Raw genomic sequence first — 144,179 nt, 5'->3', positions numbered from 1 at the left:
AGTGAATTGTACACCTTAAAAGTATGAATGCTGTTACATGAGTTTTACCACAATTTTTAAAAATTGGACTTCTTTTACTGAGGAATAAGATGAAAATGAATATTGGGGCAGGCACTCAGCAGCTTTATCGTACCTGCTTTTAAATTGCAGTCAATTACAGTAGGTTTCTCTGGGCTGCGTGGCAGCAGGGGCAGGGGAACAGTGTACCGTGATTGGACAGCCTGGGTCACAGGCAAACCCTGTAGTTGGGGGCTGGGGTCTGTGGGTAAGAGAAGCTGGGGAGGGGTGGTGGTTAGACACACAACAATCGTCCTGCCATTTGTCATTAGGATTTAACTACCTTAAAGTAGGTAGGAAGAGCTCTATGGCTCACCTTCCCCATTTCGTGACCATTCCCCGATTGTTTTCCCCAACTGTCAGGCCAAGCCAGGTATTTGCTTTTGAACTTGACCTGTTCACTCTTTGTAAGCCACACCCCACTCTGAGGATTGCTGTCTCTGAGAACATCAGGGGAAGTTTTGTCCAGGTGGGTCTGCATTTCCTCTGTCCCCCGAAAATGAAGGGGGTGGTTTCCCAACTTTCATGAAATGTTATCTAGGAAAGAAAGGGGCGAGCGCAATGCAGAGACCAAAAGGGATCTGACTAAAAAGGGACTTAGCCACCTCTCCTGCCTTGTGGGTCCCCTGAGGCCCGAGTCCTGCCCCTTTGCCTGAATCAGAAGGAGCAGGGTGGGGGATGGAGAGAAGGAGGCGAAAGAGGGGGTTAAGTCTGCCCAGGTTTTTCAGTGTGATGAGACCAGGGCGGAAGGTCTGCCAGGAACAGGTCAGGTTCAAAACAAGAAGCCCCAGGGCACTTCTCTGTAGATTTTACATGCATCTCAAGGGAAAAGTGCTGGAACTGATCTCATTCAATATTTTATTTGACAAATCATGTTGAAAAGGAAGTACACAATGAGCTCTCCAGGTTTGCCAGCGACGCTAAATCTCTCCCAGGTGCTGCAGCGCTAAGGTAACGGGAAACGCAGCAGGAAGCTCCTACAGCACTTAACGGGAGGGGGCAGGAAGATGGCCCGACAAGGGGCAGGAGGAAAGTGGAACTTGGGGGCAGCAGAGCCAGGCCCTGCTGCCCTGGGTTCTCACAAGCTCCACAAACATGCTTCCCGGGGCTCCTGCAGCTCCCAGTGTTGGTGTGGGTGGAGTGGGTGGTGGGACCGAAGAGCGGGGCTCCCGAGCCACCTGGGAGCCCCTGGGACGGCCCAGTCCTCCCTGGCCTGCACACGGAAGCTATGCTCTCCGGGACACCCTGAGTCACGGAACTCCTCCTGTCTGCTGGGATCTTCACCTCAGCATCAGGTACTTCCTTCAGCTTATCCGGCTTGTAATTTCAGATATACTTATTTGGTTTGTCTTATTTCACCTTGGCACTTCCCTTGCCTTCCACTCAGCCCCACAAATGGTTCGGATGCTTGTTCTCCTAGTGTTGAATTTCCAGGCACCAGGGAGCCAGCCAGCAGGTCTGGTCTCCACAGGCTGGGGAATTAAGTGAGAGGAGTCACAGGAAAGAGAAAGGCTTCTAGCGGTAAGAGATTGAGCCTCATCCTCCTACTTATGTTAATTACTAGATGCCAGGCCGTGGCCTTTTGAGGCGTAAACTCAAGTTTAAACTGGTAGGAGGGCAATCGAAATAACTGATTCAGGCAAGGATCATCAACTATGTTGATTTTTAGGGGCACATACTGAAGTATTTAGGAGTGAAATATGATTTCCAAAACTTACATTCAAGAATTTTGGCAAAAAAAAAAAAAAAAAAACCAAAAAACACGCATATAGAGATAAAGCAAAAATAGCAAAATGTCAACAATTTTTAAATTTAGGTGGTGGGTATATGGGTAATCATTGTGCTATTCTTTCAACCTTTCTGTATATTTGAGCACTTGTGTAATAATAAGTTGCTGGGAGTGAGGGTATGGGTAGTGGACAGCTGGTGAATCTGAGAGTCCTTGAATATATCACAGGCATGAAAGGGCTTAGTAATGCCAGACTTGGAAAAAGCTTTTCATTCTGTGAGGCTCAAAGAGTAGTGTCTTGGGCTAAATTTTGTCCCCTCAAAATTCATATGTTGAAATCCTAACTCCTAGGACCTCAGACTGTGACTGTCTTTAGAGATAGCGCCTTTACAGAGGTAATTAAGGTTAAATGAGGTCATTGGAGTAGTGTCCTAATAAGAAGAGGAAATTTGGACACAGACTGGTAGAAAAGATATTGTGCTATGGACTAAAAACCCCCAGATTTGCGTGTTGAAGCTTTAACCCTCCAAGGTGATGGTATTTGGAGATGGAAACTTTGGGAGATGGTTAGGTTTAGATGAGGTTATGAGGGTGGAACCCTGTTAGGGACCGAACATTTGTGTCCTCCAAAATGCATATGTTGAAACCATATACCCCTCAATGTGGCAGTATTAGGAGGTGGGGCTTCTGTGCTAATAAGCATAAGGTGAGGTCGTAAGGGTGGCGCTCTCGTGAATGGGATTAGTGCCCTTCCAAGAGTCACAAGAGAGCTTGCTTCCTGTGCTCTGCTCTCTGCCACATGAGGATGCAAGAAGTCAGTAATCTGCAACCTGGAAGAAGGCCCTCAGCAGAACATGACCAATGCTGGCACTCTGAGCTTAGACTTCCAGCTGCTAGAACTATGAGAAATAAACTTCTGTTGTTTATAAGCCCCCCAGTTTATGGTATTTTGTTATAGCAACCTGAGCTAAGACAGGCCCTCACGACAGGATTAGTACCCTTTTGTAAGAAGAGAAAGAGACCCTAGAACCCTCTCCACCATGTGAGGAGACAGTGAGAAGGTGACTGCCTCTGAGCCAAGAAGGGAGCCCTCACCAGAGCCCGACCAGGCCAGTACCTTCATCTTAGACTCTGGCCTCCAGAGATGTGAGAAAACAAATATCTGTCGTTTAAGCCACACAGTCTATGGTATTTTGTTATGGCAGCCCAAGCAGACTAATACACCATATGAAGACACAAGGAGAAGACAGCTATCTACAATCTAAGGGAAGAGGCCGCAAAAGAAACTAACCCTGCTCACACCTTCACCTCAAATATCTAGTCACCAGAAGTATGAAACATTTCTGTCATGTAAGCCACATCATTAGGGCAGCCCTAGCAAACATACAAGTCTCATTCACCATTGTTTGTACTTCCCTAAATGAAGCACAGCTCTCACACAAGAAAAAGAGTTCAAATGGAGCAAAGTTCAAACTCTCCTGTGCTTTCCTGTGGTTAGGACAAAACCAGATGGCAGCTGGAGGTCACCTACCTGAGAGAGAGCAGAAAGTGGAGGGGGGACCAGACCATGGGAGCCACTGGGGGCTATACTTGTCTTATACTTTGGAATCATGACCAAGGGGAATAGAATTTGCTTTTTAATAACTATTTCCTTTTGTTCTCCCATGATATTAATAGAGCTATGTTTTGTAACTAGGACACAAGGTGAAAAAGTTATAGGCAATAATTGAAAATAAGTTTTTCCTATGAGGGTCAAGCTAGGAATAATCAATATTTTTTTTAACATCTTTATTGGAGTATAATTGCTTTACAGTGGTGTGTTAGTTTCTGCTTTATAACAAAGTGAATCAGTTATACATATACATATGTTCCCATATCTCTTTCCTCTTGTGTCTCCCTCCCTCCCACTCTCCCTATCCCACCCCTCTAGCTGGTCACAAACCACCTAGCTGATCTCCCTGTGCTATGTGGCTACTTCCCACTAGCTAGCTATTTTACGTTTGGTAGTGTATATATGTCCATGCCACTCTCTCACTTTGTCACAGCTTACCCTTCCCCCTCTCCATGTCCTCAAGTCCATGCTCTAGTAGGTCTGTGTCTTTATTCCCATCTTACCCCTAGGTTCTTCATTACCTTTTTTTTTTTTCTTAGATTCCATATATATGTGTTAGCATACGGTATTTGTTTTTCTCTTTCTGACTTACTTTAATCTGTATGACAGACTCTAGGTCCATCCACCTCACTAAAATAACTCAATTTCCTTTCTTTTTATGGCTGAGTAATATTCCATTGTATATATGTGCCACTTCTTCTTTATCCATTCATCTGCTGATAGACACTTAGGTTGCTTCCATGTCCTGGCTATTGTAAATAGAGCTGCAGTGAACATTTTGGTACATGACTCTTTTTGCATTATGGTTTTCTCACGGTATATGCCCAGTAGTGGGATTGCTGGGTCGTATGGTAGTTCTATTTGTAGTTTTTTAAGGAACCTCCATGCTGTTCTCCATAGTGGCTGTATCAATTTACATTCCCACCAACAGTGCAAGAGTGTTCCCTTTTCTCCACACCCTCTCCAGCATTTATTGTTTCTAGATTTTTTGATGATGGCCATTCTGACCGGTGTGAGATGATATCTCATTGTAGTTTTGATTTGCATTTCTCTAATGATTAATGATGTTGAGCATTCTTTCATGTGTTTGTTGGCAATCTGTATATCTTCTTTGGAGAAATGTCTATTTAGGTCTTCTGCCCATTTTTGGATTGGGTTGTTTGTTTTTTTGTTATTGAGCTGCATGAGCTGCTTGTAAATTTTGGAAATTAATCCTTTGTCAGTTGCTTCATTTGCAAATATTTTCTCCCATTCTGAGGGTTGTCTTTTGGTCTTGTTTATGGTTTCCTTTGCTATGCAAAAGCTTTTAAGTTTCATTAGGTCCCGTTTGTTTATTTTTGTTTTTATTTCCATTTCTCTAGGAGGTGGGTCAAAAAGGATCTTGCTGTGATTTATGTCATAGAGTGTTCTGCCTATGTTTTCCTCTAAGAGTTTGATAGTGTCTGGCCTTCCATTTAGGTCTTTAATCCATTTTGAGTTTATTTTTGTGTATGGTGTTAGGGAGTGTTCTAATTTCATACTTTTACACGTACCTGTCCAGTTTTCCCAGCACCACTTATTGAAGAGACTGTCTTTTCTCCACTGTATATTCTTGCCTCCTTTATCAAAGATAAGGTGACCATATGTGCGTGGGTTTATGTCTGGGCTTTCTATCCTGTTCCATTGATTTATATTTCTGTTTTTGTGCCAGTACCATACTGTCTTGATTACTGTAGCTTTGTACTATAGTCTGAAGTCAGGGAGCCTGATTCCTCCAGCTCCATTTTTCGTTCTCAAGATTGCTTTGGCTATTTGGGGTCTTTTGTGTTTCCATACAAATTGTGAAATTTTTTGTTCTAGTTCTGTGAAAAATGCCAGTGGTAGTTTGTTAGGGATTGCATTGAATCTGTAGATTGCTTTGGGTAGTAGAGTCATTTTCACAATGTTGATTCTTCCAATCCAAGAACATGGTATATCTCTCCATCTATTTGTATAGAATAATCAACATTTGAGAGACAAGATCAGCAGTCTGTAGTCTGAGGGCATAGATACAAGGATTCTGAATGGTATTGTGAGAGGAGCCGTGGCTTTGGCTTGGACAAACATGAGCACAACTTTTCCCTTTTCCAATTAAGAGCTGTGAGACCCTTAACTGGGGCAATTTGTGTAACTTCTTTGGACCACACTTTCCTCATCTGTAAAATGGGCAGAATACTACCTGCCTTGTAGAGATACTGGAAAGATTAGAGCTGTTGTACTTAAGCCCTGGGTACAATGCCTGGTCACAACAAATGGTACTATTATTACTGTTGCTATTTTTTGGGAATGCCCAATAAAGGTGATGGAAGTGCAGTGAAGGGAAACACAGTAAAGATAAAAGAAAGCTACCTTTTACTTAGTCAAAATCATAGAGACAAAAAGTAGAATGGTGGTTGCCAGGGGCTGGGTGAAGGGTGAAATGGAGAGTTATTGTTCAATGGGTATAATTAAAGTTTTGTAAGATGAAAAGAGTTCTGGAGATGGATGGTGTTGATGGTTACATTAAAATATGAATGTACTTAATACCATGAAATATATATTTAAAAATGATTAAGGGAATTCCCTGGTGGTCCAGTGGTTAGGGCTCCATGCTTCCACTGCTGGGGGCCTGGGTTCGATCCCTGGTTGGGGAACTAAGATCCCACAAACCGCACGATACAGCCAAAAAAAAAAAGATAGTATGTTACGTGTATTTTACCACAAGAAGAAAAAAATTGGAAAAGAAATAACTTACTCCACAGTACAGCACACTTGATGAAAGCACAGGGGAATTGGGGGGGGAAAAATTAAGCCATAAAGAAATTTAAAATTTTGACTAATAAACAAAACTTCTACCGGGCAAAAATCACTCTAAACAAAGTCAAAAGACAAAGAACAAGCTAGGAGAAATATTTTCAATTCTATCCAACAGAGCTCATTTTCTTGCTGAAGAAGTCCATATGTTAGGAGAATGGCCTGCCAGAAGGCCAGAAAGAAGAGTTCAGAGAACATAAATTCTAGTTTCTCCAGGACCTTCCAGAGGCACCCATGGTGGGGCGGGTAGTTGGGGCAGATAGTTCTTCAGGCTTCATGATGTCCCAGCTCAAATATCCCTCTACATTCTCCATATCCCTTTTCTCTGAATTTTATGCTAAAACCTCTTTGGATACATATTAGGTGCCAATAAATTATTGAATTATTTCACATATTACAGTGTTTTCATTTCCTAGGGCTGCTGTAACAAAGGACATAAACTGGCTTAAAACAATGGAAATTTTACAGTTAGAGGCTAGAAGTTCAAAATCAAGCTGTCAGAAGGACCATGCTCCCTCTGAATGCTCTGTCAGAGGATACTTCCCTGCCTCTTCCCTAGCTTCTGGTGGCACCAGGCATTCCTAAGCCTTTAGTAGCATGACTCCAATCCCTGTCTCTCTCACATGGCTTTCTTCTCTGTTTCTCTGTGTCTTTCTTAGTCTTCGCCTCATCTTATAAGCATACCAGTCATTAGATTTGGGGCATACCCTATATCCAAGATGATTTCGACTTAACATCCTTAGCTCATTACATCTTCAAAGACCATATTTTCAAATAAGGTCACATTCTGAAATTCTGGGTGGATGTGAATTTTGGGGTGACACTTCAACCTTTTAGTTGCAACACAGAGCTTTTTTAGTTGCACCTTAAAGAAAACCCCCATCTAACTAGCTTAAACAAATAAAAATAACTACTGGGATGATTAGCAGAAAAGTCTAGGAATATATGGAACATCAAGAATGGCTTGGGCTTCCCTGGTGGCGCAGTGGTTGGGAGTCCGCCCCCGGTCCAGGAGGATCCCGCATGCTGCAGAGCGGCTGGGCCTGTGGGCCGTGGCCACTGGGCCTGCACGTCCGGAGCCTGTGCTCCGTGGTGGGAGAGGCCACAGCAGTGAGAGGCCCGCATACAGAAAAAAAAAAAAAAAAAAAAAAAAGAGTGGCTTGACCAAGGAAGTCACTTTCTCTGTTTCATTCTGATCTGTCTTTTGCTGTGTTGGCCTCATTCTTAGGCTCCATCGTGTGGCTTTTGGCAGCTCCAGGTTCACATCATCCTTATTGGTGGTAATCCTAGCTAAAAGTATCTCATACCTTTCTCCAAACAGTATCAGCAAACATCTCATGTATATCATTGGCTTTTATTAGGTTTCATGCCCATCTCTAAAGCAGTCACTGTGGCCTGGCCTTAAGTCTATACCTCAGCTCTAGAACCAGGCATTGAAAGCACACAGACTAAGGGTGGAGGAGGGGTTCTTCCCAGAGTGAACTTGGGGTATTATTACCAGGAAAAGCATGCATGGGTGCTAGGTAGTGAAAAATGTAGCTATCCACTAGAATGTTAATCCTACCTTCATAGTTAAAGAGCTCCTGGAAGACAGCAACTCTGGTTTTCTTTTCTGTATTCCAGAGCCCCAGATAGCATCAGGCCTTCACATAAGTATTTGCTGACTTGTTTTGAATTTTTAACAACATTTAATCTCTGCAGACTTTACCCACTATAAATCTGCAACCCAGTTCCTGAACCAAGGTGACACACCCTACCCCATCTAGATACTCTCTTTGTAAAGCTCTATCTAGGTAGACCAGTTGGCCATCTGTTGTGAAATCATTCTGAAAAACTTCCATGAAAGGGAACTGAGAAAAAAGGCTCGTGATTGGGTCAACATGGCAGGAAAGAAACACAAGTGGCAGGAAAGAAACAGTGGGTGGGGGCTTCCCTGGTGGTGCAGTGGTTGAGAGTCCGCCTGCCGATGCAGGGGACACGGGTTCGTGTCCCGGTCTGGGAGGATCCCACATGCTGCGGAGCGGCTGGGCCCGTGAGCCATGGCCACTGGGCGTGTGCGTCCGGAGCCTGTGCTCCGCAACGGGAGAGGCCACAACAGTGAGAGGCCCGCGTACCGCAAAAAAAACAAAAACAAAAACAAAAACAGTGGGTGAAACTGAGGAACAAAGAAATACAGCGCCACTTCCCCACTTTGTCCCAACACACACACACAAATCTCAATATATCTGCTGGGATGGAGTATTGTTACTCTCACATACCCCGGAGCCCTGGTGGAGTAAATAAGATTCTGAGTTTAGGCATGTGTCATCGAGGGGTTTAGGCCTGAAATGTTGTACCTTAAACACACGCAGATGGGCCTTGTATCCAAGGCCAATGCCCAAAGGGTGAAATCAGACAGCCCTTTAGGTAGATGAAGCTGGACTTGGTAACCACCCTGTGGAGTTTAATTTGCTGACCTAGATGTAGTTTGCAGCCCACAAAACCTCACACCACAGCAAAGCTTTTCTTGTGCTGAGACAGCTAGCTGAGCGTGGTGTTGCAATGACTCAGCTCTTGGTAAAGGGTCTGCAGAAATTAGGGGCAGAGCTATAGTCCTAAGACCACAGTCCCAAGAGACCTTCCTGTTTATTCCATGATGAGAGAAGAGGAACCTTCTGTTTGTGGGCACTGGTGTTTCATCAGATAGGACAAGGCTGGGGCTATGGGTTTGGGCTGCGTATACACAGTCCACACATGATGGTCAGACAATTATACTCAGACTGATCATTCAGACTTAACCACACAGGCCAAAAGCATTTTTGGAAAGTGGTCTTCAAACTGTGTGAACCGAGTCACATTTCTCCTTGACTTCCATTTTGAAATTGGGGCCAGTTTACATGAGGAAGCTGACTTCAATAAAACTGGGGTTGAAAACTGGGTTCTGAGGACTCCCCATTAAACATAGCATATTGAACATGTGTATAAGCTTCAGCCTCCTCCCAAAACCCCAGTAAAATATGAGTAAAGACACTTTAAAAAAAAAAAAAAAGCATATATCCAGAAGAGAGATAAGAGCAGAGAGAGGGATCAAAAAAATCCTAGCTGAAGCCTATTGATGTTCAAGGGAAATAAATTTACTTAGGATATATTTCCCTATTGTGAAATATATATCTAATAATAAATTGTTAGACATTGTTACATTGATCAGTGTTCACTAAAATATTCACCATCTTTGTGTGAATATATGTGCATGCTGTGTTGGTTGATTTAATTTTACATAAATTTATGTTCTCAAAAGGATACATCTTAGAGTAAAAGGTGGCAGGGGATTTAAGTAATATCCATGTGAGTTTATGACATCAACTAGTACATTTCAACCCTAGCAGTGCATTAGAATCACCTTCAAGTGCTTACTAAAAATGGGAACCCTGGGACTTCCCTGGCAGTCCAGTGGTTAAGACTCCATGCTTCCAATGCAGGGGGTGCAGGTTCAATTCCTGGTTGGGGAACTAAGATCTCACATGCCAGGTGGTGTGCCCCACCCCACCCCTAAACAAAAAAGGGAAGCTTTATTAAAAGTATATTCCTGGGCCTGCCTCAGATATATGAAATGGAACAGGATTGTGAATGGGGGAATTGCTAGGAATCTGTTTTTCCTTCAACTTTTTATTTTGAAAATTTCAAACTTACAGAAAAGTTGAAAGACTATAATGCTCACCCTATACCTTCCACCTAGATTCTACAATTATTAACATTTCATGACATTTGGGTTTTTTTTCCCTTTCTCTCTTTCTGTAACTATAAAATCTTTTGCTGAGACATCTGAAAGTAAATTTCAGACATCCTGACATTTTATTCTTGTTGTGGGTTGAATTATATTCCTCCCAAAGAGAGGTTGAAGTCCTAACAGCTTGGTACCAGTGAATGTGACCTTATTATAAATAGGGTCTTTGCAGATGTAATCAAGTTAAGATGAGAGAATATTGGGTTAGGGTGGGCCCTAAACCCAATAACTGATGTCCTTATAAGGGGAGAGAGAGATTGAACTCACAGAGAGACACACAGGGAAGGACAAGTGACCATGAAGGCAGAGATGCAGTTAATGCTGTCATAAGCCAAGGAACACCAAGGATTGCCAGCAACTACCAGAAGGTAGTAAGAAGAAGCAAGGACGGATCTTCCCCTAGGGCCTTCAGACAGAGCATGGTCCAGCTGATACCTTGATTTGAGACTTCTAGCCTCCAGAACTGAGAGAGGATACATTTCTGTTGTTGTAAACCACCCAGTTTGTGGTAATTTGTTATAGCAGTTCTAGAAAACTAATACAACCTCTAAGTACAGGAGTTACCAAAATGCAGGAATTTCATAGGAGTAAGGACGTTCTCCTCATAATCAATACCATTACCGCACCTAAGAAAATTAAGAATAATTCTATAATTTCCAATCCATAATCAAAAGGATCCAACTGTCCTCAAAATAACTTTTGCAGATTTTTTTTTCCTTTTTTGGTCAAGATCCAACCAAGGTATCTGACATTCATTTGATTGCTATCTAATTTCTTTTAATTCTATTTAATTAAAAGAATGTAATTAAATTATTTCAATTTCTCTAATTTCTTTTATTCTGTAGTAATCCACCCTTTTAAAAAATGACATCAATTCTTTGAAGTATCCAGGTGTTAAAGAAAAAAGAATTCTCAAACTATAAAGAAGACTTTATTCAAGATTATTGCAACAAGGGAGAGAGAGAGGGAGCTCGACTCCAAATTCAACAAGGACAGGTGGGGATTTACTGCCAAAGAGCAGGTGAGGGAGTCAGTGGATGGAGATGTACTAATAGGAGACATGGTAGAGCAGGGCAGGGGGAATCTTGTTAAAGATAGGTTAAGTCCTTAGACATTGTCGTGGGTAGAAGAGGTCGAACTGGATCAGATATTAAGGGTGATCAGATAGCGAGGGTGGAGGGATGATCTAGCAGCACTCTGCTAAGGTTGGGTTGGGTAGGCCCAAGACAGGGTGGGGACCAAGGTCAAGGCCGAGTGGAAAGAGGGTTCAAAGGAACCTGACTAAAGTCTGGTCAAGGAGAGAGCCTTTGTCACAGGTCAGTTGTCTTAGAGTATGTTCCACACTGTGAATTTGTCTTTTTGATTTCTCTTGGTATAATTTAACTGTTCCTCTATCCCTGTATTTTCTGTAAACTGGAATGTAGGTCATGAGGCTTGGTTAGAAGTATGTTAATCACTTTGTCAGAAGTTAATTCATAGGTGGTATTGTGTATTTTGGATTATATCACATCAGAAGGTGCATCATTGTTGCACTATTAGTGATGCTCAGTTTGATTGCTTGGTTAAGATGGTGACTACCAGATCTCTCCATTGTAAAGAGAAATCTTCTACTTGGTAATCTGTAAGTCATCTGTGGGTGTTATTTTAACCCAATGCGACTATCTTACCCTCCGATAACCTTTCATCCAATGGTTCCATTGTTAATCTTTGCCTAAATCACTTATTTTACTGGGGGCTGAAAAATAGTGTTTTCCAATTCTATCATTCCTTCCATTTTTATTGGCTGGTATTTCCCTTCCCCGCTCTTTTGTTTTGAAGATCACTGTGAACGTGTGGATTTTGTTTTATTCATTGTGTTACCAACTGTAGTCATTATTTATTTTGATGCTCAAATTGTTTCAAATTTGGCCAGTAAGAATCCTTTCCAGCTAGCTCCTATGTCTTTGAATACTTCCTTGTCTTCTGGCACGATTTGATGCCCTAGGCTCACTTTTCCTGCCTGAGACTTGGGATTGGCCATTTGTTCAAGGGACAGGAAACAAGCCCATCCTTCTCAATTACCCATAAGTAAGGTGTCACTTTCCTTACCATTTAAAATAAGCTTAATAATAGCTAATGTTTATTAGGTACTGTGTGCAGGCACCCTGCAAGTGTTTTCCATGCATCACCTCATTTAATTCACGTACTAATTCTTTGTGGTCAATACACTTATGTATCCCCCTTTTACAGATGAGGAAACCAGGGTGTGGAGAAGTTAAGTAGATTGCACAGAACCATTCAGCTAGCAAGTGGAGGAGTTAAAATAGGAACTCAGATCATTCTGACTCCAAAATCAAGCTTGGAACCACCATGCCATATTGCCAATTTTGCTACAAAAAGAGAAACTGCTTTAAAAGAACTGAACTTCATTATATCTGTAACTAAACAAAACAAAAATCCCATGCTTTAAGATGATAGGCATTACGTAAAATTTAAAGAAAGAAATCCTTGAGAAATTTGGTAACTTTCTCATTAGTTCTAAATTGCCAGTAATCACAGTTTAGGATAACCTGGGTCAGGCTTGGAATGTGATTAGCAACTCAACCAGAAGGCTTATCATGGAATGAATTGGAGCAGGGACTTTGGACCAAGTTAGTGGTAAAGCCTTCCAAGCTTCTCATAGCTGCAGAATTTTTCTCTGTTTCTGGGGTGGTCTGTTCAGCACTTAAGCTGTACAGGTTAATGGAAGGGATAGATAGGGGCAGGAGGGAGAGCTGCTGTGACTATGTAGCTGTGTCCTGGTTCTCACTGGCCCAGGGTGCTGGGGAAGTTGGGAGAGGTGACTCACCCGCCCAGTCGAGGGCTGTGACACCTGAAAGAAGGGGCCCCTTTTTCTAATTTGCACAAAGGTGCCCTGTGGGTTGGTAGAGGCCCTACCTAAGTAAAGTCCTCCTGGCTTGAAACTGACTGTTCTGGGTTCAAGGGTGAGTGACTCTCTATTATCTCTCTCTCTTTTTTTTTTTTTTGTGGTACTTGGGCCTCTCACTGTTGTGGCCTCTCCCGTAGCAGAGCACAGGCTCCGGACGCGCAGGCCCAGCGGCCATGGCTCACGGGCCCAGCCGCTCCGCGGCATGTGGGATCTTCCCAGACCGGGGCACAAACCCGTGTCCCCTGCCTCGGCAGGCGGACTCTCAACCACTGCACCACCAGGGAAGCCCTCTCTATTATCTCTTAATGAGAGAAAACTTCCTGCTCCCACAGGAATTTCCAGTTATAGTTATTAGCTTAGGTGTAACCCGAAATTTAAATGTAATTACATTTCTCTTAGAGCTAAGGTTGCTCCTAGAAACCTGCCAGTTTCCTTTCCAGGAGGAAGGTCTTTGGCCTTTTACTCTTTTCCTTCTTTTCCACATTCACCTTAGCGTCCAGTTAAGCCTGGGGTGGTGTTTAGTAAGGAGCCTTAACCCAGACACCAAATGTCCGGCCTGTCCTCCCCCATCCCCTCCCTCCCTGGGTCTTTGCCCAGGGCAGGGAGAGGTACCTGAGTATCCGAGTGGTGGTGAGGGATATTCCAGGGAGCGATTGGTGGGCGGACCCATTAAGATAAAGAGGAAGAATAAACAGAAGCAGATGTGCCTTCTGCCCAGGTCCCCAGCCGGCTGATAAGAGCTAGTCTCCAGGGCTGGGCCTGGCCTCCTTGGAGCCATGAGCTGGGCCAGGCTCCCCCATCCTCAGCTCTCCACTAGATCTTGTCTCCCTTCCTGGAGCTTTCCCCTCCACTGGAATACAAATCAAATATATTCACAATCTATTACCAATGCCAATGATTCCTCTACATTTAAAAGATGTGCCCAGACAACCATTCTGCAAACTACAAAGGTGGAGACTACACACACACGCACACACATACACAGAGAGAGAGAGAAGCACCCACCTAGGCTGAGATTAAAAAGCCCCAAGGTGTCTCCAATCCCCAGGACTGATAGTCCCCCAAAGCTGTGGGGCCCCCTCCATGGGATGGGTTGTCCAAGCTTCGCTAAAGGGCTCTGGGCTTGGGGTAGAATGAGTGAACAAGGAAGCCTCTAGGAACCTTTTTGGCCCTAAAATCCTCCGGCTCTCAGGGCTGTTTAAGGCTACCCACCCCCAGTCCAGAAAGGATAAAAGCAATAGAAACTCTGGACCTTTAAGGGTGTGAAGGGCTTGGCTGGCACTGGGGCCGGGGCTGGCGATGGTCTGGGGTCCTCCCCCTGGCATATCGTTCTACAGCAATGTTTCCCTTTGAAAAGAAAAAATTATCATCAATCCAGAACAGACTTAAAATGTTAACTTTTTAATATTACCCAAATATGTGCACATTTCAACCTAGGTTTAAACTCCCTGTGTGCGTAAGTGGTCCATAATCATAAAATTCAAGCTGGAAAGAAGGGAGAAGCCAGGGTCTTACCCACCCACTCCCACCTTCAGGGCTGTCTCCTGTAGCAGCTTCCGTTTCTCCCAGACAGACCCAGTGTGACCAGCTGTGTTTAGAGCTTCCGCTGGGTGATCCCTGGGCTCAGGTATCACTGCCCCTTTCTCGTGTCCCTCCAGCCTAGCGGGGTGGTGGCCTCCTGCTGTTGTTCATCTCTGGGTTGCCTCAGCCTCCCCTGTTTGGACTCCTGGTTCTTTCATCCTGGCAAGCTTGAGGTGGGGAGGCAGCGTTTCATAGATGTGGGCGTGCAGGTGTCTTAGGTGGGATGCCCCCAAAGTCACCTCTAAGAGGGGGCCTTGCGTGCAGAGTGTTTCCTGGCGAGTGTTCCCAGCAGCAGCAGCTGTGAGCAAGCGAGGGCAGAAGATGTCAAAATGCAGCACAGCTGCAACCAAAGCCCCACGCTCTGCCCCGGAGTCATCCCAAACTGGGGCAGGGCTGGGATAGTGTACCCCACCTCCAGCCCCGCACGGGCGAGTTGGCCTTGGGCTGCCCCCGGGAAGGGGCCCCTGTGGGACATTGGATGAGGCAGCTCCGTTGAGGCAGGGCCATTCCTGGGGAGGGACTGGCTGGGAGCTGTCCTCCGTCCCGAAGGGGAACCTGGGCGAACGCCACAGCGTCCCCCTCAGGTTCAAAGCCCAGCTCTGCACCGTCCTAGTTACGTGCCCTTGACCAAATTCCTTATCCTTATTTAGCCAGCGTTTCAGTTTCCTCATCTGTGAAAAGGGAAACTGTGAGGACTCCGTGAGACTTTGTTCCTGCACAGGGAGAGCCTCCGCCCCTGCTGGCTTCCCTCCGGGGAAGCCATAATCTGTTTGGTCAGGATCCAGGGCACTGGCTCAGCCAGACTCATGAGGGGGTGGGGCTCCTGTGCCATAAAGGGTCATGTGCCGCGTCTCTCCCACTCCCTGCTCCCGGGGGCTGGGTGACCTTGCTCTCCTCACTGGCTTTTCCAGCTCGGGATGGAATGAGGAAACAACCAAGGTCCTCTGGCAGCCTGGCCTCCTGGCCCTCCCTCGTCTTCCTCCCAGGGCTTGTGTCGGGGGCAGGGGAGTCAGAGCTTTGGATCCTGGTGTCCCTGCCCCGGGATGGTGTGTCAGGTTCTGTGCTATTTGCCTGTATCCCATGTGTGTGCCGCAGTCCCCAGGAGCCCCGCAGGAAGGGAGGGGTGGGCGAACCAGGGTAGAATTCCTGGACCCCCAAATTCTACCTGCACTCTCAATAGCAGAAAAGATGGAAAGAAAGAAATAGAATATGGGGGGGGGTGTGGAAGGGTACAGCAGCACCCCAGACTTCTTCAGGGTCCCCTGCTATATATGGGAACTCGATGTGAATTAGAAAAGGTCCCTCCTCTGGGGGGACACAGCCCCATGAGTGCTCAGCTTAGCAAACAGTGCCTTTCTGCAAACTAGAAAAAGGCCCCCGATCTTCCCTGTGCACTCGAGGCGCAGTGCACGACCTGCCCAACCTTACGGGGGGACCCTGTAGGAAGGCTCCACTTGATGCCACAGGCTCCTTGCCCTGCCTTCTGTCCTGCCAGTTTTCTCAGCCCACACCACACCACGTAGCCTTGGGTTCTGCGCGTTCTGTGTGGTTTATGGACTTAGGATGGACGATCAGGTTATACTCCACAGAGCCTACCTTCCCACACATCAAACAACTCTCTGCCTTAGAGCCTTCCATGTTCCTTTCTGTGATGACATTCATAGATTGTTTGAGTCCTGGAACTGCAAGGGACCCGAGAGATTACTAATCACTGCTGAGTGACAGGACCAGCAAGCCTGTTCCTTTGGGGACAGACCCCAGAAGCACCCCAGCCCGGCAGCCTTTGCCCCCCTGAGGTTCTTCTGTACGCATGTCCTGCCAGTCTCCCCTGCTCTGCTCAGAGCCCACGCCTAGTGACTTCTGTCCGTGGACATGGATCACAGCAACCTGTCCGTAAGGCATGTGGCTGGAGAGCTAGTGTGGACGGAGCAGAAGTCAGGAGCCGGATGAGTTCAAGGGGATTTAGCTGGATTTGTTTCATCTAGACCCCAGTGTTGACTTTCATGACTTTTCTTGAATAAATGGATAAAATGGGTCTGCATTCCTTCCTGGCGGCACCTGACTGGAGCTGAGAGGTGTCTCCCCAGCAGAAGTGCAGGAGTGGCCTGAACCCCAGTTTAGTGAGGAAGTGCTATGTGTGTACTCCAGAGTCAGCCAGCCTGAGTTTCAATCTTGGATCACTTATTAGCTATGAGACCTTGGAAAAGTTATTTTCCTCTGCCTCAGTTTTTCCATCTGTCAAATAGGATGATGACATAATGCGACCCATCCTACAGGGTTGTTAGAAGGATTAAGTGATTATGTGCTTATAATAGCACATAGTGCATAATATTTGTTAGCTATTGTGATGACAGCAGGTGAGTTCCCATGGGCAGAATAGACATTAATGTAAAGTTTCCACAAACATCATTTTATTGTCTCAGTGACCCCTGGATTCTCAGCAAAAGATTGTAGCTGGCCTAAGGAAACCCAAGTGGGGAAATTCATCTATGAGATCCCGTCCCCTCAGCAAGGCAATCTTCCAGACTGCCCAGGGCGTGCAGGGGCAGCCTCAGCTCTGGGTCTTGCCTCGCTCAGAGCTCTGTCTCTGCCAAGGGCATGATGGGAAGGGCTGTGAACAGGCAGTTGTGCTCCCTGTCTGCAGCCTCCAAGAGCACATCCCAATATCTCAAGGCATCCTCATTCCCCTTCCTAAGTCATTACGGTCTGTCAACAACAAAGTGTTCCACAGTGTGCTGGGCATTTTAATTTCCAGTCTGACTCCTGCTTGGGGTAATAAGTTCCATGAACTTACCACCCACCGAGTGAAGTCCGATTTTCTTCTATGATTCCTAAACATCATTCTCTCAAGCTTTAAGCAGAGCCCCCTGGTTGTAGTTCAGGATGGGGTGAATGAGTTCATGACCACTAACCATAACATCCATGATCAAACAGATATTATTCCTTCTTAGCCTTTGTCTTTCCAGAAGAAGAACCCTCAGTGTATTACTCTGTATTTTTATGGCAGCTTCCCTATTTCCTTGGCAACTTTGGTTGGTCCTTTTTCTCGTTTCCCACTGTCTTTCATGAGGTGTAGAAAATCCACAGGGCAGAAATCCCTCCTCAACCATAATTCCCCGTATGCCACATTCTATACACTTGGATACACTTCCAAGTACCAAATGAGAATTTCAGTTCAATACATGCAAATTGTAGTCATTTTATTGAAGAAAACTGGAAGAAGAGGGGATTGGGAGTTGGTGAAAGAAAAGAGTAAAAGTAGGCAGAGCGCCAGCAGAGGATTTTGCCATCGAGGGTGGGAACAGTAAAAGGTGAGATCTTAGAACTCCGCCCCAGAGCTGCTTTACACAACCATGCAAGATGCATCTTACCCAAGGGCACCCTCCAAGGGGGCAAGTGGGGGCTGGAGTCCAGTTGTCATCCACTCACCATGGTCCTGGGTGCTGGGCTGCACCAGCCAGAAAGCGTTATCTTTTCCTGATTTGTGTAAAGACACCTTGTGAGCCAGTGGCAGCCCTGCCCATTCCTCCATTGGTCAGTATGGGGGCAGCTGTGTCCCCCAGACAGGGAGGGCAGAAAAACCCAGGTCAGAGCTAGGCACTGGGTCCTGACGTGCTCTGCCATGAACTTTTCTTCGGCATCCATCCAGTGAGCACTTACTGAGCATCTGCTATGTGCCCATCACTATTTTAGGTGCTGAGAAGGCAGATACAGTTCGTGTTCTCACAGAGCTTATGTTGTAGTCAGGGGAAACAAATTAACAAAGTAAATTTAGACACCACAAGCATCATAATGGGCTGGTTCAGGGGCTTGGCAAACTACGACCCCTGGGCAAATCCACCCCTTGGCCTACTTTTTGTTTTGTTTTGTTTTTGTTTTTGTTTTTGTTTTGCAGTATGCAGGCCTTTCACTGTTGTGGCCTCTCCCGTTGCGGAGCACAGGCTCTGGACGCGCAGGCTCAGCGGCCATGGCTCACGGGCCGAGCTGCTCTGCGGCATGTGGGATCTTCCCAGACCGGGGCATGAACCCGTGTCCCCTGAATCGGCAGGCGGACTCTCAACCACTGCACCACCAGGGAAGCCCTGGCCTACTTTTGTAAGGCCCATGAGCTAAGAATGATTTTTGTATTTTTAAAGGATTATAAAACAAAATAAACCCTTAGGAGATACACAAAGCCTAATTATCTACTCTTTGGCCCTTTACAGACAAAGTTTGCCCAGCCCTGAGGTGGTAAAGTGCTCTGGAGGACACTGCTGGTGGCCTCCCCAGCACCCATCAGCATTTCCCAAATACATGGCAGCCTAGAGATTTGGGTGGGATGGGGCCTTAGCTGCCTAAGTCTAATCTGGGTCCTTTCAGCAGCGACTGGTTCAGGGATATGCGAATCAGCACGTGCGAGTCTCCTGGGTTAAGTGATGGGTTAGGTGAAGTCCCGTACTTTCCTTTGAGTGTTGGAGAACAAGAAACTCTCTTTCTGGGCTTCCCGGGTGGTGCAGTGGTTGAGAATCTGCCTGCCAATGCAGGGGACACAGGTTCGAGCCCTGGTCTGGGAAGATCCCACATGCCGCGGAGCGGCTGGCCCCGTGAGCCACAATTACTGAGCCTGCATGTCTGGAGCCTGTGCTCCGCAACAAGAGAGGCCGCGATAGTGAGAGGCCCGCGCACCGCGATGAGGAGTGGCCCCCACTTGCTGCAGCTAGAGAAAGCCCTCGCACAGAAACAAGACCCAACACAGCCATAAATAAATAAATAAAATTAAAAAAAAAAAAAAAAAAAGAAACTCTCTTTCTGGATGAGGTGGGATATGGCTGTGAGGCCAGGGCTTGCTGCAGCCATTTTGCTAATGTACAGGAGGTCATCATGAGGACAGAGCTGACCCACTGAAGAGGGGAACATCAGAGAATCACAGAGACACAGATCCAGGGCCCTGACTTTTTAGTTCCACAAGCCACTACATCCCCTTCGATGTTTAAGCCAGTTAGGGTTTCTTGTTTCTTTTGACCAACAACATTCTAACTGATACTCAAGGAAAAAAGGAGGTGATGTTTGAGCTGAGGCACGAATGATTGTAAAGATCTGGACGGAAAACCTTCCAAACAGAGGAAAAGGCAAATGCCAATGCCTAGAAGTGGGCACAAGCCAGGCACATGTGAAAAGCAGGACAGTCAGTGAGCCCTGGGGAGAATGATATCCGATGAGGTAGAGAAGTAGGCTGGGTCTTGATGACCAAGGAGAGGAGCTTAGATATTGCTCCAAATGCAACAGGAAGCCATTGTTTGTTTGTTTGTTTTGTTTTTTGTTTTAATTAATTTATTTTTGGTTGCGTTGAGTCTTTGTTGCTGCACGCGGGCTTTCTCTAGTTGTGGCGAGCAGGGGCTACTCTTCGTCGCGGTGCCTGGGCTTCTCATTGCGGTGGCTTCTCTTGTTGCGGAGCTCGGGCTCTAGGTGTGCGGCCTTCAGTAGTTGTGGCATGTGGGCTCAGTAGTTGCGGCTCGCAGACCCTAGAGTGCAGGCTCAGGAGTTGTGGCGCACGGGCTTATTTGCTCCACGGCACGTGGGATCTTCCCGGACCAGGGCTTGAACCCGTGTCCCCTGCATTGGCAGGCGGATTCTTAACCACTGCGCCATCAGGGAAGTTCCGGTTGGTTTTGAATATACAGAGGACCATGAGCTAAGGAACCCAATCGCCCTTAGAAGCTAGAAAAGGCAAGGAAACCATCATCTCCTAGGGCCCCCAGCAGGGATCACAGACCTGCCATCTGGACTTTAGTCTCTTGAGCCCATATCAGATTTCAGACTTACAGAACTTCAAGATAATAAATTAGTGCCATTTTAAGCCTCTGAGTTTGTGCCAATTTGTTACAGCAGCACCAGAAAACGATACACCTCTCATGCAGAAAATGTGCTCACACCCAACTCTGCAAAAGTTCCTGCATGATCAGAGTCCCTGAACTCTACCATGTCTAAGAACCCCTGGCATAGAGGCCCTCGGGATTTGGAGCCTGTCTAGCTGACCAGTCTCCTCTCAACTGGTCAAGCTTTCAGCAGGCTGTCTGCTGGGGAGGCCTATAGCCCCTCAATAGCCATATGTGACTGGTGGCTACTGTATTGAACAGTGTTGGTCTAGAGGGTAAGGCGTGATAAATAGAAATAAACAGTGCCCATTGATCAGAATGGAAGTTATGTAACATGTGAGTCACTGACCTCACCTCTATTCAGAGTATGGACTTTAAAATTTTATTTTAGTCAAAGTAAGGTACTACCCATTCTCAGTTCCCTAGCCTTATATTCCTCTAAGGTCTTAGATTACTCAACACAGAATTTTCCTTCTTTGAGGGGTTTTAGTTCCCCTTTGGGTTCTCTCATGAATGGAGCTGTCATTCTGCACACGCTGAGGCAGTATGAACATCTGAATAACAGGCTCCTCATCTAACCAATAACCTGCCAATTTCACACTTGGGTTATCTCAGATTTTCTGATGGAAGTCTTTCTATATCTGTGGGTTCCCAATCTAGCTGGTCATCTGAATCACTTCAGAGTACTTCAAAGAAAACAAAACAAATAACACACATCCAGGACCTCTTGAATCACAATCCAGAGATGTGCTCAGTGATGTGCATTTAAAAAAATCTCAGCAGGGGCTTCCCTGGTGGTCCAGTGGTTAAGACTCCACACTTCCACTGCAGGGGCACGGGTTCAATCCCTGCTGGGGCAACTAAGATCCCCCTGGAATCTTTGAACAATAATATATGCTTTAAAAAAAACCTCAGCAGATGACTGTGATGGGCATTCAGCCTTGGGCACCATCGACTTTGCTGAACAGGCCAGAGACTTCATCTGTGGCAGAGACACAGCAAGTCCCAGAGTGACAGATCCTCTGGGAGCAAAATTCCTTTTAACAATGTCATTGTGGGACTTCCCTGGTGGTCCAGTGGTTAGGACTCCGCACTCCCAATGCAAGGGGCTTGGGTTTGATCCCTGGTTGGGGAACTAAGATCCCACATGCCTCAGAGCCAAAAAAGCGCAAAAAGACCCCCCCAAATCCCCAGTGTCATTGTGGCCAGGGGAGGGGTGGGGTGATGGCGGTGGCTGAGGTGGAGGCCTCAGAGGTCCCTTTGAGTGTAGCCTATTTTAGGCAGGCAAAGCCTAGCCCATGGGACAGGAAGCAGTACCTCCAGATGGAGACCAATATGAGAGAAGACAGAGAGGGCCTCAGGTCTCCCGTTGGCCTGAAGGCTGTGGGTGAGGAGGAAGTCCACAGCTGGTAACCCATCCTCATTCTCCTCGTTTCGCTTTTACCTATGGTACTGGCTTTCCTGGCAGTGAGTCACTGGAATCTCTTCTGCACACATAGGTGTATAACAGCAGAGCTAACCTGTGTTTCAAGGGGCAATTTGAAAGAGCAATGGGGACTTCCCCGGTGGCACAGCAATGGGGACTTCCCTGGTGGCACCGTGGTTAAGAATCCGCCTGCCAATGCAGAGGGCACGGGTTCGAGCCCTGGTCGGGGAAGATCCCACATGCCGTGGAGCAACCAAGCCCGTGCACCACAACTCCTGAGCCTGCACTCTAGAGCCCGTGAGCCACAACTACTGAGCCCATGCGCCACAACTACTGAAGCCCACGCACTTAGAGCCCGTGCTGCATAACGAGAAGCCACCGCAAGAAGAAGCCTGCGCACCGCAACGAAGAGTCGCCCCCTCTCGCTGCAACTAGAGAAAGCCAGCGTGCAGCAATGAAGACCCAATGCCTCCAAAAATAAATAAATAAATTTATTTTTTTAAAAAAAGAGCAATGACGAAGGTAAAAAAAAAAACCCAGTCCTTCTGGATTTCATTTTAATTGCTGGGTGTGCCCTGGGCATCAGGATCATAAAGCAGGCCTGGTTTCCTTCCTTTGATAAATTTAAAGAGCCCTGGATTTGCAGTCAGGACACCTGAGTTCTAGTCCCAACGCTATCACTAACTGCTGTGACACTTTGGGTATATGATTCAATTTATCTGAGCCCCACTTCTCTCGCTAGTAAAATATGAGTAATAATACCTGTCTTTTAGGTTATAGGGATTACCAAGTAAGATCACGCCTGTGAAAGCAGTTTGGAAACTAAAGCACTACACAATCACAAGATGCTAACGTTTATAGTAGGGAAAATAACGCGGGACATAGAAAAGCGGGAGAAACCCTTCACCAGCTTCCGAGACGCTCAGGACTGGAAGCGTGTTTCCGTCCCTCTGCCCTCCTCCCTTTCTGCCTTGCCCCCTCCACCGGCCACGGCGTGTGCCTTACAAACAGCAGGCGCTCTAATCCGAATGGCTGAATAAGTGAACTCGCTCCTGGTATTTTGGTCCTTGATACACACCTGTCCTGGGCTTCTGGGAAAGCAGAGCCCAAGAGAAAGCGCTGGGCCAGGTCTCCATCAATGTTTCCAGTGGCAGTTCCTCCGCAGGCGGCAGGTTTCCATTGGTTGGGGGCCCCCTTGCGCCTATCTTTCATTGGCTGACTGCTGCGGGGATGAGGAGAGACAGCTCCTCTGCGGTTCACCGCCAAGAACCACTCAGGGCTGCTTGCGCCTTCGCCTCCCCCTGTCCCCATCTGTCCCTGGGAGCGCCCTCTTCCTCCGCGCGCTGTCTGTCCCGGGCTGCAATTCTAGTCTTAGGCCCGGAATCTACAGCCTCTGCTCAAGTCGCCTCCTTTGGGAAACGTTCCCCAGCTAAACCCAGCCACCACCGGTCCCTTAAAGGACATCTTTCTGGTCCTCCACTCAGAGGCGGAGCATCACCCTCAGAGCCATGCGAGCTGTGCCTCCGCCGTCACTTTCCCAGGCCAGCACCAGCTGCATCAAAATGCTCAGGCACCTTCCTAACTCTTCCCCTCCCCAGTGGACTGAAGATCTCTGGGGTTTAAATGCACTGGGCCCCAGTCAATAACCGAATAAAGGGGGACGTTTCTTTCATCACTTACAGAAAGTGTTTTCACTCGGCAGGAACAGCATCTAGTCCAACACCACCTAGCTAGAGAACACGGGTGCAGTTAGGGGCGCTTTCTAGCGGCTCCCCCCTCCCCGCCACACACACTTCCCATCAGGCCACATTGTTCCCCGGCCTCCCCGGGCGGCGAACCCCGCAGCCCGGTCTGCCCGCCCCGGCAGGCCCCGGGCTCTGGACTCCCCTCCGCAAGCCGGGCGGACAGCTCGGGGGGTGGGGGGCGCGGGCGGGGCCGGCGCTGCCAATCACCGCGCGGCGCACGTGCGGCACGTCTGCGCATCCGGCCCCCGCCCGGCGCCGGCTCGGCTGGGGGTCCGAGGGGGCCGGAGGTGCGCCCTCGGGAGGCGCGCCTGGGTAGGAGGTGTGACTGTGCGGGGGTCCGGGGACACGAGCGCGCAGAGGTCGGGGCTGTGCGCTGGGGGCGAGAAGGGTGTGAGCGCGCTGGGGTTGAGGGGCTGTGCGGGGGCCTGGGGGACGCGAGCGTGCGGGACGGAAGGTTTTTCAGGCGTCTGGAAGGTGCCAGCAGGCGGGGGAGTGAACAGGGTGTGAAGAGTATGTGAACGCTCCCGGGGGTTAAGGGGGATGCTTCGGGGTCTTGCGGAGGGCCGGGGGAGTACTCACGCCGAGCGAGTCTACCCGGGTACCCCGGGGCTCACAGGAGGGTCCAGCGCCACTCGGCCGCCCCCCTAGCTGTAAAAGGGAGCGCCGGGAAGCTCCCCAGTAGGCCTCAGCCTGCCTCTCGCTAAAAACGGGGCCACAGACAGGTGGGGATGGGTGTGATGACCCGTGCGCATCTACCGCCGGCTTAGCCAAGGGCCCGCGGCAGGCGGGCCGGGCCGGGGGCTTCAAATGCTGGACCCAGGGCACCTGTTCAGGAGAAGGCAGATCGTTTTAGGCTTCTGCTTCACCAGCATCCCCATGCCTCAGCCCCCCCACCCACCCACCCCCGGCCCAAAGAGGAGTATTTTACTTCTGTTTGTGGTTTTAAAACACAGAGCCCTCCAATATGTAAGCCAAAGGACGGAAGCCCAGGAATCAGAGCTGTCGGTGTGGACAGCGGGCAGGAAGGAAGATGGGGCACCGCCGACATGGCCCGCCCTGTGATGGGGCTTCCTGGCTGCTCGTTAATGTGCAGGGAAGTTAGGAAGGCACGGGACCAACATCTTCTACACCGAGCGGCGTCTTCATTCTCCGGTGTACCGGTTGGGCCCCGGAAAGGGCCGCGTCCCAGCGAGGAAGCCGGTTGGATGTAGCTGTAGCTCGCTGGGAGTCCCCTGAGGTGTATTGCTGTTTACCCTCCTTGAAAGGCTCTAACAACTTCCGGAAGAGGAACTCCCTTTGAAGTGTGGGCCGCGTTTCGGCTGCTCTGACTTCGCATTGTCTCCTTTGATGTGGGGTGACGCCAGGCTCAGCAGAGACTGGCTACTGGGATCCAGAGATCAAACAGCACTCCAAGTTCACCTCCACCAGGACAGACGTATTGAAGGGCCCGTTGAAATACTCTAGAATGGATCTCAACATTTTCCGTTTCCTGTTGTTTTAAAATTAATACAGTACATATTTTTTCAAATGTAGCATTCAGTTCTCTGTATCTATGAAATTACAATGGAAAATCTTGGGCTAAAGTGCGCTCTACCTACATGGCTTCATTTAATCCCCACAACGCTATTAGATGGGTATTATCCTCACTTTATACAGAGAACTTGAAGGCTTAGGGTCAGGCAGCTACAGGACGGAGCCCTTTTCCTGAGGACCTCCTCACTAAAAGTTAATTGGGCGAATCAAATGAATCAAACTACGCAAAACACAACAGTGGCTGGACCACAGTCAGTCCAGGATGAAAGGTGAGCTATTCTTCTCATCACTGTTGTTATTACAAATAAGAAACTTAAAAGTTCTATTGCCGGGACAAGTTCTACAGGAATCACAGGCAGCAGACCTTGATGAATTCTTTTAGGAATGTTTAGGGTTTTGCTGTTTTCTAGTGAGAGCCATCTCCAAATGGTACTGGGAGTGGAATTCCTGACCAGGATGCTCCAAGACAAACTACACAGCATGGCTTCCCACAGAGATTTGGTCCCAGACTTGATCTGTCCTTCCTTCCCGGACCAGGGCTTCTTCCCTGGAGAAGGTTCTCACAAACACGCTGTCCAGCACTCAGCTGGGTGCTTTGAGGCCTGAGGGAGTCAAATGACATGGATAATGTAACTTGACTTCGTCTTAAAATTTCACAGAGTGAGTCAACATTATTTACTGAGTCATTTACTTTTAAATAAAATTTATTTATTTAGGGCTGCGTTGAGTCTTTGTTGCTGTGCGCGGGCTTCTCATTGCAGTGGCTTCTCTTGTTGCGGAGCATGGGCTCTAGGCACACGGGCTTCAGTAGTTGTGGCACATGGGCTTAGTTGCTCCGCGGCATGTGGGATCTTCCTGGACCAGGGCTTGAACCCGTGTCTCTTGCATTGGCAGGCGTATTCTTAACCGCTGTGCCACCAGGGAAGCCCTGAATCATTTACTTTTTAAGAAGTGTTTTAGAAGTGCTGCTTTTGGGCTGGGGAGTGTCCTGAAGGCCCCTCAGTTACCCGAGGCAAGTGTGTTGAGGGCTGTCCTACAGACAAACGTGCCCTGGGCAACCCAGGAGGACAGCAGTCGGGCTGAGCTGTCCCTGAGGTGTTAGCAGGACAGGATGGGGAGGTGGCAGGCGCTGCAGAAGCACTGCTAACTGAGGCGCACAGCAGGGCTTCAACGAGGGCTTCTCTTTAATCAAAGGCTGGTGGGAGGTCGAGCACAGCCAGGCTTTGCTCTTAACACGATAGGATGGAAGAAGGTATAAAGGAGTAACACGTGGTAATTGTAAAAATAATAACAGATGGGCTTTGCATGCTTTATATCATCTACCCTAGGAAGTAGGTTACTATTAATGTTCCCACTTTACCGGTAGGGATGCAGCTGCAGGGAACGTAAGTCGCCCAGTGTTACCCAACTAGTAAGTGGTCACTCAACTAGTAAGTGGCCGGTAAGGACTCCTGCTCATGGCTGTGTAACTCAGACACGTGGGGATGGAAGTGTTTTGTTCTTCTGTGCTGAGGACACACACACTTGTTGTGGGGAATCAGGGACATCCTGGTCTGAGTCCAGGTGAGGGGAAAAGGAGCTGGCGAATCAGAGGGAAGGGGAGAACAGGTAAGGATCTGGTGGCTGAGCAGGGATGGGTGAGGGAAACTGGGACAAATGACACAGTGGGACAGCACAGTGACTGGTATTGTGTTGGCAGGAAGCAAGAGTGCCCTTTATTTTTTTAAAATATCTATTTAATTTTGGCTGCGCCGGGTCTTAGTTGCAGCACGCAGGGTCTTTTAGTTGTGGCATGTGGGATCTAATTCCCTGAGCAGGGATTGAACTGAGGCCCCCTGCATTAGGAGTGCACAGTCTTACCCACTGGACCACCAGGGAAGTCCCAAGACTGCCTTTTCGAGGTGTGTGTTCAGGGAGCAATGAAGAGGGATGGGCCTTTGCTGAGTTGAACTGGGAGCAGCAGGTGGCAGGTATGGAGGCATCACGGGAAGGCTTCCACACTAAGATGTCCGTTGACCATGGCCAATTTGTGTCAAAGTATAGCAATGACACATCCCAGTTTTAACACAGTGTCATGGGTTGAACTGTGCCCCCCACCTGTATATGTTGAGGTCCTAGCCTCCACTACCTCAGAGCAGGGCCTTATTTGGAAATAGGCTCATAGCAGGTGTAATTCGCTAAATTAGAATGAGGTGGGACCTAGAGGGGTGGGATAGGGAGGGTGGGAGGGAGAGGCAAGAGGGAGGAGATATGGGGATGGATGTATACGTATAGCTGATTCACTTTGTTATACAGCAGAAACTAACACACCATTGTAAAGCAATTGTACTCCAATAAAGATGTTAAAAAAAAAAAAAGAATCAGGTGGGAATTCCCTGGCGGTCCAGTGGTTAGGACTCCACGCTCTCACTGCCGAGGGCCCAGGTTTGACCCCTGGTCGGAGAACTAAGATCCCACAAGGCACGTGGCGTGGCCACAGAAAACCCAAAAAAACAAAACACAAAACGTTATGAAAAGGGGAGATTTGGACACAGATACACACAGAGGGAGTGAATATGTGAACACATGCCTTGTGAATGTGAAGGCAGAGATGGGTGATGTGTCTACAAGCCAAGGAAGGCCGAAGATTGCCAGCAAATCATCAGAGCTAGGAGAGAGGCCTGGCGCAGATTCTCCCTCACAGCCTCAGAAGGAACTAACCCTGCCAACACCTTGACCTCAGCCTTCTGGCCTCCAGAGCCATGAGACAATAAATGTCTGTTGGTTAAGCTGCTCAGTTTGTAGTACTTTGTTGCACGGCCTGGTAAGTAATACATGCGGCCGCATATCCAATGGCTGCTCAGCTGCAACAGAGCTCTGAGATTTTTGAAACCTTGCTTTGTAGAAGCTAAGAGGATCTGTTCTATATAAAATGGTCTCCTCTCTCTCTTTCTCCAACAGAATGACACATGGACATAGTTTAAAAAGTGAAATGGAATAGAAATATTAAAATTGCGATGGAAAATAGCTGTCGCTCTCATCCTTTGCCCCCGGCTCTCTCCAGAGGCAGCCACTCTCTATAGCCTTTATCCTGGTGTTTACCTCTATTGTTCTAAGTAGTATGCTTCTATTACTATTCCTTGATTTTTCAGTTTTGGACATGACCTGTTGACGTCTTTTTTTAAAATTAATTACTTGATTTGTTTGTTTTTACTTTTGGCTGCATTGGGTCTTCATTGCTGCGCTCAGGCTTTCTCTAGTTGTGGCGAGCGGGGGCTACTCTTCGTTGTGGTGCGCGGGCTTCTCATTGTTGTGGCTTCTCTTGTTGCGGAGCATGGGCTCTAGGCATGCAGGCTTCAGTAGTTGTGGCACGGGGGCTCGGTAGTTGTGGCTCGAGGGCTCTAGAGTGCAGGCTCAGTAGTTGTGGCACATGGGCTTAGTTGCTCCATGGCATGTGGGGTCTTCCCGGACCAGGGCTTGAACCTGTGTCCCCTGCATTGGCAGGCGGGTTCTGAACCACTGCGCCACCAGGGAAACCCCCGACCTGTTGGCTTCTAACCATGGTAGCTGAGGAGTCACCTGCCCCCACCATGTCCCTATATCACAACATTGATGAGATGATTAGTGTTCACATTATTAGGACCAGACACATGCTGTTAGCCGCCGAGCCGGGCAGTGCTGCGGGACCACACTCCCTTCTCCTACAACCCTTGTCTTCCTCTGGAGTTGATAACGGCTTTGTTTTTCCATTTGCCTGATTTCCTCTGAACCTCTGTGTTCCCCACATGCTGTACTGTCTCTGCCACATTGCTGTCAGCATTACCTTCCAGGCGCCCTGCCCTTCCCTTTTTTCCCAGGTGGTGCCCTCTGGCATCCTGCTCCAGTGTGGCCAGGTGGCTTCGGCCACAGGACAGCCCAGGTGCTGGGAGGGAGGAGGTTAGCAGTTTTCCTGTTTTCTGAGGTGGATGTTTCAATTCAGCTTTGGGGCAGAGGCTCTTTTTGTTTCACGAAGGCCACCCAGATGAGCAGGTGCAGCTCGTTGTCCTAAGGGGAGCTGGCAAGCCACCATTCATGTCATCTGAGTGCAGAGGTTCACAGTTCCGGTTTCAGCCTGTTAATCATTCGTCAAGCTGAGCCAGCTCTGAATCCAGGGGGTGCAAACGATTGGAGATTCCTAAACCCACTCCTGTGGAAATTGGTGTTTTCATTAATTGGGCTTTTTGAGGGGGAGGGGGTATTTGCTGAAAGGTGCTTGCAGGAGATGTGGAGTGGACGAGTGGAAGGTGCATTTTCTCCACCTATGAATAGAATCAGCACGGCTGGGTCATCAGGGTGTGAGGCTCTGGGGCATGGCAGCACCCCTCCATCCCAGCCTGGAGCCTGGTAGGCTCCCCATGGGCACTGTGCCATTAAACTGGTGGAATAAATATATTAAATGGAATAAAATTGTGATGAAAAATAGCCATCACTCTCATCCTTTGGTGGCCCCAAGACTCTACTGGTGGTTTGGGTGTCATGGACCTCAACCAGAGAAGCCAGAGCAGAAGAAGGACATGCTAATGACAGGGACTAATTGGGGGACCCTTTTGAGGACTCCCTGAAAGACCCAGGGGAGACTCTGCAGGGATGGGGCTGAGGGCCTGCATTCACCTGGAGCCTCAGAATTATTGTGATTTGGAGTCGTGATCTAAAAGCAATCTAATCTCTACCCCAGTCTGCTGAAAACTGGGTGTATGTGCATGTTTTCCTCAGAATGATGCAGGGAGATAGCCAAGGTATTTTTGACCCCTATTTTATGGATAGAAAATCAAAGTTTCAAAGAGGCTTATATCCTTAAGTGACAGAGAGGGATTTGGACCCCAGGTCCAGTGCTTGTCTACTTCCATTGAGTATGAAATTCAAGTCACAGGAAGGTAACAGGGAACATAGCAGCCCCATTGTACATGTTACTGGTCCTAGGGACAAAGTTTATTACCTTCAGTATGGGTATCACATTTTAAGAGGAACAAGAATAAACTCAAGCATTCCCTAGATTGAAATAAGCTTCATGAAAATAGATCAAGTCTGTCCTTTTCAACATTATATCCCATCACCCAACAAGATCCAGCACAAAGTAGGTGCACGATAATTATTTATTGGATAAATGAATGAATTTGGGAGATGATGAAAGACCTGGAAACCAAGTCATTTAGGAAGTAGCTGGAGGAGCTGAAAGCATTTAGGCAGGAGAAAAGCACAGGAGAAATGTCTTCGAGTATGAAAAGCCCCAGTGTGAAAGAGGGATCAGGTTGATTTGTGTAACTCCAGAGCAAAGCAGAGACAGCCCAGGGACAGGACAAGAGCCAGCAGGCAAAATTAGAGTAAGAGCAATTTGGGGTCAAAATAACAAAAAACTTTGCAACAATGGAAACTGTCAAAAATGAAAATGGAATGCTTTAGAATGACCATTGGCCCTGGCATTTTGTAAAAGCAAAGGCTCTGCTGTGGGAAGGAGGTTGAGCCATGGCACTTAGGCCAAGTCTATGGAGAAAGCAACGCAGCCAGTCTGTGCCGGAGAACCCAAGCCTGTCTCCCCACTCGCTCCCGGGACACCAGGCTGCTGTGGCCTTCGTGGGCCCTTCTGTCTGCCCCCAGGAGGAGAGGAAGACCTTTGACCCCTGTGAGCCTGTCTTACTGCAGAGGCGCAAGGGATGAAACATCAGCAGTGTCAGTGATGCCGGAGCACCGCATGCGGGGCAGATTAGAGGAAGGAAGGTGCTGAAGGTGTGGAACGGCAGACGTGCCGTGTGGGGCAGTGCGGGGGAAGGCGCCCCAGCCCGGGGCCGGGGAGTGTGGGAGGAGGAGTGAAGACATTTAAGATGTCTCCAGAGGAACCACAGGACTTGCTGCCCGACTGAATGTTGGGGGGGAAAGGACAGGAGGCTGAAAATAATTCTGAATGTGAAATCAAGCCTGGTGGTTGTACATTCAGAGAAGAAATTGGGGAGAGCCATTTCTGATCCAGGCAGGTTGTCAGTGAGATACTGAGGGTGAGGGTGCCTTGAAATGAGCCCAGAGCCTGGGTGAGAGGCTGGAGTTGTGAACTGATGCAGTATCAGGAACTGCCCAGTAGAAATTGGGAAGGTGAGGTCTTGTGGACAGAATAACTCCGAGGGGAAGAGTTGAAGAAAGAGGATGAAGCCCAAAAAACGTGCACGAGAACCACACTGTCCCAGAGATCAAGTTCCCTAACAGGTAAAAACTCCCCACCTCATTCCCAGCACTGGGGCCAGAACTCCAGTGATGGTGTAGTGCTTGCACAACTGAGGGACCTGCTAAGCTCAGACAGGGCTGCATTTCTTAAGATGCTTCTCGTCAGTGGGAAGTAGGTGGAAATTTCCTACATTCTGTTCTCTTCTAACAAGGTTGAATTTGTTGCTTCAATGGAAAACTTTACTGAAGTCTTGAGAATCCCATTCTAGCTATTTCTATCACTGTTGGACTCTAACCTCTTTATATTTACAGATTTATTTTGCCTCACTCACGGCTAGTAAGTGTACTTTTACTGAGTTTATATGGACAAGGTTAATTAGTCTCTTTTCCTGACTTCTTGTGATTTTCGTTGACCCCTGTTTGGGTTTCATAATCACACAACCTCAGGGGTTTTCTGAGGTTAAGGGAAAACAGCAGCTTGAAGGCTCAGGAAGTGGTTGGGCTTCGGGAGTTCTGGAAATAGAGCCCAGACATAGACTTACAAATTCTTGATGAGCCTGTATTGGTGGCTCAGAGGACCTGGTCCTCCAAAGACTTGTAATGCAGCTAGGCTGGCCTCCTGCCTCAGGAAACAGAGCACACAGAGGCTTTGAGAGTGAGTAGAAGGCTGCTGGTTATACCTTCTCAGGATCCAGATATGCATCTGGGCCATACAGTTGGAAATTGATCTTAGGGCTTAGGGAAAACTGTTGAAACTCTTCCTGATTTGTATCAATTAGTTTAGATTCAGCACAACAACAGTGCCTTAACCAACATATATTAAATGGCTTCTCATATACATAGTCTAGTTGCATTATGTCAGCTTCACCATCTTCAGGGACCCAGGCTCTTTCCAGCACTGTCTGCCCTCCCTAGACAATGTGCCACATCCTCATGGTCCAAAGTGACTGCTGGAGCTCCAGCCATCACATCTGACTTCCAAGCAGCAGGACAAAGAGACTTCCTGGGAGAACCATACTATACTTTTGCTTACAACTCATTGGCTAGAACTTAATGGCCAAACCAAGTTGGAGGAAGATTGGGAAAATTAGTTCTTTAAGCAGGGTATAGTGCTTCTCAGAATAGTTGGGGTTCTGTTATCCCAAGGGGGAGAAGGAACATTGCTGTTGGGTAGGCAGCTAGAAGTCTCAATCAGAGAAAGCTGGATATAGAAGCTGTGATATAAATAGCTTACTGGGATTTATAATTCACTTAACTCTTTGTGTGACCCTAGGCAGATCACTTTACTTCTTTGAGCTTCAGTATCTTCATAAAAAAAAAAAAAAAGTTAGACCTTATGACCAGTAGCTGTGGTCGTTAAACTGTTCCATGAAGTCCTGGGGTTTCTTGGAGGTGCCTCAGAGGTGAACGGGAGCAACCAGAGCTGAGGCAGGAGAGGAGCCCAAGCCAGATGAACTCCTCTCTTATCTGCTTTGTTATGTTTCCACGGATCTCAGCAGCTCTAATGCTCCATGGCCTGGGGAGAAACTTAGGAGCAATGGTGCAAAGTTTCTGGGTTTCAAGAGGGGCAAACTGGACAGATAATGTACGCTCAGGTTTCTGTGGTTTGGGAGATGGATGCATTTCCATAATTCTGAAAATTCAGGGAGGCCTCAGGAAAAAAGCTTGGTCATACTTTTATGATTCTGTAGGTAATCAGACATAATTTTCTTGACTCAGGGGCTTAGAGTATATTTCCTAAGGGCTAGAGTGAAGAGAAAATGGACTTCAGAATAAGATCCAGGCTTGTTTCCCTCCTCTGCCATTTGCTGCTTGTTGTTCTCAATCTCTCTGAGCCTCAATCTGCTCATCTATAAAATGGCAATGATCATGCCTCCTCTTAGGGCTGCTGGGAGAATTAAATGTATTCAAGTATGTAATGCTTAGTAGGCTGTGAGGAAATGTTAGTCTACTTCAGTGTCACCCATTCATCACAGGTTCCCCACCACTTAGGGGATTATGATAGAGTAGAAAGGCCTGGTCTTAATGATTCTGCCAATCAGTTCCCAAGGCTCAAAGTAAAAATGATGACATTGGGAGTTTGGAACATCACCCTGAGCAGTGTCTGGGTGAAGCCCCTATCTCATAGGGTTTGGGATTCTTTCCAACATGCAGCGCCCTAGAACCAACCAAATCTCACTGCTATTGTTTGCTTTCTCCCCTAAATCTTCCATCTCTTTCTCTTTACTGGTTTTTCCCCCTCACCATCAATTAAATATTCTGAAGTCGTTCCCATCTTAAAACAAACCAAAAGCCTTTCCGCCTCTGGGCAGACGACTACCGCTACCCATGTCTTTCCTCCTTGCATAGCCAAGAACCTTGAACAAGCTGTCTACACCAGCGGCCTCTCCTTTCTCCCCACCTACGCTCTCCTGGTTCCCTGTGAGCGGGTTTGTGCCACATCTCTCCACGGAATCTGTTCCTGCCAAGGTCATGGACAGCCCCAATAACAAGTTTCAATTCTTCTGTGGCCTGAGTATCGCTAATTCTTTTGGCTCCCTGAGGTTGCCCTTTACTTTTTTTTTTTTTTTTTTTTTTTTTTTTTGCGGTACGCGGGCCTCTCACTGTTGTGGGCTCCGGACGCACAGGCTCAGTGGCCATGGCTCACGGGCCTAGCCGCTCCGCGGCATGTGGGATCTTCCCAGATCGGGGCACGAACCCGTGTCCCCTGCATCGGCAGGCGGACTCTCAACCACTGCGCCACCAGGGAAGCCCTGCCCTTTACTTTTTTTTTTTTTGGCCACATCACGCAGCTTGTGGGATCTTAGTCCCCTAGCCAGGGATTGAACCCGGGGCCACAGCAGTGAGAGCACAGAGTCATAACCACTGGACCACCAGGGAAGTCCCGGTCACTCTTTACTTTAACAAAGAAAGTTCAGCATGTAGGTATAAGTAACACATATAAGTGTGACCCCTAGTGTTTCTGAGGATCGCCCCACCTCAGGGGGGATATGGTACCTGTGTGTTTTTTTTTTTTTTTTTTTTTAATTTTTTTAATTTTTGCTGTGTTGGGTCTTCGTTGCTGCATGCAGGCTTCCTCTAGTTGCAGTGAGCGGGGGCTACTCTTTGTTGCGGTGTGCAGGCCTCTCATTGCGGTGGCCTCTCCAGTTGCGGAGCACGGGCTCTAGGCACATGGGCTTAGTAGTTGTGGCTCACAGGCTTTAGAGCACAGGCTCAGTAGTTGTGGTGCACGGGCTTAGTTGCTCTGTGGCATGTGGGATCTTCCCGGCCCAGGGCTCGAACCCGTGTCCCCTGCATTGGCAGGCGGATTCTTAACTACTGCACCACCAGGGAAGCCCCCTGTATGTTTTTAAACTCTTGCAATTTTCTCTCTAACTGTTCCCGCTCCCCTTCCTGTGGCTATCTCAGCCCTGCTTCTGCTCCTACGGGCTGCCCAAGCTCTCTCTGACTTGCATTATCCCTAGATATGAACACACCCATTGTCTTCACATCCAAGGACATCACTCACTCGGTTCCGCTGGGTGAAAGAGACATTAATTCAAGTCTACAGATGCTTCTGGGGAATTACAGCATAGAAGAGAAAGCAGAGAACACAGAGCATCCGCCCCACGTACCTGGGACCCACCGGCCACTGGCACTGTGGAATGTCTTCCCAGCACCCCCTCTTTCTGGCCACAGGAGCCTCCTTGCTCCCTACCTGGAATCTCCTCCTATATGTGAGCTTCTTTTAGTCTCAAGGCCCATCCCAAAGTTCTGTCTCTGAGGTCATCAAAGGCCCATGAAAATAACTCTATGCTGGGCAATTTCAGTTCCCTTTTGACTCAGTGATCCCTTTCCGGCGAGAGTAAGGGTGGGTGCCTGGGGGGTGAGCCCCCCTATACTCACCCTCAAGACACCCTTGTACCCCGGGGTCTCCACCTTCAGCCACATGAAACACTGGCAGACATTCTGAAGCCAACTTTTCTTTCATGGGGTCAGTGGTTTCAAAGAATATTCTAGGCTTCCCTCCCCACCGTTAGCGCCTGTGGAAGGAGAGTACAGATCTTTTCCAGAGCAAACTCACGGGGTTGTGGTTTGTTTGTCTTGTTTGTCTCCCCACAAACTCCTGCTCAGCAACCTGACACTCTCCTCCCCGGGCTGTCATCACATCACTGTCTCCTATTTTCTTCTTTCCTCTGTGCCTATTCTGTCTGTCTCCTCCCAGGGCTCCTCTTCTTCTGCCTTCTTCTTTTCTTTCTTTTTTTTTTTAACTTTTATTTAAAAACACTTTCAGACTTACAGAAAGCTGTTGCATAACAATGTAAAAATACTTAACACTGCTGAACTGTGCACTTTAAAAATGGTTAAGATGGTAAGTTTAATGTTATACATTTTTTACCATAGTTTTAAAAAATGCTATTTGAAGGCTTAGTTACATTGCAAAGGAAGGGAATGGGTAGAGATAGGAGATGAAAGTTTGGGAGGAACAACTCACAAGTCAGTTTCAACTCTACTTAATAAATGTCTAGCATTTAATGCACACCTCAAAATAATTTCAGACTTACAGAAAAGTTGAAAACAATGCCACAGAGAATTCCAGTGTACCTGTACCCAGATTCCCCAAGTGTTAACATTTTATCACATTTGCTTTATCATTATCTATCAGCTTACCATCTATTACCTTTCTTTCTCTCTGTCTCTCTGTATCTATCTATCTATTATCATCCATCTATCTATCTTTCTATATTACCTTTTTCCTGAACCATAGAGAGTAAGCTGTAGACATAATTCTCCTTTAGCTCTAAATACATCTGTTGATGTTTCCTTAAGGGCTTTCTATTACACAGTACAGTGATATGAGTCAGATCAAAGTTACAAAAACACTGATATAGTACTAATGTCTAGATTGACTTTATTTCAAATTTTGCTAATTATCACAAAGCAAGTGTAGGAAAAGAAAAAAAAAACCTTTATATTTCCTGCTACAGGATCTAATCTAGGATCGTACACTGAATTCTTTAGTTACTGTGTTTGTTACTTACTCTCCTTTAATCCAGAACAGTTCCTTAGCCTCTCTTTGTCTTTCATAACCTTGACATTTTTGAAGAGCACAGGCCAGTTATTTTGTAGAATGTCCTGCGATAAGGATTTGTCTGTTGATCCCTCATGATTAGACTCAGATTATGCATCTTGGGCTGGAATGTAACAGAAATGATGTTGTTTCCTTCTCAGTGCATCATGTTGGGAGGCCCATGATGTCTATTCGCCACGTTAGCGGCGATGTTCGTTTTGATCATTGGGTGGAGGTGGTGGCTGGCAGGTTTCTCCATTGTAAAGTTACTTTTTTGTCATAGTTAATAAAAGTGTCATGTATGGAAGACACTATGAGACTATGCAAATTTCTTTTTTAAATACTACTTTTCTTCATCATTTTATTTATTTTTTAATTTTTTTTTTTTTTTTTTTTTTTTTTAGCTAATTGGGCCTCTCACTGTTGTGGCCTCTCCCGTTGCGGAGCACAGGCTCCGGACGCGCAGGCTCAGCGGCCATGGCTCACGGGCCCAGCCGCTCCGCGGCATGTGGGATCTTCCCGGACCGGGGCACGAACCCGTGTCCCCCTCATCGGCAGGCGGACTCTCAGCCACTGCGCCACCAGGGAAGCCCCTGTTTTTGTTTTTGTTTTTTTTTACATCTTTATTGGAGTATAATTACTTTACAATGGTGTGTTAGTTTCTGCTTTATAACAAACTGAATCAGTTATACATATACATATGTTCCCATATCTCTTCCCTCTTGCGTCTCCCTCCCTCTCACCCTCCCTATCCCACCCCTCTAGGTGGTCACAAACCACCGAGCTGATCTCCCTGTTTAAATTTATTTTTGGCTAAGCGGCATGTGAGATCTTAGTTCCCCGACCAGGGATTGAACCCGCACCTCCTGCAGTGGTAGTGTGGAGTCTTAACCACTGGACCGCCAGGGAAGTTCCAAGACTACGTAAATTCCTAGGTCTTCATGCTCCCTCGTCAGCCTTCGGCTCTTCTCACTCAGCAGTGCGCGTGGCTTCAGTTACTCGGCACGCCGCCTCTCAGACCTCTGTCTTTGGCCAAGATGGCTCCTGGAGACACAGCTCCCTCACACGATGTCCCGTGGCCACCTTAAGTCAGCACTGCTTTTCCTATTCAGGACCTCGTCTCTCATTCCTCCTCTATCCCTTGATGAGAGTTTATGGCACCACCACGCTCCCATGGTCCATCACCCTGACCTCCTGGGCATCATTCCAGACCCCTCCCTTCCCCCCACACTTCATGTCCAGTCCAAACCACTAAGTCCCATTGCTCTTACATCCCCAGTACTTTTTACTGCTCACTTGGTGCAGGCTGTTATCATCACATGCTTGGAATCCTTCCACAGTCACCTCTTCCTGCCCACAGCCTTGCCTTCGCTCTCATTCATTCTCCATCAGATGCAGAGCGAGCCTCCCAGAGTGTCACTGTTGGTCCTCAAGGGTAGAGCATGTGGGGTGGGTACTACTTAAACTCCCTCAGCGGCTCCCCATCACCTTCAAAGGTACCAACCAATTCCTTTACAGGCAGGTCCTGCCTCCTTCTCCAGCTGCCCCAGTCATGTTGATGTTTCCAGTTTCCCATTTTGAGTTGCTCTCCCTGTGGGTTTTCACACGTGAGATCTGCCGTCCCCACTTGAACCTGTTCACCAGTTCTTGCTGCCGTTCAGGCTTCAGCTTAGACTCTGTGCCACTTGCTGAGGAAGACAGTCCCTGCCCCCCTGGGCATGAGTTAGATGCCCTTCCCAGGTGCTCCCCTGGTACCTGGAACTTGCTGTATCCCACGGTGACACCAATCACATTGTTGAAACGGATTAGATCTACTTTGACACCTTCCACTGGGCTGTGAGCTCATCTAGTCCAGGAAGCATGTCTTGCCATTCCTTGTTGGGCAACTAGCACGTTATGTGGCTCCAAAGCACATGCTCTGTAAACATTTGTTGCCTGGATAAGTGGATGAGTGAGTGGAGGGGCAAGTGAAGGCAGGACTTGGCTGCGGGGTTTTGCTGATCTAGGAAAGTAACCAAGACTCTGCCGACTCAGAGACTTGGTTTCTAGGGACAGCGTGGCCAGTTCTTGGAGTCCAGCTCCCACAGGCCTAGGACATCCAGGAGGAACACCAGGAACAAGACAAAATATTTCAGAGGCCAAAAGATTTAATTAAGGCAGGGCACTCATCAGATATCCAAGGTGCCTGTGATCCAGCAGGACTGGGTTTCCAAGTTGTAGATGACTCCAAAGGAACAGGTTTCCAAGGCCCAGGTGACTCAGATAGGGTTGGGCTCCAGAGTTCAGGAAGGGCAAGTGCCAGGTAAGAAAGCAATCAGCAAGGCTTCTGCCCAGCTGGCCAACCACACGGTCAAAACCCTCCATTGACTTAGCAGCCAGTTCAGCCTGCGGTTTCCTAGGGAACCGAGGGCCAGTCTGTAGTGCAGCTTGGCGTGGAGCCGGGGACAGTTTCTGAGGGCCAGATGGCCAGATTCCGGTGCTGTCAGTGTTGCAGGGTGGGCGGCTGAGGGTCTTCAGGATAGGAGTCAGCACTAGGGCTGGGAGGGTCTGAGAAAAGCTAGAGACTTACAAGGGCCACATGGGTGAGGAGCATGGGAACAGGCGAGATCTGGAGATGCCCGTCATAGTTGGCAGGTAGGCGCGTGCAGAACCAGAGCCTGGTGGGCCGTCTGGAGACGGGCCACTGGTCCTGAAAGTCAAGACAAGAAAGTGAGTTAGAGACTGGGAGTGACCACATGGTTGGAATCTGGGTCTAAAATATTATTTACCCCATGAAGGAAGGAATCTTTTCTCTCTTTTTCTCTGCTGTAATCCACACTGCTTAAAACACAACCTGGAACAAAAGAGTCGCACAGATCAGAATGAGAGCCAGTCAGGGCTATAGCAGGGCAGGGCTGATGGTGGCTCTTTCAGTCCTGGGAGACAGAGTGTTCCAATGACAGAACTGACATTTTTAAAGTTTATTTACTAGGATTGATACCTACATGAAGCACTGATGGTAAAAAAAAAAAAAAAATCATAAAGCATAAACATGTAAACAGTCACAGCCCTAGCAGAAGGCACTCTTTGCTGAGGGCTGGGTCCCCAGCACCTCAGACGCCCAGCCCAGGTGTGAGAATGTGAGGTTGGTCAGGGATGCCCCGTTGCTAAGGAGACCTGGAGGAGGGGGGGCTGCTTCAGTGGGAAGCTGAGGGGCCCAGAGCGAAACTCGAGACCTGACTTGTCCTGAGAAGGCAGGAAATGATTAAAACTGAACCCAATCACCAGATATTTTCTCTCTGGATCTTACTCAGAAGATATGTAGATTAAAGGAGTTCAGAGCATGCGCACTGGCCGTCTGAATTAGGCTGAGTTCCATAACAGAGAGGGGAAACCGTTTGTCATATGTGGTTGGTGATGGGCGCAAAATGCTCCATCTGTTGGATTTTTTCCCCTGATGGCAGCAAGAACTGGGAAGTAGGAACATCTGGACAGAGAGCTGAGGGACTGACAGATAAGGGGAAAAGCCTGCACTGCTTCCAGTAAGGAACGTGAGCTAGAAGTGCAGGCAGCGAAGCCCTGCCACCAGCAACGAGGGACTCTGGGCTCCGAGGCTCCTGGGAGCTCCGGACAGGAAGCCTCTGACACACGAGGGATGAGGCAGCTCAGTGCCTATAGGTTGGGACAGGGAGACAAGTTAGGGAACTGAGCAGACCAGGTACTAGGGAAGAGGCGGCGTGAGACGGCTGAAGAAATGGCAGGTTCTGCTACCACCCCAGCGCCTGCCCGTGGTTCCTCATTTTCTGTAGCATCATAAGTGACTCCCCTTTCTGGGTTTCAAGGCTCAGCATCACCACCATCCTCCTCTTCCTCCTCCTCCTCATCAAAATACCATTTATTGAGCACTTCCCTTTTGTTCAGTTACCTCACTTAATTCTCACAAAATCCTGTGAGGCAGGAACTATTTGAGGAAACTGAGGCTCAGCAAGGTTCAGTGACTTGCCAGAGGTCACTGTTACTAGGTCATCACCTAGTAGGTGGCAGAGCCAGACTTTGAATCAAGGTCAGAGGGACTCCAAACTCTGCAAGGTAGCCTAGAAGTTAAGAGCACAGACTGTGGAAACAGACTCGCTAGTTGTGTGGCCGAGGGCATCTCCGTGACTCAGTTTTCTCGTCTGTAAAATGGGAATGATGGTGATACTAGAACTAACTCATAAGATACTACTGAGGAGCAAATGAGGAACTATATAAAATATATAAACGACAGATAATATTTTAGAACAAAAAAGTCTTGCAATATTTGGGATATACTTATACTAAAAATTATTCTTTGTTTATCTGAAGTTCTAATGGAACCGAACATCCTGTATTTTATCTGGCAACCCTATGGAGGGGGCTCCCAGGCGGCCTTGAGCCCTTGCCCAGCTCGTCTTGCAGGATTCTCTGCTCTAGCGGGGCTTGTTTCCTCCCTGGCCTCCCAGCCTCCCGGCTTCTGGTCCTGCACTTTCATGCCCCCAACTCTCTCCTCTGCTTTCCTCCCCTCCTGGCCTCAGGGCCTTTCCTTCCTTCCAGCCTGGCTCCTCAGTCTTCCTGTGTCTTCCTCCCCCTGATACAGGCCGGTCCATCTGCCGTCTGTTCAGGTGAGTGACTCCACTCTCTCTTAACGGGGCTCCGTGAACCTATCAGAGCTCTGTCTTCCGAGTCCGGAACACGTACAGGTTTCAGGAAATTCTTGCTTCGCGAGCAGTTACAGAAATGGAACCAGCTTCCTGAGGGAGCCACTTCTGTTTTCCTAGGATGGCGGGGGTTATGCTATCAAAGTAAACCAGAAAGTCTTGGTGTCTCCGGAGGACCCCAGTCAGCCCCCTTCCTCCGGTCTATGGCTCTGTGTCACTTCTGCTTCCCACAGAGGGGAGTGGCTTGGGCAAAAGTTTGTTTTTTCTCAGCCAAGGAAGTAGCACCCAGGGCACCTCCCTTCAACTGCAATAAGGAAACGACAGCCCAGCCTGGAGACCTTTAGAACACAGCAGGGGGCAGGACGCCCACAGAGATGCTCATCCCCCTTTGTCACACCTCATCTCAGGTGGCATCAGGCCTGCCTGGCTCCTTCCCCTGTTTCCTGGGCCAGGGTGAGTCCTTGGATGGACACCCTGCCCTTGATACTCACTTGTCCTTCCTGTGCTTGTCCTCGTCTTCCCCAGCCAGGTGTGGGCCCTTGTAGGCTGCATAACTAAAGCCATATTCCCGAACAGTGGACCTGAGTCACAATAGGGCTTGTTAGGACCCTCGTCACCAGCCCCATCCCTGGAGCTTCGGATGCATAAGTCGGGGCTGGGCTGAGAATTTGCTTTTCTATCGAGTTCCCAGGCGATGCTGAGGCTGGAGCCCAGGGTCGCACTCTGAGTCCACAGGAGGTTGAGTTTCTGAGAGGCACTCTTGACCCTCAGCTTCCTGATCGGAAGACAAGGAATCCCAAACCAGGATGCAGTCCTCTGCATGCCCGTTTATTGTGGCTGGCATCCCTGTAGCATGAAGGATTGAGTATGGTCATTGCAGGCCCATTTGGTAATCCTGTCTGGGGAGGCCTTCAAGAGGCATGGCGTGGTGATTAAGGGACACTTAAAGTTGGAAGGGCAAGTCTTTCCTACAGCATGTTTATCATCCAGTGTAGACACAAAGTGAGAAGTAGGGGTAACGATTAGTCACTTATTATGCAATCACACCCCTCAGTAGTGGGTTCTGTGGGTGCTGCTGGGAGCAGGTGGCTGCTGGCTCTTGAGTCGTGTCCCTTTCCAGGAATTGCCCTCCTTGTTCAAGGTCACCTACATCTATTTATCCCTAAATCTGGGGAAGGTAGTCCAGAGGATAAATGCTTCTAGAAGTTAGAGGAGGGCTCTATCTTTAGGACCTGGTGTTCACACAGAGGGGGAAGCAGACGGGGCAGTGACAGGGTCTGGCAGCCTTTCCCCGCCCTGTCTGTGCTAGCCCCTTGCTCCTGAGACCATGGGAGCCCAAGGTTTGTAGCTTGCTCCCCCCCAGGACTTTGCCGCAGTCCATCTGCTCACCCCGCTTCCACCCAGACTCCTGTTCCTTTCACACCCTTCCTTATACTAAGACTTAAGATATTACTGCTGAGAAGATACTCATCTCTCAGCCGTGACCTTTTGTTATCCCCATAAAAGCCGCTCAGGTAGATACCATCTCCAAGAAAAGATAAAAAGAAAAGAACATCTGGAAGGAAAACAACACTGACACTCTGCAGAGAATCTTGGAAGGGGTCCCCTGATAAGGTGCTATGAGCATTTATAAAAAGCAAAGAAGCTCTTTAAAGTTAAATGTGAGGTGCCCAAAGGACTTCTAGATATAAGGATCATTGTCCTTGATAAGAATGACTGCTGGGTTGAACTGGGGGAGCTCCCTCCGTGAAGGCTGTCAGGGAAACTAACCTCCGGGCACACAGTAGGCATTGAACAGACACTGACTGAGTGAGGAAACATAGGCTAGGCTGAGCTCTCTGTCAGTCATGTCTTCACGAGTAACACTGATGATGTCAGCTAATTTTGAGACTGAAAATATTCCCACCGTGCTTCCATGAGGCCTTTGCAAGTAGTGGCCCCCGATGACTCCAGAGACCCCCCGAGTCCTGCAGAATATGAAAGAGGAAGTCATTTGGAAAGTGTACCTGAAAAGGAGCCCTCAAATGCACCCCCTGCCAAAGCTTTCCTAACCCTCCCACCCATGGACAGACTTAGCCGCCTCTCCCTTTGGACGGGCACTGTCCCCCAGGGCCCCCACCGAGCACCTGACACTGCTCCTGTAACCCTGCACTGCACTTACTTCTGGACAAGTCTCTCTCCTCCCCAGCCTGTGAGCTCCTCAGGGGCAGGGGCCATGTCTGTATTTACACCCATGACCACAGTACCTGGCACACTGGGGGGGCCTTAATATTTATTGAGTGAACAAACAAATTACATATATTGTTCCAGAAATAATCTAGCATGGGAAAGATAAGGCAATTCATTTTAGTTTGGATGAAACGATATTCTTCCAAAATCCTTGAAGTAAAAAGGAAACAAAGAAAAAGCAGAAATTGACGTTAGTGGCAGCACACAAAACAAGACTGATTAGAGCACTGGGGAGGAAAAAAAGATGTTCTCTGTGAATCTGGGTTCGTTTTATTCTCAGTTCCTTTTCTGGAAACCAGGGCTTTGTGTATCTTTTTTGACACAGTGGAGGACACGGTGTGCAGAGAACATAATGACTTTCTTTGTGAGGATGACCCCTACCTCAACCCCCAGTTCTTAGATTTTGTCTGATTCTCATAAATAGGCAAAAACTGACAAATCAGTTTCCTTCGACATTTTGGAGTTTCATTCACAAAAATAATTCAAAACATGTAACGATAAAGTCAACTGATAAGTTTACAGTTCATGCTTAGGTAAGCCATGCTCTTATAGTTATATAAAGCATTCTATGAACAAGTTGTACATAGTACATTTTAATGTTCCCAAATATCAACATTTTTTCAGTCTTTAAGAGGGCATTTGTGTGTCTTTCCCATTTAATATATTTCTCTTTCCCCAAGTGTCCCTGTTCCCTTTTTTTTTTTTTTTTACCAGAAACGTGTGTTTCATCATGTCTTCAACTTTTTGTAACAATCTACAACTTTACCCTCATAATTTCTTTAAATAAAACCAAATGATTAAAGGAACATGCAAAGAGAAATTCTGGAAAATAAAAGAATAACAGTTCAGATTTACTGGGATTTGCTGTGTCCCAGGGACATTCTAAACACTTTATACTCCTACCTCATTGACACTTCACAACAGCCTCGTGAAGCAGGTGCTCTTAAACTCAGCCCCACCACGTAGGTGGGAGTCTCGCCCAAGGTCTCACTGGTGTTGGTTGGGGGGCAGAGGTGCAGACTCTGGTGTGTAACCCCCTGAGCCTGTGCTCTCAGCTCCCATAACGTCCTGCCTGCCTTCCGGGACCGAGATGAGAAAGAGGGTAAATGGGGGCTCTTGCTTAAGCCCTGTCAGTGAGAACTGAAACACGGTTGCCACGGAAGATGGCTTTCTGGGTGCGATGAGCTTATCTGAGCTGAGGCTGCTTGGCTGTCTCCAGCCTCAGCGTCACTGGTGTTCAATGCACAGAAAAGGATCTGGTTTTCTGACGCTCTCCCTGTACTCTGTTGCTGTCTATTTCAGTGCTTTCTGTTGGATTCTCATCCAGAGTTTCTTCTACTTATGCTTGGTAGACACTTGAACTTCCCCCTCCCCTCCCCAGCCTCCCCCATTGCTCCCAGACAGAGAGCCACCTAAAGCAATTGAGAGGTCAGAGGTCAATGGCAGGAGTCAAAGGTCGCAGGCCTGGTCCCCTAAACAATGGTTGAGGGTCAGACAATTGAAAAGCGAAGGGTGATAAAAACTTCAGCGTCTGTGAACCAATTAATTAGACCCCCTGTCCCTGTGGAGTGAGTGCAGGACCCCTCAGATCCAGTGTGGGCAGCACTAACGAAACGCTAAGGTGAAGCCATCACGGAGAGACACAGCTTTCCAGAAAAGGACTTGGCTTCTCAGAGACCTTCTGTTCTCTTTTTTTTTTTTTTTTTTTTTTGCGGTACGCGGGCCTCTCACTGTTGTGGCCTCTCCCGTTGCAGAGCACAGGCTCTGGACACGCAGGCTCAGCGGCCATGGCTCACGGGCCCAGCCGCTCCACAGCATGTGGGATCTTCCCGGACCGGGGCACGAACCCGTGTCCCCTGCATCGGCAGGCGGACTCTCAACCACTGCACCACCAGGGAAGCCCGACCTTCTGTTATCTTAATCATATATTTCTGTCACGATTCCAACCAATATTCATGGTCCACCTGGTGTGAGCAGGGCAGGAGAAGGAGGGGATGAGGGTATTTTATCTGTGAAGCCAGAAAACTCGGGGTGACCCTTTCTCCAGCGGAGTGTAGAGGGCGTCGCCTCAGCAGGACGGAGCACCTGTGCCTTCTCAGAGCTATTCTGCCCTCTTTTTATCCGGCATCCGACGTTTCAGACTAGACTCCCTGGCACGCCACAAGATACCCTCTCTACTTTCCTCTCCTGGAGGGAAAGTATTTTTGTTCTGGAAAGAGAGGCTTTGGGGCCTGCCAACTTAGGGCAACTCACACCTCAAAAGCTGCTCGGGTTTGGGCTCTATATTCAAATTCCTTTCGTCCAAACTCTTAATCTCCCCAAGAAGGGACCTCCTTGTTCAGCAGCTCTATCTACCTGCTTGCAGCGATTTGCTTCCCCTGTGAGGAGTAAAGGGGATTCTCTGAGAACTTGTGCACAGTCCCTGGCCCTTTCACTGGTTTCATTCAAAAGTGTTTACCAAGGGACTTCCCTGGTGGCGCAGTGATTAAGAATCCGCCTGCCAATGCAGGGGACACGGGTTCGATCCCTGGTCCAGGAAGATCCCACGTGCCTTGGAGCAACTAAGCCTGTGCACCACAACTCCTGAGCCTGCGCTCTAGAGCCTGCGAGCCACAACTACTGAAGCCCGCGCGCCTAGAGCCCGTGCTCTGCAGCAAGAGAAGCCAACACAACAAGAAGCCCGTGCACCGCAAGGAAGAGTAGCCCCCACTCGCCACAACTAGAGAAAGCCAGTGTGCAGCAACGAAGACCCAACGCAGCCAAAAATAAATAAATAAATTTAATTTTTAAAAAAAGTGTTTACCGAGCTAATGATAATAGTAATATTCATAAACGTATTCATAAAGAGAGGAGGATTATACAGCAAAATGTAAGAGATTATGTGTGAACTGGTTTTTTTCTTTGTATTTTTCTGTAGTGACAAAGTTTTCTGTGATAAACAGACTCATTTTAAAATCAGAAAACAAAAATGCTATTTTACACTATTATTGATCACGTAGATGAACAAAGCCCTCTTCATAGCATGATGCAGAGATAGACTTCTGCTTCTAGCCATAATGGAGCAACATAGATGAGATTTACCTTCTCACCTAAAACAATTTAAAAACCAGGCAAAATATATGAAGCAATATTTTTCAGCCATGGTACAACAGGCAGCGCAAGACAATAATACCTGAAAGACTAGAAACAAATGAGGAGCACCATGAAATTCCCCCAGATCACTACCTGGAGAGTTTCCATTTGCAGTAAAGGGAGGAGGACCCAAATGGAGCTCAGTGGTGTCTTGAGTTGAGGAAGCCAACCTCAGAGTTTGGAGATGGTTAATGATGGTTAATTTCATGTGTCAACGTGTCTAGGCCAGATATTTCTAGATGTTTCTATGAAGGCATTTGCAATGGGCTGAATGTTTGTGTCCCTCCAAATTCATGTGTTGAAGCCCTAATCCCCAATGTGATGATATATGGAGGTGGGGCCTTTGGGAGGTGGTTACATCATGAAGGTGGAGCCCTCCTGATGGGATTAGTGCCCTTATAAGAAGAGATGTGAGAGAGGTGATTTCTCTCTTTCTGCCATATGAGGCTACAGCAATAAGGCATCCATCTGCAAACCAGAAAGTAGGCTTTCACCAGAAACTGAATTGGCAAGAACCTTGATCTTGGACTTCCCAGCCTCCAGAACTGTGAGATGTAAATGTCTGTTGTTTAAGCTACCCAGTCTATGATATTTGAAATAGCACAAGATGACAGTATTAAGGCAGTATTTTCTGGATGGGATTAATGTTTAAATGGGTAGACTTTGAGAAAGCAGATTGCTCTCCATAATGTGGGTGGTGGGCCTGACACAATCAGTTGACGACCTTAAGAAAAAGACTAGTCTCTCCCAAGGAAGAGGGAATTCTGCCAGCAGACTGCCTTCAGGCTTGAGCTGCAACATCAACTCTTTCCTGGGTCTCCAGCCTGCCAGCCTACCTTACAGATTTTTGGCTTTGTCAAGATATATATATATCGACATATATATATATCCATATATTTATACAGATATGAATATATATAACATATATATATTCATTCATTCATTCATTTAGGGGATGATGGGGATCCACTGAAGTTTCATGAGCAGGCCAGTGTGGATCAGTGAGGTACTTTAGGAAGATACCTCAAGCTGAACTGGAGGAGTGAGAGGCTAAAGCCCTTTGGAGATATTCTGGGGCTGGGGACTGCCAGAATCCAGGTGTGTGGTAGGAAGGAAGGAGGGGATGGGAGAGAGAGGGTCAGTGAGAGAAACATTTTTAAAGAAAGAATTCATAGGGCCTGGTAAAGACTCTTTTTTATTCATCTGACTGGGAGTGAGGGAGGCATTTTAGTGAAGTCCTCATGATGCAAACGGAATACCAGGGATTGGATAATGATGGATAATGAGGAAAGAGAGGCACCCAAGTTCTCATGAAAGAAGGAGATGGCTAGATCAGTTCCTAGAGGAGTGACAGCTTGTTTAGAATTCCTCTGGCTTTGTTGTCATTTTCTCCAGGTCAGACACTTCTTGGACAATTACTGCCATCAGACCCTCTGCTAGGCAGTGTGCAAGGAAACCTGGGCTTGCAGGAAGGGAGAGAAAAGGGTTAATGGGGAACAGGAGAGGAAGGATGTACAAGCAAGGAAGGGGGATAAGGCACCAAACAGGCTTGGCAAGAGGGAGGGCAGGGGTTATACAGTCATGGGTGGAGGGCTAGGCTGCGGCTTCTGAGTCCAGAAAAAGACAGAGGAAGTCTGGGAGAGGAAAGGAGTTCAGAGGGTGGGTGAGGTGTGGCCTCCAGCTGCCCTGTGGGTCGTGAGGGTCTCTAGCAAGACTTTTGCACCCTTCATCCAGGATGCTTAACCTTCTCCCTGGGGACTGTTTATCGAGACTCAGTCACTGCTCACTGGACTCCTGGCTGTGCTCTGCCTGTTCAACAAGTGCTCTGTGTTGTTCTCATGGCAGAGGGCGATTTCTGGCCCTCGGGTATCCCAAGGTACGTGGAAAAGGCATGTTTGAAGCTGGAAAGAATTCCTCACTCTAAAATTTTCCTTGGGACATGGAATTTAAACTTTTGTCACTGACAGGACTTTGCTTCTCATTTTCCTGAATGACTCAAATGTTTCCTTCAGACAATGGCAGAGTGTATCTTGCTTGAATCATTGGACTTCTGTTATTTTTGTAAGATGTGGGTGGACAATATGACTCAGTATTTTTCCAAGAGATGTGAAAATTATATTGCCTATTTTGGATCATTTCATGCTGAGATCTGGAATCTTTTTCTTGAATTTCAAATCTTGGAGCTTGGGAAATTTTTGTTTCTGTTTTGCTTTTCAATCATTTCAGATCTTTCCCAGATAAAATGTTAAAGGAAAAATGACTTAAAATTACTTAGCCATAATTCTAAGTTATGAAGTATGTTTTGAATTATAACCTATTCTACATTTTTTAAATAAGAGGTTTGCTAAATCTAGTGGTGTGTTTGCCATCTTGGTTGTGAAAACAATTGGGGAATATGGGGTTAGTAGGGTTTTGAAGGTCAGCTAATTCAAAACCTTATCTTATCTGGTGTGTGAATACCCTCTGACTAGTTTTCCAGCTTCTGCTCGGGCACCTCTCTCTGACAACTGAGTTCTATTTGAGTGCATCAGGTGATGGAGAGCTCTTTGGGTACCAGGCAGTACCACTTCTGCACAGCACTTTCACACAAAACTAAAACCTGCTTCCCTGTAGCTTCCAAACCCTGGCCCTAGTTCTGACCCTATTCTCTATGGATCTCTATTGAATAATTCTGTAACAGTGTGATAGATTTTGAAATGCTTACTGCTGTATTTTCCTTCTTGATAAGTCAGGTCCTTTAGCAGTCTTTTCATTATTAATGCTAGGATAAGACTCTGAGGCTTAGTGTCTCCAGGGAAGATAGTATTATGGGATGAATTGTGTTCCCCCTCCAATTCAGCTGTTGAAGTCCTAACCCCCAGTACCTCAGAACGTGATTGTATTTAAAGATAAAATCTTTAAAGGGAGGATTAAGTTCAAATGAGGTCTTTGGAGTCTGCCCTAATCCAGTCTTACTGGTGTCCTTATAAGAAGAGGAAGTTTTGGACACAGAGAGAGGCACCAGGAGCATGAGAGCACAGAGGGACAGCCATGTGAAGAGGCAAGAGGATGGTTGTCTTCAAGCCAAGGAAAGAGGCCTCGGAAGAAAACAATCCTGCCAACACCTTGATCTTGGACTTTTAGCCTCCAGAACCATGAGAAAATGATTTCCACTGTTTCCAGTTCCCAGTCTATGGCATTTTGTTGCAGCAGTCATAGCAAATTAATACAGATGTGGCAACTAAGAATAAGAAATACATGCCACAAGGGCAGTTGCTTTCAGATAGAAAGAGTGGAGGGGAAATGCAAAGTACTTCCAGACTATGTGCACGAGAGCCACTGGGCAGCCCTAGAAAAGAGCATGGAGAAAGTGTCTGGTGCCAGGGCTCTCGATGTCCCCACACCCCACTTGCCTCCAGCCCTGAATTTGGCCCTGGGCGGGAGCCATTGTTGACAGTAGAAGCATCTAGAAAGTTCTGGAGCAGAGGCAGATTTACCATGAAGCTAATGGAGCTTACATTTCAGGGCCCTTAACTTTTTGGAGCTTCCTCCAATGCCTGAGGAGGTGCCCTAGCAAAGTGTTCACATAATCTTGTTTTTTAAAAATTTGCAAAAGATATTTTAACTGCAGTTGGTTGAAACCACTGCCTCTTTCCACTCCGACTTCTTCTCCATCACACGTCTCCTCCTGTTGAGTGATGGGAGAGTGGCCACAGCTAAGGGAAATTTGAGTTGGGGTTTCATGTTTTTGTTTCTGTGGAACATAGGCACATAGGTTGTAGTCAGATCTGGCTAGCTGTCCTGGGGTAGGAATGGCTACCAGGTGGTGGTGTACTAGTAAATGTTTAGCAACTGGATTTGTAAAGTTTGCCTATTTCTATGGTGTAAATACTCCCACCGTGGCCCATTTCAAGCTGTCAATGTGACATCACTGTAAGTGGAGTTGGGAAGAGTATACACCATTAGGTAGTATTTGCATCATACGGATTCAATAGATGTAAACAACCTTAAGAGCATAATAATGGTAAATGTAGTGAGATAATTGGAAAATGGTGATTTTTGAGTATTTATTATCTTTGTTTTTAGTATTATTTATTTAATTGGAAGTTTATATTATTTAATTTTTAATAATGTCTCTGTTTAACAACTGACTCACCAAATTCCTGAAAACCTACCAATGTACTCCTGTGAGCCACAATGAACCAGCTTCATCACACGACTGTGAACCAGGTACACTCCCACTGCCCACTTTGTTGATTCACCATGTTTCATGTCAGGAAGATGCAGGGTTAGAATTAGTAATTTGATATGAAACATGTGAATAAAGGAGGAGAAACTAGGTTTTTAAATGTATGGAGCCAGAAGCTAGTCTGGAAAATTCTTTCACTCATCAGGCATATAAATTTGTACACAGGTGATTTGGTTCTCATCAATGCCTAGTTGAAGTGATAGTTCTTGCCTGTCAAGAATATGCTTGAGGGCTTCCCTGGTGGCGCAGTGGTTGAGAGTCCGCCTGCCGATGCAGGGGACGCGGGTTCGTGCCCCAGTCCGGGAAGATCCCACATGCTGCGGAGCGGCTGGGCCCGTGAGCCACGGCCGCTGGGCCTGCGCATCCGGAGCCTGTGCTCCGCAACGGGAGAGGCCACAGCAGTGAGAGGCCCCTGTACCGCAAAAAAAAATAAATAAAAATAAAAGGAATATGCTTGATAATGCAGTTTATAGAATTATAAATGCCCCATATAGTTAGCAGGAAATTTTGACGGTGTATTAGCTCCTATCCCCTTTCCTCTCTCATATTCTCGCCCCCACAACACTCCCTTTTGCTTTCTCCACTCCAGCCACTCTGGTTTCCTTGCTGTTCCTGGAACTTACAGGGTGTATTCCTGCCCCAGGACCTTTGTACTAGCTCTCCAGTCTGGAATGCTTTCCCCAGGTAGCCAGATGACCAGTCCCTCATCACTTTCACGTCTTAGTCATTTAGTCACTTTCTCACGAGGCCTTCCCTCAATCTAAAACTACCACCCAGTTATCCCCTTGGGCTTTCCTTAATTGACCTTATCACCTAGGATGTCAGCTTCCTACACTAGGATGCAAGTTCCATGAGGACAGTTACTTGTTTTGTTTTAATTTTAAAATTCACTGCTGCACCCCTGGCTCCTAGAAGAGGGAGTGGGACATGGTGGTAGTGAGTTCCTGTGATCTACCAGTCTAGTAACCAGGAAAGAAAGATAAGTTCAAGCCGTAATGGCTGCTAATGATCCCTCTCTCTCTCTCTCGTTGCCTCTTTTTTTTGCTTAACTGACTTGTAATTATAGAAACAATGCATGCATATAGTAAAAGTAGAACGATCCAGAAAAGTATAAAATAAAAGCATAAGATGGAAAATAAACATTACATTCCCTTCCCCAAACGGATCCCTCAGACTCACTCCTTAGAAGCCCCCATTGTGAAGATTTTCTGTTTTACGTTTTATGGTGGTTATTATAGAACCCCAGATAATTTGTTTATGACTTTCTTTTTTTTTCTGTGCTACGCGGGCCTCTCACTGCTGTGGCCTCTCCCGTTGCGGAGCACAGGCTCCGGACACGCAGGCTCAGAGGCCATGGCTCATGGGCCCAGCCGCTCCGCGGCATGTGGGATCCTCCCAGACCAGGGCGCGAACCCGTGTCCCCTGCATCGGCAGGCGGACTCTCAACCACTGCACCACCAGGGAAGCCCTATGACTTTCTTTCTTGATTTATCAACGTAGAAAGTATCTACTAATTCCTTGCTGTGCAAATGAAGAATTTAACATATCTATAATGCTGCCTACTTTCTCTAACCAGTTTTTATTAGATATGTAATTTCAGTTCTTTAGTTCTTCTGTGGGATATCTTACAACTTCACATAAAATACTAAAACCTTTATTTCTGGGTTTATCAAATTCAGGCAGATCCTATTGACTCTCTGCTGATAGATGAGAAATTTGCACACTTTCATTTCCTTTCTTTTCTCATCTGCCGCTCATTTCTTTACTAGACTTTTTTTTTACATTGTCAAGATTTAAAATATTTACATTCTGTGACCATAGGTAAAGTTTTCTGTGTTTTGACTATAGATTGATTCTAAAAATAAAAATCATTTAAAAAGCCATTACAATATTATAATTATTGAAATATTATTCATCACTGAACCAACAATGATTAGCTCTGTAGGGAAGGAATGTAATCCAATGTCATTAAATCTTTGAAGCTTAAAGAAAAATCATTTATGCATCAATGCCTAATGTATCCCCTATTTTTTAAACTTCCTTTACTTCTAGATCATTCTCAGCTAACACTGTTTCTGGTATTTCAAGCCACTGTATTTCTTGGAGTCCTTGATTTGTTTTTCTGGAAGCTCTGGGGTTTTTGTTTCTGTTTTTTGTTTGTTTGTTTGTTTTTGAAAACTACTCAGATACTTTTTTCACATAGGGTAGGTGTCAAATTTTCTAAATTCTTACAAGTCCAAAAACATCTGTTTGCACTTCTACTTAATTGACAGTTTGACTGAGTATGGGATTTTAGGTTCAAAGTCTTTGCTTCTCAGAACCTGGAAGCAGGGCTGCCTTCACTGGCATGAGACCTGTCCACCCCAAGAAAGAGAGTGGCATGAAATACAACAAGCATTGCAAGCCGAGAATGGCCTGAAATAAAGGAAGCACAGATTAATGAGGCTCTGTGCTTAAAAGGGCCCTCGTTTGGTTTAAGTCTCTGCTGTCACCATCTTGAAATTCTTAATAATTTTTTATGGAATGCCACATTTTCATTTTCTCTGAGCCCTACAAATTATGAAGCTGGACCCGCTTAGAAGACATTCAAGCATCTAGCCATGTTGATAAGTCTGAAGTCAGGCTGATTCTTATTCCTTGGCAGGTAACATGCTTTCTCTTTCTAGAAACTTTGAATATAAATACATACATACATAAATTTTAATCTGAATTTTATTCTGGATTTTCACCAAGGGGCACCTCCCTGTGGGTCTCATTATAACTGCTTTGCTTTGGCATTCAGTGGGCCCTTTTAATCTGAAATAATTCATTTCATTCCTAAGCTTAGGGGATTTTCTCCTTATTGTTTCTTTGATTTTTCCCCCCTCTTTGTTTTTCTTCCTTGCAGAACTTCCATTTGATAAATATTGGACTTTCTTCATCTTCTATGTCTCAATTTCCCTCACGTATCTCCTATTTGCTTGTCTTTTTTGCATTATGTTCTGGGAGATGTCCTTAGGTTTATCTTCCAGATCACTAATTTGGCCTTTAGCTTTGTTCATTCATTATTTCACTCCTTCGCTTTTTTTCTTTTACTCTAGTAGTCATAATTTTCAGGTTCCTCAAACTCTGTGAGGAATTCTGAAGCAGCTATGAAGGCTCCTTTTTCATAGCAGCTTGCTCTTTTTTCTTGAAATTTGCTCTCAACTTTCTCTGAGGCTACTCATTAGAATTAAGAAAAAGGTGTATTTCTCTTGTGTTCCTGAATTATGCTTCCTCTAGGGTGAGTTGTTGTTTCTTTGTGTGTTTGTTCTCCACATTAGTCCTTCTGTTTTACGCCATTGATTTTCCTCACATGCCTTTTTGTCCCTCACATTTATAATACACATCTCTCTTTATTAGTATGAGCTGGTTTGGGCTTTTTCTGCAATTTATCCACATGGTTCTTCCTTGAATGGGAGCCCTTACTGTGTGAGTTTTAGGTAGGTGGGCCAGGGAGTGTTTACAGGCATTCAGATCAGGTCTGTGAGTATCAGGCCCGCAGGTTGGGGGACTTCTCAATTATCAAAGGAGGAAGGGCTTTATTCTGGGAAAATAGCAGCTCAGTGTATTTCTATCCTTATCTTTTACTCCTTCTCTGCCTTCTTTTTCCTGGCTTCTGTTGTGGAGGCCTGGAGTTACCTAAGCCCTGCTGCATTTCTCTCCCAGCCCTCAGTACCCTTATTAGGAGCCCTCCTTAGGCATGCTGCCCACTTTCTTTAGAGAGCAGTTCTAGCTTCTGCCTAGATCAGGGGTTCTCAGGGTGGTACCAGACCAGCAGCAGCCTAAACATCACCTGGGAACTTGTTAGAAATGCAAATTCTCTGCCCCACCCTAGACCTACTGAAACTCTGAAGGTGAGGCTCAGCAATCTGGGTTTTAACAAGCCTGGGGACTTCCCTGGTGGCGCAGCGGGTAAGAATCTGCTTGCCAATGCAGGGGACATGGGTTTGAGCCCTGGTCTGGGAAGATCCCACATGCCATGGAGCAACTAAGCCCGTGCGCCACAACTACTTAGCCTGTGCTCTAGAGCCTGCGAGCCACAATTACTGGGTCCACATGCCACAACTACTGAAGCCTGTGTACCTAGAGCCTGTGCTCTGCAACAAGAGAAGCCACCACAATGAGAAGCCCACACACTACAACAAAGAGTAGCTCCCACTCGCTGCAACTAGAGAAAGCCCGTGTGCAGCAACAAAAACCCAAGGCAGCCATAAATAAATAAATAAATTAATTAAAAAAAAAAAAAAAAAACAAGCCTGAAAACAAGCCCAGCAGTCTGACAACTACTGGCCTAGGGCAAAGCTGCTGCTGCCAGCAACTCTGTTTCTGAGGAGGAAAGGGGTGGGTACACCTGTTCCAGGTGGTTCAAAAGTTCTTTACTGAGTTATCCTGATGATTGTCCCATGGTTCACTCCTTGTCTTTAAATATATTGACTAGAGCTTGAAGCTTCTCTGAAGCTTTCTTGGGAAGATCCACAATTAGTTTGGATGTGGTTCCCCTTTCTCTTTTTCAGTCAATCAAATCCCACCTGCTTTAAAAAGTGAGCAATTTTTTCTTAATAACACAAGGATATAAGTGATAAATCAAATAGTACGAAATGACTTACAGTGAAAAAAGCAGTCCTCTGCTATCATTGCTACACCTTTGCTTCCCACCTCCATGCCACCCAGGCCCATTCTCTACTGGCAACTACTTTGAACTCTTTTAACCACTTTTCTGTTATTTAACTCCATATTTCTAAATAACATACTTATATGACTATTTATCAATTTTGGACATTACCTGTTGACTTCCTGTTATTGTTATTGGGGATTTAGCTCTTTCAATCCATCCTCCCCCTCTTCTATTCTCTCCATCTTCTCAGTACAGTTATATTACAATTTAAAAAAACCAATAATCAGAGTTTAAATAGGATTCACTATAGAACCCCATAGTGTACTCTGATTGTTTCCTTTCTCTTACAACTTCCGTTTGTCCTAAAGTTAAAATCAACTTGGTAACTCCCCTGCGGTCCAGTGGTTGGGATTCCGCGCTTTCACTGCTGAGGTCCCGGGTGCAATTGCTGGTCGGGGAACTAGTATCCTACAAGCTGCGTAGAGCAACCAAAAAAAAATAAATTAAAAATAAATAAATAAATTAATTAACTTCTATTTTAATTTGCTTTATTTTCTAAGTGCTTATTCATTCATTTTAATGGGCCCCAATGAGCCACTATGTCTACCATCAGGTTTTTTTTCTAATGTTAAAAAGATCATTTCAGGGCTTCCCTGGTGGCGCAGTGGTTGGGAGTCCGCCTGCCGATGCAGGGGACACGGGTTTGTGCCCCGGTCCAGGAAGATCCCACATGCCGCGGAGCGGCTGGGCCCGTGAGCCATGGCCGCTGAGCCTGCGCATCCGGAGCCTGTGCTCCGCGTCGGGAGAGGCCGCGGCAGTGAGGGGCCCGCGTACCGCAAAAAAAAAAGATCATTTCAAGCAATCTGTCAGTTTCATTATTTTTTAGTCCCTGGAAACCTTCCTCTTGTCTTCCTGTCCTTCTGTCCTCCTTTCTCATCTGACAGATTGCTCTCCTGGCCTTCTGCTCAGTTACAATCCTGGGGTTTCCCTTTACCATTCTCCCGGTGGCATGCATCTTAGTAGGAAGTACTTAAGCAGCTCAGCAACAAGTCACCCTTCCTTGAATTGTATTTCTAATTCCTGGCCTCTGTCCTAGTCCCTGTGACAGGTCATGCTTTTGATATATCCAAGATCACATAGACCTAGTACCTAACTTTCTTCCTGCCAGTCTCTGCCCCAAGAAAGTCACCCAACCCCTAAACTCCAGTCCCAAGACAGGAGCCCTCATAGCTGCTCATAGACTTCCTTGATGCCAATGGGTGCCTTTGATTTTTAAGTTTATTATCCTTCGGATTCCATATTATTGGGCCATCTTCAGCATACAGAGGAAAGAGACTGTGAAGTCATATGGACCCCGGGTCAAATCTCACCTGTTCCTCTTGCTAGCAGCATAGCCTTAGCAATTGTCCTATTTTCCACATTAGAAAAGTCCAAGGATCAAAATACTACTCTCATTAAGATTGTTTTATATGTATATAAATACTAGCTCTAGATTCCATTCTCTGCTACCTTGTCTTTCTGGGCCTACCACCAACAGCTTTCTTTGCATTGTCATCTGGTTTTCCCATTTCCGGTGGATAAACTGATCCTTCGTGCGTCTGCACCTGGATCTGTGTCTCTAGAACCACCTGCCTCCGCCTCTCCTGTACTTTGATACTTCCCTCTGGCCCACTCAATAAGCTAAATCTAGTTTAAAATAGAGAACCTTTCTAATCTTCCCATGCTGCTACAAATAAGTGGGTCAAATCCATACATAGTTTCACATACCACTTTTTTTTTTTTTGGCAGAGACTATTTTCTAGCTCCAAAGACATCTTCTGATAAGAGATGAAAATTAAATAGATGTTGAGAATTTTGCTTTATCATCTGTCAATATTACGCCATCCGCCCCTACCATCATGCCTACACCTTCCTTGTTCTTTTTCTCACTCTAAATATAGATTAAAGAGTCCTTTTAGTTGTCCTGAATTTCTTTTGGCAAGGCCCAGCTCATCCTAGGCTTTGGTCTTCCTCACAGCTTTTATACAAATCTGTGCTGAAATTCTGTGTTTGTTCTTGACTGAATGTTCTTTTCACCAGGTCCTTTGAAAATCTTGGATTTTCAGGGCTGCCTGTGTACCACATGATTAACTCTTTGCTCACTATTTTTTTACTCTTGTAAGTTATAAGTTTCTTAAAACAGGAACCAGTTATACATTTCTTTCATTTTCTTCATGGCATCCAGTATACTGCCTTATATGAAACAGACCTGAGTAAAATCTTATTAACCAAACTTACTTTTGTTTCTGCAGGTAATCCTTTTCTAAGGTAATTCTTTTTAGTATTTTTGTTAAAAATCATCTTTAAAGCTATTTTTTCCTCAAACTTTTCCTCAAACATAAGAGAATATAAGCTTCTTTCCCATGACTGGCCCTGAATATTCAGGCTGATTATACATTAATTCCTATTTTTAAGTACTTAAGGAAAAGATAGCTGGGAATTCTAAACCCTATCTCTAATACTATGAAGCAAGTTATTTAGTAGTATTTTGTAGCATTTGTGCAATTAGAAAACAAAACTAAAACTTAAAACCCATTTTGGTTTTAATGTTAATTTCTTAATTACAACCTATAAAAGAATAAATATGTGAGGCAATAAAATTGAGGCAGGACTCACAATTTAATTAAATCTACAGACTTAATAGGTTGTAAATTAGTTATCCATAGGCAAAAGATTTATAGGTCATATGTGAAGAATTCAAAGACAATGAACAATATCCAAACTTATTACATATATATTCATGCTGCAATTTTCAGGTCACAAAAGAATTACTTGTCATTTGGGTTCAATTTGAAAGAGATTCTTTGCATTTTAAAAATATTTGTTTATTGATCATTAGGAGTGACTACTAATTGCATCAATCAGAAACAAGGAGGAATCACCCCTGAAATAAGGATGCAAACAAAATTTATTAAGAAGTTGTCCACTGGGGAATTCCCTGGTGGTCCAGTGGTTAGGATTTGGTGCTTTCACTGCGGAGGGTGCAGGTTCAGTCCCTGGTTGGAGAACTAAGATCCTGCAAACCGTGTGGCATGACTAAAAAAAAAAAGAAGAACGTGTCCATAATTCTCTATTTATCAAATTTTTCTATTTATTAAATTTTTCTTTATACTTATAGTATTGCTAAACACACCACCTTGAATGCTTAATAAATGTTTGGTAGTGTTGTTATATACAAGAAATTTTGCCACTGCCTCTCATTCAGTCCCCTTTAAAGATACACATCCCAGCCTCATTACTAGTAAGTACTACCTTGATTATTTGGTTTGCTTCTTATAACCTGAAAAACCAAAAACATGTATATATATATACACATACACACACACCTCCCACTTCTACTTGAGGTGGGAGTGAAACTTCTTTATACTGCTTGGAAAGTTAAAATTTTTACTATTTCATAAATAAGGATGGTGAAGGACATAGAATTTCTTTCAATATTTGTCTGTCCTTTTGGACTAAACATTCCCTGATCAATCCCAGTCCAGATTAGATGTCCTTCCTATGTGCTGCCACAGCTCTTCGTGCTTTTCTCCATCAAAACTCTTAGCATATTATGTTAGAATTTTATATTTACTTGTTTATCTCTTTTATGGTAAGAGCCCACTGAGGACAGGGGATGTGTCTTTTATTCTTGTGTTCTTAGCAACTGCCAGATGTATGGAGTAGACACTCAATAATAAATGAATGGATGAATAAATAGTTTAAAATTTTGCCAACCTCTCGGGCTAATAACAAGTACACAATACCACAGACCCAGACATGCATAAATTTCCAGACTGAATCATTATTATTATTATTTTTTTAAAATATTTATTTATTTATTTATTTATAGCTGTGTTGGGTCTTCGTTTCTGTGCGAGGGCTTTCTCCAGTTGCGGCAAGTGAGGGCCATTCTTCATCGCGGTGTGCGGGGCCTCTCACTATCGCGGCCTCTCTTGTTGCGGAGCACAGGCTCCAGACACGCAGGCTCAGTAATTGTGGCTCACGGGCCTACTTGCTCTGCGGCATGTGGGGTCTTCCCAGACCAGGGCTCGAACCCGTGTCCCCTGCATTGGCAGGCAGATTCTCAACCACTGCGCCACCCGAAGGGAAGCCCAGACTGAATCATTATTAATAACATGTTGCTCATCCCACCAGGCGCATCTTCTCCAAATGCATCGAAGTACCAAAGAACTCAGAATGGGAAACCATGATCTAGTGTCCTCTGTAACTATTTTTTAGTAAATGGGTTGGTAATTGAAACATGGAGATTTTGTAGGTAATGTACACAAGAGCTTTTTTTTTTTTTTTGGCAGTACGTGGGCCTCGCACTGTTGTGGCCTCTCCTGTTGTGGAGCACAGGCCCCGGATGCGCAGGCTCAGTGGCCATGGCTCATGGGCCCAGCTGCTCCGTGGCATGTGGGATCTTCCCGGACCGGGGCATGAACCTGTGTCCCCTGCATCGGCAGGCGGACCCTCAACCACTGCGCCACCAGGGAAGCCCCACAAGAGCTTTTTGATAGACCAAAATAATAACAAATCCAAAGCATTTGTGATTATGGGATAGCTCTAAGCTCTAGGCCCCTGAAAGAAGTTTTAAATTTACAGAAAAATTGAGAAGATAATATAGAATTCCCATACTCAGGTACCAAGTTTCCCCTATTTTTAACATCCTCCACTTGTACAATACATTTGCTACAATTAACAAACTGATATTGATGCATCAGAATTAACTAAACCTCATGGTTTATTCATATTTCCTTAGTTTTAACCTAATGTCCTTTTTCTTTTCCAGTATCCCATCTAGCACACTACAATACATTTAATTGTCATGTTTCCTTAGGCTCCTCTTGGCTGAGACAGTTTCTCAGGCTTTTCTTGTTTTTCATGACCTTGACAGTTTTGGGGAGTACTGCTCAGGTATTTTGTAGAATGCTTCTCTATTGGAATTTGCCTGATGTTTTTCCTCATGGTTAGAATGGGGCACAGGTGGAGCTTTTCTTTTTTTAAAAAAATATTTATTTATTGGGCTTCCCTGGTGGTGCAGTGGTTGAGAGTCCGCCTGCCAATGCAGGGGACACGGGTTCGCGCCCTGGTCCGGGAAGATCCCACATGACACGGAGCGGCTGGGCCCGTGAGCCATGGCCGCTGAGCCTGCGCGTCCGGAGCCTGGGCTCCGCAACGGGAGAGACCACAACAGTGAGAGGCCTGCATACCACAAAAAAGAAAAAAAAAAACCAAAAAACAAACAAAATATATATATTTATTTATTTAGTTGCACCAGGTCTTAGTTGCAGAAGGCGGGTTCTTTATTTGTGGCTCATGGGCTCCTTAGTTGTGGCATGTGGGCTCCTTAGTTGTGGCAGGTGGGCTCCTTCATTGTGGCATGCAAACTCGGTTGTGGCATGCATGTGGGATCTAGTTCCCCGACCAGGGATCGAACCCGGGCCCCCTGCATTGGGAGCACAGAGTCTTATCCACTCCGCCACCGGGGGAGTCCCACAGGTGGAGGTTTTTGTATGGAGACTAGTCTAACAGAGTGGTTATCAACATGTGGGGCACACGCCCGTGAGTAACATCATCTCTCATTAGACAAGGGGTGGAGTGGTGGGGACACAGCGTTAGGAGCATTTAGGAAACTTTCTCTGTAAAAAGTGCCTCTCCCTACTCCTCTTTAGAAGGGTCAAATTCTACCTCTTATTTCATAACCCTTTGGGTTGTGAAGCTTAAACAAAATAATAGCCCCATAGCACTTTGATTTATGAAAGACAGGTGTAACTCTAGAAGGTATTATCCACTACAAAAATATCATTTATTTAACTTCAGAACAGACTCAGGAAAGGTTAGACTTTTAAACTTATGGAAAATTACAAAAATACAGAAAAGCTGCAAGGCTAGTACCACGAACACTCATATACACATCATTACCTAGATTCAGCAATTGTTAATATTATTGTATTTGCTTCATTCATCTCCATCTTTCTTTTCCTTTTTTTTTGCTGAGCCTTTCAAAGCAAATGCTGACATCATAATGCTTTACCTTTCAAGCCTTATCATGTGTCTCCTAAAAATAAGGACATTCTTTTACAAAACCACAATACTGTAACACAGCAAAGAAAATTAATGTATACTTAATGTCATCTAATACACAGGTTATATTAAGATGTCCCCAATTATCCCCCAAACTGTATTTTCTAGATTTTTTTGAATCAGGATCAAAGTTCATAAATTATATTTAGTTATTTTCTTTTCTTTTTATTGAAGTATAGTTGGTTTACAATGTTGTGTACAGCAGGTGTACAGCAAAGTGATTAAGATATATGTATATATATATTGTTTCTCAGATTCTTTTCCCTTATAGTTTATTACAAAATACTGAGGATAGTTCCCTGATCTATACAGTAAGTCCTTGTTGGTTATCTATTTTATATACAGTAGTGTGTATCTATTAATCCCAACCTCCTAATTTATCCCTTCTCCTTTGATAACAATAAGTTTGTTTTCTATGCCTGTCGTCTATTTCTGTTCTGTAAGTTCATCTGTATCTTTTTTTTTTTTTTTTAGATTCCACATATAAAGCGATATCATATGATATCTGTCTTTCTCTGTCTGGCTTACTTCACTTAGTATAATAATCTCTAGGTCCATCCATGTTGCTGCAGTGGCATTATTTCATTCTTTCTTATGGCTGAGTAATATGTCCTTTATCTATCTATCATCCATCATCTATCTACCTATCTATTTATATGTGGTTATTTTCTTAAGACTTTTATCTAAAACAGTGTTCCTCCTCTCTCCTGTTCCCCTCCCTTTTTCCTTTCCTTTTTTTTTTTTTAATACGGGCTCTAGGCGCGCGGCTTCAGTAATTGTGGAGCGCAGGCTCAGTAGTCATGGTACGTGGGTTCTAGAGCGCAGGCTCAGTAGTTGTGGAGTGCAGGCTCAGTAGTCATGGTACGTGGGTTCTAGAGCGCAGGCTCAGTAGTTGTGGAGCACGGGCTTAGTTGCTCCGCGGCATGTGGGATCTTCCCGGACCAGGGCTCGAACCCGTGTCCCCTGCATGGGCAGGTGGATTCTTAACCACTGAGGCACCAGGGAAGCCCTTCCCCTCCCTTTTTCTTAATGACACCTTATTAAAGAGACTAAGCCAGTTGTCTTGTGGAAGGTTTCACATATTGGATGGGTCTTAATTCCCTGTGGTATCTTGCAACTTGCTGCTCTATCTCCTGAATTTCCTATAAACCAGAAGTTAAGTCTAATGGCTTAATTACATTCAGGTTAAACATTTTTAGCAAGAATACTTCATAAGTGAAGCTGTGTACTTTATACTGTATCCCTTCAGAAGGTATGTAATGTCAGGCTATATTTTTGATTCGTTTTCCTTACTAATGTCACTTATCTGCTTTGCATTCATTTATACCACTTTCTCATCACTGTTTTATTCTTAAATTTGCATGTTGACTGAATACGTTCAACATGTTGACAGTTTCCTTTAATAACTTCTTAAACTGGGCCATCAGTTTAGAATTTTCCCCAGCTCCTGGGGCAGAAGCAAAGAAAATCAGGCTGACTGTCAACACAGCTGCCGAGCTTTGTGTGCTGGGGTCCTGCCTTCTCTCCCGGGACCCTGCGCTCCTTCCTCCCAGCACCAACCATACACTTCCTCTTTAATCTAGTCTCCTTGGGTGACGTTTTCTTTTTTTTCCTTTTAAATTTATTTATTATTTATTTATTTTTGGCTGTGTTGGGTCTTCGTTACTGCGCGCGGGTTTTTTTCTCTACTTGCGGAGAGCAGGGGCCACTCTTCGTTGTGGTGCGCGGGCTTCTCACTGCGGTGGCTTCTCTTGTTGTGGAGCACGGGCTCTAGGTGCGCGGGCTTCAGTAGTTGCGGCAGGAGGGCTCCGTAGTTGTGCCTCTTGGGCTCTAGAGCGCAGGCTCAGTAGCTGTGGCGCACGGGCTTGGTTGCTCCGCGGCATGTGGGATCTTTCTGGACCAGGGCTCGAACCCATGTCCCCTGCATTGGCAGGCGGATTCTTAACCACTGCACCACCAGAGAAGTCCGGGTGATGTTTTCTAACCAGACATTTCCTCTTCCCTTCAGCTCTGTAAAATCAAATTTTCTATCTTCTCCTACAACTTTAAGCAGGCTGTTCCCTGCTTACTCTAGTTAATCTGATGAACAGGCTCTTGTTAGGATCAAGTAGCATAAAGTGCTACACAAGAGCAAACCACTATCATTTAATACATGTCAGTGGTTCAAGGTAGCGTTCTCAGAATACGTTTGTTCTATGGGACATTAATAGTTATTATGAGAAAAGAAAACTTCAACACATTAAGAGGTCAAATGATTTTGGGAGATGCAGAGTCATAATTACACAGCCTCCAGATTTTTCTTTCTTTTTTTTTTTCTTTTAACTGCAGAAGTCACAGTATGTAGCCTTGTCCAAACTTACTTGACTATGGAAACCTTCAGTCTCCAGAATATTTCTTTTTTTTTTAATTTTTGAATTTAATTAAATTTATTTTTTTATATAGCAGGTTCTTATTAGTCATCCATTTTATACACATCAGTGTATACATGTCAATCCCAATCTCCCAATTCATTACACCCCCAGAATATTTCTTAGTGTGAGTGTTAGTGTTCCACAGAAATCACCATCAGTGGGATACCTCTCACACTTGGTATATCTATATTTGCTCAGGACCCTCTACCCCACCTTGAAGGGATGACTGTAAAAGTGGGAATTTTATGCACCCTGGCAGACCGATAAAGAAAACCACTTGGGGTGGGTAATTTCTTTCAGGATCCCCAAATTACACTGCATAGGCCAAAAGTCTATAACTTTCTTCACCAAAGAAATGACCAGATCTACAGCTAAATACTCTACCATTTCCTTTCTTTTGTTAACATTTTTTTCTAATGATTCTGTTTTTTCTTCAAGTATGGATAGCGTTTCGGAAACAAGCTCCTTCTGTTCCTGAATCTGTAAGAAGAAAAGTAAATATCCTCTAGGAAAAAAAAAAGTATAGGCACTGACTGAAGACCTGAGGAGCACACAAGTAATAGCAAATTAAATTTTACTTATAGAAAGGAGCATGGTATGGACTTCCCTGGTGGCACAGTGGTTATGAATCCACCTGCCAGTGCAGTGGACATGGGTTCGAGCCCTGGTCCGGGAAGATCCCACATGCCGTGGAGCAACTAAGCCCGTGTGCCACAACTACTGAGCCGGGGCTCTAGAGCCTGCGAGCCACAACTACTGAGCCCATGCTCCACAACTACTGAAGCCTGCGTGCCTAGAGCCTGTGCTCTGCAACAAGAGAAGCCACCGCAATAAGAAGCCCATGCACCTCAATGAAGAGCAGCCCCCCTTGCTGCAACTAGAGAAAGCCCGTGCACAGCAACGAAGACCCAACGCAGCCAAAAATAAATAAATAAAAATTAAAAAAAAATAAAGGAACATGGTAGAATCAGAGCACTGGGAAGGCGGGTTTTGAACAGTGTTTTCTTTTTTGTTTGTTTTTTAAATTAATTAATTTTTATTTTTGGCTGCGTTGGGTCTTCATGGCTGCACGTGGGCTTTCTCTAGTTGTGGTGAGCGGGGGCTACTCCTCATTGCGGTGCGCGGGCTTCTCATTGCTGTGGCTTCTTGTTGCAGAGCACGGGTTGTAGATGCATGGGCTTCAGTAGTTGTGGCACGCAGTCTCAGAAGTTGTGGCTCACGGGGCTCTAGAGCGCAGGCTCAGTAGTTGTGGTGCATGGGCTTAGTTGCTCCGTGGCATGTGGGATCTTCCCAGACCAGGGCTTGAACCAGTGTCTCCTGCACTGGCAGGCGGATTCTTTTTTTTTTTCTTTTTTTTAACATCTTTATTGGAGTATAATTGCTTTACAGTGGTGTGTTAGTTTCTGTTTTATAACAAAGTGAATCAGCTATACATATACATATATCCCCATATCTCCTCCCTCTTGTGTCTCCCTCCCTCCCACCCTCCCTTTCCCACCCCTCTAGTTTGTCACAAAGCACCGAGCTATGTCTCTGTGCTATGCGGCTGCTTCCCACTAGCTATCTATTTTACATTTGGTAGTATATATAAGTCCATGCCACTCTCTCACTTCGTCCCAGCTTACCGTTACCCTTCCCCGTGTCCTCAAGTCCATTCTCTATGTCTGCATCTTTATTCCTGTCCTGGCAAGCAGATTCTTAACCACTGTGCCACCAGAGAAGTCATGAACAGTGTTTTGAATAAAAAGGAAGGAGAGGGAATACTGAGCAAGGGAATAGCAGACATGGTCATGGAGATAAACCAGTATTGGTAGTAGTGGGAAGCAGAGGTGTTAGGCTGGAGCAAACATTTCTTTTTAGAGAAATGAGGGTTTATGGACAAGTGGAGTGTTAAAAACAATCCACAGAGTGACTTCGATTTGATATGAAAATTAAGGAAGATGTATGGTAGATACCAGAGTACCTGCAAAGGAGAAAGGCAGAGGTATCCCCACAGTCGTTGCCAACCAATGCTGACATGGAGCTGCGTGTCTCTCCTCAAGATTTTTTTAAAAAAATTTTTTATTGGAGTATAGTTGATTTACATTGTTGTGTTAATTTCAGGTGTACAGCAAAGTGAATCAGTTATACATATATATATATATATCCACTCTCTTTTTAGATTCTTTTCCCATATAGGCCATAACAGAGTATTGAGTAGAGTTCCCTGTGCTATACAGTAGGTTCTTATTTGTTATCTATTTTATATATAGTAGTGTGTATGTGTCAGTCCCAATCTCCTAATGTATTCTTCCCACAGGATATTTTCTTTCTGAAATTCTCTTCCCCCTTTTTGTAATAATACTCTCCTAGCCTTCCCTCCTAACTTTCTAGGTGCTCTTCGGTCTTATTATTATGAATAAACAAGTAAAATAATTACTCATAATTATAGCTAATAGCTATATGGGTTACTATGTACTAAGAATTGTGACCTGCATTTTGTTATCTCATTTAATGCACCTAACTGTGTGAGGTAGATATTCTTACCACCCCTTAAAATGAGAAAACTAAAACCCAACAGTTAGTAAGTTGTCACAGAGATAGTAGATTGTGGAATCCAAACACATGCTCTTAATTACTAGGCATGGAGATTGTCACTAAAATTTTGGCATTATTCAGAGTTCCAGCCTTCATTCTTTTCTTCTCAAGGTCAAATCTCTGTGTTTACAATTTTCTAACCTTTCCTTACAGATTTGTATGCCTTATAGTAGTATTCTTATTCTTGCTGATTTTTTGATGTGCCTTTGAAACTAGCTGTGTTTCCAAACTGGAGACTCAACTAAGTGGACCAGGCGAAAATACACAGAAGTGATGCTAGCATCCTCACTGGATCCTATCAGGTGGTGCATGATTCTGATTTGTCCCATGACTGATGGCCCTTGATCACTTGATTAAGATGGTGCTTGCCAGACTTCTCCACTGTAAAGTTACTTTAATTCTCTTTGTAATTAGTAAGAATTTTGTGGGGACATACTTTGAAACTTTGTAAATATTCCAATCCTTTTCAATCTTTCAATTTATGTTATTTACATCTGTATGGTTTCCTATGTTATTCAATGTGTTTAAATACATTATTATTTTTTATTTTGTCCCAGATTTGGGACACAAGTTGGCCTGTGTCCTTTTGACATGCCCCATTATTCTTTGCACATGCCCTTTTTTTCTGGCACAACTAGGGGCTCTAGTCTCATCCTGTACTTCTCTTCTCCAGTCCTGGAATCAGCCGTTTTGCCAAGAAGAAAAATGAAGAGGAGAATGGTGTTTAGAAGGCAAGATCTGGGCTAGATATACTCATCATTTTGTTGTGCCCCAGACCCTCTCAGTGGACAGAGTGTGCATGTACTTACACACCTATATTTATTTCTATAAATAGAAATAGATTGATCCCTCCATTACCAGTTCACTACCGAAAGATTCCTTCTAATTTTCTTTCTATATTTGTAATCTCTTCCTCAACAGTGAGAAATTGGCTCCCATTTTCCTTAATATATTTACTTACTGGATCAATCCTCTTGTTCATAACCAATCTCCCATCACCACTGCTGCCTCCTCCTCTGCTTGGCTACCCTCCTCACTCCACCTATGGTGATATCCCAGGGCCAGGCGGCCCTTCCAGCATTGAGAACACCCCCTACCAGGCCACGTCCCTGTGTGGATACCCTTCTCACCCCAACTCCAACATGATAGCTTTCACTGCCTGCCCTTCCATGACAACACACATCCTCTACAGTGTACTTTTAAAAATACATGATCTCTTCTGCTTATGATAAGGCCTCTGTGAGGTAGTTAAGGAATATATTATTATCTATAATTTTTCTTTGAGGAGATCTTCAAGGATCTAATTCAAGAGAAATGGAGTGACTTGCCCAAGGTCACACAGCTTCTACAAAGCAGGGTCTGAATGTAAGGCTCTTTTCACTACCTGAATCCAGGATGCCTCTAAACATATGCCAGAGTTACAGTAACTTTTCTTTTTTCACCAGTAGAAATATGTTTCGAACTCATTCCCTCTGTGGTCAACTCTGACTTCTAGGTGTTTCTTTTCCTTCAAAATATGTGACAAGCAATGGTGTGGTAGAAAAAGGACTGGTTGTAGAACTAAGACACTTAAAAACTTTAGCTCAAGACCAGATTTCAGATTTTAGGCAAGTTAATTACTTTCCTCAATTATAAAAAGGCTAGACTAGGGACTTCCCTGGTGGCGCAGTGGTTAAGAATCTGCCTGCCAATGCAGGAGACACGGGTTCGAGTCTTGGTCCGGGAAGATCCCACATGCCGCGGAGCAACTAAGCCCGTGCGCCACAACTACTGAGCCTGCAAGCCACAACTACTGAGCCCATGTGCCACAACTACCGAAGCCCGCACGCCTAGAGCCCATGCTCCGCAACAAAGAAAAGCCACCCCAGTGAGAAGCCCGCGCACAACGAAAGAGTAGCCCCCGCTCACCGCAACTAGAGAAAGCCCGCGCATAGCAACGAAGACCCAACGCTGCCAAAAATAAATAAGTAAAAAAAAAAAAAAAAAAAAGGCTAGACTAGATCAGTGGTTCTCTCTGCCTGGGGCTGAATGAGACGGGAGCTATAGGGATTTTACCAACGACAGAAATGCTTGCGAAATTTAGCTACAAATATCTGATTCCATAATTCCTATATATATATGTATGTATATATATATATAATTTTATTGAAGTATAGTTGATTTACAATGTTCTGTGATTCCATAATTCTTAACATCCCTTCCAATTCGCGTAATTATAACAAGGCAATCTATTTTTATTCGATATGTTAGCTGTTTTTATTCTTATCAATCTCATCTTTCATTCAAATATATTTTATTAGTGGCCTAATTATGTGCCAAGTACCGTATTATCTGGTTTTTGTAGTAGTCCCTTTCCGAGGTGTCACTGTCATTTAGAATTTTATCCTTATCTTCCAAACTGGGAACTTGAAAATATTCGCATCTAAGTCGTGTTGTTTATAAACATGCCGGGTTCCTCTCCGGTCCTTCCTCCACCCACATTTCAAGGCTGGTCCCTCTCGGCTCACAGCCATTAAATGAATTCCTCTTGGGAACAACCTCCTTCACCCACCAGTGGTTCCATCAACACTAATTTCCTGGCCGGTCGGTGGGAATTCGGGTGGGACGTTTTGGAAGTTTGAATGACTCCCCAGCACACTCCTGCCCCACAGCAGGGCATAACCTGCTCGCTGTGCCGTTAATCCTAGGCTCGGACCCACGGAGGTCGCGGGGCGGCTGCTAATTGATTTAAGATTCTCCCCCGGTCGGGAGGTGGCCCTGGCGGGGCTCTAATTTCCTCGGTTCGCAGAGCCAGAGCACAGACGCAGCGTGCGCCGCTTTTCACTGCGCAGGAACTTCCCCGGCCTCTGCGTTCACTCAGAAACGCCGGAGCCGGCTGTTCGCACGCGCCCGCTGTCCTCCTCCCGGGACCGCGCTCCCCGCGCCACCGCGCGTGTCCTCAGGGAGCCTCTGCCTCCCTCCGCCTCCCCCGCCCCGCGTGCCCTTCAGCCTGTCCCTCCGCTGGGCTGACGCGAGAGGAGCGCGGCGCGCGCGCCGGCGGCAGGACGACGTGCGCGAGACGCACGGCCCCGCGCGGAGCGCCGGAAGGAGCCGGGCCGGGACCTCGCGCGTCGTGCGCGCGCCGCCGCCCGCTGCCCGCGGCCCCCTCCCCGCCACCAAGCGCCCGGCTGTGGCCTCGCGCGCGCGCACTGAGGCACCGCCGCCGCCGCCGCCGCCGCCGCCGCCGCGGCTGCTTCTCCGGCTGCTGCAGGAGGCGGCGCTGGCTGGCGGCTGCGCTCGCTCCAGTCGGCGAGCGGAGCAGCGAGCGAGCGTGTGTGTGTTTTTTAAAGATGGCCGGAGCGGCGGCGGCGGTGGCCGCGGGAGCAGCAGCTGGAGCCGCCGCGGCAGCCGTGTCGGTAGCGGCTCCGGGCCGGGCCTCGGCGCCCCCGCCGCCCCCGCCGGTGTACTGTGTGTGCCGGCAGCCGTACGACGTGAACCGCTTCATGATCGAGTGCGATATCTGCAAGGACTGGTTCCACGGCAGGTAAATAAGCCCCCTCTAGCCCCGCCGCCGCCGCCGGCCACCGGCCAACCGCCGCCTTCGCCGCTCCGACGGCCCGCGCCGCCCTCCGCCCGGCCACCGCGCCGAGCGCCGAGGGGCCCCGGCGCCGAGCCCCCGACCCGGGCAGCGGGGCGCGCGGGGCCCCGGGCTCGCCGGGCGCCGGGCGGGCTACGGGGGCTGGTGGGATCGCCCGGCCGGGCGAAGAGTCGCCACAACAAACGGGAACAAAGGGGACCAGCCGAGAAGTTGGCAGGGGGAGACCGGGGCGAAGGGACGCGGCCGGGGTAGGCGCCGGCGGAGGCGGCGGGCGGAGCGCCGGCCCGGCCCGCCGCCCCTCGCCGCACCCGCAGCCCGCCGCCGCCCCGCCCGCCCGGGGCTCCCGGCCCGGAGTCGCCGCCCGGCCGGCCGCCGTGCCCGGCCGGCCGCCGCGCCTTCCTTCCGGGCGGCGACCGGCTGGCCACGGCCCGGGGTCTCCAGAAATTGCCCTCCTTCCCCCCGCCTCCGCCCGCGGGTCGCGGTCGCGCCCCCTTCCCCGGTCTTTATCAAACTTCCTCGGCCGCGGGGCGCTGAGACGGGGGCGTCGGTAGCGCCAGCCCGGCGGGGCTCCGCGGAGTAAACACAGCAACAGATGAGGCACTCTCGTGGACTTGAAAGATGCCAGTCGGAAGTTCGGGCCGGGGGTCCCGGGCGGGGCGGCGGGGCGGCTCGGGTCGTGGCCTCCACCCGCCACCCCGGCACAACCCGTCCCGGCGGGGGTGGAGCGGATGGAGTGGGCAGCGGGGCTCGAAGGGACAGCCTCTCGTCCCCAACCCCCCGCGTCGCCCCCGCGCCGCAGCCCAAACTTTACAAAGAGTGAAATTTCCCGTCGCCCGAGGGGCCGGCGACACCCGGGCCGCCCGGGGCCAGCGCCCGGGGGCCTGGTGCGGGCGAACTTTCGCCGGACAGTGGGGATTTCGGGTCAGGTGGCGGGGGCGGCGAGTGTCGCTCTCTGCCTCGGCCGCCGCCTGTGTTTCGGGTTTGACGTTTGTGAGAGCTTGGGCCGCCTCCGCCGCCGAGCCGCCGACTCGTGTGTTTTGTAATCAAAGTGTGAGGCTAATAAAGGGCGGCGCCACAGCCTCTTGACTCCGGCGTGGGAGGGATTCGCAGGCATTTAAACAAAGAAACTAGTTGAGGTTGGGCTCCCAAAGTCCTTATTTGGGTCTTGTGGCAAAGCCTGCGGTCACTTTTAGGTGATGCAGGTTTCCCGAGCACCGTTTCGTGTCGTATCTGGGTGAGAGTACGCTCGCGGGTAAGAGCAGATATGGTGACTGTGATTGTAGGAAGTGTCCTTTGATTGACAGCAGGACATTTAAATACAGCCTCCGCTCCCCCCTCCCCAATTTTGCAGAAACGCTACACGACCAGGCCAGATGTCTTAGTCTCCCTCTACTGGACCTGGGAGAGAAAACCAGTTAAATTACAGCGTTCTTGTCAGTGTTTAGTGCTAGGTACAGTTGGTTTTATTTAATTTTCAACTACATCTAGTTTTAATCAGTTTTCAGGTTGCACAGTTCTGACAGCACAACAACAGAGGGGGAAAAAAACCCACAACAAATTGTCACTGTAAAAGAAGGACAGCATCCTTATTTTGTATATCAGATAATCTTTTAATAGTCTGGTATATGCTGGGAATGTTATTGCAAATGTGCTGCTTTGTAATTAAGAATAAATTATCTAAAGATCTTTTTTTATTACTTGAAACCGATGTTTCGCCTATATTTTGATTGTATGTAAAACTGAAATATGAAGATACCAAGTCTTGCCAATTCTATTTCTACATCCTCTTTTCCCATCATAGGCAACCCGAACAGAGATTATCCAAAAATCTAGGTTACATATAGAATAAAACCCAAATCCCTGGTGATTATGTAAATTCTTATTTTTTTCAAAGAACTATTTTAGCTGCTTAAGAAATTTGTCCCATGGTACAATGTAGAGATTTGATAGGTTAATAAATTTTTGACTACAATTTTATTTATCTTAATTTAAGTAACACTATAACCATGAAAAGCTGCAGGTAGTTTATGGAGAATTTTGTTAATACATTTAAATACAAATTCGTAAATAGGAGAAGTTGAAGAGAGAATAAAGAGGGTGTGTGTGAAGGAGGGAGAGCAGGGCCAAAACAAGTATGGTCTCCTTTGTCACATAGATTTGTGTGACTTTATATCTGTGGAAGTGACTTTGAAAAGTGCTTTTTGAACCCAGGGCTTTTTTGACCAGCAATCCTTGTTAATGTGATTCAGATGTCAGAAGTTAGAAAATTTCGTGATAATGTCCTGCCATGCTTATTAGCAAGTTTAATTCTTAATGAAACATTGGTAATTTGGGGTCCATATGTTTTTCCTGTAATCAATATTTACTTTATTTATTGTACCACAAAATGAATGCTTTGTTGAACACAGCAAAATGTTCCTTAGGTATTAATTATTAAACAACTGTCATTTGCTTATGTGAGAATTGGCCCCTAAAGTACCAAAGTACAACTTTAACCACCATGCTCAGCTTTCCTTTGGTTTCCAGGGATGGTTCATCTGCAGAAGAGAAAGAGAGGGTAGAAAGAGAGGGTGGATACAGAGAATTGTCTTTCCTGGATAGCTTCTTGGTACTTTTATTTTTTTCTAGTAGAAGAATTTTTTAAACTCAAGGAGTCAGTAGATTTTGGTATAAATTTGGGTTAACTCTGCCTGGAGTTTCTGACATCTGGAAATCCGAAAAGTTTTCGCCCTAATTTATCCTGAGTGGGAAGATCCTCCCTTGATGCTTTTTAGCCAGGCATGAGGGCAGATGGAACCAGCTTCCTCCAGGTTTGAGGCTTTTGAACTTTGATTGCATCCTTGGTGTTCAGGAATGCCAGTCCCTCAGTCTGCCTAAGCCTTTTCGGTAAGTGAGAGGGGAAAAGAACATGTGCCCAGGGTACAACATATAATTGATACCCTAGGGGCAGCAAGCTGAGGAATTAACAGGATTTTCCTGGGCAGGTTCCTTCCAACCTAGAGATGGAGTTTTTCCTCTCTGAGTCCTTGGTGGAAGTAAGACAATGGAGATCTTTCTTGACAATAGATGTCTTTCCATAGAGCTTTTATATCATTCTATGCAAAACGGCATCATTGCCCTCATTCAGTTGTATTATAATGTCTTTTGTCTCCCCATTATAATGTAAACACCTTTATTTATTAGTCTTGTTAGTCATGTATTCATTTTGATTGGCAAAAGTAACATTGTAGAAAAGTTGGGAGGTACAGAAGAGAATCAAGAATATGAAATTACCCATGTCTTCCAGTGATTACCAGTATTTTAACATTTAAGGTATACGTATGTATTTTTAAAAATAATACAAAACTAGGAATTTATTTCATGTATTCTACTGTTACCTATCGTTCATTAATGTATACTTTTTCCTATATCTTTAATGTTCTTTGAGAAACATTTTCAGTGGCTGCATAGAGTTTAATTTCATGGAAGTACAATACATTTCAAAATCATTCTCCTCTTGTTAGTTTTTTACTTTGTTTACTAGTTTTTCTTCTATTTCCTAATGATGGATGGTTGATTGACATCCTTCTGAATAAACCATTGTTCAGCATCTCTAATCGTTTCCTTAGAATAAATCAAATGAGTTAATACATGTAAAACACTTAGAAGAAGATCTGGCCCATGTAAATACTCAGTAAGAAATTTCCTTGAAGAAGAATTATTAGTCACAGGGCATAGATATTTTTAGGCTTCTTGTGCCTATTGCCAGAATGTCTTTCAGAAAGGTTATTTCAGTTTATACTCTCACCTACTGCCAACTTGCGTTTCCCTGGATTCTCACTAAGGTATTATTAACCATTATCTCCCTCCCCCCAGCCCCCCCCCCAAAACCCCAAACAAACAAAAATGTTGCCATTCTGCAGATACCAAAAGACATACCCATGAACCCAGAAGCCCATTCATGGCAGCACTATTCATATTATCCCCAAACTGGAGCAACTTAACTGTCATCAGTAGTCGATTATATAAATTGTGGTATAATCATAAAATGGAATGCTACTTAGCCATAAAGAAGGAATGCACTACTGATGTATGCAACAACGTAGGTGAATCCCACGGATATAAGGTTAAACAAAAGAAGACCGACATGAAAGCATGTACTGTTTGATTCTACTTATATGAAGTTCAAGTACAGGCATAATTGTGTAGAAGTCAGACTAGTATTGATACTCGCCTCTCTGGGGGTATTTACTGAGAGGAGGCTCAAGGGAGCTTCTGAGGTGCAGGAAATGTTCTATATCTTGGTCTTGGGTTGTTGTTGCATGAGTGTATACAGATGGAAAAGTTCACTGAGCTGTATGGGCACTGAATGTTTTTTTAAAACTTTATGACACTTCAAACATTAAAATAAAAAGTTTAAAAAATTAAAAATTTGCCACTTTAGTAGCTGACACATAGTATTTTGTAATTTTATTTCATTTCTTTTTCCGGACACAAGGGACTGCCTCTTGTGTGTTATCGAGTATGATGTTGGCTTTGGCCCAGTTTGCAGTATGCCTGGCGCTGTTCTTGGTGCTAGGAATATAGCAATGAACAAAGCGAAGTCCTGGCTACCCTGTAACTTACATTCTGTGGAGGTGGGGATGGTGGGGAGGTGGGACCGAGGAGTAAATATACATGACAAAGGAATGCTAAGTGCCGTGAAGAAAAATTGAGTTGGGAGAAGAGAGAGGACCGGGGGTGGTATAAGGCTACTTTCATACGGTGTGATTATGGAAGGCTTTGCGAAGGAGCCATTTGAACACTAGAAGATTTTGGATTTCGCTTAGAGCAAATAGTCAAATATTTTGAGTGGAGGAATAAACGATCTGACTTAACCTTTAAAAGGTTCACTCTGGCTGCTACATGGAGAAAATACTGGAGGGGGAGGCAAAGGTGACAGGCAGGTGAGTAAGAAAGCTATTGTGATAATCCAGGTGAGGGATGATTTTAAATGTTTGAGTGGTTTTGGTAATTTACAGATGTCCTATATTAATTTTCATTCCTGAAGTTTGAATGAACGAAGAGCCTGGTTTATGGGGATGGAAGCATTTTACCTAGAATAATGCTACTGGATAGGAGTTTCTCAGCTACTCACTGTTAGAGTCCCAGGAACTCAGCCGAACACTTATTGAATGCTTTACCAAGTTCTAGGCACTGTTCTAACTGCGTTAGCTGTATTAATTAACTCATCTAACTCTCACTGGAACCTTGCTGGGTAAGTGTTGTTATCATCTCCATTTTACAGATGAGGAATCTGAGGGTTGAGAGGTTGGTAACTTTCCCAGGGTTGCAGAGCTAGAAGGTCATAGAGCCAGACCTGATCTCTGTCTCTATCGTGGGGTGGGGGTGGGGGAGGGGTGTGATGCAGGTAAAACAGATGTGCCAGAGCTCCAGAGAAATACATCTGTAAACATCTTCCTTTTTTTCTTTATTAAAATTATTTTCTTTGGCGTAAATATGTTTAAAATGATCATAACTGCCTTGGGAACAGAGTATGAAATCAGTATTTGAAAAGTTTTATAATTAACTCTGTTTCATCCTTATTATAATGGATTTCTAATTGGAGCGTATTTTGATTTTTTTTTTTTTGATTTTTTTTAATGTTAAGGATGGGAATTATTTTTAAATTTTGTTTTATCTACATTTCCGCTTAATGATCAAGTCTTTTAGTATTATAAACTTAATAGGTGAACATGTATCTCCCTGTAAGAGACAAAAAGTCCATTTATTGAGTTTCTCAACATCTTTTTTTGATGTGACAGTTTATCATAGGAGAATATATGAGTATTTTCTTCATATGTTTCACTTATAATAGTATTCTACATATATACTCAATTTTGCTATTTGAACTAAAATATGTTGTGAAATGGAGTCTTATCTCAGAATGCTTAGTGGCACTAACATATAGTTCTCTCATCAAGCTTTAAAAATTTTTAAACCGTCAGTTTGGGGCAGATTTCTGCTTGGTATGCTGTCATATCCTGCGTTCTTAGGTATGAAGTTGAGTTTACTGATCACCTAAAGGGGATGAATGCCTTTTTATTTGTTGATCTGACATGGTGGGGCTCAAGAATAAGAACAGAACAGGAGTAAGTAAAGGAATTTGATTATAAAGCAAGCTTTGGTTGGTTTGAGCAGTTGGAACCCCACAATAATTTGCACAGTTTTTGAACAGTTGGTCAGTGCTGATGTTGCAGCTGCTACCAAGTGTCTAATTCTTTTTGGAAGTTACATTTCATTACTGTAGTGATTGCCTACTTACTTTTCCATTAATATTGATATTATACTTTTTCCATTAATTATGGCGTGAATAAATGGTAACATGATTTTTTTTAAATTAATTAATTTATTTATTTTTGGCTGTGTTGGATCTTTGTTGCTGTGCGTGGGCTTTCTCCAGTTGCGGCGAGCCTGGCTACTCTTCGTTGCAGTGGCAGGCTTCTCTTTGTGGTGGCTTCTCTTGTTGCGGAGCACGGGCTCTAGGCAGGTGGGCTTCAGTAGTTGTGGCTCGCGGGCTCTAGAGCACAGGCTCAGTAGTTGTGGTGCACGGGCTTAGTTGCTCCATGGCATGTGGGATCTTCCCAGACCAGGGCTTGAACCCGTGTCTCCTGCATTGGCAGGCGGATTCTTAACCACTACACCACCAGGGAAGCCCGACATGTGATTTTTGTATGTATTTGTGTGAGCCCTAGTTCCTTTTATTGGAGAATGGTTGTTAGAAACCAAGGTCTGGCACTCGGTAGGCTCATTGCTTCTAGACGTTCTCAGTGGACAGAGCTAGGAAATACTCTAATCACACACATGCACACACACCTGTATTTGTGTTTATGTCTATTTGTATTAAAACCATAAAACTTTATAGTGATACCTTTGATTCTAATGTAACACCACAGGGTTCATTTTAAACTTACCCCTTTCCTTACTTATGACTTTGTTGACTAACAGAAATGCAGCTCTCATTATCTACAATATATTTATTTGTTCAATCCTAGTGTATACATAAAGTACATAAAGTAGCTCTCAAATTGCTAACCCATACCTTTCTGAGAAACCCAGTTTGCTAAGTAGATTACAGTATTTGTATGTAGGTTCTTTTTTGTTTTGTTTTTGTCTTTAGCCTTATAGTATCTAGGCAGAAAACCGTTTTCTAAAGTTAACTTACTTCTTTTCTTCTACTTTAGTGTGTCATTTATTTGTAATATAGTTCAGGTTTATTTGTTACTGTTTATGTTGCATTTTGGATTCCTCCTCTGTCCTGGTTGGTTTTAATTGCTGATTTATGTTTTGGGTATGTGGAACATTACTGTGGTTCTGAGAAGCCAGAAGTCACCTGAAAAGGAATACTCAGAAGTGTCTCGCCCTCTTCACTCCTCCTCCCCGTCCCGCTCCCCCATCTCCCCGATCCCCATGAGTAATCACTCTTTAGTTTCTGGTTTATCCTTTCTGTGTGGAGTTTTTTGTTCGTTTTCCCACAAATGTGCAGATCCTTGTGTATGTTCTTATATCTACTTTTTTTACACTGTGTAGCATACGATAAATACTCTTCACTTTGCTTTTTTTTACTTAACGGTGTATACTGGAAATCGCTCCATGTCAGTTCATAGAGCTCTTCTTTATTCTTTTTAACAGCTGTATGGTACTCCTTTGTGTGCATGTACCCTGTTTTATTTATCCATTTTCTTGTGTATGGGCATTTAGGTTGTTTATCATATCTTATAGTTACAAACAATGCTGTAATGAATAACCTTGTGCATATGTATTTTCATATTAATGTAGGTATATCTTCAGGTTCGATTGCTAGAAGTGGGATTACTTGGTCAGAAGATTAAGTGCATTGTTATGTCAGGATTACCAGATTTCCCTCCAGAATGGTTGGACTAGCTTTCATTCCCACCAACAGTGTAAGAAAGTGTAGCTTTCTCCACATTTTTGTCATCAGGATGCGTTGTCATGTTTTTAATCTTTGCCAATCTGATAGGTGACAAATGGTATCCATGTTTTGATCTGCATATCTCTAATTACAAATGAGTTTGAACAATTTTTCATGGGGCTGAGGGCCATTTTCCTTCCTTCTTTCTTTCTTTTTTTTTTCTTTAAGAATCATCTGTTTATATATTCTGAGAGCCCCTGCATGTGTTTGAGCAAGCATAAATGGGATGGTTAATGGAAACTAGTTGAACGTTAAGATTCACTTACTGGCACGGACATACATACTCTACCAAATGTAAAATAGCTAGCTAGTGGGAAGAAGCCGCATAGCACAGGGAGAGCAGCTCAGTGCCTTGTGACCACCTAGAGGGGTGGGATAGGGAGGGTGGGAGGGAGGAGATATGGGGATATATGTATACTTATAGCTGATTCACTTTGTTATAAAGCAGAAACTAACACACCATTGTAAAGCCGTTATACTCCAATAAAGATGTTAAAAAAAAGAAGAGTCATTTACTGGGTTGGTTTGTCATTCATCTGAATGTTGCTAGCCACCATGATGGTTTTGACTTTAACTTCAATTTTTGTGGGATTTTGGAGAAAATTTCAAACATAAACAGAAATAAATAGGATAGCATAATAGGCTTCCAGATAACCATCACTCCACCTTAGTGATGATCAATTCATTCATGACCAATCTTGTTTCATCTAACCCTGCCCCCATTTCCCTTGCACTTGGTGTTATTCTGAAGTGAACTGGTGACGTGTCATTATATCTGTGACTATTTCAGCATGTGTATCTATTAAGATAAGGCCTCCTTTAAGAAAAACTACAATACCTTTAAAACAACTAAAAATAATTGAAAATTGCATAATATCATCAGTATTCAGTGTTCGAATTTTCAGTTGTATCATAAATGTCATAATATTTTTTACTATTTTGGTATAGTAAATGGTAAATACAGTAAATTTTGGTATTGTAGTTTGAATCAAGGTCCACATAAGGTCCACACATTATGATTAGTTGATGTGTCTCTTAATCTGTAGCAGTGGTTCTCAACTGCGTGGGATTTCGCCTCCCAGGGGACACTTGGCAATGTCTAGAGACATTTTTTATTTTGGCAGCGTGATGGGGTGGGTTTGTCCTGGCCTGTCAGAGGTAGAGGGCAGGGATGCTGCTGAACATCCTGCACAGAGCAGCTCCTACAAGAGAGAATTATCTGATCCTAAATGTCAATAGTGCTGCTGCTGGAAAACCCTGATCTGTAGATTTTCCTCATGTTTCTCTTTTTTCCTTCGCAATTTATGTGTTGCAGAAAGTGGTTGTTTATCCTCTAAAGTTTTCCACTTTCTGGATTTTGCTTATTACATCCTTGCAGTATCTTTCAGCATGTTCTTCTCTTTCCTGTAAATTGGTAGTTGGAGCTAGACAAGCTTGATCAGATTCAGGTTTTTCCCGCCAAGAATATTTTGTAAGTGCGTGGTGTAGTCTTCTATCAGGAGGCATGAAATGTCTGGTTGTTTCTCTTTTTTTTTTTTTTTTTTTTTTTTTTTTTTGCGGTACGCGGGCCTCTCACTGTTGTGGCCTCTCCCGTTGCGGAGCACAGGCTCCGGACGCGCAGGCCCAGTGGCCATGGCTCACGGGCCCAGGCACTCCGCGGCATGTGGGATCCTCCCGGACTGGGGCACGAGCCCGTGTCTCCTGCATTGGCAGGCAGACTCTCAACCACCGCGCCACCAGGGAAGCCCTGGTTGTTTCTCTTTTTGTCATGTTTGCTGCCATTGATCAATGCCAGTATCCATTCATTCATTCATTAGCAGTTGCAAAATGATATTTTAATTTTAAAATTTCTTCTTCATTTGTTAGCTGGAATACTTCTATAAAGAGAAAACTTTCCTTCATCTACTCCTTTGGTTACCATTTGTATAGGAGAGGTAGATTTAAACGCTTGATTTGGGCTTCCCTGGTGGCCCAGTGATTAAGAGTCCGCTTGCCAATGCAGGGGACATGGGTTTGAGCCCTGGTTTGGGAAGATCTCACATGCCACGGAGCAACTAAACCGGTGTGCCACAACTACTGAGCCTGCGCTCTAGGGCCTGCGAGCCACAACTACTGAGCCCGCGTGCCACAACTGCTGAAGCCCACGTGCCTGGAGCCCGTGCTCTGCAACAAGAGAAGCCACCGCAATGAGAAGCCTGCGCACCACGACAAAGAGAATGGTCGCCACAACTAGAGAAAGCCCGTGCGCAGCAACGAAGACCCAACGCAGCCAAAAATAAAATAAATAAATTAAAAAAATAATGATAATAAGATGGGGGAATTCCCTAAAAACAACAAAAAAAAGCTTGATTCTTTCCCTTCATCACTAATTTTGAAATTCATTGGTTCATTAGCATCCTCTATTGGTTATTAAAGGAAAAATTCAGTGTATAATTTTTATTAGCTTTAAGCAATATGAAGTAAATTGATGAATTTTAAAAAAGGTCCATGTCTCCTGTGACCACATAACTTGTAATTAAAAAACAAAAACAACCCCCCAAAAATCTGTTGAGAAATTCAAGCAATATAGAAGGATAAAAAAGTGAAAAGTGAAAGTCTCTTGTCTCCTTCCTACAGTCCTCTTTCCCCAGTGGTAAACACCATTAACAATTTTGAATTTTCATCCAGATGGAAGGGTTCATATACGGTATACATGGTTTTGTACCTTGCTCTTTTTCATTTATTAAAATATTCTGGAGGTCTGGGAGAGCTTTTCACATCAGCATATACAGATATCTCATTCTTTTGAATGGCTGTGTAGAATTCCATTCTGTGGATTTACCATAATTTACCTGGTTCTCTGTTGAGGAATTCTTCAGCTGGTTTCTTTTCTCTCTCTCTGTCCCTCTCTCTCTCTTTTTCTTGTATTTACTTAACAGTGCTGCAATATATATATTTGTGTGTTTATCATTATTCTTGATGAGCATTTATGTATTCTTAAGGTAAATTCCTACATTATACATTTTGAAATTGATTTTAGCTGTAGTCCTATTTACAGTTTATTTTCTAAAGGGACTGTTGATCAAAGACAGGAAGCATAAGGAACACTGGTACTGAAATATAAGTTTGATGAACTTAAACGTACTAACTATGCAAATGTAAGATACTTCTTTACCAGTATGTAAGTTGCATTCATCTGGTAATTTTAATGCATCAAAAAATCATTGTTAGAGGAAATACAATGACATATCCAATTTGTATTTTATTATGGGGAGGGGGAAATAAAACTTTCAGAATGCTTTGTGGAGAAGTGCTGAACTCTTCCTTTGTAAACTGGAAGTGTTTTACTTGAGCACAAAACACAGAAATTCAAGCATAATATTGACTTCTATTTATCAGTTAGTAATCATAACAGTCTGTTATCATGCAATAAATTATGAAACTGCAAAAGCTGGAGAAAGCTATACCATTGTAGGTAATTTGGTGTTTTTTAATGCACAAAAGCTGTTGTCAGATGAGTGGTCCTATCTGACAAAGAAATTGGAATGTAGTCCACTGTGGTCCTTTTGATTTATACAGTGTCCTATGGATACTTTAATATTAATAAATATAGAAAAGAAAAGAAAATGGTCCTGGAATCTGTCTGGAAGTCCTGGAGATATTCACACTGCCCAGGAATCCCACAGATTATTAAAACAAAACAAAACACATGAACAAAAGTCAGAACAATGAAGCGGTTTGGAAAGCGTCCTGACTGAGCCATTAAGTGACGAAGTATGGGGCAAAAGGTGCCCTCGAAGCAGAGGCTTTCTGGCCAGTTCCCATCAATGACTTCGGAAGCTTTCTGTGGTGACCGACCACAGGGGAGCATTCTCTCCCAGAGCCTGGGTTTGTGGGTTCCCGGGGCTTTCCTCTCCTCTGTGACCTCCTCCTACAGTGCCTCACCTGTCACGCACGCCACACTGTAGACATGTGATCAGTCTTTTTTGACTTTACTACTTTATGAAGGAACCTTGGGATATAAGCTGTCTGCAGATTAGAGGAACTCTAGTCTTTTTACTTAATTTAACTTTTCACAGGTCTGACTCATGTTCCTCTCTTACATTCTTCCTATTTTAAGGCTGGCTTTCTGTGTGTCTGGTTCTTGAAGTCACTTTCCTTTTTTTGCTGGCCTGTTCTTATTTTCTGCATATCGGAGGATCAACATTTCCTTAGATGCCATGGTTACTGGGAGAGCAGAGTCCCTTCTATTCGAGTCAGGGACTTCTTTCCTCCCGCCTGCTTTTCCAACCATCCAAATGCCAAGTAGTCAGCACTGGGCTCTGCTTGCCTTATTTTCCTATTCTTGCCTCTCCCTTTGTGGGCGGAGAGATCAGAATCCCTGCTCTGAACTTGTTGTCTCATTTCTTGAACCCCTTGTTGGAAATGATTATCCTCTGAAAGCTCCAAAGTCTTTCACACACCTCTTTCCCTCAGAATCACCTTGTTGGGGCTGCCTGTCCCTTCAGGAGTGTTACCCAGGGAATCTACCCACTTACCTCCTGCCAGTTGCAGGGTGTTTTTTTTTTTTAGTCTTATCCTGGCCCCAGGGCTGCTGCATGATTCATTCACCAGTTCCAGTGCTTTGAAAGGTTCTTTTGTTTCTTTGGCCAGGAGAGAGGAAGACTGTGGTACAAGCTTTCTTAGGACTTTAAGATCAAGTGATTTTAAGATATGCGTGACTTTTCTTCTTTCTTCACCACATCAGTGATTTTTGGTTTCATTACCACTGTCACATTTCAAGCTTTTATTGACCACCGTCATGGTTTCTGCCATATCTGTGTAGCACTTGTAATATTTATTTAATATTTTTCTTTAACACAACTTTAAATGGATTTTGGTTTTTTAAATTTAATTTTGTCCTAAACAGTGATCTCTGTTAAAACATATGTTTGCACTGCTCACTACATATTTTAATATTTGTGAGAAAAGATATATTTATTGAGATAAAGAGTATTCATCATCTAAAATGTTTATGTGTGAGATTGTCAGAAGGGTGATGGTGATTGATAAAAGGGTAATACAGAGACAGGGAAAGGATACAGGTTTCTTTAATGGAAGTAAAGAGTTGACGATCTTGACCAAATGAGAATGGCTCTATAAAGCAGGAGGCCCAGCAGAATTTGTCCCATTGGCAGGACAAGCTTCCCCGGCCTCCAGTTCTCATAAAGGTGCCCTGTTGCCAATGATGATGCCATCTGGGAACTGGATCCCATCAGGTTCAACCATTCTCATGGTGTTGACGGTGCTGGGGTCCTCTGGGTTCCTCCCTATTTTAATGGTGACCTTGCCTGCCCAGCAGGTGTGAGTAACTGCTCACAACCTCAGCATATTCCTCAGTATTTATGGCAAGATTGGATGACTTGTGGATCAGCTTCTTCTCTTGTGTGCCATCTTTCTAACAGTCTTCAAGCCTGCTTGAAGTCTGTTCCTCCAGGTATGCATAACTCTACACTCTGGTCGACCTTGAACTAGGTCAATAAAAAGTAACTAGAAGGTTTGTACACACCCACAGAAAGAAGGGATCCTTAAATGATGAAAAGTAGCATATCAATTTTGTCAAAATAGCATATAGTCTTCAAATAAATGACATTTTTTCCCCTTTAGACATTTTTTATTCTAGCCATTGTTTTTGAAGTGTCAGTGCTACACATCTTGCATTCAGTCATTTGTATGTGAGCCAAAGTTTGCTTTAGTATGGAGAGATCTATTTTCAGAATTAGGAAGTTTCTGGAATTGTAATTTCAGGAAGCAAAGGAAACTGCTAAGTCATTGGAAATTATCCTTAGGTGTATCAGATGTATTAGATCCCATCTCCTTTCCCCTATTCAAGGACATGACTTCAGCATTACCCCCTCTCTCACGATATCATTGTTTTTCTCATTAGTGTGCAAATAATATATAACTTCATTAAAAAAAAGTCCTTGACCTTATATTCCTCTTTCAGCTGCAACCTCATTTCTTTTCTCCCTTTATAGCAAAATTCATCAGAAGAATTGTCCATGTTTAATGCCTCCAGCTGCTTTTCTTCCCTTCTCTCCTTATCTACTTGAGGCCCCATTCTCTGTGAACCCAGTCCAAGGGGGCTTTCGTCTTTACTGCTCCATTGGAACAGTTCTTATCAAAGTTACCAATGAGTTTCACCGTAGTGGGCTTCTAGGAAGTCCCTGTACTGATTTGCCTCCTGCGTCACTCTTCCCTCCTCCCCCTCACTCCTCATTGGGTTCCTTCTTATCTCCCTGATCTTTTGTCACTGGAGTACCGCAGGGTTCACTCCTCAATAGTTCTCTTTTTCTAGCGTTTATCTGGTCCCACCACTTCAGCTTTCATCTGTATGTGGATGATCCCTCCATTTTTATCTCCTTTGTAGACCTCTTCCCTCAGCTCTAGTCTTAAATATGTAGTTGCCAACTTACTCTCTCTACTTGGATGAACAGTAGGCATCCCACCCTCTAGTGTATCTGAAGTCAGCCTCCAGAGCTCCCTTCCTCATCAGCTCTACTCACCCCATAGTCCTCTCCATCTCAGTCAATGGCAACTCCTTCGGGCCAGAATCTTTGGAGTCACCCTTGCTTCTTCTCTCATAATCTGCATTACATTTTCAGCAAAATCCTTTAGTAATAAAGGATTAATTAAAATCCTTTATTGGCTTACCTTCAGAATCTCACCGCTTCTCATCACTTTCACATCCCTTCCCTATATAAACTGAGATTATTGCAGCAGCCCCCTAACTAATGCCCCTCCTTCTGCCGGCACAGAAAACAGAGTAGTGCTTTTCAAATGTCAGACCCTGTGACTCTTCTGCTTGAAACCCTCTAAAGAATCCCACTCAGAGCAGAATAGCCTTCCTCTGGCCTGAAAGACCCTGCAGATGGTCCCCGCACTCTCCGTCCGGCATCATCCCCTGCCACTGCTCCCTTGGGCTGTACTAGCCTCCTGTGTGTCTGTCTCCCCCCAGTAAAATGTAAGCTTCAAGAGTACAGACACTTGATTTGTTGATTTTATCATCGCTCTATTTCCAGTGTCCTGATAGTGCTTTGAATGAGTGAATGATTGAGCCATAGAAGGCATTTGGGTTCATTTTACAGCATGAAGTTCATCTCTTGAGGAAGGAAAGCAGGTAGTGTCAAGTGCGTATTTTACCCACGTACAATACTGTGGCATACCGAACGAAGAAGAAACTAATATTACGGCCTGCACCTCCACCTGCTAACGTGCCTTTTCCCTGCTTTCACCGCCCATGCTTTACATTGCCTTCTAGCTGTCTCTACCTGACCTACTCTCTTCTACCTACCCTAGCTTCATTTGTTTTCCTTCCTCATTCTAAGACCCACCCATTTCTCAGAGTTTACCCTCCCTCTAACCCTCCCCCCACCCCTCACCGCAGGTACCTAAGTGTAATTTAGCGTAACACTTTCCTCTTCGGCAAAAATAATTTCTCTGGAAATTCCCTGGTCATCACCATGATTTCTTTCTTCATTTAAAAATAGTTCCTGAAGTGCTGCTTTCTCTGTGGAACTTAAAATAGCTAAAATATTTTAATCCCTTTTGTCTAAAAGACTGATTGCCCTCTTCCCATCTGCTCTCCTGGTCCGGTTTCTGCACAGTGATCCAGTCTCACAAGGGATTCATGGTAGGTGAGCCCAGAGTTGAGGCTGCTCTCAGAGGTGGGACAGAATTTGTCTTTAAAACCCATCACTTTTATGTCTGTCTCTGGAACTGATATATAGTAAGTTGGTAGGAATGATTATTTCTCCCTCTGGAGAATTGCTGAGTTCCAGTGATGGTTTCCCACGTACACAGATCAGCTGTGGATTTCCTCATCAAGCTGGACTATTTTGTCCTTAATCTTTGTTCAGGAATTAAGTATTAAATATTACTTATTAATTAGTAATATTATTTACTTAGTCTATACCTAATGACCTCTAATAACTTTATTTATATGTATTTTATGTATATACTTGTTCATTATTCATCCCAGAGAGGATGGAGGAATAATAGACAGAAGGGTGAAGAACACAGTGAGTGTTAAGATGAGCGTATGTGTACAAAGAGTGACGAACACATGTCAGTATGTCTGCATATTAGTTTGGCTAGACTGAAACGCTGCAGAGGTCGCAGGTCTGCAGAAGCCCCATCCCTCTCCCCCGGCTTTCTGTGTTTCTATCTCTATCCCTAGCTCTGTCTGTGTCTCCATCTCTGGAATACTTGTTGTTGAAAACACTGGAGACTTGACCTGAGGGCTTTTTCTGGCTACAGGTGCTCAGCAGCTTGTACTTGAAGCAGGCTGGAAATTCTGAGGAGTTAATGCCTCTGGCTAGCCCTCAACCTTTGTCGATTAGGAGACAGTGGATAAATACCTAGCTTCCTCTTCCACTGCTGAGACCACCCTGAAGCCCCTTCTGCATAGCCTTCCAGATGTCCCCAAAGGGGCAAATGCTCGTGAAGGTGCCTGCTATGGCTTCCTCTCCTTCCCTGTCCCCCTTTTCCGCTCCCCTACCAGTGCTTCCAGAGACCACCTCCCAATATGGACACCCCCTGAGATTCGTGTGTCAGGGTCTGCTTCTGGGACACTCCAACCTAAATGGGTAGAAAATTGTTAATGTGAAGAGTGACCATAAGACAATTGGATTTGAAAGTAGAGTTTGGATTCCACTTATTAAATAGCAGATAGATTTTTTACATGATAGTCATGTTCATGTATTAATGCCTATATAATAAGTGTGTTTTCATTTACTTATGTCTGTGTGCAGATGCTTTGGGGCCATGACTCTCAAAGTAGAATATGAAAGCTGCTTGCTTACTTCATTGAATAGTTTTCTGGTACAACCTTGAAAAGATGCCTTGACTTGGAGTTTATGTGTGATAGGGTTTTAATTTGAGGCTGCTTTAATTGATTTCTCCCTTCCTTTATTCCTTTTGAATCCCTACTTTTTAAAATGCTAGAAGCATTTCATAGTAGTAAGTAACCTTTTAGCCTGGGAACAACTGCAATCAAGTGTTAACATTTTACAGATTAATTAGCATATAAAAACTAGCAACAGCATTGCCATCTTTGGGGAATGTTATGGTCTACTTAAGTAAGATTTTCCTGTAACTGAAAGATTCTACTTGTGAAATGTGGCTGAGTATCCTAGAAAAGTTATTCAGAAGATAAAATTCTTTTTTTTTAAATTAATTAATTAATTAATTTTATTTTTGGCTGTGTTGGGTCTTCGTTTCTGTGCGAGGGCTTTCTCTAGTTGCGGCGAGCGGGGGCCACTCTTCATCGCGGTGCACGGGCCTCTCACTGTCGCGGCCTCTCTTGTTGCGGAGCACAGGCTCCAGATGCGCAGGCTCAGTAGTTGTGGCTCACGGGCCCAGTTGCTCTGCGGCATGTGGGATCTTCCCAGACCAGGGCTCAAACCCGTGTCCCCTGCATTGGCAGGCAGATTCTCAACCACTGTGCCACCAGGGAAGCCCAGAAGATAAAATTCTTTATGTGTCAACTATTTTTGGAAGGATTTTAACAATATATTATGCTCTTCTTGATAGAATACTATATCATTTAATGTCTAAACATCATGGACCTTAGTTATTCTCTATGCCCTGTGAGCTGTTGGCATGTGTTGGACCATCTCATCTGTGCACTAAATTGCTCCAGGCCAGTGGGAGCAATTCATTGATAGTGTTTCATCTCCTTCCTTGCTATATCTTTTTCCTGCTGTCTCTTATCTACTTTAACCAGTCCCCACTTCTGCTTCTAATTTTCTGTGTTTTCTTAACTAGAGAAAAACTTCAAGATTTTGATGGGAAACCTGATAAGAGGTCTTCCTAAATTGCCCATTCTGTCATTCTGATACATTGGTGACAGTAGTATGGGCCTAGCCAGGAATGGAGTCAAGCTATGCAAAAGGGACTTGGCAAATATCATTTAAATAGTTTTGACAGGCAAGGTTATAATTTTTGAAGTCAGAGAGCTCATGGTGCTAGATAGTAGCTTTGAATTCTTACCTTAGGACAGAAGCTCTGTGGGGAAGGGTAGTCCTGGCTCATAGGTAATTTTGCCCAGAAGAAAATCAGATGACTGGCATAGAGATATGGGGTATCTTGCTTCTTATGGAGATTGTGTATTTTGACAAAATTGTCAGCTCTTTAAAGTAAGGGTACACAGTCTTTAGGCTTGAGCCTAGAAAGTGCCCTATAAATATTTGTTAATTATATTGTGATAAGGGAAATCTGAGACAAACATCTTGATAAGTTTCTCTTAAGTTTAAAATGATAGTTTTAAAAAGTTTTAGTGTGTTATCGATTATTGACTATTTTTGCTCAGGTGCTTTCTGATAATGTGTGCTGTAAATGCTTGGTAATGCTGTCACTAATTTGGTATCCTTTGTTGTTAAGGGAGTGGTTTCACAAAACATTTAATGTGCTGGTACTTTGTACCAATTGTAAAATTGTAAATTAAAAAAAAGTTTGTGAATTTAAATTGTAAAATTGTAACAATTATAATTATACAATATTAAATTTATAGTAAATTCTTCACAGCTGGTGAGTCTGAAAATTAACTTCTATAACACATTCCTAAGGTGGGAAGTAATAGCCCCCATCTAGGTCCCCATCTGGTAAGTGCAAAGTGCACATCAGTTTGTTGAATTCTCCAAAAGCCTTGCTGGTAAGTAAAGTGATTTGATCTTAGCCCAGCATCTCCCAGGCTTATTTGACTATGGAATCTTTGTGTGTGTACCCTTAACTCCTGTGGGATAGTTTAAGAAATGTTCTTTTAGAGAATGCTGTGTACGCAGTCCGCACTTTGTCCTTTCTGATTCTCACAGATTTCGGTCACCGTACAAAGGAAAACTGTTTCTCTACTTATAACACTTCTGATACCAAATGTGTGGGTTTTCTACACCCAGCAGTTCTCCAGTTCTCTACAGACACCAGCTGGGTATCCTACAGTTTAATTCAACTCTGACAGTAATAACCTGGAGTTAGTGTAGACCCCACAGGTTAAGGGCTCAGTCCAACAAATCTGCCCCGCCCCCCACTTCAGACACCAGTTACAAATAGTGGATTCCTGGGTTACATAAATTTCTGTCTGACTTGGCTACAAATTGGGGGTTTCCACGACCCCCTCTTTAGGTTTGATAATTTGCTCTAGTGGCTCACAGAACCCAGGGAAGACTTTACTTGCTATTACCAGTTTATTAGGAAGGATATTATAAAGGTTATAAGTGAATAGCCAGATGAAGAGGTACATAGGGGAGGTCCTGAAGGGTCCCACATGCTTCTGTCCCTTTGGAGTTTGGGGTACACCACTCTTCTGGCACGTGAATGCACTCACCAACACCAGAGCACTCCGAACCCCTTTGGGTAGGGTTTTTATGGAGGCTCCACTGTGTAGGCACGATTGATTAAATCATTGACCATTGGTGATTAACTTAATTCCCAGCTTCTCTCCCCTCCTTGGAGGTTGCGGGGTGGGGCTGAAAGTTCTCACTCTCTAATCCTGGTTGGCTCCTCTGGTAAACTCAGCCATCCTGAAGCTATCCAGGGACCCACCCAGAGGCACCGTATTAGCATAAACTCAGGTGTGGTTGAAAGGGGCTTGTTATGAATAACAAAAAACACTCCTCCGTCACTCAGGAACTTACCAGGGTTTTAGGTGCTCTTGCGCCAGGAGCCAGGGATGAAGACCAAATATATATTTCTCATTATATCGCTCTATCACCATGGTTTAGTTAAATACTAGTCCCCCATGACACGATTCAAATTTTGGTCATCATGATGTAGTAACTGTGCAAATAAAATATAGATTTTGCTGCTAGCTCTTCAGCATGCAGGTCAGCAAGTCAGTGTGTCCACAACAGCTGGGCATCTGTTCTTCAGCTCACACACAGACAGGAAAGGGTGTTGTTGTACTGCTTCCTTGTTTCCCATTGATAAGCGTGACGTACTACAAAGCTGGGTAATCACAAGAGGGAAGTGGTCAATAAAGATGAAAGTCCAGCAAAGAACAAACAGTGATGTTTCTGGAAGTGAAATTTAAATTGAGCATAAATGAAATAATAAAATGAGTAACTGATGGTAGGAATGTTGACACTGCCACCATTTGAGAGATTGTTGATATGCAGCCAGGAGCACTTAGAGAAGGCAACCTTAAGAGCATAATGTTTTAAATTACAGTGTACTAAGTAAATGTTTTAGTAATTTTTCATTTCTCCATACATTATAACCAACAGTAAGAGAGTTTTAAATGTTTTAACAAACATTTTTGAAGCTCAGGGGACAACTGTAATTTTCCCATTGATTACGAAGATAGCTTTGCATAGTTTCAACTTGCATAATTATTTTTATGCTCCCACACTGCCATGCAAAACAAGGACTGCCTGTATCTTTCTTGTATTTGCCAATCATTTCTCATCTGACCTCTAGTGGAAATAAAGAAGAATTACAAAGTGAACCTTGAGGAACCTATAATGATGTTATCTTCTGAATGGATCTAATAGGTAAAAACCCCTACATATTACACACTTAACACTTTGCCCTTACTGTATGTTTTGAAATAGGAGGGTCCAGTGTTTGCTGTTGACCTTTTCTGGACAACTCAGCACTACCCGTTTTTCTTTTGATGGGTACTTCTGATTTGTAATTTTGTTGAAGTTCTTTGAAATCTTCATGTAGGGATGTTTGTTAAGGATTATGTCAGGATTTCCATGATCCAAACTTCTACTCTTAACTCATCCTTCATTGAGAATGAGGAAGCCTGCTAAGGGTGTTAAGTAGTCCCCCTTAGAAACCTTAGTTTCTGTCCCAACAGAAAGTTCTCTAAGATGAATCCTTTCTCTTGGCTTCACTCAGAATGTAGTCTCTCCCCTTAGATTTGGGCACTGAAGACTGTTTACAAGAGGAGAAAGGTTATTAGGGAACTAGATTGGCTTGAGTTGACTCCTGTCCTTTGTAGTTGACTCATCACTAAGTGTCCTCAATATAAAAGTTTGTGACTTGCTGTTGTCTTTTATCCCAGGGTGTGATCTCTTAGCCGTGCATATATTAAATCTTCTGTAGGTGTCATTAGACCCTGGAAAATATAGCTTTCCTTGCCATGCTCACAATGGGAATTAAAACTGTCAGCTGGGTTGAAATGAAAATACATGATGGCTATTGGTTTATCTGTTAAAAAATCTATTTCTACTTATCTATTTAATCTATGTATTCTTTTAGTAGATACCCTACTTGGAAACTCAAGTTAACATAAGGACACTTAGAAGCTACAAGAAAGGAGAACAGAATAAATGGGCATAGTATATAAATCTGTAATGAACAGAGATGTTTTTTGCACAATGGGATTATATACCTGCGACTAAACTCTAACATTCAGGAATAATGCATCCTTTTTCATTGACAAAAAGTATGGATATTTCAAACTAAGGTCCCGAAAGAAAAAGTCACCCATTATTTATTTTTTCCTCCTCACATCCATTTTCTACCCCTTTATATTTGCAAAATTCATATTTAATTTTGAGTATGATAGGGTATTAGCCAGGATAGTAGCCCAAACTAATGCCTCCCTAATGTGCTTGGAATTTCTGCTTGCCGTCAGTAAATATTCTGTGAGCGGGGACTTCCCTGGTGGCGCAGTGGTTAAGAATCCGCCTGCCAATACAGGGGACACGGGTTCGACCCCTTGTCCGGGAAGATCCCACATGCTGCGGAGCAACTAAGCCCGTGTGCCACAACTACTGAGCCTGCGCTCTAGAGCCCCTCCCCCGCGAGCCACAACTACTGAGCCCACGCGCCTAGAGCCCGTGCTCGGCAACAAGAGAACCCACCGCAATGAAAAGTACGCGCACCACAAGGAAGAGTAGCCCCCGCTCTCTGCAACTAGAGAAAGCTCGCATGCAGCAACGAAGACCCAACCCAGCCAAAAAAAAAAAAAAATGAAGGCAGTAATGTACATAATGATGGCACAGTTTTTAATTCCTTCCTTTATTAACTTAACATTTCCAAGCAAACGTTTATGTAATTGCTACTGTTTATCCTTTATCATCATGGCAAGTTTTTTCTCCCCTAAGATGATTTACAAAGTTCTTATTAAATTCTCACATAATATTCATTTTGGGATAGCATTTATTTGCTGTTTCACTGGTTATAAGTAGAAATGTAGTCTGTCTTCATGAAATAGCAGATGTTCTGGGCACCATTTGCACTATAGCGTTCCTTAGTCACTGTTGGCATACCTCAGGCATAGCCGGACCGGCAGAAAGTAGATTCCTAAAGAGGAGTAAGAGGGTATTAGTTTGAGAGATTGAAGAGCTCGTGGAACGACCACAAGGTGGTGAAAAGCAAATCTACTTAGCTTTTTGGATATTTCAGAAATTTAAAGCAGCTTTTCTTTCTTTAGAGCATCCTAGTGGAAACTATTACCTTCCTGAGATAATAGTTTGTTTATGCTTATTTGTAAAGATACTTTAATCCGTTTACCATTTACGTTGCCTACCCTGTGTACTCAGGTGTCAGATAGGGACAAGAACAAGCATGTTTTCTGTGCTCTAGAGGCAAGTAGTATAACGTTCAGCATGTAAATTGTATTTGAAGTATATGTTTCACACATTCATCTTGGAACAAATTTTATTAGAAGCATGTCAACAGAATTTTCAGCTTTTTAAGGGGTGCATTTTGTATCAGTGAGCTCACCTCTTGGTTCTTCAGTCCCTCTTATTTTCCTTACATGTTCTTTGTTCATTTCCTTTTTATATTGTCGTCCTCCCTCACCCTTATTAACAGATGTTCTTGAGTCAGCTGGTTGGAAATAATTCAGGAAGCCCTAGGACAGTTGGAAACATGAGCTGGCTATTAGAGGTAGAAAAACTATCTAATTTTCTGAGATTATTATGAACCAAAGGAATTTGGTTCAGAGTATGCACTTCATTCAAAATCCTTATTAAATATAGTTAAGCATATTATATGCCAGTAAATAGCTTTAATGTGTCAAAAAATAAAACCTTCAATGCCATACTTAACTTGTAAAGAAAAGCACTTAATTTTTTGAAAAGAGTTTTACATGTCAGCAAGAGAATAACAGAAGTTGGGTTTTTCTGAACCACAGATTTAATAAAAAACTACCAGGTTGATTTTCAGTGAAAATATTTCATATGCAAATTATTAATTTTTGCTTTAGCTGATAATTGACGATAAAGTATCTTAGGGTTAAAACACTGCATAAAATGCAATTTAAAAGTGGAAATGCCTGTTGGCATCCTAGTACTTTTAGCAGGAATATCAACCTATTAAACTAATACCGGTTAGCAAAGTAAGATTTTTGGACCACCAAAACAATTGTTCTACAGTTTCAATTCTGAACATTTTATGTTTATTAACTTAATTAATTTTCTTAACTTTGAGGGAGATACTGTCATTATCTCCATCCTTTCAGATGAGACCAAAAACAGACAGAGAAAGTTACCCAAAGGCACATATAGGTAGTAGCCCAGGATTTTAACATAGGTAGACTGACTCCAGAGAACTCAACCGTCAAAAGGAATTAAAAATTGAAAAGGAATTATCTTCTTTTTCCCTTAAAGAATAGCCATTTGAGTGTCTAATTGTGCTCTGAAGAGGCGTCACTGAAGAAAAAAATATTAAGCTTAGTCATAAAGCCAAATTTCCTGCGTGGGCTCCAATCTCATAGGTAATAAGCCCAGAGCTGCATAAGCTATGATTGGTACCTAATAGAAGCATAATAATATTAATGGTTACTATTCATTACTTAATAATATTTACTGTACTATTTCTTATTATATGCTAAGCCATATGCTTTACATATTTACATACATTGTCCTATTTAATCCTAGGAGAACTCCTGCTCAGAGGAATTAAGGAAGTTGCTCAAAGTCAAAACTACTGGAGCTAGAAATCAAACCAAGTCTTTCTTTCTTTTTTTTTTTTAAATTTATTTATTTTACTTATCTATTTTTGCCTGCATCGGGTCTTCGTTGCTGCACGCGGGCTTTTCTCTAGTTGCAGGGAGCGGGGGCTACTCTTCGTTGTGGTGCGTGGGCTTCTCATTGCGGTGGCTTCTCTTGTTGCGGAGCACAGGCTCCAGGCACGCGGGCTTCAGTAGTTGTGGCACGCGGGCTCAGTAGTTGTAGTTTGTGGGCTCTAGAGCACAGGCTCAGTAGTTGTGGCACACGGGCTTAGTTGCTCCGTGGCATGCGGGATCTTCCCGGACCAGGGCTCGAACCCGTGTCCCCTGCATTGGCAGGCGGATTCCTAACCACTGCACCACCAGGGAAGTCCCCAAACCAAGTCTTTCTAATTCCAAAATCTATGCATCCCACTGAAGCCAGTTGACACCTGTTTTTCTGGTGGCATGAAACTAGACTGGGCAGTCCTTGCCTGGCTTATAGTTGTCCCAAGGCCTCAGCTGACCCTAGAGTTATGATATGAAAGGAAATATGAAGAGCAGGTTATAAACCACCACTCTATATTCCTGGTGTTAATTCATCTCAAAGGCCACTTCGCATCCTCTTTGATGGTATTAGTGTGAGGCTTTGAGGGTTGCACAATGGATGACTCAGTCCTCTATGAAGAAGTCATAAAAATCGCCTTTGGGTAGAAAGATGAACTTTGAAACACAGGCGAAAACTTGCACTGAAGCAAAATTTTAAATGAATGAATTTCATTGCTACATCCTACTACCGTCTAAGGAAAGATGAGAAATCTACTAATTCATACACTGAAAGATCTTTCCCTTTTTTACCAACTGTGTTGCCTTTAGTTCCCATACCAAATTCTTAAAAAATTCAAGCAGAACACTTTTTTTTTTTAAGCTGCTTATAACTTTACCACAACAGATCAGTTTTAAAATAAGTTTTCAGCACAGTTAATAATCAACAGAAATTTACTGGGATCATCATGTTGAGAGGGCACTCTAAGTGGTCCTGAGAGAAGTCTTGAGCTCAACTCAGGAAATAGGGTGTGTAAAATAGCTCAATATTAGACATCAATGAGTGGAAATGTGTGTGAATAAAATGTTGCAGGACTTTCTATGGGGTGATCCAGTGATGTTTCACCAAGGAGGAGGAATTTGTGTTGAGCTTTGAAGCCTAGGTAGTGTAAGGTTCCTTGGTGAGGAATGGGGAGAACATTTGAAGCAAGAGGAATATCTAATGAAGTCCACTGGCAGGAAGATCTTAAAGAATTTGGCCACGTACTCTTCTAACACCAAGAGGAGGGAATATAAATGGGAGCATTATCCAAGCGGAAAAAAGAGAATGTTTGGCAGATCCCAGGGAATTCTGGCTAGTCATTAATTCAGTTCTGTTCTCGTTAAGTGTCAAAAAAAAAAAAAAAAAAAAAAAGCCAGCTAAGCAACAATTTCAGAAGATTAAGACAATAGAAAGTGCTAAAGTTGTCACTGTCCCACTCACCAAATGGCAATGAGGCTGTTCTTCTATAGATGGAAGCTATTCAGAAAAGGTCAGATTGTCACCCCTATAGGAAACCGCCCCACACATACACACACACTCCCAATGGTCTAATAAACATTGAACATTTTGCCATTAGGAAAAAATGGAGCGATTTGTATATGAAGGAAAGTTTTATAAGAGAACTAAATGGAGTGAGAGACTAAAGGGGTTTTGAAAGTTATTCTTAAAAAGTTTGCTTTCAGAGTTCTGCATTTTATGTGTCCTACTGCATTTGCTCTTAACATATCTGTTAAAGCTACAGTGACTCTAGAATTCTTTTAATGGGGGCTGAGGGATGGGAGAAGTTATCCCTCCCTTTGCGAGAGAAACTGAAATGTATGTAGTAGTTCCTTTTAGTGCTGTCCAAAGATCTGAAATAACCTTCTTGGTCTAGGGGCATTTAATTTTTATGTTTAATTTGATTTTTTAAATTGTATTTTATGGGGCTTCCCTGGTGGCGCAGTGGTTGGGAGTCTGCCTGCCGATGCAGGGGACGCGGGTTCGTGCCCCAGTCCGGGAGGATCCCACATGCCGCGGAGCAGCTGGGCCCGTGAGCCATGGCCGCTGAGCCTGCGCGTCCGGAGCCTGTGCTCCGCAACGGGAGAGGCCACAACAGTGAGAGGCCCACGTACCACCAAAAAAAAAAAAGAGCTCAGTGTCTACCAGAGGAGACCCACCTGCAAACCACCAACTACAGCAGCAGGAGGAATGAGGTGTTTGTGGCTCCATCTTAAAAAATAAATAAATAAATAAATAAATAAATAAATTATATTTTATGTGATTAATATAAAGCGTTGTTTTTCAGATTTACTAATTTATCAGATGTACTGTTTTTTATTAATTTACCAAATTTACCATTAAGTTCTGAAATTTTTTGATAAATGTAAGCTATCAGTGTTTTGCCAGTTGATTAGAAGTGGTCAAAACCTGAGGATATCACTGACATTTTAGTAAAAGAGAGTATAGAGGGTGAGTGTGGAAGTGAAGAGCAGAAGCTGGAGAGAGGAGCCGTGGATCTCTGAGGATCATTAGCCAAGTTTTGCTGAAGTGTCCTTAATTAATTGGAATGTCCCTGTCTTCTCTTTCTTCCCTAAGCTTTATGGGAATCACCTATATATGTATCTTAGATATTCATATGTTAGTTTATGATGTATGCTGGTTTAGGTTTTCCAGGGTATATCCAACAATTTTTTCTCAATAATTCTTTTGGTGTAACCATCACTTTTTAAGCATAAGGAATGTGGCCATAGTCAAGGTATGACGAGACAAACCACGAGTTTCTAGAAGTGTCAAGTTGGCTTCTGTGGTCTTGAGTTTCTGTTCTGGTTGGAGTAGCACCTGTTACTGACACCTAATGAACCTCACTTCCAAAATCAGGGAAGTGTGGTTTGGAATTGTTTCACTGAATGTAGAGATACCTTCTCACTTACCTCCAGTGACCCTTTTCTTTGCTCCATTTTAGCAACCTGCTGTTATTACACTTGTACCTTATCACTGTCATAGACTACACTACTTCAGAAACTTTAAATTCTGAACATTCCATTCTTTGAGCATCATCTCTGCCTCTTACAGATTGGTTGTTCAAGGCCTTCCACTGAGTCAGTGCTGAGAACACACTGAGACCCCCTAAGACCATCTCACCATCTTTCACTACCTTTTTCTGTCTTCATGCCCCTTTTGTCCAGTTTCGCTTTCATGGTTCATCATTATATTTTCTCCCTGGTAAATATCCTCAACTCCCTTTCTAGCCTTTGCCTGCAAAACCCCAACTCTCGATGGACCCAAGCTCCTCCTCTGGGCCTGCGCCACATGGTTGAACATTGCTAAGAAAACGAAAACAATCACACAGCTGTGCAGAGATGATTTCACTTGGAATTCATTATCACAGACCTCAGGTGGAGTCTTAGAGCTACCTAGCAGTGTTATTATTTCTTGGTCTTCATTCCTCAGATCGACTATTTTGTATTTCCTTTCCTCACACTGCTCTACCACTTTCCAGACTCGGCTGATTATCTCGCACTAAACTAAGCTGAGAAAACAGAAGCCTTCAGATTGTAGTGTGACATCCAATTCATCTATTTTTCTTTTGTCCCTCGTGCTTTTGGTGCTGGATCTAAGAAACCATTTTCTGATTCAAGGCCATGAAGATTTACTCCTATGCTTTATTTGAGGAGTTTTATAATTTTAGGTCTTACATTTACATATATGATCCATTTGAGTAAATTTTTATATATGGTGTGTGGTGGGGGTCCAACTGCATTCTTTTGCATGTATTTGTCTCAGTACCATTTGTTGAAAAGACTATTCCCTATTGGATGATCTTGGCACCCTTGTTGAAAATCAGTTGATTCTAAATGGTAAGGGTTTATTTCTGGGCTCTCAATTCTGTTCCATTGATCTCTATGTCAGTACCATACTGTCTTGATTACTGTAGCTTTGTAAGTAAGTTTTGAAATTGGGAAGTGTGAATACACTATCCAATGATTCTTAACCTTTTCTTTGGGTTACAGAAACCCTTTTGGGTGTCTTATAAAAAACCATGGACCCAGTGGGTTGTACATAAATAAGTAAAAAATTTTGCATCAGGTTTATTTTATTGGATTGGAAATTGATAGTTTTTCAGTTAGAAAAACTTTTTAAACAATTAGCATATTCACCTTTGCTTTCTGTGGAAATAAATGAAGTATATCTAAATTGGACAGATAAAACCAAAGAAATTTCCATTCTATAGAAGTAAATTGCAAGTACTTGATTCAGTTACACGGATTGAATATTCAAATGGAAATGTTATTTTTGACAACTGGTTTTGACTTTTTTTTTTTGTCTTGATGGCATCAAACTCTACTCAGAGTCCCAAAGACATTATGGAAGCAAATGTACTGGAGTCCTCAAATGAGAACAGGTTTATTTTGGGGTATCCACAGATCTTTAAGATACATTGTTTTTTGATATTTTGCTGTAGTTGTTAGATTAATTCAAGGTTTTGTTTACTTAATCTTTTTATATGATTGTAGATAGAATTTTATCCTTAAAAGTATTTTAATTGTAAAAACACAGAAAAGTGTCTAAAACATAAATATATAACTTAATGAATGATTATAAAACATATACCCTTATAATAACAACCACCCAGGATCCAGACATCTCCCCCCAATCCTTTCCAGATCACAACTCCCTAGAGGAATCTGTGATCCTACTGTTATGATCTATCTCTGCTTTTCTTTATAGTTTAATCCCTAAACACTGTACTTCAGCTTTGCCTGGCTTTAAACTTTATGAACAAATAGAATATATTGTATATATTCTTGTCTTTTTTTTTAACATAATATTGACATTCATATAATTCATTCAGTTATTGCATGGGTCGATAGTTCTTTCATTTTTATTATGCAGAATTCCATTGTGAGAATATACTGTAGCTTATGCATTTTACTGTTAATGGACTATTAGAAATAATGATCCTGTAACCTTTCCTGCATAGTGTCCTTGTGCACACGTGCATGAGTTTCTCTAAGGTACATGTACCTAAAAGAGGAATCGCTTGGTCATAGAATATAGGATTCTTCAGTTCTTTTGGAAGATTGTTTTCCCAAAATGGCTGTACCAGATTTACTCCAGCCAGTGGTATATGAGTTTCCATTGCTCCACATCATCTTCAACATTTGGTATCAGTAGACTTTTTCGTTTTAGCCAATATGATGAGCATATTGTGGTTTTAGTTTGCATTCCTCCAGTTATTTATGAGGTTACATATATTTTCATGTGTATATCAGTCACTTGTATTTCCTTTTATTGTGTGCCTAGTTACATCTTTTGTTCTTTTTTTTTTTTTTACTGGGTTCTTCTTTCCTTCTTTCTTGCCTTCTTTCTCTCCTCCTTTCCTTTCCCTCCCCTCCCCTCCCCTCTCCTATTGATTTGTAGGAGTTTATTATACTGTGGGTATAATTCCTTTGGTGGTTATCTCTATTGTAACGTCTTCTCCCACTCTGGCTTATCGTTTCATTCTTTATAGTTTAATGAACTATATATTTTAGTATAATTAAAGTTACCAGTTTTTCCCCTTATGGATAGTACATTTTACGTTTTGATTAAGACAACACTTCCTACCACAAAGTCATAGATATTTTGATTTTATGTTATACAACCTTTGTAGTTTTCCTTTCACATGTGTTTTCATGCGTGTTTCTAATCTATTTTGGAATAAATTTTTATGTTGTGAGATAGGTGTCTAATTTCATTTTTTCCCCATACAGATATATAAATGGTGTCTCAGGACCTCCTACAGAAAAGTCTGTCCTTGCTGCATAAGTGTCCACATATGCCTGGGTCTGTTTGGGGGCTCTTGCATCAGTTTTGTATTACCTTCATTCCTACAACTTTAAAATATGTCTTGATACCTGGTAGAGAGTTTGCTTTTTTCTCCCCCCGCCCCACAAGAATGCCTTACGTATCCTTGGTTCTTTATGTTTCCATATCAGTTTTACAGTCAGCCTGTCAAGTTCTACAGATTTTGACTGGGATTAAATTGAATCTATAAATCAATTTGAGGAGAATTAATATCTTTACATATTACACTTCAAATCCATGATCATGATGTATATCTCCATTTATTTAGGTCTTTTTTAAAGTCTCTTAATAATGTGTTATAATTCTCCTTAAAGGTGTCTTTGCATAGTTTTTGTTAAATTCCAGCATACTTGACATTTTTTTTGCAGTTGTGGATGATGTTTTATTTCATTTTTTAGCTTTATAATGTTGGTATATGGATATATGATTACTTTTTATGTGCTGGTATTGTATCTAGCAACCTTTCTTTTTATTGATTTTTGTAATTTATCCACAGATTCTTTTTCATTTTCTACATGTGTAACCACAGCATTTGCAGTAGCAGCTTTGTTTTTTCTTTTCCAATCTCTATACCTTTTAATTCTTTTTCTTATTTTACCACACCAGGATAAGTTTCATTAGAAGTGGTAGCATCAGGCATTCTTGTTTTGTTCTTATCTCAAAGAGACTGCTCTCGTGTTATTTGCGTAGGAGTTTTATAAGTACCCTTTACCAGATTTTGGAAGTATCCTTGTAGTCTTAATTTTCTAAGGGTTTTTTTTTTTTGCTTTTTAATCATAAGTAAATGTTGAATTTTATCAGATACTTGTCCTGCTTCTTTTTAAATGGTCATATGGTTTTTTCTTTTAATCTGTTAATGTGGCAAATTTCACAGATTAAATTTTTTAGTGTTAAAACCACCTTGCATTCCTGAGATAGACCAAACTTGCTATTTGCATCTTTGCTCATAAATGAGAGTGACTTATAATCTTCCTTTCTTGTATCATCCTTTCCAAGTTTTAGTATCAAGGTCATGCTATCATAAAATGAGTTAGGAAGTAAGTCTTTTTTTCCTACTTGCTGGTGCAAATTTTATATAATATTGGAATTATTTATTTCTTTAATATTTGCTAGAACTTGCTTTTGAGGCCTGGGATTTTTTTTTTTTGGAGGGAGGGATAATTTTTAATATAAGTAACAATTTTAGGACTCTTCAAATATTTTTTTCTTTGTGACCCAGGTTTACCTGTCATCTATATTTTCTAGTCTTTTAGCATAAAATTGTTCATAATACCCTCTTTTGCATTTAGCATGTATAGAATCTATAGTTTTCTTCCTCTTTTCATTCCTACCATTGTTTATTTATGTTTTATCTCATTTTTCTTGAGCTTGCTAGAGGTTTACAAGTCTTTTCAAGGAATCAATTTTTGGCTTCAGTGCTCTATTGTATGTTTGTTTTCTGTGTCATCAGTTCTGTTCTTTTAGTTTTCCTTCTGTCTGTATTTTTAAGGTTTATTTTGCTATTCTTTCTGTAACTTTTTGAGGTAGATGTTTATTAGTTCATTAATTTTAGCCTTTATTATGATTTATCTTTTGACTCGGGTTATTTAGAATATTATTTCTTTCTTTTTTTTTTTTTTTTGCGGTATGTGGGCCTCTCACTGCTGTGGCCTCTCCCGTTGCAGAGCACAGGCTCTGGGCGCGCAGGCTCAGTGGCCATGGCTCATGGGCCCAGCCGCTCCGCAGCATGTGGGATCTTCCCGGACCGGGGCACGAACCCGCGTCCCTTGCATCAGCAGGTGGACTCTCAACCACTGCACCACCAGGGAAGCCCTAGAATATTATTTCTTAATTTCTAAACACATGAAGATTTTCTAGTTAACTTTTTGTCATTGCTTTCTATCTTGAACTGTGGCCAGAGAATTTCTGATTTCAGACCTTCAAATTTGATTGTGGCCCAGTATATGATCACTTGTTACGAATGGTCCATGTGTGCTTGAGAAGAAATGTGTGTTCTATGGATGTTGGGTGTAGGATTCTATAAATGTTCATTAGGCCATGTGTTTGTTTTTTTTTTTCTTTTTTGCAGTATGCGGGCCTCTCACTGTTGTGGCCTCTCCCGTTGCGGAGCACAGGCTCAGGACGCGCAGGCTCAGCGGCCATGGCTCACGGGCCCAGCCGCTCCACGGCATATGGGATCCTCCCGGACCGGGGCACGAACCCGTATCCCCTGCATCGGCAGGAGGACTCTCAACCACTGCGCCACCAGGGAGGCCCAGGCCATGTTTTTTTAATCCTGCAGTTCAAATCTTGTATATTTCATAGATTTTTGTTTTTCCTGTTTATTCTATCAGATACTGAGAGAATTGTCAAAATCTCCACTACTGTTTTGTCCTCCTGGTGAATTGAAATTTTTTTTTTTTTTTTTTTTTTTTTTTTGCGGTAGGCGGGCCTCTCACTGTTGTGGCCTCTCCCCTTGCGGAGCACAGGCTCCGGAGCACAGGCTCAGCGGCCATGGCTCACGGGCCCAGCCGCTCCGCGGCATGTGGGATCCTCCCAGACCGGGGCACGAACCCGCGTCCCCTGCACCGGCAGGCGGACTCTCAACCACTGCGCCACCAGGGAAGCCCTGAAATTTTTATCATTATAAAGTAAACATGTTTATCTCATATTTTTTGCTTTAGATTCTGTGTTGCTTAATATAGCTGTACTTTCTTTTGATCACTATTTTTGTGGCATTTATTTGCCCATCCTATTACTTTCAGTCCTTCTGTATCCTTGTTTTATGTCTCTTATAACCAGCAAATTGTATTGTTTAAGTCCAGCCATATAATCTGTCTTTTAACTTGAGCATTTAGTCCGTTTGCATACAATATAATTACTGATATATTTGAAGTTATACCTTATTTTGGTCATTTTGTTTCTTTTTCTCTTTTTCCTCCCCTCCTCTTTTTAATCACCCTCTGCCCCCAACTAGTTTGGGAGCTATGCTCTCTGTTTCTGTTCTTTTAGTTATCTCCCAAGAAATTATAATAGGGGTCCTCAACTCATTATTATTGAAGTCTAACAGTAATCATTACCTTCTCTTTCCTTCTAGTATAAGTGCCTTGGGACCCTGTAACTCCATTTGTCCTCTCCTGACTCAAATGCTGCTATTGTCATGTGTTTTAGCTCTTTATATATATATTTAAACCTCACATGACATTATTTGTTTTATGTAGTCAGTGTTTGTGTAAATTTACCTACATATTTATTACTCTACTTTTCTTAGCTTTTCCATTTTTCTTGCATCCCAGACCTCTCTGTGATCGTCTTCCTTCTGCCAGAAGTACATCTGTTGGCATTTTCTTTACTGTGGGTTGGCTGGAGGTGAACTCTCAGTTTTTGGTTGTATAAATACTTACCCCCCCCTTCTTGAAACACATTTTAACTGAATATTGAATGCTTGGTTAATATTTTAGGTTAGCAGATATTTTCTTTTAGCCCATGTAAGATATTCTAATGTGTTCAAGTTTCCATTATTGCTTTGAGAAGTCTCTCATCCTTGCAAGTAATCTGTGCTTTTTTTCTTCTTATGGCTTTGAAATTTTCTGACTTTGTTTTTCTGCAGTTTTACTATGATGTGATTAGATGTAGACTTTTTATTCATCCTGCTTGGGATACGTTGTGTTTCTTAAATCTGGAGATCAATGTCTTTCATTATTTCTGCAAATTTTTAACTGTTAGCTCATAATATTGCTTCTACCCCTATTCTCTCTTTACCTTCTGAGGCTGTGGTTAAATGTATGTTATATACACTTTTTCATTTTATCCTTCATGGGTCTTGCAGTCTTGTTTGTATTTCCCACCGTCTTATTCTCTCTGCTACATTCTGAATAATATGCTTGTCATCCATTTCACTAATTTTCTCTTCCACTGTTACACCTGTCAACTGATGCCCCAAAATTCTGTGTTAGGTCTGCTTTGGTTCTTTTTCAAGTACTAGTTGTGCTTGTGTTTTTGTTCTGAAACTTTTTGGGAGTACAAACATGTATAAATTTTTACCCTAATAAGTTATTTGGGAAGTGAGCAAAGCTGCTGTGGTCTTTCTTTGATGAACTACTCCTGTTTTCAAGATGTCACTATGTAGTTTTATCAGTTCTTAGGTGGGTCCCTTAAACTTTATTTTGATTTAAGTGCTACTGGTGTATAATCCATGATATGGAGTATTCCATATATAGTGCCTCAGACTCATTTAACTGGTTAATTAGGGATATGAGACCTAAAGCAGAACTGTTAAGACTCAGTGCTCTCACCACGTCAGTGATGTTACCCAAATTTACTAATCAACTCTGCTGATGACAGCCATATTTTAAAGTTAAGTGGTGTTTTAGTCTGCTCAGGGAGGAGAGAAGGAGAAGAAGAGAGAAGAGAGGAGGGAGAGAGGGTATGTGAGCTCTGTGGTGTCTCTTCTTATAGGGACACTAATCCTATTGGATTAAGGCTCCAATCCTTATGACCTCATTTAACCTTAATTGCTTCCTTCTTAGAGGCCCTATCTACCAATACAGTCACACAGGAGTGTACAGCTTCAGCATGTGAATTTTGGAGGGACCCAAACATTTAGTCCATAACAGGTAGTATTTACATAATGGTTTGAGGGTGTTATGGTTTATAATTATGTTACTTCTGCTGTCTCTACTGCTGCTAGTAGTGAATCACTTCCCGCATATTCAACCCCACAATGATTCAGCAAGTATGTAAGGAAGAGAATTAAATTTATTCTTGCATGTGTTTCTGTACTTTACAAAGTTTATTGGTGAGGTTGTACATTTCTCAGCTAAATTCTAACCAATCTGTTACAGTTAAGTGAAAATCTTCACCTTATTTACACATTGGCTTTATTTCTCTTTATCTTAGCTGTGTTGGAGTAGAAGAACATCATGCTGTTGACATTGACCTGTATCACTGTCCCAACTGTGCAGTTCTCCATGGTTCCTCCTTGAGTAAGTACTAGACGCTGAAATAAAAATGGAAGTTTAGAACTTAATATGTACATGACAATACTTTACTGATACTCTGACTCGTTATACTATACCCACCAAGAACTATAAGGAAGCTTTTTCTGAAGATGTTGAGAATACAGTTTTTGTTTGAATTATTAAATAACTTATTTAACAAGTCAAAACATTAAGTGAAAAAAATACTATCCTTCTTAATTGCCAGTGCAAAGCCCCCAAACTCAAATACATATTTTCAAAGCTTTCAATGTGCGAAATGCAATGAAGTAAAATTTTTCTGATTCTGGCTGTTTTTATCTCTATAAATTAAAAAAAAAAAAGAATGGTAACTAGACTTACTGTAGTGATCATTCTGAAGTGTATAGAAATATTGAATCAGTATGTTGTGTACTAGGAACTAACATAGTGTTGTTGGTCATTTATGTTTCAAAGACAAGTAAACAGACTCATAGAAAAAGAGGTCAGATTTATGGTGACCAGAAGCAGGGATGGTGGAGAGGATTTGATAAAGATGGTCAAAAGATACAAACTTCCAGTTATAAGATAAATAAGCACTAGGGATGTACAACACGATAAATATGATTAACACTGCTGTATGTTCTTTATGAAAGTTGTTAAGAAAGTAGCTCCTAAGAGTTCTCATCACAGGAAAAAAATTTTTTTCCTATTTCACTTATTTTGTAGCTACACGAGATGACGGATGTTCACTAAACTTATTGTGGTCATAATTTCATGATGTATGTCAGTCAGATCATTATGCTGTATAACTTAAACTTATTCAGGGCTGTATGTCAATTATATCTCAATAAAACTGGAAGAAGAAGAAAAAATCTTCCAGTACTATTTGCGACAGTGAACAGTATAGGATAAGACTTTAATGCACACACGTGCATTATACTTTTAGGAGAAAATTAGGGCACTGATATGCTTAAGTACTACTTCTGTTGTCTGAATTAGGTCATGCTGTTGAGTATGGCCTAGAGTCCTGCCCAGCTATCCTCTGTGATGGAAGCAACTTCCCCACAGTCCCTGTCCCACGGAAGGCAGAGGCCAGACCAAGTCTTTGCCTGCACTCTTCTTCTTGAGGGGTGAGGGCATGGGCAGGGAAGCTCACGCGTCCTCTGGAGTGCACCAACAACACATACAAAATGATATTATTGTTAGCCTTTTACAGATGCTTTAGAGGAATAGATGGGAATATTAATTGTTGTACAAATATGAGAGTAGAGAAGAGATTTTAAAGCCTTTGGATTGTAACTATTTCTTTTCTTAAAAATTTAGACTGCGTGCTAGCTTTTTTGTGTTCATAAAATTAAAGAGAAAAACTGTAGACTTAGTCATTTTAGAACTGAACTTTTCCCGAACATACCTTGATACTCACTTGGGTCAGATGTAGGTAGCCTATACAGCCTCTTTATTTTGAATGCAGCCTTTCTCCTAATACTTTTTTAAACTAGAAATTTTGTTCTGAGGTTATGGGCAAGTGATTTTCTCAAAAGAGACTTAGGAGCAACTGACTGCTTATCTGTTTTGTTAGAAATATTAAAAATTTATCAGTTTCTTTCTAAGAGATTTAACAAATTAAGCTATATGAATGTATTAAATTTTTTTTTGTAAAATACAGATTATCCTTTTTGTTAGTTACACAGTATAAAATTTGAGGTTAGCAAATTGGTAAAATTGTTACACGTATAATTGACTAATTTGTTAATATAAATGTTTTTAAAGGTTCTTATTTTGTGTAGCACTGAAGTGTGTAGTATATAACTTGAAATAATTATTGACCAAGTGTAATTCTTTGAGGAAATAAATAATACTAGGTTGTAATGTCAAGAAGGGAAACAGAACTAAAATGTAAGTTTCAATTTAGAATTTAAGTAAATAACCCCAAAATGAAATAATTTGAATTTAATTTCCATGAAATGTTAAAGGGGTTACTATGAATCAGAATAATGTAGTGTTTAAAACACCATTGCAGGGACTTCCCTGGCGGTCCAGTGGTTAAGACTTCACCTTCCAATGCAGGGGGTGTGGGTTCGATCCCTGGTCGGGGAGCTAAGATCCCACATGCCTCACAACCAAAAAACCAAAGCATAAAACAGAAGCAATATTGTAACAAATTCAATAAAAACTTTAAAAGTGGTCCACGTTAAAAAAAAAATATTAAAAAAAAGAAAACACTACTAATGTAATGCACTCTATTTTCTTTTTTCCTATATGATTTAATTTTTTTAAAAGCTTGTCATGCTCACTAAATTGATTTCACAATCCATAATGGATCATGACCTGCATTTTGAATAACAATACTTCAGAGAGAAGCTTGACTGTTGCTTGCCCTGTCGTATGCTTCTCACCCTTGAATAACGTAAGATCAGGCATTGGCTGTCTTCTGGGCAAAAGTCCAACTCTGAGTACCTTTAGGAAAATGCCCAAGATCCAGGAATCTGTTTTATCTTGATTTAAGACTCCACTGCCACTCACCCCTCACCCTTGCCCCTAATTTGGGTCATACCTTTTGGTCTTAAGCCTCTTTTGCTTGCCACCAACGATTTCCTGTTTCTTTGAGAGCTCCCCAGGAATCCTTACTACAGATACCATCGAGACAGTATAATATCCATAAGTATGGTGAATTTAGACTTTACTCTCCTAATGGGAATTAAGAACTCTGTTCGAGGTCCAGTGTCAAAAAACCCAGCCTGATACTTAAACACATATTCTCAGTGCTCCTCAGGCACATGCGGTCGAAACTCAAAATTCTCTCTCGATTCCCTATGACCACTATTAAAATATTCTTTCACTGGCCTCCTTCCTTTAAGAAATTCAGTCAGCTCTTGCAGCGACTGATTTTATGTGTTAAGGATGTTGGCCCAACAGGACAGTGTAGCCTTCTGTTAACATCCTGCAAGTCAGCACATTTAAAAGAAAAGAAAAGGGGCTTCCCTGGTGGCGCAGTGGTTGAGAGTCCGCCTGCCGATGCAGGGGACACGGGTTCGTGCCCCGGTCCGGGAGGATCCCACGTGCCGTGGAGCGGCTGGGCCCGTGAGCCATGGCTGCTGAGCCTGCGCGTCCGGAGCCTGTGCTCCACAACGGGAGAGGCCACAACAGTGAGAGGCCCGCGAACCGCCAAAAATAAATAAATAAATAAAAGAAAAGAAAAGTAATTGGCAGCTTATTGGTTGCCCCAGGCACTATGCTAAGAAAGACTAGACAGACCTATGTTTTCTCTTTTGCTATTTGTAACACCTTGATGTGAGAAAAATTATCTTACTAGGTCTTTCATGTAGCTATTTGGCAGAGCTGGAGTTTGAACCCATAGCTGTCCAATCCCAAATCTGTTTGAATTCTAATCTGTTCCACCAGAATGAAAATTAAAACAGTGTAACATCATCGTTTATTTTCAAATGGGCAGTCTGTTCTTTCTCCCTCTTTTTCTCTTTTTCCCTCGCTCCCTCCCACTGTTGACCTGGGGCTTTTCAAATAGGCTGCTCATACATATTGGTAAGAATGTGAGTTACTTACCACTTTTCTGGAGGCAGGCTTGCAATATATAGCAAGAAACAGATTTATGTATATAAATATTAATATTAATTTCATCTTTATTTAAAGATGCATCTACATTTACATCTTAAAATTCTAGGCTGCCTTTAAATTGTTTTTGAATATTTAATAAGGAGAAAATGCCCATGATAAGAAAGGTAAGCAGGATAAACATTATGATCCCAGTTGAAAATAAAATGGGGTTATGTATCTATATATTTGTAGGGAAAAAAATGCCTGGAATGAAATACCCTTGAATTTTAGAATTGATTTTAAGTGAGAAAAAAAAAATAGTAACACACAAAGGACACCTTAATGGTATTTTCTAGGAAGGTTGCTTAATGATTGTCAGTTTTTCCGTGACGTTTTTAAAAAACGGGATTTACTCTCTTCCATCTTGGGGGTCTGACTGCCATAAATTACTTGAGAATCTTGTTTTAGACTCTTAGATGTGAATAAGCCTGATTTCCACCCCTATTGATTATTTAGTGTGACTTCTTATCCATATGAGGATCCAGCATTATTTTATTATTATGATCTTTGTAAGGTGAAGGATTTGAAATAACTTAGACTCATAGAGTTGTGTCCTTCCCCCAAGGTTTTATTACGAAAATGTTCAAACATACAGGAAAAGTTGAAAGAATTTTACAGTGAGTACCTCTAAACCCACCATCTAGATTCCACTATTAACATTTTACATTACTTGCTCTATCTCATATCTGTCTGTGTAACTGTCCCACTGTCTATCCACCTTATTTTTTGATTCATTCCAAGTAAGTTATAGACGTCAGTACATTTCCCAGAATCATGGAGGTTTTAGGCTTAAAAGTGATTTTCAAACTTAAAAGAAAAAAAAAAAGTAAAACTGAAATCTTACATTGATACCACACAAAAGACATGTAGGTGGTGCCCCTCTGGGGGAGAGAGGAATGAGGTCCAGAGCTCCTACCTCAGCCTCTTCTCCACCTTCCCTTTTATTAAGGGTTCCTCAACACAGTCTGAAAAACTGTACTCATTCCCTTCATTTCCACATTGAGGAAACTGGACCCAGACATGTTAAAGAGATTTGCCCGAGGTTGCAGAGCAAGTTATGACTAATCTAGGAGTCAAAGCCAAGTGTCCTGATTTTGGTTGCTGTGCTTATTCAAGATTGTAGCCTCCGGGGCTTCCCTGGTGGCGCAGTGGTTAAGAATCCACCTGCTAGTGCAGGGGACACGGGTTCGAGCCCTGGTCCCAGAGGATCCCACATGCCGCAGAGCAACTAGGCCCGTGCGCCACAACTACTGAACCTGCGCTCTAGAGCCCGCAAGCCACAACTACTGAAGCCTGCGCGCCTAGAGCCCGTGCTCTGCAACAGGAGAAACCACCGCAGTGAGAAGCCTGCACACCGCAACGAAGAGTGGCCGCCGCTTGCTGCAGCTAGAGAAAGCCCACACACAGCAACGAAGACCCAATGCAGCCAAAAATAAATAAATAAAAAATAAATTAAAAAAAGAAAAAAGATTGTAGCCTCCCAGAGCTGTAGAATCGCGGGATCTGAGTGTTAGAACTGACCATAAGTTATTTCTTCTGTCATCTTACTTGTCCTCCTTTCGTTATGATGCAGTCACCTGCTATTCTTTGTGTCAGTGTAACCATGCTTATTTTGGGAATAAATCTTGACATAAAAGAGAAGGGAACTGTGCTGTTAAAATAGATTTCCGACGTGGGATCAAAGGCCCTGTCCTGAGGGGATGATTTGGATGATCCATAAAAATCGTATTATGACCTAATGTTCTAGTGAAAATCATGATTTTAAATAATTGTGAGATTTTATATGTGTAAATGTGGATATTATAAAAGGCTCAATCTGCTAATTTGAATTTGTTGATTTAATTTTAAAATCATTTTTGAAATAAAAAGATTTTTTAAAACCCACAGTTAATTGCCTATAATTGCAGCATTAAATTTTACTTCTTCAGCCTTAGAAATGCATTAAAAAATGTGAGTATTATTGTACTTGACAATTGTTGTTTCTGATTATATAGACTATAATTGATTATAGAAAGTACATAGTACCACCAGTTACAAAAATGCTTTCTTTTTTTAATCTTCTAAAATTCCAGTGAAAAAGAGGAGGAACTGGCACAGGCACGACTACACAGAAATTGATGATGGTTCCAAACCAGTGCAGGCTGGAACTAGAACTTTTGTGAAGGAATTACGTTCTCGAGTCTTCCCAAGGTAGGAAAGCTGTTATGACCAAAGAACATTTGAGAATGTTACCCAATAAGGTGACATTATCTAAAGCAGCGTTTTCAAACTTTAGGTTGCAAGCCATTATTATTCTTAATCAGCTTTTTACTTTTTGAAAATAAAACAGAATAGAAAATGTTGGTACATTGCAAGTAATAGGAGTAAATAAGCATAGTTTCATGGAAGCTTTGTTATGTGCCTGTGTACTGGATTACTGGGTAAAAATGTATTTAACTGTAGGCCTCAGTCCAAAAAGTGTGAAAGACACTGATCTAAGGCACTTATTCCCATGCTTCGTTTCTTATGTTGTACAGCTGCTACTTTTCTTTCTCCTTCACCTCACTTACACCTATTTTCATACTCTGCTTTTTTCTTATGTTATTTTCCTATCTGCCTCCACCCTATGTCTGCCAGAAGTCCCCACAACCATTGCTTAGCCTCTGGTGGCAACAGGACTAGGCTTTTTTATTTTTTTTAAAAGATAATGGAAAGTATTTGAGTTATCTGTGGCTCAAAGAACAAATGTCAAACGCATTATACAGCATTTAACCATGCTAATTTAGATCATTTCCTACTCGCTGCCTGACATCTATTTAAAGTGATAATGCTTAATAGGCTTTTTACACGAGATCATATCCAGGCTTGTTAAAAAGGGGAAGCACAATTTAAATTTCAATCACAATATCACCTGCAGCCTATTACGGAATTATTTCAGATCTTGTAACTATAAAACCCTTGCTATTTTGTCATAGTCTTTAGGATATATCTGGCCGTTCCCCTCCCTTAAACAGAAACATAAATGATAAGCAGCTACTGTTGGCTCCCTCACATACTGAGAGAAAAATAAAATATATGAAACACAGTGATTTCCACGTGATTTTTGTGATATTAAAGGCCTTATTCTCAAATATTCTCCTTTATCAGTTTCAAAGTCATTGGAGAAATGTCTGTTTATTTTCATTGATTGATTTGGAGCCCAGGGCCAGAGTTTTCAGCCAGGCTCTATGGGCTGGTTTCAGAGAGGCTTGTGAGTTTCCTAAAATTGTATAAACAGTTGACATGTTGACATGTGAATGTGAATTTTTCAGGGAGAGGAGCCTTAGCTTTCGGGTTTTTTTTTTTTGCGGTACGCGGGCCTCTCACTGTTGTGGCCTCTCCCGTTGCGGAGCACAGGCTCTGGACGCGCAGGCTCAGCGGCCATGGCTCACGGGCCCAGCCGCTCCGCGACATGTGGGATCCTCCCGGACCGGGGCACGAACCTGTGTCCCCTGCACTGGCAGGCGGACTCTCAACAACTGCGCCACCAGGGAAGCCCAGCTTTCATTTTTAGAAATAGGTTTGTAACCCAAAAGTGTAGTGCTAAAAGTCCTGGCCCAGTGATTCCCGTGGCTTCTCGGCCAAAGTATTAAACACAGATGTGAGCAGGTTCCAGAGGCAGTCACAAGTATCCACACTGTACTCACCACTAGTTAAAGGTCTTTGGTTTTATTTAATGTAACTCCATAAACCTCCACATCATTTAAAACCATGGCAGGGTGACAATAATTAACTAAATTATACATACTTAATGTGATTAATATAGAAGTGTATGAAATAAAGTGAAGTGAACTCCAACCGTCTACCCCGACCCCCCCCTTTAAGACAAAGTCTTTTGAGACCCTTTTTTACATAAATGATAACTTTTAAAACAATTATGTGTATAGGTGTATGGATGTATATATACATCTAATTTTAACAAAGAAAATGGGGTTACGTTATGCATATGTTGTGCAACTTGCTTTTTTTACTGTTAGGTTTAATAGATATCTTTCTGTATGTATACACAAATTTACCTCACTCCTTAACTGCTGTGTAGTATGCAATTGTGTGTGTGTGTGTGTTGTGTGTATGTATATATATCCTGTAATTTACTTAACTGTCCCGCTATGGTGTATGTTTAGTTTGTGTCCAGTTTTTTCCTCTTGTAAGTAATGATGTGCCTGTATTTTTAAGCACTTGTATCTACATATTTTTGATCAATGGGGGGTGGTAAAGCACCCGACATTTAAGATGGAGGAGTACAAGTGATTTAAGATTCTCCCTTAGGTTGGAGTTTAAGGAATTGTTAAATTCTCAGAGGTTGGGGAAGAAGGAACACTTGTGGATGCTTATGGGGAAAGTAAAAGGCAGTACAGAACTCAGTGAGTCCGGTGAAGGAACTCTGAGCCCTCCACTTACAACACTATCCAAGAAAAGTCTGTCTTGATTTTTTTAGGCCTTAAACTGACCTTCTGTTATTGAGAAGGTGGGACGATCTGAGCTCAGTAATTCAGAGACCCAGTTTCTCCTGTCTTCTCCTTGACACCTAGGCTACAGATGACATCAAGACTGTTAAGATCTGACTGTATAAATGGCAACTGTTGTGTTTAACCTATGATGCAAGTGTTGCACTTAACTTTGAATGTATAGCAGCTGCATTCTGTGAGCAATTGGAAGATAAAATCTAGAATATCCCCATTTAAAGAGATCTTTGATTTGTGGTTAGATAGGGGATAGTGAAAAGGGACAAACCACACTTAAGTGTAATGCCTAGAACGTGTTAATCATTAAAGAGGGCAGCTGGAGGTTCAGCAACCCTTTTTAGTGGCTTAAGGTGACTGCGTGTTAAAAGTTATTAAATACTGGTGATAGCAGATCTTTGAAACCAGGAGTTCTCAGTTGGGGCATTTGGACATTGTCTCAAAGAGTAGGGACCACAGATGCTAGTCATCCCCCAGTGTGCAGGACAACGTGAATTGTTCTGTGTCCGGTGAGACTTTGCAATGCCTAACAAATATTTGTGTAGACTTTTATAGCCAGATAAAATCTGGTCTGTTTTTACTTATCCTAACCAGCTTTTATTCTATTGTACCCCCTCCCTTTTGCTCTTCTGGTTTTCTATGCAGCTTGTGTTGAGTGGCTTCTGATCTTGTTACTTTTAAATCCAACCACTCATTACAATCCATTGTAAGCATCCTATTATTCTGTTATATTTTCTAGCGTTGTTTACCTGAACATTTACATATTGAAATACGTATTTTGCTGGAAACTAATTTGTTTTTTCTCTTGTTATAGTTAAGGCATTTTATATAATACACATATATTTTTCCAATTATATGTAGATTGAAGTAATTATCTATGACTTTAGAGTACTAAAAGGGGCTTTATAAAACATTTGTTATAAAAAGGAGAATTAGGTATGATAGGTTGAGAACCACTGATGTAGATAATAATATAGTATATGAATTAACCCATTACCGGATTACCTTTTTTAACGGAACTTATCAACAAAGATGACATGTTACTCTTATGCTTTCCTTAGTGCCGATGAAATCGTTGTAAAGATGCATGGCAGCCAGCTGACACAAAGATACCTGGAGAAACATGGATTTGAAGTCCCTATTATGGTCCCCAAATTAGATGATCTAGGACTCAGGCTCCCTCCACCTACTTTTTCTGTTATGGATGTGGAACGTTATGTAGGTACGAACTTGATTCCTTTAATTACTTGGGAAAGCATGGTAAAAGTAAAATTGGTATTATCCTAAAAATACTAAAAGTTGAATGAAGAGATGTTAATTTAGTTCCGTTTCTGGGTCAGGAAAAGTGAAATTCAGTATTACCTATGTTGAAAACTATTTTTTTCTCAGCAGACCTACATTCAGAAAAACAGAGAAAAACATTTTGCATATTTTTATTTACTCAGCCTCATCCTACTGCTTTTGTTGTTGTTGTCATCAAATTTCCTGATACTTGCTTAGGAACAGTTACTATGGAGGGGTAGCTACAGACTGAGGAAGAGGGCTTTGGGAAATCGGGTTGGTTCTAGGCCTGTGTAGCAGCATTCAGGTACAAGATTTCCGGATCCTGCTTTAGTGACCTCCTGCTGCCTAGAGAAAGGCTGTGAAAAAGAGGAGCTCATTTTCAAACCTGTTTTTATATTAATGACTTGGTGATACTGCCATTTAACGATGTCTGGCCCTAATTTTTTATATTGAGGCCCGGAAAGGTATAAGAAACAAGGTGGAAGACCCTTCATCTGCTGCAATATTGTTGACATTTTCAGTCACTTTTTTCATTCGCATCAGGGTATTTAGAGATAAAGCTGACTCTATGCAGGTCTCATTCCTTGTCAACAAAATAAGTAGAGATTATTTGAGGATTAGATCTCAAATCTATCTTGACTCAAACCGTCTATTCTTTAGAGTATGTTGTATGTTATCTCCTGAGCTGGAAGTATCTGAGAACTTGTCCCTTTATTTATTTATTTATTTATTTTGCGGTACGCAGGCCTCTCACTGTTGTGGCCTCTCCCGTTGCGGAGCACAGGCTCCAGACGCGCAGGCTCAGCAGCCATGGCTCACGGGCCTAGCCGCTCCGCGGCATGTGGGATCTTCCCAGACCGGGGCACGAGCCCATGTCCCCTGCATCGGCAGGCGGATTCTCAACCACTGCGCCACCAGGGAAGCCCGAACTTGTCCCTTTATTGATCCACTGGTTGACATTGATAGTTTTTCACTGAGGAAGTCCAATTAAATTGTCTGACTTCACATTCAGCTAGTTTTGAATTATTTGATAAATTAGAGGATGAGGCTGAGGTTTCACCTAAACCTGTTTACATAGATAGCACTGTAAAGTAAACGGCTAGTGTAATATAAGTGTAGGAAAAACGTTCATGCTACTTGATAGCTAACTTACTGCAGAATGCTTCAGTTAACAGAATTGTTTTGCCTCGTAAGTATAAAATGGTCTATTTAGCAATACTTTCTTAACTTTTATAAAGTTACATTAAAGTAAGAAAATGTCACTTGTTTCCTATTTCAGATTAAGTATTGCCATATTTTGAATTTCACCTTATCCTACAGGACATCGTAAAACTAATTATGCTTTTTAGGGTGATGCAGTGTTGAGCAAGCAATACTTCATGATTTTCTAGGAAAATTGTAAATTACTCCCAATTCAGAACTCATTTCACAGGCCCTAATATGAACTGGTCTTTGCTTCCTGACCACTCATTTTTTTCTTGAAGCAGAATATTAGAAGCGAAGACACTACCAGGCAAGCAGAAATTGTTTGCCCTGGTTAATTTGTTCACTAATTCCCCAGTGACCGATTGGTTTCTCAAAATGATGGACTCAGAATCTTAGGTGTTAGTGAAAGGGAAAGGTCAGTCCCCTTACTTTATGCATGAGGAATGCGACACAGTTGTTACCTACCAATGTAATATGCGTTTTTGTCGTGAGCTGCACAAGAAATCATTGGTGTGTAGAAAGCTTTGTAAACATATAACATTTTACACTCAGTGTTAATTATGCAGCTCTGTCTTAATTGCTTTATTCTTTCTTTCAAAAATCATCCCTTTGTTCAAAAGTTCCAGTTGGACTTAAAAAGTAAGGATATAGGAAAAATCTTTGTCTAGGCTATATAGTTTTTATAGATGGCTTAATTATCATACAAGTAAATATACTCTTTAAAATATTTTTGTTTACGGCGTCTATTGATGAAATTCTTAAGCCCAATAATAAGACTATAATTTTTCTCTGCAGGTGGTGACAAAGTGATAGATGTCATTGATGTGGCAAGGCAGGCAGACAGCAAAATGACACTTCACAATTATGTTAAATACTTCATGAATCCTAACAGACCAAAAGTGTTAAATGTGATCAGCCTTGAATTTTCAGATACAAAGTGAGTAGTTCTGGACGTTTTGGCTTAGCCTTCTGAGTGTTAGCTAAAATGTAGTTAAATGGTGAATTTCTTTTAGTAAAAAACATAATTGTGACTTCTAAAGTGGTCCAGTGATATAGCTATGTTGTAAATTTTGCTTTGATACCCTCAAACTTTAAGTACTGCTGTTAGCTGTGAGTTCCAGTTAATTTCTTGGTTTGGGTTGAGATGGGAGATGAAATTTTAAGAAGTTTTAATTTGCATGATGTGGGTGTGTATGTGTGTGTGTTTTTTTTAAAGGATGTCTGAATTGGTGGAGGTTCCTGATATAGCCAGAAAACTTTCCTGGGTGGAAAATTATTGGCCTGATGATTCAGTCTTTCCCAAGCCATTTGTTCAGAAATACTGCTTAATGGGAGTTCAAGACAGCTACACAGATTTCCACATTGACTTTGGTGGGACTTCAGTTTGGTACCATGTCCTCTGGGTAAGCTTGGGGTATTTCTTTGTTCACTTAATCACAAAAACATACAGTCTTATTTTTCCACGGGTATATTCATTTGCTATAAATGACATTTGTAAAGAGGGAAGTTTTTTGTACTTTTTCTGTGGGAGCTATCATTTTAAATACTTAAAGAAGCATTATGATTTTCTTTTTCTAATCCAAAGTAATGGAGGAGCCATGAATTCTTAATTTATATAGATTCCCTTTTTTTGCCCCCATCTTATAAATTGATCTCTTTTAGCCTTTTGTCTCTTTTTGTTTCTTCTTCCCCCTAGTCAATTACCAGTTAATCCCTGAACCTAATACCTGAGAAGGAGCAAAATTATAGTAATAATTGCTTCTGACCTTAAGGTGAGGCTAAAGACAGCTAGTTGGATAAGTCAGGAATGCCCATAAAAATACGAATTCTCCTCAGGAGCTTATATTCACCTTGCTTTATCTAGAACTGTGCTATTCCGTACAGTAGCCACTCAGCACATGTGGCTACATTTAAATAATTAAATATAATTTAAAATTCAGTTCCTCATTTGCACTAACCACATTTCAAGTGCTCAGTAGCCACATAGGGCTTATAACTACTATATTGGATAGCACAGATATAAAACATTTCCATCATCACAGAAGGTTCTTTTGGACAGTGCTGATCTAGAACCAGATCTTGGTCAATATCACATGCCTGTGCATCAGCAATGCTCTGGACTATGTTTGATGCTGTGCCCTTGAGCTCCTCTTCCTTTCCTCCATGAGAAAGCAAAGGGTTAGTTCATTAAAGAAAGTTTATTCACAGATCTTTAAAAATAATTGTATTATTATATGTCTTAGGAGAAAGGGCAAAGTTTGCAGAGATGACTCTCTGTAACCTGGGGCCTATTAACATGTATTTACTTCTATACTTTGAAAATGAGATCAGTAGGATGTTTGTGATTCTTTACCCTCCTCTCTCGTAACTATGTCTCCATCACCACTTTATTGACCCCTTGTCGTATTTGAGAGGGGGAGCCTTAGCTCCTTTGAAGATGCTTATTAAGGGCAATAGCTATTGATCAGGTTATGTGAAATATGTCTTTTTGAGCCTTAAAAAATCTGATAATTATCTAATTTAATTTAGAACATTGTATTGGGAAATTACATCAATATAGGCCATCCTAAGAATGGCATTTCCTTTTTCAAAAATAGTGTGATTACTTCCTCCTAGGGCGAGAAGGTTTTTTATTTGATAAAGCCAACAGATGACAATTTGGCACTCTATGAATCTTGGAGTTCATCTGTGACCCAGAGTGAAGTGTTCTTTGGAGATAAGGTGGATAAATGCTACAAATGTGTGGTAAAGCAGGGACATACCTTATTTGTTCCTACAGGTAAGGTTTTAACCCCATCCCGCTCCCCATAGTGGATACTCGTCACGGGGAGTCAGCTCTTGACTGAAATCTCTGACGTTAACGTGTTTGGGAAGTAGTTCTGCATAGCCCGAGAGATGACTCTGATCTTGGACTTTCCACTTCTTTGTGCCTTAGAGGGCTTCTCTTGTAGTCAGGCCTTGTTTTGGCATTGTGTTTTATGTCATTTGCCTTCACTTTTATTTTTATTTAGAAAAATTCATATACCATAATCCTCACCCTTTTAAAGTGTACAATTCAGTGGTTTTTAGTAGATTAACAGGGCTGTGCAACCCTACCCCTATCTAATTCCAGAACATTTCATCACTTCACAAAGAAACCCCATGCCAATTAGCAGTCACTCCACATTTCCCCTCCTCTGAGCCCCTAGCAACCACTAATGTGCTTTCGGTCTCTGTGGATTTGCCTGTTTTGGGCATTTCTTATATAATACGTGGCCTTTTGTATCTAGCTTCTTGTAGTTAGCGTCACGTTTACTAGGCTCATCCATGTTGTAGCACTTGTCAGTGTTTCATTGCCTTTTATGGCCAAATAATATTCCATTGCATGGATGTACCACATTTCATGTATCCCTTCGTCAGTTGATGGACATTTGGGTGGTTTCCACTTTTTGGCTCTTACGAATAGTGCTGCTTTGAACATTTGTGTGAAAGTTTTTGTGTGGAGGTTTGTTTTCATTTCCCTTGGTTATATATACCTAGTAGTGGAATTGCTGGGTCATATGGTTTCATGGTGTTTAACTTTTTGAGGAACTGCCAAGCTGTTTTCCTAGTGGCTGCACCATTTCACGTGCCCACCAGCAGGTGTACAGGTGTTCCAGTTCCTCTGTATCCACACCAACACTGTAATTATCTTTTTTTATTGTTGTCATTCTGGTGGGTGTGAAGTACTTGTATTTCATTGTGGTTTTAATTTGCATTTCCTTAATGAGTAATGACGCTGAGCATTTCTCTTATTGGCCATTTGTATATCTTCTTTGGAGAAATGTCTGTTTAAATCCTTTGCCCATTTTTATGTTGGGTTGTCTTTTTATTGTTGAGTTGTAAGCATTCTTTACATATTCTGTACACTAGACCCTTATCAGATATATGATGTGCAATATTTTCTCCCATTCTGTGGGTTGTCTTTTCATTTTCTTGATAATGTCCTTTGCATAAAATTTTGATGAAATTCCCTTTAATTTTAACTGGTCAGCTCTACATTGATGTCAAAGGCCCAAGCCTGCTGTAAGAATCTGGGCAGCTGTCCTGGGGCAGTTAGGAGGCAATGAGTCTGTTTTGAGGGACCCTAGGAAGGGACTGAGTACCAGCCTTAGCTATAGCCTCAAGTATAGGTATCAGGTCTGTCATTTTGAGACGTGACTAAATGCAGGGTATGGACTCTCCAGGTCAGTGGTTTTGAGAATTGTGTTCTTCTGATTTGGGTGACCTTAATGGCTACCCAGTTTGTAAGGATCTGTTACAGGCCCTGCTTTCTTACCTTGCCTCTGGAGTATATAATAAGAAGTATGTGTTGAGCAAATGAATGAATAAATGCCTAGAACTACCAGAATTTATAAATCTAGATACGTATCAATATTTTCACTGTGAATGGGCTAAGCTCCTCCCTTAAAGCCCCCCAAAGCTCCCTTTTATAACAGATATTTTGTTATGCCCACTTCAAAAATCTTGAATTCACATTTATCATTCATATAACCTCCTGCACCAGTAATTCCCCCCCCCATTGATGTAATGACCTAATTAGAATATAAAGAAGAAATTAAAAGTAATTTATAATAATACACCATTTTACAATGTCCCTGCTCAGGCACAGCAGCATTAGAAGTCAGGATGATGCACAGGCCAGCTAACCAGTACAGGTGTGTAACTGGTAGTTCAAAGTCTGTAGCTTTGGTGTGGATTAATGGTTCTCAAACTTCATTGACCATCAGAATCACCTGGAGGGCTTATTAAAACGCAGAGTGCTGGGCCTTAACCCTAGCGGTTCTGATTCAGTAGCTCTGGGGTGGGCCTGAGAATTTGCATTTCTAACAAGTTCCCGGCTGAGGCTGGTGCTGCTGGTCTGGGGACCACATTTGAAAAACTGCTGCCGTAGATAGTGTGATTTTTTTTTTTCTTTTTCCCCAAGGTAGTTGGCAACTGATACACTTCCTTCAGTTTACGGGCTACCTAGTTGTATTCCTGGAAAATTGTGCCAAAACCATGCAAAAGATCCTTGTTTCATATGAATGGAGTTATAGTTTCTGGGCTCAGACAGTTAATAACAGATTTTGTAGCTATCTGAATGCCCAGCAGAAATTTGAAAGTCCTGACTAATGGAGGACAATCTCTTACTGTGTGGAGCTGTCCTGCATGTTGCATCCCTGGCTCCCGCTCACGAAATGACAGTAGTGCCTCCTGATCACTGTGACAAAAAAAGCCCACCAGACTGTCCAGATCACACTCTGCAGGCGGTACTGCCTCCATTGAGGACCACTGATCTACAGAATTTGAAGCCAACAGAGACTTCAAATTTGTGATTTCGGGGTCAAGCTCAAGGCTTTGTGCCTTTGAGCACACACATGGTCACCACTTGAAAGCCAGTCTTGGGGGGAGTTTTTTGATATTGTGTTACAGCACAATGAGGGATCAGAATATGAAAAGTATAAGGAAAGTGGGATCTGTCTATTTTAACAGTCAATTTTTACATGCAAACGTATGTGTGTATGTTTATTTATGTTTATATGAAGTCTTTATGTTCGGTCTACGGACCTTTCTTTCAAAAGTTTAGCATCATCTCAGAAATGAGCCTCACTTTGAAAACATGGGAAATCATTTTGACTTTGTGGGAAAATATCATTTTGATCTCCAACATCTATATTTATAGGACCATAGCCCTGCCTAATGCCACGTGGGTGATCTACTTTTTCTTTCTTAGAGGAAGGTCCCAGGTTGAGTTCCATTGATCCTCCTCTGCTTGGTCCCTAAGGACACTTGTTTCAGGATGACACTAGGGAGGCAAAGTGCCCAGCCAGTCCCACTGTTCATTTAATGAAAACGTGCTTGCCTCACTCTAACCAGATTTGACTTGTCTCAGAGTAAAATCTTTACTATAAAGGAGATTGTGTTTTGAAGCTAAAAAACTGAAACAGCAACAACCACAAAAACCTTCACCTATCCTGCACCGTAATTTTGTCTAATTCGGTCAATCCATTTATCTTAAACACAGCACAGAGGCTGGCCTATAATAGGCATTTAATACATATTTGAATCACTGAACCTCTAGATGGTAATAGACATTAGCTTCTCTAGCACTGAAGTATGAGGTAAACTGATTTTGATATTTTGTGTTTCTTAAAACAGGTATATATCACATTTGTGTGGTTTGAATATTGAAAAATCACTGATTTATATACTTTTAACCATTTCAGGGTGGATTCATGCTGTGCTCACTTCTCAGGACTGTATGGCTTTTGGGGGGAACTTTCTGCACAACCTTAACATTGGCATGCAGCTCAGGTTTGTGTCATCAGTATTTAAAGGATCTTTTGTCCTTTCTTAAATAGGACTTAGTTCTAAAAGTCAAAAAAAAAAAATTCAACATACTTAATTGAGATCTCATGGAGATAGGCCCTGAGAAATTATTAGGAACTTTTAACAAAAGTATTGTCTTAAAATTTTGACAGGAGAACACCTTGATGCTTTTCTAATCTAAAACAAAAAATAATTTATTCAATTTGAGACTAGACATCTCCCCAAATTTCAAAATTCTGTAGAAATGGATAGGCTCTCCTTTGGCTATTTTTACAGTGAAGGAATTGAACTAAAACCAGTCAGACTCCGGTGTGACATACGGTGCTGGGGCGGAGCAACCCTAAGTTAGGATTGTTGTCAAAACACCTGCTTTAATTGTTCTGTGGTAAAGGATTAACAGCTATTTCCCCTTCTGCATGAGAATTTGACCTTCCCCTGGTAGCCTAATGAGAGAAGAATGTTACAAGGCAACACTGCTTATGGTAAAATGATTCCTGATTGATAAACCGCATCAGTCCTGGCAGAACTAGAAATACCTAGTAGGAAGCCGTGTCTTTGGGCTGTTGCGAGTGTGACTGTTATAACTTGGCATGCCCCTGGGGAGCCCCGGAAGCCATGCATCTGTGGAGTCATTCCAAGAGATTCTGGTTCTTATGGGGGATATGAAGCTTTAAGCCAGGACAGCTCCCACACTTGCCAAGTACGAACCTTGTTTCTTTATACCTGAGCTGTCCCTGGGGAAAGACGGCTCCTGGCTGTGTGGACTGCTGCAAGGACTCCCACGGAAGACTCACCCTGTGGCGAGCTGTGGTTTCCGTCTTCTCACCTTGACCCTTGCCAAGTGTGGTCCTGAGCTTGAATGCTTAGTAGAGCCTAAAGAAAATGCCGTGAGAGGGTGTTGCAGTGCTGTCCAACACAGGCAGCTGGTTTCTAAACACATCGTTCTATTTATTATAGTGGAACCCTTGTAAAGTTCCTTCTGTTAAAACTAGGCTACAGATCCCAAGGGGTGATCTTTTTGAAGACCAGTGTAAATTCTTCAGTATCCTGTCAAATCTGTTAAGGGCGGACCTGAGTAAGATCACAACTCAGTCTTACCCACGTGTGGTGGTGTTGAGCGACCTGCACTACTCGATTGGTCTATACGTCGTGGCTGCTTATTTTAGTGAAGTTGGTTGTCTCCATTTAACTTTGAAATGCTAATATTAATATTAAATTTCTTCAACTCTTATTTATTTAGGTGTTATGAGATGGAAAAAAGGCTAAAAACACCAGATCTTTTCAAATTCCCTTTCTTTGAAGCCATATGTTGGTTTGTAGCCAAAAACTTGCTGGAGACCCTAAAAGGTAATAAATAATCTGTACGTTTTGTTGTTTCATATGATGCATGATATTTCTAAATTCACTAAAAGCCACTCGTAGAAAGAGAGGTCCTTTTTAAAATGTGCTGTGGCTATTGTCCCTATTTTGTTTTTTAAGTGCATGATTTTCCTCTGTTTGGAACCTTTTTAGCAAATTAGCAGATCTCTAGTCCATAGGCATAAAAATCAGATATATGAAGAGCTGCATCAGAACCACACGGGTAATATTGAAAAATGTTCCTTTCACTGGGACTTTAGTCATCTGCACACATTATCAGGCACGTAAAAGTGCCTCACTAACAAAAATGCAGTTGAAGCCAAGGGACTGTTACCTAGTATTTGTCCCCAAACATTTGCTTTTAAAAAATTGAGGGAGTAATTTTCATGTCCTGAGTGAATCAGGTGGTGTCTGTGCCATTACCATTATGACCATTATGTGGCCAGTATAAGGCACCTGTTAGCACAAACCAACTAGTGTCAGGCTATGCATCTATAGTTGAATAAAAATGGTTCTTTTCAAGGGAGGGGGGAAATATATCCCTTTAAACTTGAAAGGTACCTCTTTTATGTGGAATTTCAGATTTTGATGTTTTATTACTGGTTTAATAATCTTTGAGCAGTCAAGTTGGAGACTCACTGTAACTTCCACTTTTATCTATTTTTTTGCTTTTCGTGCACTTATGCCCATGAAAATACAGTCCATCTGGTTTTTGTGTTGTCTAACTTTCCTAGTCAGTTTGCCAGTAGTGCTACTATTTTTTTAAAATTATTTAATTAATTTATTTATTGGCTGCGTTGGGTCTCGTTGCTGCACGCGGGCTTTCTCTAGTTGCGGTGAGTGAGGGCTACTCTTTGTTGCGGTGCGCGGGCTTCTCATTGCGGTGGCTTCTCTTGTTGCAGAGCACGGGCTCTAGGCGCGGGGGCTTCAGTAGTTGTGGCATGCAGGCTCAGTAGTTGTGGCTCGTGGGCTCTAGAGCACAGGCTCAGTAGTTGTGGCACACGGGCTTAGTTGCTCCGCGGCATGTGGGATCTTCCCGGACCAGGGCTCGAACCCGTGTCTCCTGCACCGGCAGGCTGATTCTTAACCACTGCACCACCAGGGAAGTCCCAGTGCTACTATTATAATTAACTCCCAGAAGAAGAGATATAAACAGATTAAGCAATAAAGTCTAGTCTAAACATTTGGTTTTTTTCCCCATTTAAATGTTACACAAGAAGAAAAGGTAAAAGGAAAAAAAACAACCAATAACTTATTTCCCAGGATGGCATGCACGGAATTAAATGATAAAAATCATTTATGGTTTCTTTCCTTAAAAGGGGGGCTGGGGAAAACTCACTTTCTTTGGAAGGAAAGAGCAGTAGAACCCCATCTCACACCTTGTAGCACTGTGTAGAGGTAGGTGTCTTGACTGGTGCAGCTGTACAGGATGGAGGTGCGATCCCATGGATGGGGAGAAATAGTGCTCTTGGGTATTTTTCTTGGCTGCAGGAATGTCACAGTAGACCCATAGAGTTGCGATATATGATTTTCAGTAAAATACTGGACAGTAAAGTTCATAGTCTCCTATTCAAGTAGAAGCCTGGGAAAATAGGAACACTTATAAAGACACTTACAAATGTCCTTATTTTCTGGAAATAAAACCCAATTACTGAACTCTCCAGATAAGAGATTGGCGATTCAATATTCAGAAAATTCAGAGCACTTTTTCCATCTTTCTCTTCTCACTAACACATACATGTACACACACACACACACACACACACACTGGCACACATACACACCTGGAGCGATGCTTTTTCCTTAATGTCTAAGAGGGGCTCATCAATCGACTTTGTAGAACAAATTAAAAATTTATCTAAAAGACAAACTCTTGCTGTTCCTCTTGCAGCCAGAAGCAGCAAATTGTTCAGTCTTAAAATAACGATTTAACCTTTGTTTTAGACCATTGAGAGTTCAGAAATATTGAGGTCTGACTGAAAACATGAACCTATACATTAAAAACCAAAAAAAACACCAATTACTGTAAAAGGATATTTGTAGGTGAGGTTTTAAAATGTTTTCATTTTGTCAGCTATATCAGTACAGGCTACCTGGCAATATTAGTGAGTCAGTCCAGTCCCACTAAGGCTAGAGCCAGATGACCACTATACCAATTGCCAGTGTCTTAGGATTCATCCTGGAAATAGGAATGGTGGTCTTGTTACCCCACATTATGTTGTTTTTTTATTCCTGACCCTTTAACTTTCTACTATGGCCTGTTATCTTCCAGCTCAGGTGGTTAATAAGGTTTATATGATGGGTTAAATAAGTGTGGATTATATGAAACTCTTAAACTGTGTCTAGTGTTAGTAATAATAAAACAGTGAATCAATTTTGGGTTCATGTAAGTAAATTAAACACTGAGCAGAAGTGAGATCTTTTGCTTTTGTTTCACCTTACCTGAATTTTAGACCACATCTAATATATTTTGCAGGAGTTTTAGATAATCAATTTGGTTTTAAAACCCAGAAGAGACATTTGTATGTGTGTATGTGTATTTGCCTTTACAATAATGTAGTATGTCATGCCCATAGTCAGTTGTGTAGGTCACACACTGTGTACACATACTCTCTCGTACAGTTCAAAGAATCACACAGCTGTCACTCAGGTCAGCTCTACCCAAAGTAAGCAAAAACAGCCTTGCTGCTACCTTAGGGAGGCCCAGTTATTTTTCCCATTGCACCCTCCTCCTCCCCTTCTAGAGAGAGCCACCACCCTGACTTTTGTGAAATCCTTTTCTTCAGTTTTATCACCGTGTCACTAACTAAAATAGTTTAATTTTGTCCATTTTTAGACTTCTTGTGAGTAGATTCCTACTGATACTCTTTTGTGACCTGTCTTTTACTCAGCATTATGTTTGTGAGCTTTCTTTTAACTGGAGCATTTAGTACAACTACATTTAATGTAATACTGTTTCTTTTTCTTTCTCACCTTTTCAACTGATTGTTTATTATTTCTCCATTAACTTGTTTGATATTTGGTGGTTACTCAAAACCTAAAGTTAATCCCTTTGTCACAGAGCACTAACTCCTTTCCCCCTCAACTTCATTGCCACAGAACTGAGAGAAGATGGTTTCCAGCCTCAGACTTACCTAGTACAGGGAGTGAAAGCGCTGCATACTGCTTTAAAATTATGGATGAAAAAAGAAGTAAGTAGTTGTCTTTGGTGAAATAATTGTTAATTTTTACATGGCAAGGTCAGGAAGAGTCCTTATGTTATTTTGGAGTAGTAGAAGGAATGGAAATCATGCTTTAAGTACAACCTGCATTTTATTGGATAGTATATACAAATGTACTGGTTTATGTTTATATTTATGAGAATGAAAGTACCTTGGTATTTCTTTAACCTCAAAAAGAAAGTGAATTTGAGTATATCTAGGATTTTGACTAAGAAATGAACATGTAGATATAGAATAATAATATATAACTTTGAGCTCACATAGTGTGCTAACCACTGTGCTTAGTTGTTATATCCATAAACTCATTTACTCTTCAAAACAACTATATGAGGTTGGGGTACTCTTGGTATCCCCATTTTACATATGGGGAAGCTGAGGTTCAGAGTTTAAGAACTTGCCCAAGACAACTGGTGGAGCTAGAATTAAAGCTCAGTCTCTGTGTTTGCAAAGCCTATGCTGTTATCCCTCTGCTAGTCTTATGTAAGAACGAAGGAAAAGAGAGGTCAGGGTTCAAGCAGGAGATTTCCATTTTCCCCTAAAATGTGGTCTAGTTTGCATTTGAATCCCGCCACCTCTAAGAGATCATCCCAGGTCTCCTTTTGGAAGCAGTATGTCCTTTCCTTATGCATCCATAGCGTATCTCTTGTGCCAGTGGACTTAAAAGTAATGTCCATAAAGTAATGTGTCCATGTCCTCTTGTCTAAGTTTATAAGCTCTTCAAAAACAGGGACTTTCTCATCTTCATTTCCCTCCTGGAACTTTACACACAATGTTTTAAAAAATGATAAATAGTTGAGCTGATGAAAATACATTCCCATGCTAATTTCTCGAATGTCCACCTGAAATAAAAATCCCCCTCTTAAAAGATATTGGGAGACAGTAATTAATAGGTTACCCTCCCAATAATTTTATGCTCCCTTTCACTTTATTATCATTGCTGCATATCCATTAAGAGTAAGGGCACTGTGGAAGCATTCAGGAAAATAAAAATCATGTCTCCCAATGTCAAAGATGTCATCATCTAAATGACAAGTAAAGGCATAAACATTACAAAAGTATATAGTATATAAGAAAATAAGAACAAAATAAAGGTATGTTGCAAAAACCATGTAATTCTTTTCCTTCTGAAGGCTGTAGACAAGTTGTTCTCAAACTTGTCTGTTTATCAAAATTGCCTTTAGAGCTTTTTAAAAATAAGCTCCCTGCTTCTTTCCTGAGAGATTCTGATTTAATTGATCTGGGGTAGGATGTGAACCTCTGTTTTTAACAGACTTTGTAGGTGATTTTGATGCACAGTAAAACTCATCAATAATACATACTGTTGGGCTTCCCTGGTGGCGCAGTGGTTGAGAGTCCGCCTGCCGATGCAGGGGACACGGGTTCGTGCCCCGGTCCGGGAAGATCCCACGTGCCGCCGAGCGGCTGGGCCCGTGAGCCATGGCCGCTGAGCCTGCGTGTCCGGAGCCTGTGCTCCGCAACGGGAGAGGCCACAACAGTGAGAGGCCTGCGTACCGCAAAAAAAAATAACAATAATAATACATACTGTTAATTCATTGCATTTGAAGTGCACTTTTAAAAGCATGATGTTTGCAGTTAACTGTAAACCTTGCTCTAAGATGAGAGGTAGCTTAGCATAGTGGCTAAGAGCATGAACTCTGGAGTCAGAGGCTTGGATTCAGGCCTTAGCAATGCTGCTAATGAACTGCTGACCTGTGCTTCAGGCCCTCAACCGTAAAGTGAGAGTCCTAATAGTATCTCTGTCATAGTGTTGTTGAAAGGATTTATGAGTTAACACTTGTAAAGTACTCAACTGTATCTTGATGTCATTAGTTTGTTTTAACAAACTATGCTAAACCAAGGAGAGGATGTAAAGCAGAAGTAACAATTAGTATGTTAAGTGTGCCTAAAAGGTCAAAACTTTCTTAGATACACAGATTAATATTTGGAAATAGACATAATAAATAATGACAGCAGTTTGCAGTTCAGTAGATATGGTAACTCACCAATTAATTCCTCTTTCCTGTGGATGGGATCTTTTCCCTATTTCGCTTTCAATGTGAAAAGAAAAAAAACTTTGCGAATTAGATTTCCCATGAGAAACTAGGATTATTTTAGTGCCTATGTTCCCCCTTACAGATACTTTCGTATTATGAGTTAAATTTAGTTAGTTTCTTTACTAATTATAGTAGTAGTTAGAATTACTGTAGGCTTTGAGGTGTAGAGTCCATATAGAACAAAATTTACAGTAAGACAAGTCCATTTTTAACTCAAGGTAAGAGGATTTTATGAGTTATTTTAATAAGGATCTCCTTAGAAGATATGAAACCAACCACATGAGCTCTGAGACCTGATTTGTGGGTATTTGGCCTTGTCTGTAAAATCTAGAGAACCTGAAAATTGATTTAGTAAATTAGTTTTTACATCTTAAAATGTAAGTAACTTTGGTTGTCTTATCTTTGTTAATCCAAATACAGCTTGTATCTGAACATGCCTTTGAAATTCCAGACAATGTTAGACCTGGACATCTTATTAAAGAACTTTCTAAAGTAATTCGAGCAATAGAGGTAAGAGTAGAAACTATCATCTAAATGCCTGGTTACTATCTGCTTTGAGAAGCAGTTGGATCTACCACCACACTACAAACATTGGAAAGCCCTGACACTCTTAGAAGAAATAGAATGCACTGTGTCTTGGAAGGAGTCTCAGGTTTTCAGGCTCCCAAAGTCCTACGGAGAAATCTGGAATATTGTATCATAGTGAAGTAATAAGGAAGCAGTTACCAGGTTACTTCAGGTTCTTCAGGTTACTCCAAAAATAAAAAAATACAGCATAAACAAAACTTTCAGATCTCATTCATTTCTGCAATGCAGAGATGAATACATGTTAAGAAATGAAAGAAAGAGAAAAGGTAAGATGAGTGAGAGCTGGGTGAAACTGAATTGGAAAGAGGGATGACACAAGTAGGGTGGGGCACGGAGGTCCACTTGAGTGAAAGTATTACAGCAGCTCGTTTAGGTAAATGCCCTTTGATAAAAGCCCATGAAGTCTTAGATTAGGTGTTTTAATTTGTTAATTAGGAGCTATTCTAGGTATTAAAGAAAGGGGGTTTTAATTAAAGTAATTCTTGAGGAAGGTGGTTCTGTTAGTGTCCAGCTTGAACTGAAAGGAAATTAAGTGGAGGAATGGCGGCTAACTGATACAGCTCAGATTAGGGCTGTGTTTGGGGAATGAAAAGAGGTGTACGTCTAAGAAATATTAAAATGTTGGGTTTAATATCCTTGGATAGAGTATTTCATGTAATTCTCAATATGTTCAGATATGGTAGGAAATAATTTTCTGTTTTTGAAGAGCTGCATATAAATGGATTTTAAAAATCAAAAGTCACATATTTAATCTTAAATATATATGTAAATGGATAAATATATAAATATCATATATAATAACAACCAAAACTAAGAATGAACTCAATAAGAAAGGTTTAGGTCTATATGAAAAAACTATAAATCTTTACTAAGAGAAATAAAACTATAGTTGAATAAATGGGAGTGTCATTTCTGAAATATGTCAATTCCAAATTAGTATTACAAATTGAAAATGGTAAAATATACCTGGAAGAATAATTGGACAAAAATAGTCAACAAAGTGTTTTTTTGTTGTTTTTGGGTGGTTTTTTTTGTTTTTTTAATTGGAGGGTAGGGAGTACAGAAGGAAGCAAAATGGCAGTAGAAAAATGTACAAAGAAAATATAAACAGGTGTTTCACCAAAGAAGACATAGAAATGGCCAATCCAATAAAAATATGAAAAATATTCTCAATATGTGAAGAAGTATTCAAGTACATTTTGCCACATAATTTATGATTTCAAATGATCATTTATCAAATTGGCAAAGATAAAGTTCTTTATTTTTGTGCTGCTGGTAGGAAGTGTAAATAGTTCATGCTCTCTAACTGGCATATCCCTTGACTTAGCATTATTTTAATAAAGTAAATAAGAGGAATCCAATTAAACTTTGTACATGGCCATACCTGTTTACCACTATCACCTCTTGGAACCAAAATGATAGTAAAAGAATAAAAAGCAATATCCCCTGAAGACAACGAGAATAATAGAGATGAAGAACTCCAACAGAACTCTGGAAGCTGGAAAGCAAATGTTCAAGTGGTAACTGACTTAGCAGACCAGAGAGAGCTGAAACCTGTGTGGGCAATGGGAGAAGACCAGAGCAGGTCTTATTTGTACAGTAAAACCTTCAAAAAGTTCAGCAATCAGGGAAACTAGGACCCTCTGAATAGGAGAGTGGAGGGGGGGTTGAAGGCAGGATTGATTAAAGGTCTATTTAAGAAATAAATTGACCTCCAGATCCCTGCCTTAACACATGCAAAAAACTAGAGATTTAATTTTTTAGAGGTTGAACTTGAGACTGGACTTTGGCCACTGAACCCAGCTGAGGGAGATGGGTACCGTACCGAAAACAGAGGATTAAGTGACAGTCTGCATAGTGAATGACTCTTCTTCCACGTGGCTCCCCAAAACCCTGGCAGTCTGGCCTGTACCTCCCAGGCCAAAAAGAAGATCCACTGATGTTGACAATTTGAAACCTTCAAATGGAACAACCCAGATTCCTATAGTGAAACCCATCAGTTGGTAAAGCCCCACTCACACAGAGCTCCCAATTAGCTTTTTCCTTTTTACATACAGTGAAATGCACAGATCATGAAAGTACAATTCGAGTTTTGACAAAAGTATATACCTGTGTAACCCTTACTCCAGCAGTTGAGCTAAAAATCATCTGCATCACCCCAGAAGGTCATTTCTTGCCCCCTTCTATTCAGTCTTGACTATCATAGCTACCACTGTTCTGACCTCTCCTGCTAGATCATAGATTAATTTTGCCTATTTTTGAATTTCAGATAAAGGCAATCATACAGCATATAGTGTTTTTGTGTCTGGCTTCTTTAAACATAAGGCTTTTGAGATTCATTCATGTTGCACCTGTCAGTAGTTCTTTTTCATTGCTGAGTAGTATTCGGTTAAATGAATATACCACAGTTTGTTTTCCATCTTCTGTTGATGAATATTTGGGTTATATGCAGATTTGGCCATTATGAATACAACTGTTATAAGCAACCTGTGTGTCTTGTGGTAGATACATGTTTTCATTTTTCTTGGATAAATACCTGGGAGTAGAGTTGTTAAGTCATAGGGTAAATGAATTTTTAACTTTATGAGAATCTGCCAAACAGTTTTCCAAAGTGGTTGTACCATTTTACACTCTCACCAGTAATGTATAGGCGTTGTAGTTGTTCCATATCCTTGCCAGTAAGTATTTGGTGTTTTCAGTCTTTTTAATTTTTGCTATTGCAGAGAATATGTTTCATTGTGGTGTTAGTTTACATTTTCCTGAAGACTGATGATGTTGAACACCTTTTTGTGTGCATGGCTGTCTGTATATCTTCCCTTATGAAGTATCTGTTTGAAGTTTTTGCCCATTTAAAAAATTATGTTGTTTTTATTATTGATTTTTAGGAGTTTATTATATTATCCTGGACACAAGTTCTTTGTCCTTTGGCATGCATTCATTCATGTATGTATGGATGATATATATTATATATGAGATATATACATATATATAATAGTAAATATTTACCCACAGCCTATGGCTTATCTTTTCATTGTCTTCATGGTGTCTTTTTTTTTTTTTAGCTGTTTTTCCCCTTGAGATATAGTTCGTATGAAAAATGGTGTCTTTTTATGAGCAGAAATTTTTAATTTTGAAAAAGTCCAATTTATAAAATCTTTTTCTTTTATAAATAGTTAGTACCTTTTTGTGTGTCCTCTCTAAGAAATCTTTGCCCACCCAAGGTCTTGAAGATACTTTCTTTTTTTTCTAGAAGCTTTTACATTTAGGTAAATGGCCAATCTAGAAATTTTATACATAGCGTAAGGTAAATTAAGGCATTATTTTTTCCCCGTATTTTTATCTAGTTTTCTTAGCACCATTTCTTGAAACCAGTTAGCTTTTTAATGCTTCCCTTTGAAAATGCATAGAAAGCCAAGAAAATTTTTTAAGACAAAGACCAAAAATAAAGGATAAAAAGGGGAAAAAAAAGTATTCAGAGGAAACAATCAATAAGCAAATAAGTCTCTAGCCTAAAACCCAAACATAACTGATACCCTGAAGAGAGAAAAGAGTAAATAGTACCTCCATGAAAAAAGAACAGGAAGCTTTAACAAAGGAACATTCAAAGAAAAAAGAAAAGGAGCTCTTGGAAATTAGAAATAAAATAGAAACAAAATTTAGTAGAATGGTTGGAAGATAAAGTTGGAAAAATCTCTCCCAAAGTTAAAAAAAAAAAAAAGACAGAAATAGGACAGAAAAATTAGGTCGTTTTACACAATCACTGTCAAAATAATGTGAGTTCCAGAAAGAGATAACAGAGAAAACAAAATTATCAGAAGAATAATCAAAGAAAATGTTTTAGAATTCAAGGACACACCTTCCCAAATTGAGAACTCTACAGAATGCCTGGTACAGTGAGTGAAAAAAGACCTATTCAAAGGCACATTCGGTCACATTTTAGAATACACGTAATGAAGTATATCCTAAAAAGCATCAAAGAAGGAAGTATGGGTCATATACAAAGAACTGGGAATGAGAATAATATCAGATTTCTCAACAATAACACTACAGACTAGAAGGCAATAAAGCAGACTCTTTAACATTCTGGGATAGGAGGGATGCCAACCTACAGGTCTGCGTTCAGCCAAGCTATAAGTCAAATAAGATGGTAAAGATGTCAGAGAGGCAAGGTCTCAAACAATTTACCTCCATGTTCCCTTTCTCAGGAAACTCTTACAGGATGTGCTGAGAGGGAGTAAACCGAAAAAGGAGGAGCCCTGGAATTCATTCTTCCAACAAATACTGAGTACCTACTATGTGCTGTGTCCCATCAGGAATGGGCATAGAGCAGTGAACAAAACAAAGGCCCTGCCCCCGTGGAGCTTAGTAGGAAGAAGCTGGCCGTAAATATTTTAATGTCTCAGGAATAAAGGAGTGCTCTGAAGAAAATAAAGGAGGGGAAAAGGGTAGGGAGTGACAGCCAGAGATAGGGGGGCGGGGATTGCAGCTTTATGTGGTAGAATGGGAGCAGGTCGGGAATGGCCTTTGGTATCATGTGCAGGCCCAGAGTGCAGCTCGTCCAGGATGGATCAGGAGAATGAAAGGCTCCATATCAGTTGTTGATCTGAAATTCACATTTAACTGGGCATCTTGTACTTTATCAGGCCTTCCTGTCTAGGAGGTCTGTCTCCAAAGAAAAATATAAAGATTGATAAAGTACTTAATGTGTTTGAATGTTTGCATTCTTCTAGTGGGAATTTGGGGATCAATTAGTGATAAATACATAGCAAGCAAAACAGATGGAGATGAGGCAATTATAAACTCAAGGGAAAGTCAAAGGATGTAAAAGGAAGTAAAGGTAATAATAGTATGTTACATGGCACTGGGTTGTAAATAATTCTCATTGAGTCCAATTTAAATACTGAATACTGAAGGAAGAGAAAGTGTGTGTGCCTTTAGGAGAGGTGTGCAAAGATTAAGGCTTTATCTTGCATAGTAGGGATTCAATAATGTCTGAAGCTGAAAAACCAAGAAATAACAGTTTAAACATGTTCTTTAGACATTTGGAGGCAAATAACTGAAACAACAACAACAACAACAAAAAACAGCTACAAGAGTTGGAAGTGCTGGGTATATACCCCAAAGAATTGAAAGCAGGGTGCACACACGTTCACGGCAGCATTATTCACAGCATCGAAAACGTGGAAGCTATCCGGATGTCCATCACAGATGAATGGATGAACAAAATGTGGTATATACATACAAGGGAATATTATTCAGCATTAAAAAAGAAGGAAATTGTGACACATGCTACAACATGGATGAACCTTGAAGTTACTGTGTTAAGTGAAATAAGCCAGTCACAAAGGGAGAAATATTGTATGATCCCATTTACATGTAGTTCCTAGAGTAGTCAGATTCATGGAGAAACTAGAATGGTAGTTGCCTGGGACGGGGGCTAAGGAGGAGTGGGGAGTTATTATTTAAGAGTTTGAGAGGATTAAAAAGTTCTGGGGATGGATAGTGGTGATGGTTAGACAACAATGTGAAATGCACTTAATGCCACTGAACTGTGGCATTTTACACTTTAAAATGGTAAATTACATATACGTTATGTATAAATTACGTATACATATATTATGTGATACAAAATTCTGCGTATGTTAATACAATGTTTAAAAACTTGCAAGTTGTTACCTCTGGAAAAAGCGAATCAGATGGGGACGAGTAGAGTGCGCTTTTCATGATATGCTTATAGAGTTTTAATTTTTAAAGCTACATAGAGATGTGTGACTTTGGTTTAAAAAGCATTTATTGATTTATGCAATTAGGTATGTGAAAGAATTTCATCATAAGGAAGAACTGGAAGCAGCCTAAATAATTGCCATTAAATATTAGGTCAATAAATTATGCCATATCTCTACAGTAGAATATGACACAGCCTTTAAAATATACTGAAAATCAAGGAAATATGTTCATAGTATATTACGTGGGGGAGAGAAGGGGAAAAGGTCTCAGCAAAGCTGTTCAAGTTTTATAATTTGGGATTCTTTGTTTATATGATTAAACTGAATGTTTTTTGTTTTCTAAAATATTTTTATGGCTGATTATTTAGTCAGGTATGTTTGTGGCCTTGTCATAAAAATATCCTGAATTTCATTCTTAAAGGAAGAAAATGGCAAACCAGTTAAATCTCAGGGAATTCCTACTGTATGTCCAGTTTCACGATCCTCAAATGAAGCAGCTTCCCCATACCATTCCCGACGAAGGATGCGGAAACTTCGAGATCATAATGTCCGAACTCCTTCTAACCTAGACATCCTGGAGCTCCACACGAGGGAGGTGCTCAGAAGACTGGAGATGTGTCCCTGGGAAGAGGCAAGCTTCCGTTCCATGGTCACACGAGAGACTTGGTCGTTTCTGAAAGGCCTTCAGCAGGACTATAGAAAGAGAACAGTCTGGCCGTTCTTGTTGTCTGATCTTTGCTTAGTGCTGTAGGGGTCAGCGGCGCTTCTGCTCGTGACAGGGACATGCTTCAGTGTAGAAGTAGGACAAACAGATCTCATCTGTTTGCTGGCACATGTACTGAGTGCTTACCAAGGGCCGCGTGCTCTTCTAGGCTCTGGAGAAGATACCAGAGTGAGCGTAACCTAAGTCCCTGCCCTGGTGTAGCTTCCATCCTAGCTCAAGTGGGAAGGACTGAAGTCAGAGACAGATATTAAAATAGTATAATTTCAGATAACAAATGTTACGAAGAAAGGGAGCAGTAGAGCCAGAGAATAAAAGGGCTCGGGTGGCGGCTGCGTTAGCTAAGGTGGTCGGAGAGCCTCTCAGGTGGGTGCATTTGAATGCCACTTACATAGCAGAAGTCAGATGGATACGCAGACTGGAGGAAGAGTATTGCAGACAGAGGGAAGAGCAAGTGCAGAAGGCCCTTTCCTGGCCCAGCAGCAGCAGCGTGGGTAACTGTTAGGCTGGGAGTCTGTTAAACCCATGACTACAGTTTGAGAAGTGATGGCCTAATGGACAAAGGGGAGAAGCAGTGGGGCAGTAATGAGCTCAATGTAGGGGCCTTTGTAAAACATGCTAATGACATGTGGTGAGATCCATATCATCCATGATTTTACATCTTGAGGATCATTTAAAATGAGTAAGATAGCAGTATCTCTTAATTAACATTTAAAGAAGCTATATAGAAATGAAAACTTCCTTAAATATTTTAAATTTTATATAATTATATTTATACTGTTTTAGCTTTTGTTGTTCTAAACCGCCTTAAACCCGTAGCCATCTAGGAGAAGATTTAGCTTATTATAAAAGGTTCTATTTATTATTAAAGAAAAATACTACCACGAAAAGGAAATATTCTTTATGTATTGAAAACCAGCTACTGTTGTGCCTTTGTGTCACCCGGTGGCCTTTGTTCCCGGTGATAGCAGGGTGATGACATGTAAATTGCTGGGAGTGCCTGGTGAGAAGACTAGAGATTAGGTCAAAGATAGGGTGACTGGAAAGGACCCAGCAGCTAGCACTTCTGCAGGGAGAAACAAGGCAAAGAGAATTCAGGTACATGAAGGCAGTACTTCTCCAGCTTTTCAGTTTTTCAGCTTTCTGCAGAGTGAAATGTCTGAATTCACTTGTTAGAGATTTTATATTCTGCGTTATAGAATGTGTTTTATAGTTAACTGGGCCTACAGAAAGGTGAACCGGATTCATGCTTTGGTTTTAGGAACCATTTAGTTTTCGTGCCACACCACTGCAAACGCCCTAGCCTCAGAGGCCGCCCAGCACTCTTCAGCATGCAGGGCTTGCGGGGGGAGGTGGTGGGTGGTATACAGTTCTTTACTTGTCAAGCTGGTATATTTGAGGGCGGAGGTTAAGTAAGTTCTGTTTTTATACTTTAAGGACACTTTGAGCTCTAAACTGAATGGAAAATTCAACAAACATCTCCAGCCATCTTCCACGGTACCTGAATGGAGAGCGAAAGATAATGATCTCCGATTACTGCTGACAAACGGAAGGATAATTAAGTATGTGAAGTAGATCAAAGTATCCAACAGATTAGTTTTCAGTGGATTCCCTCTGTTCATTTAATCCCTGGTCGAGACCATTACACAGCTGCCTGAAATATGGGGAAAGTGTCTTAGTTCTCTATTTTCTCTGTAAGTTAAGGAGGATTTAATACCGTTGGGCTACATGGTTGCACTGTTTTCTGACTCGGTTGTTTTTCCCACTGTATACAGGGATGAGAGACAACCCTTTACGGATCAGAGTCTTTATACAGCAGACAGTGAAAATGAAGAGGATAAGAGAAGGACAAAAAAGGCAAAAGTGAAGATGGAAGAGAGCTCAGGAATAGAGGGGGTGGAGAATGAAGCGTCTCAGAAACCACTTAACAGTATGTTTGTTTTAATGGTCATTTTAAAGGTCTGCTCGTTACCCATGTGCTAATAATATGTAAAGTAACTTGCTCATTTTAAAGTGCTTAAATCAGTAGTCGGATTACAATTTCTGTGTCCCTGATACTTTTGAGAAGTCTGGAGCATTTCTGAGTCGTCTCTCCATCAGGGAAATGCCAGATTTGACCACCAAGTGAGGGGTGGCGTCCAGGGAAGGTGGTATGAGTGACGAGGATGTCGCCGGCCAGTGACACCCTCATCTAGTGACAGTTTTTACAAGAGTCACATGAAGCTCATGCATCTTACGGACCTCTACTCCAAATAATAAAATAATAAAGTTGCAAGTTTAGTCCTATTTCTGAGATAATTTTAGCTAACATACATGTGGTTTTCAGAATTAGGAGACATATATAACTGGCTGATCTGAAGCTATTAACAACCCATGTATTGTTTTATTTGATTGCCTGTTGACAAGAAGGCCTCTACTTGGTTATTAATTGGTTGTCATCAGTATGATGAATAGTAACACCTCCTCCTCCTCGAGATCTTTCTTCGAAAGAAGTCTTCATTTTCTCAACATTTTTCAGGGCCTCCATATACCCTTCTATCTTAAAAAGGAGTTAAATATTTTAGTACTTGATAAGTAAATGTTCCAGGTGATTAACATTATTTAATCCATGTTGGATACCTCAGTCCTGCTAATTCTGGGTAAGTTTGGTATTGCTGTAGTTGCTGACTCTGCCTTTGTTCTCGTGTTGGGGGAGAGGCAGCTAATCAATGGAATTCATCCAACAGTTGCTGAGGAGTGCTACCGGCAAGAGGGAGGCAGGGCTGGAGCCTGGTTCAAGCTTGTTGGATTCACTGTCTACTTGAATGTGTCTTAGGCTTAGGAGAGTTTTGTTTTGTTTTGTTTTCTGTTGAGAGAAATAACGCACAACGGAAAGTGAAAAGCATCTTGCAGCTAATTTTAGTGTTAGAGGTTTTTTTCTGGAAAGAAATATAAAATAGTCAACCCACCCATATAAGGATTATATCACCATATTCAACAAATACCCCAGATGTTTTAAGAATACACGTTAATCTGTATCTTGGTCAATTAGGGAGATAGTCCATGGGGGAAGAATGAAATGAAGACAACGAAAGCAGTGAGAAAAGGACGGAGCAGGAGCGGTTGAGACATCTCACAAAGTTGGACAGGCTTTGGATGGCACTTTATTCAAATTCTAATGACTCTATTTTTCTCTCATCATTTTCCTTCTCAGGGTTTTTAACAAGTGTGAAATCAGAACTCAGGAATCGATCATCAGAATATTCTGATATTTCTGATTCAGAAGACTCTGGACCTGACTGCACCGCACTGGTACGCCTGGAACCCTTAACTTAAAAGTTATGTGACAAAAAGATGAACACCCACTTTCCTTTACCTAGGAGGAAAGTTCATGACAGCTTTCCCAAAGCCTGTCTCTCTGACCTTTGTGGCACAGGGCCTCCTCTGCAGTGGTAATTATACACACACATCCCATCATGTGACTATTTACATCTGGTCGACATAGCTTTTGTCTGATTTTGGAAAGGGTGGAGGGAGATACTGTTCTCATGTTTCTCGTATTTCTCTCATAGGTTATATTTCATTTTGCCTTAAAGAAAACCTGTATTATGTGGGTTTTTTTTTTTTTTTTTTTGCGGTACGCGGGCCTCTCACTGTTGTGGCCTCTCCCGCTGTGGAGCACAGGCTCCAAACGCACAGGCTCAGCGGCCATGGCTCACGGGCCCAGCCGCATGGTGGCATGTGGGATCTTCCCGGACCGGGGCACGAACCCGTGTCCCCTGCATCGGCAGGCGGACTCTCAACCACTGCACCACCAGGGAAGCCCTATGTGGGTTTTTTTACTAAGGAATTATGTTACTGTAGTTATTAGAGATTTTCACTTTTTCATATGAAATACAGAAATAATTCCATGATAATTAAGATTCTCACTTTTCCTAGACGGATAAAGTGTTTCTGGTTAGTTTCTACAGACCTGTTCAGATTTCTTATATAGATTTGCCTCCATTTAATTATCTCAGAAAAATAATTTTACCACTGAAGAGTCTGAAAGTTCAGGTGATGAAAAGAAACAAGAAATTACATCAAACTTTAAGGAAGAACCTAATTTGATGAGGAGCTTCCTTCAAAAGAGCCAGAAGCCATCTAGAAGCGAAATTCCAGTTAAAAGGTAGGCATGCTGAGGATGGTAGTCTTATTTTATTGTGATATAAATGATAGGAAAACGTTTGTTGCTTTGTTTGGGGTTTTTGTTTTGTTTCAAATTTTACCAAAAATTTTATTAGAATTAAAAAGGTTCTTGTCTTTTTTGCTGATCCGCCCTTTAGGGAGTGTCCTACCTCGACGAGCACAGAGGAAGAAGCTATTCAGGGCATGCTGTCTATGGCAGGGTTGCACTATTCCACGTGTTTACAAAGGCAGATACAAAGCACAGACTGCGGTGGTGAAAGACGCTCTCTCCAGGATCCCAGCAGCTACCACAGCAGTAACCATGAGGTTAGGCAGCTGTATCGCTGTGATAAGCCAGTGGAAAGTGGTAAGAAACATAAACTATAAGTCTCGGAAAAATAACATATAAGCCCCACCTTAATAGCCCTGTCATCCTAGTTGAGGTTAGAGATTATGAATAAGAACTGTTCATTGCACATCCTTAGTTGGAAATGGTGTTAAGCCTATTGGCAAAAGAATACATAATGTTGACAAATGTAAGATGCAAGTATAAGAACTCAAAATGTAAATTAATGGATTAAGAGTTGTGTTCACTGGCTGTCACAAGACAGTATTGTTTCCCTTTTATAAGTCGGTCAGAGTGGAGGGAATGTTTTGGTGTCTTAATTGATGTGCTAAGTTTGAACAACCAACTCTTTTTCCTTTTGTGGAAGCAAGTTTTGAACTGTTTCTGCTTGAGGATATTCTCTCCTGCCTGAAAAGGAAGCATTAGGAAAGAGAGAAGACTCGGTGGCCTTATCAGTGATGCCACACAGTGTTTTCTTCTGTCTGCCTTTGGTGAAAAATTTTATTTCCCTAAAAATCTGAGGAGGACTGGGGAGAAGATGGTACCACATTAAAACTGAAGTCTGTTCTAGACATTGTGTTCATTCCCACCTAACTGTGTTAACTAAGTACCAGGAGCTTGACATTGATTTCACTTAATTATCGAAACAACATTTTGGGTGTATGTAATGTGGCTTTAACAGGTAAAGGAAAAAAGACTTAGTGGACTTCACTTGCCCATACTTACATAGCTGTTCAGAGGTTGGAATTTGAACCCAGGACTAGACCGTTTGATCTCAAAATCTTTGCTTATTGTTTAAGAGGAAACTGAGGTTTAAAGAGGTTAAGTAACTTACCTTAAGATGCATTGATAATGGAAGAACTTAAATTCAAATCTGGGTTTGTCTGTCTTTCCACTGTACCATTCTGTCTCCCTGTAATCTCTTTGTCCCTTGAAAAGCTTCTATGGAAATGCTGCCAAATTCAGGCAAACATATGCCTTTATTCTATATGGGAAAATATATATTACTTTTAGAGAAAGTATTATTGCGCTTGGTTTTACATCTACAGCAGATGGCCATAGAATTTGATCTAGGTCCTCCAGCATCTGGCACAAAATCCTGCCATAGAAAGACAGTCATTGGGAGAATTGAAAGAATAAACATGTTAGATTGAGAGCTGGTGATTGTTTTGTTTTTGAAGGGAAAAGAGTGTGGTGAAAGTATATGAATAAAGAGTTAGTATATTCATTTTAAAATAAAATGTCAATATAAATTTACTTTCAATTTTAAGTAGCAGGCTAACTTTGTTCTTTATGATCCAGTTTGTGTGAAGATCATTTAATTAAAACTTCTCTTTAGGGTATCATGTCAAGACTGAAGATCAAGACTTGAGGAGCTCTTCCTGGATTAAACAGTTTGATACAACTTCCAGATTTAATCGTCAGGTATATTCAAGGTTTGAAACGTTAAAATAGATTGTCATTGGCTCTGTTTTTGCCTTCTTTTTTTAAGCTGCAATCAGTAATCACCCACTAGACCTGGAAAGCTTAAAAATTACCATTAAACGCACATTTGAACAGCTGTCCATTTTTAGGGATTCTGATGTAATGACTGATGAAAGGCTTATGGATAGAATGTGATCTGGAAAAGAACAGTTTATTTAAGAAAACAGTTAAAAACTCCTGGCTGCCAACACCTTTAGGTTATGTCTGGCTAGAATGAAACATGGAAGGAAAAAAAAAGTACCACGAGGATCCTTTTAGTCTCTGACGTTGTTGGTCAGATTTTTTTTTTAAATGTTATTTTATTTATTTTTGGCTGTGTCGGGTCTTAGTTGCGGCGCACGGGATCTTTGTTGAGGCGCGCAGCTTCTCTCTGTGGTGTGTGGGTTTTGTCTCTCTAGTTGTGGTGCATGGGCTCTGCAGTTGTGGCACACAGGCTTAGTTGCCCCGCGGCCTGTGGGATCTTAGTGCCCTGACCAGGGATCGAACCCACGTACCCTGCACTGTAAGGCGGGTTCTTTACCACTGGACCACCAGGGAGGTCCCTGTCAGATATTTTTAGATACTGAATTTCTTTGAGAATTTGATGATAGTTACAGATTCTCTTTCCAGAAAAATATCCATCATAAATATGACTTGTGCTTACATTTTCTCGTGGTCTGTGTCCACCCTCACCCCAGACCACTCGTTGACTCCAGATTAAGAGTCCCTGCTCTAAGAGAAGGCACTTGATGTTTTAGGATCCTGGTGTATGAATGCTTATACCAAACAAAACGAACCCAAAATACCTTTTAAGAAAACCAAAACTTTACCAGTAGCACCATACAAGGAAAGCAGTATGACCTTTTGCTGCAGACCTTGGAAAATGACAGCCGAAGAAAGAATCAAAATTCCCATGTGGCAGAGTGGAGTCCTCAAGCCTCCCCAATGCCAAGCATTCTCTGAGTAGCAGAAATATGGGTAGTTTTTATGTTCTTCCTTTGGCTTATCTATATTTTCTAAATACTTATCAATTACAGTTATAGTAAGAAAAAGAACCAAGTTATTTTTTCAAGGCAAGTACAAGTTCTTTTCATGGAAGGATATGCTCCAGGGTCAAAGGTCAGCTAAGAAATCCCTGAACTATTAAGAATTCACTTATTCAGTGGATGATTTTATAGTGCCTCACTGGTTATAAAATTTATAACTCATTAGCATTACAGGATTTAGTATTAAAAGTAAGCTATTATTTAAATCTAATGGTTGTTTTTATAATTGTCTGAAAATAAAGAACTAGGGGACAGATGATTAGCAAGATCACCTTAGAGAAGATTGAATTTCTATTGAGTGTAATCTAGCGAGGTATTAGAAAGGTTGTCAAATGGAACAGCTGTTTCTTCATGCTCAGCAGTATCTGTGAGACTGCTTTAAAGCAAGTCTGTGTTGAATGCTGTTTTTAAAACTTACTTGACCGTTACAGAATCAGAAATTCACTTTAATACACACACACACACATACACACACACACACTTAAAAACTAGTTTCGTGAGACCTCACATCTGCAGCATGCTCTTTTATCTTTCCTTCTCTTTTTAATTCTGGTCAGGACCCTCTCTGTTTTGATTTCAAGACCCACCAGTCATCTATCTATCTATCTATCTATGTTTTCTTCTCGACTTAAATTATGAGGCATCTTCAAGACTTGAATCCTTCAGCACTTCTAGCTTTTGGAATGAGATGACCCTCAGGAGGGGTGGTTTTCTGTGGCTACTACATGTTAAGAAAACCCAAGTTCAGTAATCTATTTCTTCTCCCTCTTGAATTGTTAATGCATAGAGAGGTTAAATACCTTACTTATCTTAAAGGAACCCTAAAAATTCGACCTTATTTCCTCTCTTCTTTTTTAGGATCTAAGTAGAGGCCAGAAATGCATCAGAAAGGAAGTTTCATCAGAAATCAGTCAGAAGGTACAAAGTAGGAATTCTGTGGACAGCAGTGGCTCAGGCCCTCAGAATGGAAAGTATACGCAGAGTTCAAGCTTGATGTCAGGGCCGTGCCAGATAAGCAATGGCAGTGTAAGCCCAGAAAGGCCTGTTGGTGAAGCTTCCTTTTCAGTGCCCCTTCACCCCACCAAGAGACCTGCATCAAATCCACCACCTATCAGCAACCAGGCAACAAAAGGTAACTGCTACACGTGTGTAGGTTAAGTACATTTCTGACTGTGTATGTTGGTGACAGTAGCAGTTTAGACAGACATCGTCTGTACCCTCACGTGGCTCACAGCCTGCTGTGTCACAGAAGGCGCAGCGATAGCAGCATGCACCGGTTACTATGGGGACAGAAAAGCAGGATACCTCAGTCCACCCTGAGGAGCAGGAGGGGCTTCCTGGAGGGGGAGGTCGACCCTGGAGAGGCTGACAATGGGTTAGCCATGCTGAGGTGGGGGAAGGGGCAGATAGGCAGGGATCAGAGCGTGGGAGGGTCTCGTAAGTCTTAATGAAGGAGGTTGGCCCTTCCCTCCCACATGATGAGGCGGAAGAGTTTTAAGCAGTGGAATTCCAGAAGTGTGACCCTGCCCATTCAAGACACCGAAAAGCCTTTGCCTACCATGTCGCCCTCGTTGAAATCTTCCAGGTGCTGTCACCTATGATTTTCATTGTTATTTATGCTGTTGTTGGTGTTCTGTATATTATAGGTAAACGTCCAAAAAAAGGAATGGCAACAGCCAAACAACGTCTTGGGAAGATCCTTAAATTGAACAGAAATGGCCACGCACGTTTCTTTGTGTGACGGAGCTGCGGTTGTGGTCACTCTTCCTTTCGGAGACCGGTCTTGGGGTACGGGGTACGGGAGCCTGGAGCTTCCGCGCGCCCCCGCTGAAGCAGTTTGCATGTACCGTAGGGAGCACTGCCTGAAGAACAAAATGAACCTGATGCTGCATTTTCACTGTGCCACACCCACTCAGCAATAACCATTTTGGACCTGGTGGGGAGAGGAAGAAGGAGGGTAGAACCTTAAAAAGAGACCTTGAACTGGAAAGGGTCTCTTGTCAGGGCTTGAATTTCATTTTGTTGTTGGTAGTGTTTTGATTTATTTTCAGTGGTAGGGTAAAGAATTATCAATAATTTATTTAACAGATGTTTTTTT

General features: G+C 42.6%; 1 protein-coding gene across 1 annotated transcript; it reads left to right on the top strand.

The window, feature by feature from the left end:
* Nucleotides 1-69,546: 69,546 nt before the first annotated feature.
* Nucleotides 69,547-143,979, top strand: KDM7A (lysine demethylase 7A; the record flags this gene model as incomplete). Its single annotated transcript, XM_079711181.1, has 20 exons — nucleotides 69,547-69,740; nucleotides 104,439-104,524; nucleotides 110,182-110,299; nucleotides 113,652-113,812; nucleotides 115,876-116,017; nucleotides 116,297-116,483; nucleotides 117,697-117,859; nucleotides 121,308-121,395; nucleotides 122,651-122,757; nucleotides 125,869-125,960; nucleotides 128,465-128,554; nucleotides 134,780-134,989; nucleotides 136,517-136,641; nucleotides 136,855-137,009; nucleotides 138,273-138,370; nucleotides 139,078-139,226; nucleotides 139,384-139,592; nucleotides 140,911-140,996; nucleotides 142,940-143,213; nucleotides 143,728-143,979. 20 exons carry the CDS (start codon nucleotides 69,547-69,549, stop codon nucleotides 143,820-143,822), a joined length of 2,829 nt encoding a protein of 942 aa, XP_079567307.1. The 3' UTR covers nucleotides 143,823-143,979.
* Between the last annotated feature and the right edge of the window lie 200 nt (nucleotides 143,980-144,179).

The sequence above is a fragment of the Hyperoodon ampullatus genome, assembly GCF_949752795.1.
Source record: "Hyperoodon ampullatus genome assembly, chromosome: 9".
NCBI classification, from domain to species: Eukaryota; Metazoa; Chordata; class Mammalia; order Artiodactyla; family Ziphiidae; genus Hyperoodon; species Hyperoodon ampullatus.
The sequence above is the reverse complement of the archived record's forward strand: the minus strand, read 5'-3'. Positions and strand labels throughout refer to the sequence as shown.